The sequence below is a fragment of the Martes martes genome (genome assembly GCF_963455335.1).
Source record: "Martes martes genome assembly, chromosome: 2".
NCBI lineage: Eukaryota > Metazoa > Chordata > Mammalia > Carnivora > Mustelidae > Martes > Martes martes.
The window spans coordinates 198,553,836-198,698,014 of NC_137889.1; the positions used below are offsets into that span (position 1 = coordinate 198,553,836).

The 144,179-nt window shown below is 44.6% G+C and overlaps 1 protein-coding gene across 1 annotated transcript; it reads left to right on the forward strand.

Annotated features, from left to right (window-relative positions):
- The first annotated feature begins 23,114 nt into the window (after window positions 1-23,114).
- On the forward strand, window positions 23,115-121,292 carry PARM1 (prostate androgen-regulated mucin-like protein 1). The gene is made up of 4 exons (XM_080796170.1): window positions 23,115-23,366; window positions 86,408-87,163; window positions 107,239-107,317; window positions 119,137-121,292. Exons 1-4 carry the CDS (start codon window positions 23,324-23,326, stop codon window positions 119,219-119,221), a joined length of 963 nt encoding a protein of 320 aa, XP_080652296.1. The 5' UTR covers window positions 23,115-23,323; the 3' UTR covers window positions 119,222-121,292.
- Window positions 121,293-144,179: the final 22,887 nt, after the last annotated feature.

A 144,179-nucleotide genomic window follows, 5' to 3' on the forward strand; every position in this document is an offset into this window, starting at 1 on the left:
TTACTGCCCTGACTAGGACTTCTAGTGCTATATTGAATAGGAATGGTGAGAGTGAGTATGCTTGCCTTGTTCCTGATCTTAGATGAAAAGCTTTCAACCTTTCATCATTGAATATGATGTTACCTCTGGCTTGTCATACACGGACTTTATTGCTGTAAAAATAAATCTCCCTCCATTGTAACCAACCTAATCTCTGGTGGTCAAGCCTACTTCCCTATGATCCCCATGAAGCAAGACCTGAGTGGGCCTCTAGGGAAGTAAGCTACAATGCTAGGGGAGCTGGATGTCCACCTTTGGCTCTCTTTTTCCCACCAGAGAAACCATAGGCCCCAGGAAGCCCTCTCAGTATGGAGATGTGCCAACCTGGGGGAGGGAAAATGTGGTCAGAGCCCACCATTCCTCTTACCTTCCTAAACTGTCTCTGGTCTCTGTGGTCCAAAGGGGTGCTCCGGCCTTACCCCACGTTCTGAGATTTTCACAATGGTGTCTTGTCAATGGATAGGTGCTAGCTGGTCTTTCTTTGAGAGGGACAGAAGTCAGGAACAACATATACTGCCATCCTGATAGCATCATTGCCAAAAAACCTGCTTTTCTGAGCCATTAGTCAGAATTTTTACTAATATTGATCAGTTCCCCCCAACCTCACTAGCCTAAATAAAAGAGGACTTACTAAAATATGATATGTTGTGCTTAAAGTAAAACAAAATGACAGTGTAAAATTAAAGATGTGAGCAAAGGGGTAGTTTCCAATAAGGTGGCTGATTGCTAGTGCACTTATTATAAATGCAAGTTTCACAAGTTGGTAGGAATTTTTTCCTATAAAATGTACACTATTCAACAATATAGGCATTTTCTTAATATATTACTAAATAAAACAGGGAAATACAAGGTGTAGTTAGATTTAAATAATATTTCCCAATATAATGAAACAGAATTGAACTTGGTAACCTCAAAGATCTCTTTTAGCCCCCAAAGTTTGATTAGTAGCTCAACTTTGTGTAAAACTTAACATGCTCCAAGCACTTTGAAAAAGTAAACTTTTTTAATGTGATTATAATATTTATGGAGTGCTTGCTGAGTGCTAGACCCATTTAAAAGTATTAACTTTTTAACCTTCTAAGTGGTTTGGTAATGCAGTTATTATTATTATTCTCTTTTTACAAATAACAAGTGGAATCCTGGAAAGATTAAGTACCTTGACTCCAAGCTATTCTCCCTCTATTTTGCCAGCCTACTGTTGCTCCCTTGCAGGGAAGGGAGTCAGTGGAACGGCAGTGTTGGGGATGGTGAGCAGGAGGCCAGATGAGGCAATATCCTGGGGCTGGAGAGTCAGAACCAGGGGTCTTGCCTCCAGGTTATTGGGTGAGGTCGGGTGGCCCAACCCATAAGTGGGTAATCCAAAACCAAAACCAAATCCATCACACCATGGGTTCAAGAACCGAGAAGCTCAAGCAAGAGCTGAGTTGCCAAAACTCAGCAAGAGAAACCTAAAATAGCCAAATTGCAAACAAGTGATTCACTTAAAAAGCCAGGATTGTTGTGGTCATGGTGTGCAGCAAAGGGTCCTCCTGGAAAGGGAGGGAGATAACTCCATAGCTGACAAGTGACCAGCTGCCTCTGTTCCTATCAGTTCTTGCAGTACCAGGTGAGGAGGAATTCAATCAGATTGAAGAAAAAGAAAGCACTCCACAGAGTGAAAGGGACCTGGGGCCCTTGGTAAAGAGCAGCTTTAGGAAGCAGTAGCAATTGAAGAAAAGAGTCAGTGCTTAGGAACTTTTTGGACTCTGCCACTCATGGGATGTATGACTTTGGGGAAAGCCATTTAAACTCTCTGAGCCTCAATTTCTTCTTGTATAACCCTGAAATAATAACAGCCATACAAGCCATTTGTTATCCAACCTACAATAATCACGCTGGCTGAAAAGAGTAATTAGAGCAACAGACGTCCTCATCCTGTCACTGACCCCCAGCCCATTCCTGAGCAGGGCTGCATCAACACAGCGCTACCTACATGATCTGTGTTGTTGGAGAAAACAAATTTAACAGAACCTGGAACATAATAGGAATGTAATCACCAGTACCTGTTATAAGGGTTGGGTTTCTTATACACAAAAGACAAGGGGAAATAGGAAAGACCTCTCTCGAGGGAGTAATTCTCTTGGTCTGACAGATATTCAACTGGTTTCTCTCAATTAACTAAAACCTAATCCGGCTCTAATAAAATTCATCTTGACTGTCTTTTAAGAGACAAATCTTTCAGCTGCTTTGTGCTTTTAGAGGTTTTAAAACTATACAGTATGATTCAGTACAGATGTTTGCCAAATTGATTTCTTCCCCCTTGGGTTCTGTGCCTGCTTTGTACATGTGAAAATCAATGCCTGGGAGGAAGTAGCAGGAGAGAGCTCAAGAAGCACTTTTGATATGATAAATATTTCTAGTACACAATTATCCAAGGCTCCTAGACGTGGACCACTAGGTGATACAGAGGCTTCCATGGTTCATTGTTAACTGCCTTTTGTTCTTCACGAATTCCTAAAGATGTACAGCACAGTGATTTAATGTTACTTGCCTATAGTAGTTTTTACCCAAAGAAATATAATAATTGACTTGAGGAAGGAAGGAAGAAAAGCAGGAAGAGGAGGAAAAGGAGAAGAGGAAAATGATTAAGTAGAATCAACATGGCCTCACCAACTTTGGTTCTGATTAAAAGTGCATTTGAAAAAATAATAAGACGAAATATTTAAAACCGATACTCCCGGAGAATCAGAGATGCATCATTGCCATATCAATAAAGGACAACGGCTTAAAGTCTGCTTATAATTAGGTTACAATTAGGTTTGTTCCTAGTCTGACACAGCAACAAGACAGCTTACAAAAGCAAAAGAAAGATACAGCTAATCAGGCCATACTAACTACTCTCATTAGTTTCCATTTCAGATAGCACTGAAACCAATTTTTGATGAGAACGAGCGATCACATCAAATCCCTTTGAAAACATTAGTGCTTTAATTTGTCTGCCTATTAAAAAATAATATACATGCAAGAATATATGAACCATCATCTTCTTTTTGTTCTTTAATTACATGCATTTTTCCTTACTCTAAAGATTCTCACATATGGTGTTGTGTTTGCTTAAAACACTCTCTGGGCTTCCCACCTCGACCTCTGTCCCTTACTTCTCAGCCTTTGTCTGATTCATTCCTAAAACATTTCTAACTTTAGTTTCAGAGTTACTTCACAGAAAGGCCATCCTGACTCCCTAGACCGGATGAGGTTCCCCTGCATATGTGTTCTCGTAAGAGCCTGTGTCCTTATTTTCACTCATCATACAACTGACTTCTTTTCATTTTTTAACAATTTTTTATATTCACTAATTTGACAGAGAGAGAGAGAGCACAAGGAGGGGGAGCATCAGGCAGAGGCAGAGGGAGAAGCAGGTCCCCCACTGAGCAAGGAGCCCAACTGGGGCTCAATTCCAGGACCCTGGGATCATGACCTGAATGGAAAGCAGACGTTCAGCCGACTGAGCCACCCAGGCGCCCCCTGGCTTTTAAGTACCTGTCTTCTGTTTTTTTCCCCCACTCCATTCCAACAAATCCACCCCTTACACTCTAAACATCAGAAGATCCTGCCTATGTTTTCATTACCATATGCCCAGCATACCGCCTGGCCCATAATACTCAGTAAATTTGTTGAATGAATGGATCGATAGGGCATTAAAGGAGAGAATCACACAAATATCCTGATAGAGATACTATATTAGTCAAAATAATACTAGCTTTGATAACAAAAACACCAAAATTATAATGGTTTAATACAATAGAATTTCTTTGCTTGCTCACATAATATTTTAGTGCAGGTGTTCCTAGTTGGGGAGAGGCGATCTTCCTCATGGTGAGTCAGAAGGTCCCTCTGTCCTGGGAAGGGAGGAGAGGGAGCATTAGAGAAGCCTCATATATATCTTAAAATCTCAGCCTGGAAGGGACACAGATCACTTCTGGTCACACTCCATTCAAAGGGACTAATCATCTGCCATTTCTGGAGGCACAGGTGCTGAGAAATGGAGTCCTCGTCTGGCTTTCTCCTCCCAGTGACAATACCACATATGAAAAAGAGAGTCCAAATTCTCAGTGGACAGCTAACATCTAACTAGCATGAATATACAATTAGGCCAATCTAGACAATTCAAACTGAAACAACCCTCCCTACCAAAAACACAGAAGCCCAAATTCTCGGGTCCACACATTGCTGGTTAATGACGTAAACTTCTGCTCCATTTTGCACATGAAATCATGGCCCTATTAAGACCTTTTCCATACTGATATTTCACATTATTAAAAGTAAAGTCCCCAAAGTTCTCTTTAGCCTCCTTGAAGCTGTTGCAGCTTTATTGCGTTATTGTTATAGCTTTATTTAATAGTGTGACAAAATTCTACATGCAGCAAAAATGACCTTAAGTGTTTTCAACATTGCCTTGGCTGCCAATGTTCTCTTCTAATTGCCAAGCCTGCCCTTATTAAATTGTCAGTGGTATAACCTGGGTATGACTGTATACCCAGAAACAACTTTGCAATAATATATAAAAGTGTAAATAATTTAAAATAGGATGACACTGGGTTTTAAACTATAGCTCAGTATATTTTTTATGAGTATCAAGGAGAACTAATACAAGAATCTGTAATTGATTTTAGTGAACTCTTGCCACATCTGAAGACAAGAATTACTAGTTAATGTCTTTGGATGTTTTATAGGCACACAATGTCAGTTAAATACTAGCAAGTGTACACCCAATGTCAAGTGGAATAAACAGAAAATAACTGCAAGTAATAGTCAAAACAAATGTGTTGAGGATCACAGACTTTCCTTGGATTTACTGTAGGGAAATGGATTCCTATTTTAATGCAAATATCAATAAAATCACATTTTCAAAGGAGAATATTCTTGTGAAGTCACATTGATTTAAAAAGTTAAATGTGTGGTGTTTACCATCAAAGATAGGTGATGCTGATTCTATGACAGTGGCTACCAAGATGACCATTTCTCCTCTCCTGAGTTCTCAGGATGCTCCCATACAATGGTTGTGATGCCCTAAAGAAGTAATAACTCAGGTCACCACTGGTGACTTGCCAGACACTCTCTATTTCAATGAGTAGACATATTATGCTCTTCAGCCAGAGGCAGCTGAGTTGACATTATTTATGTGGCTTTGTTTTCCTTTCAGCCAGACGACTTATTATGACTTTAAGGAGTAAGTGAAATGGGAGTCAGTTTTGGTGGAAAAGTTATACTGCTCCAAGTTTGCTCTCCAGCATGAGTTTCGTCTAGAATGTAGACTTGGTTAAATACTGAGGTTAGGTCTATAATAGTGCTGGCATTCCAGTGCTTACCCAAAAAAGTCTATTTCATTGTCTTGAAAGAAAACAGAGTTAACCAAAGAGTTGTTACCCCAGAAGACGGCAGGGCCACCTTTGTTAGTCTTCTAAGTTTTAGATTTTCACTTCTGAGGTCATAGTGTCTGTTTCTCTTTGGAGACCTCCCTGACCAACAGGCGGCACTTTACACAAATTAAACCAATGAACTCATTCCCCTAAGATCTATAATCCAGTGCGGATAGTCTTAACTAAAAATGGATGAAGAAAAGTCTACTGGAACCTCGTGAGGGTGCTTGCCGAAGAAACAGTTCTTGGGTTCCTGCTCTTCAGGAGGACCCCTGGTTGCTGAGGCCTAATGTATAAATATTCCTTCAATTTCAAGTTGCCAATATCCTTCAGATAAACTCATTTATTTCTTAAGACTTTAAAATTCGTAATCAAATAGTTACCTCAAGGCACCAGGTTTCTGAGATTTGACTGGTCCTTTTTACAGCTTTAAGAGTTGAACAGTTCCACCAAACAGAAGCATATGAAAGAAATGCTGTCAAGTTTAAAGACTTTACAACTAGGTTAAGAGCCAAAGAATGCAATAGAATATGTTTATGCCAACTTCAGTCAAGCCAACTAGATGGCAATAAAGACGTCTACGAGCAGAGCAGAGAGGTGGGTTACATGGACTGGAAGACTAAACACTTTGCATTATGAAGTCCTCCTAATAATTGGTGTTGAAACAAGAGTCCTGTCATCACCTTGGCTAATATCTTTAGTCATTATACATGTGAGAAGGTATTCCTAAATAGAATTTGGTAAATGTTTCTAGAGTGGGTAAACATTTTAACCCAGGAAGATTTAAAATTAAGAATAAAAACATTTCAGAGAATTATATTTAAATAAACCAATATTAATAGTAATAATAATATTTGTGGTTTAGGAATCTTCTCATATTTTGACTTTATATACTACCATTCTAGAAAATTTATCCTGTTAATGAAGTTATTTTGTAATTATCTTTTACTTTTTTTCCCATTTTTATAAAAGATTTATTTATTTCAGAAAGAGAGTGTGCGAGCAGGGTTAGGGCGGGTGGGGGGGAAGGGCAGAGGGAGAGGGGAGGCAGACTCTCCACTGAGTAAGGAGCCCGGGCAGTGGGCCCAATCCCACAACCCCAAAATCACAACCTGAGCCAAAACCAAGAGGGGTTTTAGAACGGGGTGGGGGTGGGGGGGGGAACGGGTGAGCCTAGTGACATAATTTTCTTTTAAAATACACAAATATGTAATTTAAATTGGTGATTTTAAGTAAAAAATTTCTTATTTTATATAGTATTTTAATATTTAAAGGAAGTAAAGAGTCACTGTTTGCAAATCTAATTTGTTAGACTTAAAGACTTAAAAGAATTATTAGACTTAAAAGAATTATTCAAGAATTCAGAGAAGTTTTGTTCACTGAGCCTGACACCAGAAATCCCTAAAAGAGAAATACAAATATTAAATTCATAATTGAAGTTTTAAATGCGATAAGATACTTAACTCGCTTTGTATAAGAACCTGTTACTCCAAAACTTTAAAAATGATACCTAGAATTTGACTAATTAACAAATAGAATAAAATCATAAATTGACATAAAATCATCAGTATTTGTAACTTCAATAAACAGAATATTTTTATGTTCAAAACAACCAAAAATGGTAGGGGAAGGAACATAAGTTTCAAAACCAGTTGTGTTAGCCGTGTTCAGAGTGTGACATACAACATAAATGTATTATTTAATTGTTTTGGTTTTTTTTTTTTTTACTCAGCCTCGGAGTTAAACTTCTCCAGTGCTTTCTGAATACATGTTTTTTCTCTGAAGACACACGTAAGGTGATTAGAGCTTAAATTTATTCTCCTGAAGCAACCATCTCAAGCTTCATGGAGTGCCTACAGTCACAAAGACAAGAGGATGAAGACATGACACTCAGTTAAAGGGTAGGATGAACAAAGCACTGACCCAGAGGTTGTTTGAGCTGAGTTTCTCTCTGAAACCAATTACTGTGTTGGTCACATCACTGAACCTCTCTGTTCTGTAGTTTCCTCATCTGCAAAATGAAAAAAGACAATAAAACCGCCAAGATTTGTGCCACCTTTGAGATATCATTAATTGCATTAATCCATTACACTAATTGTAATTATTCTATTATTCTAACAAGAATCTAGACCAAAGACATTGAATAATATCATAAATTGTGATTAACCCGTAAAAAAATAGTTTTAAAAGGAAAAGTCATGACTCCTAAAATGAATGCATATAAAAGGTTTTACTCAGCTCCCTGGGAGATGAAAGCACCAGTAAGATGTTACAACGGACTCAAAGAACTCAAAATATCACACATTTTGAGGCAGATAAGGGATGCTGAAGTGGATTTACATATGGATGCAAAATTGGCCAAACTCGTCACTCTCCACAGAGTGAGGTCCCAGCAGAAATCAGAAGTCAGGCTTGGTTCCAGCCTCCATCTCAACGCCACCATGTTATCCGTTAATAGTCCTATTGCCTTTGCCTCCAAAATATATGTCAAGTCTGTTCTTATCCCTCCACCTCACTGCCAAGTGCCATCAGCTTTCGTCTACCATCACCTTTAAAATACGTGGCAGGAAAATATTTTGAACTATTCATCTACTTCTTAAATTGTTGCTGTACTTTTTTTCTTCCCTTGTTCCAATCCAGATAGTCAATCCAGTTTTTATTGCCTGCCGGGTAGGGAGGAGGCAGAGAGAAAAGGACTGTAGCAGAGAGAAAATCACAAGTAGCTTGGTAACCTCGCAGGCCTTTGTTTCCAAAGACGTAATTCCTACAAGTGGGAGAAAATTAAAGAGAGAACAAATAAAGTATCTAGGCCAGAATCATCAAAGAAAAATGATTTCCGGGGGCGCTCCAGGCTCAGTCTGTTAAGCATCTGCCTTTGGCTCAGTTCATGATCCTGGGGTCCTGGGATGGAGTCCCTGATCCTTGCTCAGCAGGGATCCTGCTTCTCCGTCTGCCCCTCCCCCCCGCTTGTGATTTCTCTCTCTCTCTTTGTCAAAATAAATAAATAAAATCTTTTTTAAAAAAAGAAAAGAAAAGATGAGAAAAATGGTTTCCCTAAAACAGGAAAGAAATTCCCAGGACTTTAGGGCATATGCTGCATAAAGAGAACAGAGAAGTCCGAGGGTCTAAATTCAGAGGAAAGACCCTAGGCAAAGTCTGTGAAGCAGTGGGGAAGCCTTCAGTCATGAAGAGGCTACCCTTTCAGGAGTCTGGACAGCCTTGCAAAAACTCCTGCACCTACACCCTGACAGAGAGCCCCTGGATTTGAACAGCTGTGCTGAAGGGAATGACTGATTCTCAGTAATAACATGGATTTCAAAATAAATGACCCAATAGCCAGAGGCTATCATCTTCACTCCAAACATTAGTATTGCAGAAAACTGGAACAATCCAGAAAGCTGGGGGTAAATCACAATGACTAGGGTTCAGGTTTTCCACCAGTTTAATGGGATGTGAAGCTTATAACAGAAATCAAGTTAGACAAAGTAAAGAGAAATAAAAGAGAAAATGGGAGGGGAAACAGAAAATACAAGGGACATTCATATCTGTAAATAGGGAAGTCTAGTTATTCTGAAAAAAACACCCCCTGCAGCAAACAATTTGTAAGTTGCTGTATAAACGATTGCAAACTTTTCATAAATATATCACTGGACTCATAAGAAAGCAAAGGCTCCCTTCCCCCAATGACAATAGAGCTGTGTGTGGAGTGGTCAGCAGTTCCTAAAACTGCAGATGCCCTAGCTTTAAGGACCAGCTGGGGAACAAGAGATAAGAGCTTGACTTGCATGCGCTGGAGTAATAGGATTAGATTTCTGACCTCTTGCAGGGGTGATATGTGACCACATATTTTGTTTTCAAAGACGTAATCCCCTTGAAGGGTGACTATAATTTTAATACAAAGGTAGGCTAGAAAAAATAATATGTCTGTTGGTAAAAGGAAGCAAAAAAGGGAACCTGTCAGGGCCTCTGCTCAGCTCCAGGTAAAAAAAAAAAAAAGAAGAAGAAAGAAAGAAAAGAGAGAAAGAAAGAAATGGTAACAAGAAGAAAATAGTCCCTCATGACCAGAACCAGAGCCCTAACCTCACAAGGGTTTGAGGTGTGACTCCACCTTACCAAGGTCAGGAAACTGCAGGCTAATGATTTTAAGTTGTTATAGGTTAGAACCAATTCCAGGTACCCAGCAGAATCAGATGCAAATGTCTGCTAAAGCTGAGGTTGGTGAACTCTGGTCAGGAGGCCAGATCTGTTTTTGGATAGCCTGTGACCTCAGGATGGCTGAAAAAAATCAAAAGATGTTTCCTAAGACATGAAAATCCTATGAAGATCAACCTCCAGCATCTATCACTGAAGTTGTATCGGGACATGGCTGGACTCTCTTGTTTACGTGCTGCCTGTAGTCACTTTCACACTAGAGCAGTGTGTTAGTTGAGGAATTGTGACAGACTCCTGTCTGGGACACTCTCATGGGACACTCTCTGAATCTCTGACACATTCTGGGACACTCTCATGGCTTCACACTGCCGCTCAAACCACAAAGATGAAGTCACGGCCAGGCAGAGTTTGGCATATCACACACACCACCATACCACCACGTTTTGGTTGACTTTTTATTATTATTGAACATCCATTGTGTCAAAACAAATTTAAACAAACATTGTTTAAATTTGTTTAAATTTGTTTTGACACAATGGGTATTCAATAATAATAAATAATATAGAGGACAAGGGTAGATGGAGAGGAGAAGGGAGTTGAGGGAAATTGGAAGGGGAGGTGAACTATGAGAGACTGTGGACTCTGAAAAACAACCTGAGGGTTTTGAAGGGGCGGGGGGTGGGAGGTTGGGGGAGCCAGGTGGTGGGTATTAGGGAGGGCACGGATTGCATGGAGCACTGGGTGTGGTGAAAAAACAACGAATACGGTTATGCTGAAAATAAATTAAAAATTTAAAAAAAAAACAAATTTAAACAATGAAAAGTAGGCTCTAAGCATCATACTGTTAAAGAGCAATGAAATGTGGATGATGTTAGCTAATGGAACTGCAAAACATCAGGCTATCGCTGAGCTAAGTTCAGTAGTACCAAACTAAATAATTGCCACACTCTTACCAATACACAGGATCAAACCCCACATCGGGCACCCCGCTCAACAGGGAGTCTGCTTCTCTCTCTCTCACAAATAAATAAAATTTTAAAAAGAAAGAATATAAAATTTAAAACAAATATCTCCTTAAAATAGAATTTTCCGTGAAAATTAAAAATCAAAATGAAGCTGCAACCAAAGGAACATTCTCAGTAGCTCATTTGTTAGCCAAGCGAGGAAAACTGTTTACCAATTTTGAGTTAATTAAAGTATATTTGCTTGCAGCAGCCAAAAATAAGTGTCCGGAAAAAGTAAACTAGTTTGGCCTGTTAGCCTTTCTGTTGCTCCAAGTGTTGAGGACATTGGGAGCGACAGCAATGGTCAATTTAAAAACCAGGAAAATGATTTCTAATGGTTTTTCCTTGGCTCTTAATGGGTCAGCAGATGCTACCAGTGCTGTTCAGTTGTAGTTATTTGAGTAGGTTTGAAATGACAGGAAAATTAGCCTCTGTGAATGGTCTGAATAAAACTAAAGTCGAGAATATTTTCGAAGAACATAAAAAAATCCAAACTCAGTGCAACCTGAGGTAGAACGTACTAAAATGTAATACCACGGATGGTGGCAAAAACACACCTAGAGCGGAAAAAAAGCTTAGTTGCATAAATTTACCAATATTATGAAAATGCGAGGTGTTTACAGCCAAGGTTATTCATTATAGTTTTCATTACAACAATTTGTGGAAATCCCTGGGATTTATCATGTATTTTAAGCCCATCGTGTAATTGGTGAACCTCATTTGCTTTTATGAACTTCACCACTTTCAGTTGCATGAATTTTTTTTTAATAGAAGCTGAATACCCTAACTTGCTCCATCATACATTGGTTAAATAACTTAGTGTGGTTTTGCTGTGATTTTATTTTTTAGCTTAGAGCTGAGAATGGAATTTTCCTGAATGAGAAGATTCCCTTCAATCTCTATTATTGAACACTGAATGACTTTGGAAGTTCGCTTTTGCTGCCCTCTACATGAGCTAATTTCTTTGGTTTCAGGTGACAGAAACCCAATTTGAACTAGCATGACCCAAAGGGGAAATTGACCGAAATGCTCATAGAATGACGAGAAAGGCAAAGGTGTGGTGGCATCACAGAGACAAGTGTGGCTAGGAACCGGAAAGCCCCAGACAGACCTCATTTCTCCCATTTCTCCTTTTCTCTGAAAGTCAGTTTTCTGGATCTTACCTCAGACTAGCTTCTTTTCACATGCTAGAGTGGTCCACCAGAATACCAGAATCCCATCATTTCATCTTCAGAGAGCAGCTCTTAATGGCATTCCCTGGCCCCAAGTTGTAAAATTCTGGGAAGTAGACTCAGTGAAGCAAACTGAGTCTGATCCACCGTATACCAGTTACTGAGGCAAAAGAAGCAGTCTACGTAGGAAGATGTAGTCAAGGGGAATAAGCATCTCCCTTAAAAAGAAAGAAAAAAAAGGTCTTCTTGGGAGAGATAAAACACTTCACATTCTTAGCAAACTTCAAAGATGTCTGCCTACACCAGCAGTTCTCAACATGTGGTCCACTAACTCCTAGGAGTCCCAAGATCCTGTCAGATCTACAAAGTCAAAACTATTCTCATAGTAACCCTAAGATGATAGTTACCTTCTTAATTTTATTTATTTATTTAGTTATTGGTGGATGTTGACTTATGCATTGGTGATAGAAAAGCATTTGTAGGTCAAACTTTGGTGTTTTGGGATGCCTGGGTGGCTCAGTCAGTTGTCTGCCTTCAATACAAATCAAAACCACAGTGAGATACTGCCTCACACCAGTTTGAACAGCTAAAATTAATAAGTTAGGAAATGACAGGTGTTGGCGAGGATACAGAAAAAGGGGAACCCTCCTACACCCTTGGTGGGAATGCAAGCTGGTACACCCACTCTGGAAAACAGTATGGAGATTCCTCAAAAAGTTGAAAATAGAGTAGTAATTTGTACTACAAAAAATGTAGTAATTTGAAGGGGCATGTGCACCCAAATGTTTATAGCAGCAATGTCCACAATAGCCAAATTATGGAAAGAGCCTAGATGCTCATCGACAGATGAATGGACAAAGAAGATGTGGTATATATATGTACAATGGAATACTACGCAGCCATCAAAAAATGAAATCTTGCCATTTGCAATGATGTGGATGGGACTAGAGGATACTATGCTAAGTGACATAAGTCAATCAGAGAAAGACAATTATCATATGATCTCACTGATATGAAGAATTTGAGAAACAAGACAGAGGATAATAGGGAAAGGGAAGGAAAAATGGAAAAACAAGACCAGAGAGGGAGACAAACCATAAAAGACTCTTAATCTCATGAAACAAATTGAGGATTGCTGGCACAGAGGGGGGTGGGAGGGATAGGGTAGGGTGGCTGGGTTATGGACATTGGGGAGGGTATGTGTGATGGTGAGTGCTGTGAATTATGTAAGACTGATGAATGACAGACCCATTCTCCTGAAACAAATAATACATTATATGTTAATTTAAAAAAAAAAAAAGTACCTGCCTTCGGTTCAAGTCATGATCCCAGGGTCCTGGGATTGAGTCCCTCGTTGGGCTCCCTGCTCAGCAGGGAGCCTGCTTCTCCCTCTGCCTGCCACTCCCCTGGCTTTTGTGCTCTCTCTCTGACATAAATAAATAAAATCTTAAAAAAAAAAAAAGCAAACTTTGGTGTCTTAACATAACTGAAGGCAGCAGCACTGCATTATACTGCTAACCATTATATTCCTCACACTGTGCCTGTTCAGTTTAAAGGTGGAAAAAAAAAAAAAAAAAACAAGTTTCACCTAGGAATGTCCTTAAAGAAGTACTAAAAATCATTAACTTGATCAAATTTCCATCTTAAGCACACATCTTTTTCATATCCCATGTAATTAAATGGGATGTATGCATAAAGCATGCTTGTTGCATCCCAAAATGAGATGACTATCCCAAAGAAAAGCACTTATGTGATGACTCAAGTTGCAAGGTGAACAAACCACTTTTTTGGGGGGACACAAATTTTATTTGAAAAAATTACTAAGACAGGCAATGGTTATTCAGACTTGGATATTTACATGACATTTTCTCCATGATGTTAGCCTGTGACTTCAAGGAAAACAGTTGAGAGTATTTGGTGCCAATTGTAAGATTCAAGCTGTCAAGTGAAAATTAGAATTTGGGGGCACTTGGGTGGCCCAGTCAGTTCAGTATCTGACTCTTGATTTTGGCTCAGGTGATGATCTCAGGGTCATAAAATAGAGCTCCTTGTGGAGCTCCCCACTGGGTATGGAGTCTGCTTAAGACTCTCTCTCTCCTTCTCCCTCTGCCCTTCCCCTGATCTCTCTTTTTCTCTTGAAAGAAAGACAGAAAGAGAGAGAGAAGGAAAGAGAGAAAGAAAGAAGGAAAGAGAGAAAGAAAGAAGGAAAGAGAGAAAGGGAAAGGAAAAGAAATTAGAATTTGGCCAAACTTGTATCCTCCACCATTAACTTAACAGCTTCCTAACATTTAAAGTCTTTTCTGATGATAGAGGTGGAGATACTAACAAATGTAACTTTTTGATGTTGTATATAATAAAATGTGTTAAAATTTGGAAGGTCTTCATAACCCTGAACCAGTATTTTCTATACGACCAATGCATGATGTTATAAAATCATATATGAGTAAAAGATAAAAAGTTCAAGACAGACCAATGGATTTTAATGTAATTGAATATGAAAATTTCATTGAGATGTTTTCAGATTCTACATCACTGCTCATTTATAAGAAAATACTGCTTGTTGGGTTTTGGTGCAGAAAAGCCATAATTATTTGAAAGTGTCCTTAAAATGCCCCTCCCACATAAACAAATGGTTTTTGGAGTTCTTGACCCATTTTAAGAATGCAAGGGGGGTCCTGAAACCAAAATGTTTGAGAAATACTTCTCTAAACTCCGCTTGCATACATAGACATCTAGGGACAAGCGATCTTGTCAATGCCTCTGAATAGTAAGGAACTTCTAATGCTATAATGCCAATTGGAAAGATTTTACTATTAATAATCATTTTTCCTCATCATCATAACCATTCCCACCACATAGACAGGCTCTGCTCTGTCCAGCATCTGTTCTAAATGCTTTCTGTGCATTTAATCCTTACAGTAATCCTTTGAAGCAAGATATCATTATTTATCATCACCTCCTTTTCATAGGAGGGGAAACTGAAGGTTAGAGAGGTTAGTGAGGGTCAGAGGGCATGCAGTCAGCAAATCCTAGACTTCTAACTCCTCCACTGTTGGTTAAGAAGGTCCCACAAGCCCAGCTCTGTACTTCCATAGGACGTATCATGAGACAATGCAAAAGATGTGCTTCAGCCACACTGCCCATTACGATAGCTGCTCGCCACGTTTGGTTATTGAGTTTTCAAAATGCACCCAGTCTGAATTGAGATGTTATGTAAGTACAAAATATACACTGGGTTTTGAAGGCTTATAATGAGAAAAAGAATGTAAAATATCTCATCAACATGTTTATATTCATTAAACGTGAAATGGTAAGTATTTTAGAGACATTGGGTTAAAAAACATATTATTAAATATACTTTAATTGATTTCACCTCTTTCTCCTTTTTTACAATGTGACTTCCAGAAATTTTTAAATTACATATGCGACTTGTATTTTACTTCTTTGAACAACACAGGTCTGCAGCATCCATGCAACCATGTTTCAGACTTGTTTAAATAAGAGTTTTCATTATGTGCATCACCTCCAAGAGGCCAGTTTCTTCCTTCCTGATATATTTTAAGGGCTTCCTCCTTAATTAAAATAAAAATTAGTGACATGTGGTTTTGTGCCTTCAAAGAGCCCATGTAGCTTCAAACAATTTTATTTAAATCAGGGAAGTAATCACATTTCATCACACCCTTTTAAAATTGCTCTTGTTCAAGCAAATATTCCTTGGCTAAGTTCCAAATTAACGCTTTTACACATATCGCATAACTGCTTTTAATCTTTTTTTCACCATTAATAGTTAAAAAGAAGGGATCAGAGTTAAGAAGAGAAATGCAAAATGATGGGAGGAAATGTAGCAGAACCCACGGAGACATTTTCCCAATGCAATGTGAGAAAAGAAATAAAAACGAAGACAAAATAGATCAGTGTCCTCAGGCCGCTGCATTCCTGCCTTTGGGGAGAAGCGCAAGGTGGGGAAGGAGCTGTCAGACCGAGTTTCGAGCCTTCCCCTGCACCTCAGCTGTAGCAGGGGTGGAATTATTGAAGGGCAGAGCCTGAGTCACATAACCAAATGTGTGAAGAAACAGCTGCAGCAGGCAGGAATGTTTTGCTCCTGTACTTTAGATACAAAAATGCTTTTTTTTTTTTAATATACCCCCAAAATTTCCCCTCTAATAACAGATAGCATTGATTGGCACAGGGAACATACATATCTAATCCATTTAATCTTCCCAATAATGCCAGGAGGAAAGGGAGATACAGCAGTGCCAAGTAATTAGAGTCATTCAGTGAGTAGATGGTAGAAAGCAGATTCAAATCCAGCCCTCAGGGGCCATGGGCGAGACATCAGAAAACCAGCCTCTAACCACTTCACAATACTGCTTCGCCCAGCTCTCTCCACTAAGTTATTCTGTCTCTCCCAGGCTAGGAAGAGTCCAGAGCCCAAAGCTAATGCTTCTCTATTCTCTAACATACATTATTTGACATTATCTGTAAATTATAATAAATTCAGGATGTCGAAAACGAAGTCAACCAAGGGCAATTTTTTAGAAGCTGTTGAAAGTCTACAACCTTAGAAATTCATTTTAACAGTGATCAAAAAAGAGTGGAAGTCAGCAAAGGGCAGATTTATCTCAGATTTTATCCCAGTGGAGTATCATAAAGGAACTAAGAGAATTCTATGAAGAAACTGGTTTTTGCTATAAGGCGTAACTAAAGAGTAGCATGCAAATTCCATCCCTGGCCCCACTCAGGAGTGTGACTCCCCCTGGTGTAATATCTCAGAGCATCTTTTGGTTTCCTTCACACTTACAGTCTCTTTAAGTATATCTCAGCTCTTTATTCATAAAATTAGTATGACCTTATGGGGTATAAAGTTTAAACAAATTACATAAAATGTTTGGAATGTTGCCTGATACATAGCAGAAGCTCAATAAATGTTAGTGGGTATTATTATTTCAAGTATTTAACATAATAATTTATTGCATATATTTTAAAACTCTTTACAAATTCAATTTATTTGAAATGCAAGATGAGTTCACCTATTACTCCCATCCTCCATGTTTAACATCATAAATTATTGCATATTTTTTCTGATTGTTCATTCAATGTTTGACTCTCCACTACTCGAATATAAGCTTCCTGATGGCAGAAACAATGAACCACTGTGGCGTACATCACAACTATTCCTTGCTCTCTAGCTCTCCTCTCTATCTGGGCAAAGAAAAAGATTGTACTTCCTTGCTTTCTTGGAGTTGCACATGGCCACTGACTTGCTTTAACCAATGAAATATAAGTGCCACTTCTGAGGAAGAGACATAAAGCCTGCACGGAACTCTCCACTTCTCTTTCCCTGTCTCAGTGAGTGTGGAAGTGGGTTTGGATATGGAGGTACAACATTGAGTACCTGGACACAGAGGATAGCTACTCTAGGAAATGACCTGGACCCACAGCAGATGTTGGTGAGCAAGGAATAAATCATTATTGCTTAAGTATCTGAGACTTTGGGGTGTTTTATGACAGCAGCATAACCTAGCCTACCCTGATTATTACAACCTGTGACATTCCCCCAGCCTAGCATAAGGTCTGGAATTTAGTAGCTGATCAAATATGTTTTCATTAAATTAATAAATTGAAAGTTTTAGGGGCACCTGGGTGGCTCAGTGGGTTAAATCTCTGCCTTCAGCTCAGGTCACGATCTCAGGGTCCTGGGATTGAGTTCTGCATTGGGCTTTCTGCTCCACAGGGAGCCTGCTTCCTCCTCCTCTCTCTCTCTGCTTGCCTCTCTGCCTACTTGTGATCTCTCTCTGTCAAATAAATAAATAAAATCTTTTTTAAAATAAATAAATAAATAAATGGAAAGTTTTAATCATTAATAAGAATGAATTATTTCAGTTAAAGAAATCAATCATTTTCAACTCTATTCTGTGTACAGTGAAAAGCTTTGGAAATTTTAACTGATTCAGAAGTGGAGATCACCACCCTTTGGGTACCAAACCATCATCTTAGTTATCAAAGTCAGAGTAACATATGCTTTGCACTCCAAGGAGGTTCCATTAAAGTTTTGCTGAATTTCAATTGAATATTTTTTTCTTTGCAGGGGTATTGAAAAATCTTTATTTCTGTCATAGACTTACTTACTTAAATGGCCCTTCTTAAAAGGCACCATTACCTTATATAAATTTCACATAGAAATATACAGATTTCAGTTTATATATAAAATTCATCTGTGTGTGGCCCTTGCCCCCATGACAACCAAAACCTAGATACAGAAATTCTTCATAATCATATAGATTATAGAAACTGGAAAAACCTCAAGGTCAAAAGCACTCAGAAAACGTGTTCAGCAAATTAAATTTGCAGTTTCTCTGACCAAGGAGGAGGAAAAGGGGATAGGCATTTGGTTGTGACATCTTTTACTTTTCATTCCAACAGTGATCAACAAATGAACCAAAACCAAACAACAACAACAACAAACAAACCATCAAAACTATGAGCCCATGGGTCACAAATCAGGTCTCAACTAGTACCAAAAGATTGGGATCATTCCCTGCGTATTTTCAGACCACAATGCTTTGAAACTAGAAACCAGCCACAAGAGGAAAGTTGGAAAGAACTCAAATACATGGAGGCTAAAGAGCATCATACTAATGAATGAATGGGTCAGCCAGGAAATTAAAGAAGAATTTTAAAAATTCATGGAAATAAGTGAAAATGAAAACACAACTATTCAAAATCTTTGGGACACAGAAAAGGCAGTCCTGAGAGGAAAGTGTATAGCAATACAAGCCTTTCTCAAGAAACAAGAAAGTCCTCAAGTATACAACCTAACCCTACACCTAAAGGAGCTGGAGAAAGAACAGCACAGAAAGCCTAAACCAGCAGGAGAAGAGAAACAATAAAGACCAGAGCAGAAATCAATGAAATAGAAACCAAAAGAACAGTAGAACAAATCAACGAAACTAGGAGCTGATTCTTAGAAAGCATTAATAAGATTGATAAACCCCTGGCCAGACTTATCAAAAGAAAAGAGAAAGGACTCAAATTAATAAAATCATGAATAAAAGAGGAGTGATCACAACCAACACCAAAGAAATACAATTATAAGAACATATTATGAGCAACTATATACCAGCAGATTTGACAATCTGGAAGAAATGGATGCATTCCAAGAGACATATAAACTACCAAAACTGAACCAGGAAGAAATAGAAAACCTGAACAGACCTATAGCCGTAAGGAGACTGACCCGGTAATCGACAATCTCCCAACAAACAAGAGCCCAGGGCCAGACGGCTTCCCAAGGGAATTCTACCAAATATTTAAAGAAGAATTAATACCTATTCTCCTGAAACTGTTCCAAAAAGTAGAAATGAAAGGAAAACTTCCAAACTCATTTTATGAGGCCAGCATTACCTTGATTCAAAAACCAAAGACCCCACCAAAAAGGAGAATTACAGACCAATATCCTTGGTGAACACAGATGCAAAAATTCTCACCAAAATACTAGCCAATAGGATCCAACAGTCCATTAAAAGGATTATTCACCATGACCAAGTGGGGATTATTCCTGGACTGCAAGATTGGTTCAACATCTGCAAATCAATCAATGTAATACAATACATTAATAAAAGGAAGAACAAGAACCATATGATACTCTCAATAGATGCAGAAAAAAGCATTTGACAAAGTACAACATCCTTTCTTGATCAAAATTCTTCACTGTGTAGGGATGAGGGTACATACCTCAGTACCATGAAAGCCATCTATGAAAAACCCACAAAGATTATCATTCTCAATGGGGAAAAACTGAGAGCTTTTCCCCTAAAGTCAGGAACATGGCAAAGCTGTCCACTATCACCACTGCTATTCAACATAGTACTAGAAGTCCTATCCTCAGCAATCAGACAGCAGAAAGAAATAAAAGACGTCCAAATTGGCAAAGAAGTCAAACTCTTATTCTTTGTAGATGATATGATACTTTATGTGGAAAACCCAAGGACTCCACTCCAAAACTGCTGGAACTTATATAGGAGTTCTGTAAAGTGTCAGGATATAAAATCAACGCACAGAAATCATTTTCATTTCTATACACCAACAGCAAGACAGAAGAAAGAGAAAATTAAGGAGTCAATCCCATTTACAATTGTACCCAAAACCATGAGATACTTAGGAATAAACCTAACCAAAGAGGCAAAGAATCTGTACTCAGAAAACTATAAAGTATTCATAAAAGAAACTGAGGAAGACACAAAGAAATGGAAAAATGTTTCATGCTCATGGATTGGAAGAACAAATATTGTGAAAATGTCTATGCTACCTAGAGCAATCTATACGTTTAATGCAATCCCTGTCAAAATCAACTTTTCTCAAAGAAATGGAACAAATAATCCTAAAATTTATATGGAACCAGAAAAGACCCAGAATAACCAGAGCAATGTTGAAAAAGAAAACCAAAGTTGGTGGCATCACAATTCCAGACTTCAAGCTCTATTACAAAGCTGTAATCATCAAGACAGTATGGTGCTGGCACAAAAGCAGACACATAGATCAATGGAACAGAATAGAGAGCCCAGAAATGGACCCTCAACTCTATGGTCAACCAATCTTCGACAAAGCAGAAAAGAATGTCTACTGGAAAAAGACAGTCTCTTCAACAAATGGTGTTGGGAAATTGGACACCCACATGCAGAAGAATGAAACTGGACCATTTTCTTACATCACACACAAAAATAGACTCAAAATGGATGAAAGACCTCAATGTGAGACAGGAATCCATCAAAATCCTTGAGAACACAAGAAGCAACCTCTTCAACCTCAGCTGCAGCAACTTCTTCCTAGAAACAAAGGTAAAGGAAGCACAAGCACAAATGAACTATTGGGACTTCATCAAGATCAAAAGCTCATTCAAGATCAAAAGGAAACAGTCAACAAAACTAAAAGACAACTGACAAAATGGTAGAAGATATTTGCAAATGACATATCAGATAAAGGGCTAGTATCCAAAATCTATAAAGAACTTATCAAACTCAACACCCAAAGAACAAATAATCCAATCAAGAAATGGGCAGAGGCATGAACAGACATTTCTGCAAAGAAAACATCCAGATGGCCAAAAGACACATGAAAAAGTGCTCCACATCACTCGGCATCAGGGAAATACAAATCAAAACCATAATGAGATACCACCTCACACCAGTCAGAAGGGCTAAAATTAACAAGTCAGGAAATGACAGATGCTGGCAAGGATGCAGAGAAAGGGGAACCCTCCTGCGCTGTTGGTGGGAATGCAAGCTGGTGCAACCACTCTGGAAAACAACATAGAGGTTTCTCAAAAAGTTGAAAATAGAGCTACCCTATGACCCAGCAATTGCACTACTGGGCATTTACCCTAAAGATACAAATGTAGTGATCTGAAGGGGCACGTGCACCCGAATGTTTATAGCAGCAACGTCCACAATAGCCAAACTATGGAAAGAACCTAGATGTCCATCAACAGATGAATGCATAAAGAAGATGTGGTATATATATATACAATGGAATACAATGGAGCCAACAAAAAACCAAAATCTTGCCATTTGCAACCATGTGGATGGAACCTAAGGGGTATTACGCTAAGCGAAATAAGTCGATCAGAGGAAGACAATTATCATATGATCTCTCTGATATGAGGAGTTTGAGGGGCAGGGCGGGGGGTTGTGAAGGGCAGGGAGGGAAAAATGAAACAAGATGGGACCGGGCAGGGAGACAAATCATAAGAGACTCAATCTCATGAAACAAACTGAGGGTTGTTGGAGGGGAGTGGGGTGAGCGGAAGGGATAGGGTGGCTGTGTTATGGACACTGGGGAGGGTATGTGCTACGGTGAGTGGTGTGAATTGTGTAAGACTAATGATTCACAGACCTGTACCCCTGAAGCAAATAATACATTATATGTTAATTTTTAAAAAGGAAAAAGAAAAGAAACTATGAGTCCAGTTTAATCTGGTTGTGGAAGAGAGACAAACTACACAAGTGGTAATGGTGGGGTCAGGCAGAGGAATGGATGTGGTCACAGGTACAGTGATAATAGCCAACAAGTGACAAAATGAAACCCGAGCCTCTGGTACAGGAAAAAGAAGCCACAGGAAAAAGAAAGCAGTTCCCAAGGTCTACGAACAGTCCTGAGCTAATTAATTCCTTAAGAAGTCTCATTAATTCCAGCCGCTTTCCAGCTCTGGTGACGAGGGGACCAGCAGACTTCTACCAGCAGAGAGAGCGCACGTGGATCTGGCATCTGGCCTGATAGAGGTGTGAGAAATAAGCAAGTGTGAGTTGTTGGGGGGCCTAAGTGCAAGGTCAGCTTTGATCTACGTGAACATACAGAAACCCTGGGCTTTGGAGAGCCAGTACCCTATAGGGATGACCCAGGGTGCCCGGGCAGGCATGCTGTCTGGCCCACTCGCTACTTGCGTGACCTTGGACAAGTGGTTAACCCTTCCTGTGCTTCCACCGAAAATGAAGATAGAAGAGTGCCCAGCGCCAAGGATTACTGTGAGAACTTCACTTGGGTAATACCCGTACAGCACAGTCGCTCAGCACACCACACTCACTCAGGAGATGCCGGCCCTTGTTTTTATGGCCCCGATGCACAAACTGTTCGATTGCGGGGTTCAGTCCTTACCAGCCATGTGACCTAGAGCGCATTACGTATCTTCTCTGTGCCTCCGTCTTCTCGTCTGTACAATGGAATAATAGTAATTCTTATGTCACCGGATTGTTAGAGGGAGTCATGATACCACACCTAGGAGGTTGCCTGGCTCAGTTATCTCATGATCACTATTCCCTGACATTAGTTTCATTTCTTCTGGTAAGAAGCTGAAAAGGGTAAAAGGCAGCCTGGCTCGGGCACCAGGAAGTGCAGTGGGGTTGAACGTGTGGGAGGTTTTGAAGTACACGCAGGAACATTTTGAAGAAATGAAAGGAAATTCCTTGGAAAGTAACGTGTATTCTCTTTTGCAGTAGTGGGGTCTTGGCTCTTGGAAGGGACGCCTAGGATGGCACATGGGCACCTGTGGTAAGCTCGCATAAGTTGAGATAAATCCCCGGGGGGCAGAGATCCGCTCAAATTCTTTGAGTCCCCTCAGTTCCCAGCAGGGTGCTAGACGCGGGGACCTTCGCGGAGCCCCGTCCAAACGCGAGTCTCGCGCCCTCACTGTCCAGCAGAGGCCGCCCTGGGCCGAGGCTCCCGGGACCCGAGCGCCGGGAGAGTGGAGGCCAGGGGGTGGCCTTGTCAGCGCCGCGGGGCCCGGGTGGGAGGGGTTTGGCTGGGGCCCGCGCGGCGGCAGAGGCGGCCCAGGCTCGGGCGGCTGGGATGGAGCAGAAGCGCGCCGGGCGCCGGAGGACACGCCGCTGACGGAGCCGCGCCGCGCTCGTCTCGCTTCTCCGCCCTTCGCCCGAGCAGCCCGAGCCCGAGCGCGCAGAGCCGCCCTCGCCTCCCGGCTCCCACGGCCGCCAGCGCGGCAGAGGAGGAGCCGGACGCGCTCCGAGCGCTCGGTCAGTCGCGCAGCTCGGCACCGCACGCCAGTACCATGGTCTGCAAGACTCTCTTCGCGCTCTGCATCTTCACCGCAGGTATTTCGGGGCGCCGTCCTCCCGGAGGAGCCGGGCGCGCTCGGGGCCCCGGTGGCCAGCGCCGGGGCTGGGGCTGGGGCTGCAGCGGCGACACCGGGAAGTAAGTCACCGCGCGCGGGTGGCCGGAGTGGGGCGAGCCTCCGGAGTTGCGTGAAGGTATGTGCGCACTTGGGTTTGGGGTGGTGCCAGCCTGTCGAGCCCCTGGGCCGTGTGGGACCGAGGGGATGGCAGGGTCCTTCGTGCCGCAGCCCGCACCCACACAAACTCCGGGCGTTGTGGAACAGGTGGCTGCGCGACGCGTTCGAACCCCGGGTGGGCGACACTGCGTGCGACTCCAGGCTTCTCGGGTCTCCGAGCCCACCGTGCCGGAGTCGGGCAGCACACTTCTTGAGGCGGCTGGACCCGGGGAGGGACGGGAGAAGAGGGGGGAATCGCATCTGGAAGGCTCCATCCAGGCAGTGGCTGCGCGCGCGGCCGGGACGCGGCGGTCTCTCGGCCTCGGGTCCCCGGCGTCCCTCCGTGGCTGCGCGCTGGGGGCGATGCGGCACTGACAGCCCCGCCGGCCGCTGCCTTCACCCGGTTCGAGCTCGCCTCCCGGGTTTGCAGTTCTACGCTGTGGCCCGCAGCCTCCCTGAAATGTGTGCAGTGGCGGAAACTGCCAAGTTGGCTCAAAGTGCCCCCCACCCCCGGCACTGATTCTGGGCGGCTTCCCTGCGCGCGCCTCGCTGGTCTCGGGACCGGCGGCGGCGGCGGCCTCGGGCAGGGGCTGCGGAGAGGGAGCAGGAGGACTGAGCTTGGCTGAGTGGGGGCCGGGAGACAGCGCGCTCAGCCTGGTGCTGGGGACCCGGTTTTTCCAGAAAATGCAGCCGCACCAGGGGCAGCCGACTATGGATAAGGCGCCAGTGGAACGCGCAGCCCGAGCGCGCGGACACTGGTGTTTCGATAAGAATGTTCCAAAGCCACACAACACAACCCGGTTTGACCTACGCTTCTAGTCCGTGATTTTTTTTATTTTTATTTTTATTTTTATTATTTTTATTTTTTTTCCTCCTGAACTGCCTGGGTTTGTGTTCTTGTGGACACGGGTCGTCCCAGTCCCTTGAAACGAAGCTAATGGGTTTCCCGGCCGCTCACAAAGGATAAGGCAGTTTTGAGGAAAAGTTTCCCAACTTAAGACTATAGCTTGTTGTTTCGTTTTTGTTTTCTTCCTTTACTTGCTGAAAAGTCTGAGAAAAAAAAAAAAAAAAAAAAAAAAACCCTTTTCGTGTTGGTATCCGCACTGTTTGCAGTCGCGTCCGCGGACGGTGCCCGAGCGCTCTGGCGGCTTTGGCTCGCAGCCTCGCCGCCTCCAGCGCCGGGATCCCAGCAGGTGTCAAGGGCCGCGTCCCAAACCACGGGACGGCCATGGGAGGCAGTTCCAGCAACGCTCCGAGCAAGGGATGTTTGCGAAACGACAGGAAAGGTGCCTTTACTTCCCCCCCTCACTAGAAATCTTTTCATGAAGCCCAAGGCGCAGAACTTGAGTGAGCCAGTAGAGCCAGTGGGTGGGTTTGTTTCCTAATTTTATCCTGCGGCTTGTCTTTTTTTTTTTTTTTTTTTTTTTTTTTTAAATCGACAGCTCTGGCAGCTGACAATACCCGGATTAACCCTACCAGGCAGTGTAGTAGCATTTTTTTTCTAAGGAGCTCAATTTTTTTTTTTTTCTTGGTCAATTTTAGAGTTTAGTCCAGCTGTTCTGGGGTGAGAAGATTGCCCTTGTGCATCGCTGGAGTGAGGGGGCGGGTGGGCCCACTGAACAGCCTCATCCGTGCACACATGTTGGGGAGTGGGTCAGAACCAAGCGGGTCACAGCCTCCCAGTTCTGGGACTTTCCTGACCCCAGAAGACATGGTTATGTTTCTGTGTGCATCTTAGAAACAGAGTGATGAAGCTTCAGCCTTTCCTCTTTAAGGATCCTTGTGTTGTTAGAGCTACTTGCAATAAGCTGTGAGAAAATAATATAAAAATTGGCATAAATACCTCATGAGACTCTCTGCATCCTAAAGTTGGGTGTTTTCAGAAACCGAAATAACGTTTTTTCTGGGGAAAAATAATTGCTGTGTTGGTAAAGGAGAGGGGTGAGGGTTCCTGAAAGGAAAGTGACATCCCCAGCTCCCTTGTAAAGCCCTGGTTAGTTTCACCCAGATGTTGCTTCTTTTCTGTCGTCCTGGTCCTCTTCCTCCCCTTCCTCCTCCAGCTTCCCCACCCGCCCCTCCTCCTTTTCCACCTTCTTTTCTTTCTTCTTTTTAAAAAGAAGTAAAACTCTTAAGGTGATACTTTCTTGAGCCAGGAATGGGGTTTGGCAGGGGACTTTTTTTTAGCTTAATAAATCCACTCATTAAGTACATAGCATTTGCTCCTTCCTGAATAACAGACACTTTCAAATATGTGGGCACTACCAACAACAACAATCTTTACATTTATTCACTTGTATTTTAAAAAGAAGGAAGGGAGAAAGGTCAGACTGTCTTCAGCCTTTCAAAGTTGATTGTGGTGTAAAACTATCGTGGCTGTTTTATAGACCGTTCTCAAACATCTCTGTGTGTAAGGCACATAGGAATACTGCCTCCAAATTAAATTATAAGGCAGCACCCCCCAAGTTTTGGCTACAGAACTGATGAGGGAGGGAGGATGGCAGGCTTCAGGAACCTTCTGTCTTCATTCCTCTCCCCTCTGGGTTCTCTTCTTTTTTCCCACCATCATCATTGCCCCCCTCTGGTGTTCTATGGCCCCATTTGTTTAAAAACTCCCTCACTGAGACATTGGAGATATACTGGAACTTTCAAAAGGCCTTTTCCAGCACTCAAGGAGGACAACAGGGAAAGAAGCGTAGGTAAAAAGAGACACAAGCCCCATGATCCTACTCTACTGGTACCCTGGATTCTGCCATGTCTGTCCCTACTCTTCCCACAGAGAGACCATCACATCCCACCCCATGACCTTGGCCATTGGTGATCAAACTCAGGAGAGCTAGACTCCAGCCTGCCACCCAGCTGGAGATCCCATCTGTGTTCTGGGCTTGTCAGATCGCTCTTCTCTGGGTGACTAACATCTAGAACATCCTTATCATTGACAGGAGACCCCACCTTACACATTTACAGCTCTGTTGTCACCACAGATCCTGATATATGTCAACACCTTATCATAAGCATATTAAAGCTTCTTCATGAATCCTATCATAAACATATTAAAAATAAACCAAAAATGCACACTCTTTAAGAGAATAACAAGGTTGCCTGTGGTTGTTTGGGAGTGGGGGTGAAGGGTTACTCCCATTCCTCTGAAATCTGTATCTCAGTCCAAGAAGTGACACCTCCTTCCCATGACCTGACCTGAGAAGGTGGAAGGTCTTCATTGTTATCTGATACATGAGCTGAGGCAGTGTTGCAAAGTGGTAAGCGGGTAGATTCTGCTTCTAGATCATTCTGCCACTAGATAGCCTAGGTACGAAGCTGAGTTTGACTACTTCCTTAGAGTGTAATTTAAGGCAAGTAACCATTCTCAGTTTTCTCATCCACAACACTGGGGAAATAAAACCTCATAAGATTATGGAAAGTTTTAAATGACTAAATGTACTTACAGTGCCTGGAACGTAGGAAGCGCCCAATAAGCGTTAGCTGTCATTGTTTCTATTAATCTTGTTAATAATGTTTACTAGTGTTTGGTACCCGTTAGGTCATCCTCTCGGAAGTAGGGGTCCTACATTTGCACTTAAATTATATAAATCAAAGATCTCAACTAGTTTACGATCATAGTGCCAGCTGTTTTGGCAAACCTTAATGTGTAAATTAAGAAAATATTCAGCCTAGCCTACTAAATGCCTAATTTGCAAAGGTTAATAATGTGCCAGATTAGATTTAGCACAACAGTCCAAAAGAATGCTCTGTAACAAATAGATGGCAAGTCTCACGAAGGACTTTATTTCTTCCACAAAGTCTTTTGCAAATTGTGTGTTTCAGAAGCCCAACTCAGCTAAACCTTTAAGTCAGGTTCCCAGAGCCACAAATTTTAGATGATTCCGATCAAAGAACTTAGGAAAAGGCAGCTCCTGGTACCTGAATGATCCAGAATGGCTCTCTCGAAAACCCAAAAGCATCAGTAATGGCCAGATCTTTAATTTACCTTGAGCATTTGGGCCAGGTCTAATTGTGCGTGTGTTTTTATAAGGAAAATATTGGCCAACTATTTACCCTGTTTGTTCAGATTTTCTTAAGCAATAATTTTCCCTGTGGGAGTGGGAAGGTGGGGAGGTGGCTACCACATCCACTGGAAACAATGCAAAGGTACATTTTTGAAATATATTCAAAAGGGATTGGCTGTCTTAACATCCAAATGAACCGAATCCTGCCATAGTATTTCTATTAATTTGCTTCCTTTTGGAAGTAACTGTCCCTTAAACTGGACATATTCGTTTAGGAATCAGATACTTGCTTTGCTAATAAGACACTGACTGAAGCAATTGTTTGGAAAAATTAATGTTTCATTAGAAAACATTGGCAGTCCTGAGAAGAGGTAGGCAGGTGGTAAGCGTGTGCCGTAGGCAATACTGGCTTTTTACTTGGAAATACAAGGCTAATGGGTTATCGTCCAGTTGAGGTGACTATAAAATAAGATTGATTTGTGTGCGGCATTACTTTGCTTTTAGTCATAGCTTAAATTATTCAAATGACAGAATTCGTGTAACAGCAGATTTTCTGATGTGTGGATCTTTAAACGTTCATCATCATCCTTACACCAGCATAGCCCATTTCTTTTACCTGTTTTAATGTCATTTATTAACCTTGAGACCTTTGCCGCTTTTAAGTAACAGAAATCTTTACAACAAAATAGACAATTACGTAATTCTTTTTATCCGTGTTTTTCAATGGTACAGGGCAGTATAATGTCAATTGAAAATAAGCTGTTTTAATTTTCCTTTGGCTAGTGTTGCCAGATTTAGCAAATAAAAATACAGATTGCCCAGTCCAATTTGAATTTCAAATAAAGAGTGAGTTCTAAGCATGTCCTACACAATAGTTGGGACAAACTTAAACTAAGTAATTCTTCATGGTTCATCTTGAATCCAAATTTAACTGGGCACCCCGTATTTTATCTAGAAACCTATGTTTGGCCTTTTATCTGCAGTTTGTCTATACCATGGGTTTGATACAGGATTCACTGTACTTTGAACCCCGCCCCCAATCTAGGTTAAGTTGCCTGCTCCGTTTCTGTCTGTTCATGGGAGAACTGGGAAATTTCAGAGCAGCTCTCTCTCTCTAGTCTATAGCAATTGCCAGGAATGGGGTTCAGAGGCAGCTCTCCAATGAAACATTTTTAATCAGATTGTATTTCTTTTTTTTTTTTCAAGATTTATTTGTTTATTTTAAAGAGAGCATGTGTGCATGCTGGAGTTGGGGTGGGGAGGGGCAGAGGGAGAGGGAGAGAATCTGGAAGCCAACTCCTTGTTGAGCGCTAGAGCCAGAGCTGAGCCGGAGTTAAGGCTCAATCCCAGGACCCTGAGATCATGACCTGACCCAAAATCAAGAGTCAGACACTTAACCGACTGAGCCACCCAGGCAACCCTCTAATTGCATTTCCATTAACTGTGCATTGTTACGTGTTTCTGAACACCTGGGATTTCTATAGGCTTCTTGAAGCTACCTTACCTGGCCTCTTGTGACTTTTCCCTTAAAAAAAAAAAAAAAAAAGCACACGTATTTTAAATGGTAGCAATGTTCTTGCCTGGGCGCTGGAACTAGAAGCCCTCTACAATCCAGCTGGCAACTGATTAAAAAAGAAAGTTATAGAATAGCTTTGGATTTCAATGCTCTTTTCTGTGCCAGGATCTTAATGCATCTCACAAATATTAATTATTATAAGGTTTACATAATTCCTGCAGGATAGGTCTATTGGTACACTTGAAATCTGTAGGTATGAAGCCTGAAGCGTCATATTAGAATTTCAAGGCAAATTGGAAAACAACAACAACAACAACAAAAAACCCTTAAGCAATTGGACTGAGGTGGAAATTTGCACTTTTGATGGTATCTATGACAAAATCTGTGAAGTCTGTGAATAGGTAACTGTTAAGTGGGAAAAAAAAGAATTGTGGCAAGTTACCAGTGCGGTATTTAGGAAAACACATCTATTCAATACAAAATAAGATGCATGGTAGACTACAATTTTGATGATAATATCTTCCACTTCCAGTCCACATTCTGCTACCTGATTTTGTTTTCTATCAGGGAGGAGATAAGGACATAGGAACTTGAGCACAGGTGCTGAACATGAAAATAATTGGAACAGAGAAAATCTTGTTTGGTTTTGTGTGTGTGTTTTCGCCGTGATTGAATGGGGGTGATCAAAACATGTAACCTTTTAAATGATGATATACTTGCCAGTTTTGTGTTGTCCAGAAGCATAACTTCATTATGGACAGTTTGTTCACTTAATATCATGTCCCGTGATGATGCTTCTGCTTCTTAGGAAATCTTTTCAGTTTCTGTTAGAAAAGCTTTTGTGATCCTACAGATGGACAGCAGACAGATACCATTCTACTGGTGTTGAACATTTCTTTGATTGTTACACACTCCACGCCGTGTGATTTTTGCTTTGTACTGTCGTTTAGATTCTTTAGGAAGGACGATAACAATTATCTAAGGATAAAAGGATGCGCTCTTACTTCACTGTACAAAAGCTACAATGCCTTTTCTGTAGGTGTTTAGGGAAATGTTAAAGATGCCATCATTCTATTGAGTTCCTGTAGGGTGTCAAATTATGTCAAATTGCGGGAAGACTTTAGTACGTCCCAGAATTACAATATAGGGGAGTCTTGATGCCCATTCATTCATCGGAGGGATGTAAAGAAATCTGGGGGACTGAACACCTCTTTGTTGGCCTGGGAAAGGGGGCAAGTCATTGGTGAATCACACATTCTGCCAATGGGAAATTCTTGCTCTCCGTGAATCTGCTGCATGAGAGGCAACAGCAAGATGAATATGGCCATCACCCAATTGATGAGGAACCCTGGATGTTTTATCTTAAAAATTACAACTTTGATAGGGACAGCATTCAAGATGAAAGAGCCCTGGAATTCTCCCTTTGAAGGGCTATTCAGACAGGTCTGAGCAAGGGAATGATGAGTTTTCAAGGACATAAGATCATTCATCATTTACCTTCTAGGAAATGTTGGTGGGGAAGTAAGTGTGATATCAAATTCCATGTGGTAACTGGTAAGAAATGGTTAGTAGGAAGGAGTCATAGCTGTTCCAGAAATTCTGCGTAGGATCATGGGAGAGGCTGGGGGGTAGTCTGTTACATGAGGCTGAGAGTATGTCAGATGGCTGAATGTGGTGGCTGCGGAAGGGTAATTGAGGGTAATAAGTAAAATTATTGGGGGCTACTAAAGACCAAACCACCCCCTTCCTGCTGCTCCTGCTGGGAATGGAAAATGCATCAAGTTTCGTTTTAGGTGGAGGGGTTGGGGGAGTGGGACAAGAGATTCCTCCTCAGATTTATGTGAAAATAGAGCCCACTTTAGTACACCTTTTTAGGTTTGTGAGAAGTTGCAAATTGAGCCTTTCTGATGAAACTGTGGTGGCCCTTAATGGCAGGTAAGCAAGGTATCCTCAGCCTTGTAAAAGGGGACAAAGAATGAGAAAATGCTTCGAGATGTCAAAAGGAACATGCTGCTTAGTTCAGATCCATTAAGGAGGGCTGAGTGGCCTGGGGGTGCTTACTTCAAGGCAGCCATCGTAGAAGTCCACTTCAAAGAGTTCTATTTTGAGCAGGACCCCCTCATGTGCTTATAGGGTGAGGCACACTGCTCTGATATTTATCAGGTGAGGATGAGATTTTTTTTTAAGATTTTATTTCTTTATTTGAGAGAGAATGAGAGAGAGCATGAGGAACGGGAGGGTCAGAGGGAGAAGCAGACTCCCCACTGAGCAGAGAGCCCGAGTGGGACTCCATCCTGGGACTCTGGGATCATGACCTGAGCCGAAAGCAGATGCTTAACAGAGTGAAGCACCCAGGCACCTGAGGATGAGATTTGTGAGAAGCAACAACGCTGAACCAGGATTTGGCTAAGTCAGGCTGGTATGGAATGCCAGCTCCAAGATCTCCACCTTCTGCCTTGTTGGGTTACGATATATACATTGATCAGCCTGTGAGTAAGCATCAACAAATGTTTATTAAGCAGGTACGCCAACAAATAGAAGATTTAATTTATTTTACTTCATTTGCTTGCCTGCATCCCACTACTAGATTGTAAGGTGCAGGGAGAGCAGAAATTTTAGCTACTTTGTCCCCACTGTGTCCCCAACAGGTAGAACAGAGCAAGATACATAATGAGTGCTTAGCAAATATTTGTTAAATTAATTTTTAATTGAGAACCTACATGTACTAAATATTATCCAAGATTCTGGAGAAACAACAATGAAGAAAACGGAACTCTACCCTCAGAGAATTTTCATTCTTTGAGGATGATGAATTTTGACTTGGTCAGAAGGAAATCAATGGTTGACTATCTAATAGTCATCTTAAACTCAGCATGTCCAAGTCTGAACTCCTGGACTTCCCTCCCCCAGGAGGCTATGCATGAAACCTTCCCCATCTCAATTAATGGCAAGTCAACTTTCTCATTGCTCGGGCTGAAAATCATGAGTCCTCTCTGAGTCCCTTTCTCCCAACACCCCTCATCCAATCCTTTCAGATTTCTTTGCCCTACCTTTAAAATAGACACATATTCAAACATTATTTGCCACTTCCACTGTCTCGCTCCAGGTGAACCATGTCTCTTTCCCCCGGAAGACTGCAGTGGCCCCCTCTCAGGTCTCCCAACGGGACCCTGACCCTCCTAATGTCTGTTCTCCACATGGTAACAATTGATCCAATGGGAATACAGCAGATGAGGTCATTGCTCAGTTCGCGGCTTTGCCATGGTTTCCTGTTGCATGCACAGCAAAATCCCGAGTCCTTCCAGTGACCATCAAGCCCTACAGGAGACCCGGCCCCATTCATTCTTGGACCCGGGCTTCTTCCTCTTCTTTGCTCACCCTACACCTGCCACACTGGCTTCCTTAGAGCATACAGCATCTGGTTCCTCTGTCTAGGACATAATTTTTCAGACAGCTAATTCCCTCACCTCCCTAAAGTCTTTGCTCATTTGTCACCTACCATGAGATTCCTCCTGACCAGCATTTTAAAATTGCAGTCTGTTCCACATGACAACACCACATTCCCAGTGCCCCTTCATTGCCTTTTGCCTCTACTTTTTCTTTAGCGTCAATTTTCCTCCATCCCTTACCCATCCCTGCCCCCTGGGATTTTGTCTCTTATTTTCTGTAGTTTCCCCAGTGCTAAATACTACATGGCACTTAGGGTATACTCAGAATATATTTGCTGAACCAAATGACTAAAATATATTTTTGAGAGGCACATGTGGCTCAGTGGGTTAAGCGTCTGGCTTCGGCTCAGGTCATGATCCCAGGGTCCTGGGCTCGAGCCCCACCTGCTCTCTGCTCAGCAGGAGTCCGCTTCTCCCTCCCCCTCTGCCCTTCTCCCTGCTCATGCTCTCTCAAATAAATAAATAAAATCTTTTTAAAAATACATTTTTGAGGATTGGCAAAATGAAGACTTAATTCAAATTTTGCCTTAGATCACCCCAAAATGAGACATTTGGCAAACTTGCCTACAATCAGGTGCTTATGCCTAGTGTTTCCAAACAGCTTTTTAAAAAAATATGAGTCAGCCTTTAGTTTTCTTTGAGGGTTACAAAAGCTAAACTTTAAAATCAGCTCTTTTTTTTTTTTTTTTGAGCATGCCCTTACAAAACATTTCTTTTAAAAATGTTCATTCCGCCCCCTCCCCCACCCCATGGATATCACTTTGAAATAGCTGAAATGTAGGGAAAAGAAGAAGAAGAAGAAGAAGAAGAAGAAGAAGAAGAAGAAGAAGAAGAAGAAGAAGAAAGAAGAAGAAGAAGAAGAAGAAGAAGAAGAAGAAGAAGAAGAAGAAGAAAAAGAAGAAGAAGAAGAAATAGCTGAAACATTTTAAGTTCTCTGGCCAATTAAGAAAATGTCACCTCTGAGCTCAGCTAGAAAAGATAAAGATAAATCTCCACTATTTGAACATTTTTTAGAATTTTCTGAATAAAAATAACCTGATAATAAAAAGTGAATTGAGTCTAAATGAAGCATGACAGGCTGTTTCCCAGTGATGTTTGAGGAAGTTAAGTAAATTCCAGTGCTGAATGTTGAGATCGTAAGAAGAACAAGGCGTTCTCTTGGCCTTAAAGACTCTGCATTGCGCCCGCACTGGTGATTCTGAATGATGTTGTAGTCCAAGCAGTAGTTCCAAGTGGTTAAGTCCTGACTGGTATCAGACCCACATTCCTGTGAATGCTTGTTATCAACACTGCAGGGTGGCCCCCCCGCACGTGGCTGGTGTTACAGTCACCCAGGCTGGCATGGCTGTCAGCTTCATCATCCAACAAATACTCATGGTACTTTCGGGCTCAAATAGAAACATTTAAGTATTTAGCAGCTGCCAAAAAGAACAGGGGCTTAGGAAATAACAACATACTTGTATTGAAGCCTCCAGGACAATGGTATAATTGAAGATTACGCTTGCAGAGCAACCTATAAACAAACCAAAGAACAGAAAAGATGACACTTGGTACCTGGGTGACTCAGTTGAAGCGACTGCCTTAGGCTCAGGTCATGATCCTGGGGTCCTGGGATTGAGTCCTGCATCGGGCTTCCTGCTCAGTGGGGAGTCTGCTTCTCCCGCTGACTCTACCCCCTCTCATGCCCTCTTTCTCACTCTCTCAAATAAATAAATAAATAAATTTTTAAAAGGAAAATATGACAATTTATATTAAAAACATCTGCCTTGCTTGTTCAGTGAGGTCTGCTTGCCCATTTTTGAGGGGGACAGGTGCTGGCCAGCTTGAAGGAGGACCGCATGGGCTATACACCGGGGAGTGACCAAGGGCAGTCAGCCTGTCCTGGTGCTGGGGGGACCACGTGGGGTGATATGAGTGTGACACCAGAGGACTGGGGACCGTTCTGCCACCTCTCCTCTGTGGGAGGGACTGTGTTCCTAAAGGAAATAGAAAGCACGGCCTATGGCAATTCTAGGTTTCATTTTTGAGGAATTGTCGATGGTTTTCCAAAGTCGCTGCACTGCTTTGTATTTGTGTATCCTATCTCAATAAAATGATTCAAGTACATTTTTTAAGAGAAGAAAGGAAAAGCCACATGCACTGACAAGAGAAGCCTTCCCAGATCTCAAAGACAAATGTGGCTGCTGAAGGAGGGGAAATTATTACATCACTGAGAACCGTTTGAGTTAGGAGGAGTATCAGAAAGTGGGAGATGGGGGCACCTGGGTGGCTCAGTGGGTTAAGGCCTCTGCCTTCGGCTCGGGTCGTGATCCCAGGGTCCTGGGATCGAGCCCCACATCGGGCTCTCTACTCAGCAGGGAGCCTGCTTCCCCCTTTCTCTCCGTCTGCCTCTCTGCCTGCTTGTGATCTCTGTCTGTCAAATAAATAAATTAAAAAAAAAAAAAAAGAAAGAAAGTGGGAGATGGGGCTTTTGAAATGAGGAAATTTACAACCAAATTTTGGTTAAAAAAATGAAAGGTCATTAAGGGAAAGTCATGTCTTATAACAGTTTTTCAAAGCTGCCCTCAAGCACTTTTTTTTTAATCATTATGGAAACTATAAGCAGGCACAGAAATTGACAAGAATGTATCTATCACCCATCCAGACCTGATTTCAGAGTTTGTTTTGATTAAGAACTTTAAAAATATTAATATATTGGAAATCATGTAAATGTCTAACTATAAAGTGCTAGTCAGAAAGACTAGCATACATTCAATGTTCATTCAAATGGGCGACATCAAGCAGCTGCTTAGAAGTGTGGGGCGGTTGGTTCATTTAGGTACTAACACATTAAGTGGTTACAATATATTGAACTAATAAGTGTGACTTTATATTTCACAATTATATCAGAAAAGCAAGCTACAGAAGAAATGTACATTGTGAAGAAATATTCAAAACATTTTTATGTGTGTGCCTGTAGAGAAAATCATTTAGAAGAATACAGTGGTTATTTCTGGCACCTGAGCTTTGGGTTAGTTTCACTTTTTATGACCTTTTCTTTTGTCTGAAATTGTTAAACTAGTTTGTATTGCCTTCACAATTAAAAAAGGAAAGAAAGATATCATCAAGATTTTAATCCCTCTTTATCAACACTTAATATTGCTATTGTAACTACTGGATAGCTACTTCTAACCCCAAAATCTTGATTCAGAAATCCTTCTGATGGATCCCTCAAAAAGTACATCTTAGAAAAGCAAATAACTTCAGAAAGGTTTACAGGATATCACTAATGTAATGGGTGGGGTGGGGGGAGGTTCTGGGAAGAAATTGACTTTAATATTATATTTTATAAAACCAGAGTGCTACATAAATCATTGATCAGAACAACCATTTTGGATATTATTTTAAGAAACTGTGACTTAACTTATCAGTATTTGAGATACTTTGTTTCAATACCTAGGTTGTCATTTATGGGAGCAATTTTTAAATTAAAACATTATTCTAAGCTTTTCTATAATGAAATCTGTCAACTTAGATAACAAATAAGAAAAAATAGCCCTCAGAAGAATATATGATTTGTTTTCCTTTGACAACATTAAATTTGTTATGTTATCTTTTCAATAAAATAATCAATAAAATGTGGTTTAGGCAAATGCTGGAGCATCCGTTACTAATAGTCCATGAGCAGATAGGCCAACCCCTTCATATTCTAGATAAAGCTAAACATGCTGGTGTGGGAAGGAGATTCCACATTTGTAACTTTTTGTAGGTATCACACATTATATGATGTTCATTCCATTTCCAACTTCATTTAATGCTCCTAACAACCCCATGCGATGGGCCATTCCAATCCCACAGTGTCACCAAGTCTCAGAAGCAATGACATGTAGATCACACAGTTGGTAAGTGACTAAGCTAGGCTTTAACCAAGTCCGTCATCTTTTACCCTCCTTAATCCCCACTGTCTTGAATGACCAAATCAGACTATGCAAACTTAGTCTCCAAAGTTTCTCTCAACTCTGATCCTCTCTCCCATCCCCACACCTACAGACTTGATCGAGAATCTTGTCATCTCTTCCTAGCCTGCCACGGTAACTCCTAAATGGTCACTGGCCACCCTTTCCCTTCTCACAATCTCTCACCATTCTTTTGGAAGTCATTCAGGCCAGGCCAGACTGCCTGCTCCCCCCCAAAGGAGCAGAAGCCAACCTAAATCTGCTTCAGAGTCTTCCAGGTGCTTAGACGATGGCTACTAAATCCCATTTCCACCAAAAAAAGAATGAAGACTCCTGGGAGAAGTGATTACTTCTAGGGGTGGGCTAGAAACTATGTAAGATGAGTCTGGACTATCTCGTCATACCAGATAACAAGGATGCCGTCAAAGACAACTGTGGCTCCGGTGGAAAGGACTCAGAACACCTTAATGAGGCCCCCACTGTCCAAAGATGGAGCAAACTGAGCAGCAGTGAGGATAACTGCAATGGGCTGAATCACATTGTTCCAACTTACGAGCTAATTATGATACCAAAACAAAGCAATAATAACACGAAACTTCATTTGTCTCCGTTGGAGGATACTAACAAACCAACACATTATTTTGAAAAATAATAGATAAATGGGAAGAACTAAAATTCTTGATCGATAGATTAATTGACCTTATTTTTGCCTTCATTTTACGAGGTGTATCCCTGGGCAACCAAATATTAGATGATGGGAGGACCATCTTTATACATGTTTTCCAGCTAGTAAATGAAGATGGCCCAGTGGAAGTAGGACAGCACCATACAGCATCACCTAGGGAGTTAGTGGTCTTGGCATTGACCTACCGTGGCTGCCAACATCATGAAGTGTGACAGCCAGATACCATATCTCCTGATGGAAGGGTACAATACCCCCTGTGAAACAGCCTTGCCACATTGAAAGGAACCAACTGTCAAGTCACAGGAAATACAGAGGACCAAAGAAGGTGTTAAATAACACCACAGGAGTGAAATCAGCAAACGCCAGACCACAGAAAACTCTACATGACAAACAGACCGGCCTCTTCAACAAATAGATTGCAAGGAGAAAAGAGAGATTAAAGAAAAAGATGAGAAGGCAGATTTATCGATGAAAAAGAAACTTAAAGAACCATAGCAACCAATCACAACTGGGGACCTTGTTTAGATCAAACCAAAACTGTGGAAATAAATTGTGACCTTCATGAGATGATTGTACATTTAATTATTGACTAGACATTTGATGATATTAATGTATTATAATCTTCAGTATGATAATGATGTAACCTGTATGTTTTCAATGATAGCCCTTATCTTTTAGAGTTACACACTGTTATATTTATATAAGAAGTGCCACTGTGCTTCAGAATAATATGGGGGTGATATATAGGTGAGGGTATTACAGAAAAAAAATGATCATGAGCTTATAATTCTTGAAACTGAACAAAGGTACCTAAAGATCCATTATGCTCTCCTCTCCGAATTTGTAGATGATTAAATTTTTCCATTATTCAAAGTTTTTAAAAAGAATCTTCCAGAAGCCCCCATTTCTCCAGAAACAAGTCTCAACCCCTTACCAAGGGGCTTAAGATCTGAGTTAGAGGCAGAATGAAAGAAAGGTGGTGCGGGTAGTCACCGTGAGAGAGGCTAGAGAAGCAAATAGATCATTCTTGTTTGGAAGGTCTTCGCCAGGACGGAAGCACAGGCCACATAACTTCAGGTCTTTGTCCCTGCCAGTTCCTCGTTCTAGAATGCCATACTCCGTTGTCTGCCGGCCAAAATTCTCTTTGTCCTGCACGTTCAACGTTCCCCTCCACTTGTTTGCGTATGTTACCTCTTTAGACTTCTGGCCCTTGGAGAGCAGAGATCTTAATCTTTGCTTCGTATCCCTTGGGCCCATGTGTGAGTATGTATACAGTAGAGGCTCAGCCCTTACTGAACTGGCCTAAGGAAACAGAAGCTCAAACATGGAGACCGCAAGGTCTCCCAGCGCATTCGTGGCTGAACTTAGATTACACATCTCATGTATAAAAGAATAGGAGTCCCCTGAGTTCAAAGACTCCAAACCCCTTTCCACATTGCTTGCTGGCACGCCAACACTAGAGCGCAACGCGGGAAGGCTCCGTGATCTCTGAGAGAAGTTATGCGTTAACCTAGAGCAGCTGAAAGTGATTTATGGATTGGCAGGTAGAAGGGCAGAGAGCCTTGAGGGGCTGTCCTGTCGGACAAAAACGTGCCAAGAGTGCAAAGAGGCCTGGGAGCAGGGATACCACATGGGGAAGGAGTTGCACAGGGAGACACAGTGTATGCACTAGACACCAAAGGTCCCCGGGGTAGCACAGAAAGGAGAGGAGACCCGGGTAGCCTGCTTCACATGATCGCACAGCAGCTCATGAAATTTGGAGAGGAATTGTAATCGCTTTCCAAATAAGCCTGCTGTCTTTGGGCAACCACACTTAGCTGCACATATTTATGAAACAGAATTTCACTCTAGACCAGGAAATCCAGAAAAGATTGTCCTTTCAATCTTAGAAGGCCTAGGTAGAGGAATCCAAAATAAAGTGTGCCCTCCTGGGTAGAAGGGGGAACGGGCCCCTGCCCCCTCTGTTACCCAGCAGCAGAGGATGCCAGCAAGTGTCCTGCCCCCAAACACCACTCCCCCCATTCTGCTGCAGACTGTTTGCTCCCTTGGACTCTGCCACATTGCCAAGCTGGGGATAAATATAGATTAGCTATTGTCTTAGTTTCCTAGGGCTGTCATAACAAATTACCACAAACTTGGATGGCTTAAAAAAACAGAAATTTATTCTCTTAACCGTTCTGGAAGCTGAGAGTCTGAAGTCAAGGTTTCCGCAAGGCCATGCTCCCTCCGAAGCCTCTAGGGGAGGACCCTTCCTTTTCTTCTGGTTCCTGGTAGTCCCAGGCGTTCCTCAGCTTGTGCAAGCATTAATGCTTCCACGTTCAACTTCAATCTCTGCCTCCGACTTCACAGGACCCTCTTCCCTTCGAGTCTGTCTCTGTCCAGATCCCCTTCCTGTAAGGACACCAGCCATTCAGTCATACTGGATTAGGGCCCGCCCTAGTCAGTGTGACCTCATCATAACTTGAATCTATCTGCCAAGACTAGATCTCCAACTAAGGTCGCGTTCACAGGTACCTAAAGGTTGAGGCTTCATTATATATTTTTGTGAGGATACAGTTCAACCCAAGTCAGATATATTGTTCTCACGTCTAAGCCATATTCGTGAAAGACCCACCAGATAAAAGCAGTTAATAACTTAATCAATTATAAGTTATTTTTATTCAAGATAGCAGCTGCAATCGTTTCAAGTATTTTTTTGGTTTACTTGTTTGCTTTTTACTTTTGTATTGCTCTCAATGATAGAAGAATGGTTGAGACCCTTTAAATCCGGCATTTCTCAACTAGAGTACTATGGGCATTTGGAGGGGATGAAGCATGCAGAGACTGCGTCCCTGGTCCCTGACCACTAAGCAACAGTAGTATCCTACAGACATGTGACAAGCAACATAGAAGAAAAATGGAGGGGGGCGGGGAATAAAAGGAAATGCCTTGGCATATTTCTAAAGTTATCAGCCTCATTGAAAACCAATGGTGTAAATTAATGAGATTTTTATTGGCTCTCCTTAGGACACAGAGCGGGTTGCACTAAACAATAGCAATTCTGCTTATGTAGCCAGAATAACTTCAAGAATCCTCTGGATGCTTCTGGAACATTCTGATACTGGCATGATCTGTAGCATGTGTGCTTTTGGGAGGCATGGGGCAAATTTGAGGGCATTGTTTCACTTCTTCTCAGCCGTGGTTAATACAGTATTGTTTTCTAACGTTTTGCCTGAGGTAGAGTCAGAAAGAGAATAGTAATGAGCAAAAAGTTGCAAGGGATAAAAATAGCCTCTGCTCTTTTTTAGTGTAGCTCATTGCCTGTAGATATGATGCCTTTCCTCTATGTGGAGGGAAAGCTAAAAAAGAAAAAAAAAAAAAGTCCCCTTTCTATGTAATGTGTTATTGGATGTGGGGCATAGGTCACAGGAGTCTTTCATGGGAAACTTGAGAAATTGTGACATTCCAGAACAGTGGATTATTGTCTGCCAGTGTGAAGTGTGTGTGCTTGTGTGTGTAACATATGTATATGCATATGCGTGGGTAGCATGTGTGTTTCCCTCCTTTCTTACCTACATCCTTCCTTACGAAAGTAATTAGAAGAATTTTAAGAGGAGGAGGCCAGGTAACATGGGGAAGAATTTTTTTTTCAGGTAAAATTAATATTCAAGGAATTCATACATTTTCTATAGTATCTGAAATTCAACTCTTCTTCTCCACAAGAAGCTGAACATTCTATATATATTTAATTAGCCATAATCATATGCATCCACATCTTCTGATTAGTAACTAGGATATTAGGTAGAACATGTGCATTTATTTGGTTCTATAGCTACCTAGTCATTTCTTTTGGAATTATAGCTTTCCTTACAAGTCAGAGTGAAAAATCAACATTCGAAATTCTTTTCCCTGGAAAAAATACAACTTCTCTTATAGGAGATTTAATTACTCAGATAGTTTTGCTTATATAGGCAAGAGAAATATTCTAAGAAGAGTGAGAGGTGTGCTGTCTAAAGTCATTACTGCTTTGGGTTATTCTCAAAGGAATAAAAAATTTAAAGCTATAAACAAAGCTCCTTGATGAGAACTGAGTTCACGCTGAGATAAAAAGTTACAAAGCAAGAGAATGGCCTCATTATATTTTTAAAATCCCAGGGAAAGCCATTGTTTTGCCAAAGCAATGTGGTAAAGCAGCCTGGGACCCAACATCGGTGCCCAGGAGACTAGGAGTAAAGAGCTTTAGAAGCTTTGATTTTTTTTCTAAAACAATTAAGATTAAAGGAGTTAATCAGGAAATCTGAGGTTATATAAGGGTTGAGCAAGTCAAGCAGCTCATATATCTGGTTTGGGGCACATGCTTGGGATGACCAAACTTTTCCATGGAAGATTGTTCTTTATGATAATTCTTCCAGAATGAAAGGAGTGACAAGAAACATTAAAGTCTGAAAAACGATCCCCACCGCTGACATCTGAGAACATCCTGGCCTCTCCAGAGACATCTGACCGAGGAAAGCAGATGAGCCAGCTGGGGCTCGAACCCCCAAGGGCCTGACAGGAAGAGGAAGGAAAGTGGGTCAGGTCTGGTGAAACAGCTTGTCTCCCTCGGCAAGTCAAGCTGGTCACTTTGGAGGCTACCGATCCCATCGTGACTGGCCTGGCCACCCCATGACCTCCTCTCCAAACTGGACGTGGCAGCTGCTTGGGACTGTGAGGCACTTGAGGCAGAAACTGAGAGCAGATCTGGAATGGAAACTCTGAAGGTCGAAGGCTCAGTCCCCACAACAAATTCTTCTCGGGAGAGACGAGATCATTCACTATTTTTATAGGAACTACCCCAGAAAAATTAAAAGCCTTCAGAGATGGTGCATGAAGAGACAGGAGTTCTTGGGAAAAGACCCAGTTTCTCCTTGACTGCATTGTTGTTGGGTTTCTCGGAAGGCACAGAAAACTTGAACTAGAGACACAGGCTCCACTGACATGTGCCAGGTAGGACTTCACCATGTCGGTGCTAGCTAGAGTGACCTCATTCCTCTTCTTTCTTCAGCTGTGCCTAGTCTGGTCAGACTATTAACAGTGGCAACTTGGATTCGAAAGGGCACCTGTTTTTTGCTTACTGCAAAGGTTTGTTTTTGTTTTGTTTTGTTCTCCTTCCAATTTTTAAAAATCCTGGTATGGTTAACATACAGTGCTATATTGGTTTCAGGCGTACAATATAGTGATTCAGCAATTCTACACATTACTCAGTGCTCATCACAATACGTGTACCCTTAATCCCCTTCACCTATCTCACCCATCTCCCCACTCACCTCCTCTCTGGCGACCATCTGTTCTCTGTAGAGTCTATTTCTTGGTTTTTCACCTTCTGTTTGTTTTGTTTCTTAAGTTGCCCATTTGAGTGAAACCATATTGTATTTGTCTTTCTCCGACTGGCTTATTTCACTTAGCATTACACCCTCTAGATCCATCCACGTGGTTGCAAATGTCAGGATTTCATTCTTTTTATGGCTGAGTAATATTCCACTGTGTACATACACCACACCCTCTTTGTCTATTCATCTGTCGATGGACCCTTGGGCTGCTTCCATAATTCGGCTACGGTAAATACTGCTGCAATAAACCTAATAAGGGTGCATGTAACTTTTTGAATTCGTGTTTTCTAAAAGGGGGGGGGGTGGTTTCCATAGTGGCTGCACCAGTTTGCATTCCCACCAGCGGTGCATAAGGGTTGCTTTTCCTCCACTCCTTGCCAACACTTGTTTCTTGTGTTTTTGATTTTAGCCATTCTGACAGATGTGATATCTCATTGTGGTTTGACTTGCATTTGCCTGAGGGTGAGTGCTGTTGAGCACCTTTTCATGTACCTTTCAGCCATCTGTATATCTTCTGGTGAGAAATCTCTGTTTGTGTCTTCTGCCCATTTTTAATTTAAAACTATTTGGATTTTTTGGTGTTAAGTTGTATATGTTCTTTCTGTATTTGGGATACTGATCCTTTATCAGATATGTCATTTGCAAATAACCTTCTCCCATTCAGTAGGTTGTCTTTTCTTTCTTTCTTTCGTTCTTTTTTTTTTTTTCATTTTATTTTATTTTATTTCTTTTCAGTGTTCCAGCCTTCATTGTTTATGTACCACACCCAGTGCTCCATGCAATACGTGCCCTCCGTAATACCCACCACCAGGCTCACCCTACCTCCTACCCAGCTCTCCAAAACTCTCAGTTTGTTTCTCAGAGTCCACAGTCTCTCATGGTTTGTCTCCCCCTCCAGTTTCCCCCAACTCGCTTCTCCTCTCCATCTCCCCATGTCCTCCGTGTTATTCCTTATGCTCCCCAAGTAGGTTGTCTTTTACACACTACAAGGTTCTTAACAACCCAAATTTGGCCTGTGTTTGATTCATAATGACTGACAAAATTTTTAAAATACTGCTATTTTGAAATGGCCCAGCGAGCAATGTGTAGATCAGACTTTGCTGTACACTCAGTGTTCTAAACCAGCTCATTCGCTTTTCACTTGTGACACTGATGGCATATTCTAGCATCATGTTCAAGAAACGTGAGCCAACCCACTGTACCCCAACAGAGAAATTTCTGTTGGTTGTGATGACAGTGAACACGTAACAAGCACCAAATCCCCACCTGCGAGTGAAGCGTTAGCCTTCATCACCTGGACTCCTTAATGTGGAAATTATATTGTTCACAAATTTTCTTCATTTAATTTTATAAGAATATGCTTTTTTAGCATCAGACTTAAGCAACACTCGATTTTTCTTTTTGATGAGGAATCAGGCAAAACATAAGCAATTAGCTAGGTGCTATGCAAATTCAGGAAGCCTGATTAATACTTAGATCAAAATTCATCTAAGAATTTAGGTTTAAGCCCTGGTAGATAAAGTATCCTTCTAAAAGCATTACCAGTTTGGCTTTAAATGGGACATTGGATTAATTCAATCTATCCTTCCTTGAGACACAACATCCTTTCAAGGTATAAATTCAATTTATGGTACGGAAAATGGATGAGATATGCATAAGCTTGTCTTGCTTAACAGGGATGACGAATTCGATATTTGGGTAAATAAAATACTCCAAATAACTGAGCTTTATCTATGCACTACGGATTGTCGGTTTTTAAAAATGGAAGAACAATGTTTTTCAAACTATATTTAACATCTGTGGCCAGGTCTCTGATAAGCTCCATGCGTCCATGTGTCATCTGTTAAATTAAAGTCTTAAATGCAATGACCTTTGGCATCTGTTCTTTATGATCTGCAACAGACTTAACCTGAGGTCCACCAAAGCCTAGATGATCCATGAATGAGCACCAGGAAGTCCATAAAACACCTAAAATTGACCCAGCATTGCATGCTTGGGATTTATGTGTCTTTTTCTCTTGGGAGAAGCTCCATGGATTGCATCCACTACTTGAACTCTGGGTCGCTAACGAGGTGAAGAAACAGCTGCCGTTCATTCTATGATTCATTTTACACCTTGGTGATTTGCTCTTTCTTTGAAGATCCTTAGGCCTCCTTAGGATGGTCTGGTGCTAGAGGATGGCCCTAACCTAACAGTAGTGCTGCTCATGTTGACACTTCCAATGTGCAGATTGCTGTTGCGTGTATCCATGTCACCCTCGGATCACCCACAAAGGCAGAGATTGTCCTTTCTGATCACAGAGAAGGAAGTCATGGTGGGTTGGGGCAGAACAGTTCAGAGACGTGTCCCTGAAGTGGTGGGTCGGTGAGAGCCCTGGGAGTAAGCCATGGGTATTCTGACTTCCCGGCTCTGGGCTCTTTCCATGTTCTATCGAATGACATAAAAGCCACATTTTAATGCACGGTGTAGTATTTTGAAAACCACTTACGTTAGTTGAAGTCTTTAAAGGCTAAGCTTCCCAGATACCTGATCCAAAATAAATCAGACTAGTGGCAAGTATGAATTTCAATTTAAAAATGGAAAATACTACCCTAAGCGTATAGGTCTTCAGGCTTTTGATCCTTAACTTCTGATAAACACGTTCGAATAGCCCCTGTGGTTTCCACAGAACTTTCTGGTGCAAAACGACAGTCCATCATCCTCACAAGCTCTCAGCAGTTGGCTCATACCCCCATTATATGGATGAGAAAAATCAAGACTCAAAGAAATGAGGCAATGTGTCCAAAGTCCCAGTGAAGGTCACTGAGCCAGAATTCATTGCCAATCTCATAACTCCAACTTTGCACCTTCTCATTGTACCACAGCTGTCTTTACAGTGTCTGAGAGCATTGAGCATAGGGAAGGAGTGGACAGGCTGGGTAATAGGTTGTCACATGACAACATCTGTGAAAATGTGAGACCACATTTGCGGAGACTCATGCGTTAGAGAGGAAGCTTTCTGCGGAAGTTCCATGGGGGCATCAGCAGTGCATTTCCCGGAGTCTAGATTTGAAGAATTTTTCTAAAAGTCCAGAATCTTCCACCATACCAAGCGAAGAACAAATATATCTCCAGCCAGCAAGAAAACTACTGAGACTGAAACCCTCCCCAGTCCTCAATGCAGCCTACAACTTTTTACAAAAAAAAAAAAAAAAAAAAAAAAAATTTTTTTCCAGAAAAATACGTAGCCTACTTCAAAACAGGGGGACTACAAGAGAGATTTAGGGCAGAAAGGCTATTGTCCTCCCGCCATGTCTTACTGGATTTTTGCAAATTACGTAGGAACGGAAACCCAATGATTACTCTATTTTCTTTTGCTGACATTAAACCTTTTTCCTAAGTAGTTTTATGACATTAAGTGGCTGGCAGAGACATTTTTATGAGCAGGCTGTGCTGAAGGTACATTAAAATGTAGTGGGAGACGCATGACTTACGTATTTTGATTTTGATTTCTGGAAGACTTACAACTGAGCATAGATATATCAAATAATGGGGAGAGTGTTTGCCAGACCACTCAAGCTCAGCTAGTGGTAGAGAAGCACCTCGGTCAAGTTCTCATTCCAGGTCTGCAAAGAACTTGGGGTTTGGAGCCCATGACCCTGCGTTTGAACTCCAACACAGCCATGTAGCAGACAAGGGAAGGGGGAACTAACCTTAAATCTATAAGGTGCCAGATACCACATTAGGCACTTTACAGAGATTTTCTTGCCCAGCTCTACAGCTGCCATGGACGGTTAGTACCACTGGTCCCTATTTCCAAATGAGAAAACAGAGACATAAGGAGATCCAAAAATTTGTTCAAAACCAAAGAGCTAGTGGCACCCAAATTTGAGCCCATCTCTCTCTGCCATGAAGTCCTGCCTCCTTTAATTAAGTATTCTTATAATGAATAATTGTAATTATTTTAATTATTTAACTATTTAATTATACAGCCCAGCGCCTGTATCCTGGGCTTCAGTATCTCCATCTGTAAAATGTGATCATTGGACATGACCTTTCAGCATTGTTGGGTTACAAGAGATTGATTCACCCAAAACAATGCTGCTACGCAGGAGGTCTTCAATAGGTAATATTTCTCTTCCTACACCTTGTTGTTTTGTTTTTGTTTGTTAGGTTAATCGGTTAGGGGTTTTGTTTTGTTTTGAAGATCTGGACCTAGCTCAGTTCTTTTTAAAATGCAGAAGCAAATGGTAACTCCAAATGCAGGGCCGTGGGTGACCTTAGAGGAAAGGAGGGCAAGCAGGGCTAAATTTTGGTTCTCCTGCTTTCCGTAGGGGGAAGAGCTGCAGGGCAGGGAGCCCCACGGCAGGGAGTGGGGTCGCGCTGTTCTGTTCCTGCGGAGATTGTGTGGGTTTACCTGGTCACTTTGTAACTGTGCACTGTGAATAACTTTAACATCCTTCAGAAGAAAGTGCTGCCGCCCTGCTGCTTTGGGGAGGGTGTGGAGCAAGACAGCAGCCACGCTGCACCCTGAGAGGCCTGTAGGCACTTAGTCCCGAACAGTGCCCAGGCCTGGGGCCTGGTGGAAATGTGGATAGAACCTCACCAGCATTGGTAGGAAGTGGAAACATCTCCTTGTCTATAAATGACATCCTGTTTGCAGAGAGATTTGTCTCCAAAATAATGACCATGTATGTATGTGTACACGTATTGAACTTTGCACCCTGTCCGAAGGCCCCAGAACCCGCTGCTTGCCTCTAACCAAATGCATCTAACCTGCAAGTTCCAGGGAAAATGGAAAGCATCTCGATAAGCTGGAGTAGTTGGAAAAGGTGGTGACTCTTGTCATCTTAGAAAGATATTTGGTATTTTTGTTCAGAAAACATTGACTCAGCACCTTTCCTGAACTGAGGACATAAAAATGATTGAGGCACAGACTTCATCTTGAATGCACTGACAGTCTGGCAGGAAGCCAGACTTGCAAACAGATGTCCTAACAGAACCTCGTGGGCTCTGTGCTTGAGGCATGAATGGAGTGTATCGGAAACCCAAAGCTGACAGGGTGACTGTTTTGCCCGATGGACAAGTGATATCTGAAAAGGATAAACAAGAAGTTGCCAAGCAAAGGAGAAAAGGAGAGGAAGGGCATCCTACATACAGCATGTGCAAAGGCCCCATGTCCACCCCAGGAGAGACTATGAGGAGTCCAAGAGGCTTGGTCGTAAGACAGTGAGACGAGAGATCAAGCTTAGGGCCAGGGTGAAATCATCGGGGGCTCTAGACTGTGACAGTCAGTGGGCTCAAGACCTCCCCCTGCCACTTCCAGGGTGTGGTTCTGAACAACTGACATAGTCACTCTGAATCTTGTTTTCCTCATTTACAAATAGGGAAAATAACAGCCCCTACCACTAAGGGCTGTTGTGAGGATCAAAGCAAAAGAGCTCATTGCACAATTCTAGCAACAGGAGTGCTCAAAAAACGTCAGCTCTTCGTTGGCAGCAATAGTTTGTGGTAGCCATAGTTAATTTTCCAATAAAATCAGTCACTAGGAACATGAATAGTGTTTACATTAGACTCCTCAAGAGTCTCCTTCAAAGAAAATGGTCTAGAACAGTACGTCCAATAAAGCTTTCTGTAGTGATGGAAACGTTGTCTTTCTGCCCTAGCTATCACCTGCATGGGCTGCTGAGCATTTGAAATGTGACTGGTGCAACTGGGAAACCAGCATTTTCATTTAATTGTATTTCACTCAAATGGCCACACGTGCGTAGCAGCTACTATATTGCACAGTGGAGGTCCAGCATCATGGAATCATAGAAAACTCAAGTTTTTAGGGACCCTAGAGATTGATGTAAACATTCTGCAGACTTCCCCCTCCGCACATTGTTATCTTAATATGGAGATGGAGGTTCAGAGAGGGAAATTGACTTGCCCAAGGTCACGCAGATTGTTAATGACAAACTTAGTGTTAAAATCCAGCAGGTCTTTGGGCTCCCTGGCAAGGCTCTTATTATCCTAAAGCTTGGTTGGATTATCCTTTCCGCGCTAGAAGGTTCCTGCTGCATAAGCCGTGGGATCGGAGCCTTGGGCCACCTCTCCTTCCCTCACCATAAACATTTCTGCTCCTTTTGTTTCTCAGAAACATGCTGTGCCCAGTAGGTCCCCAGTAATCCATAACTCATTGACATATGAAATTTAGTCCCTGGTTTTGACAAGCGCTAATGGGGGCATTAGGTATCAGCACCAGCTCATTTGGTACAAAATGCTGACCACCACCACTATCTTCATAACTAGTGATTTGTTGTTGTTGTTGTTGTTATACCATCATGACTTTTTTGTGGCTTTGGCTGGTTGTTAATCAAACCGTGGACAAAAACATGGACCTTATTATACTATTTACAAAACACGAGCCTGGACTATCATTGGAAAACTGAGGCTGTTGAACTGTTCATCGGAGTCACGGCTTGAGGAGGGATGATGGGGGGTAGACACAAGTCTTTTACAAGAACCACTGTAGTTTGTTATCCTTGAATTCAGAGGCAGGCGTGCTCCGGGGACCAGTAGGGTACCAGGTACAGATGCAGCTCTTTCCTTCTTCGGAGAGGGAGACCTCTCCCTTTAACTGTATCAGATGCTGGTTAGGAATGGTGTCAGAGAGCTGACCTTCGGGTTTGCTGCCTTGCTGTGCTTCCTGAGATGTGGGTGTGGGTGTGGAAGGAGCAGGGTGGCCAGTAAGGGAGGGAGGGCCAGGTGCGTTAGCGTGTACCTACAGGTCACACCGGGCTCTTCCACCTGATTCCAATTTGAGTGGCGCCTATACTATCCACTTGACTCCTACCCAGGTGATTTCGTTTCACCCACCCTCTTGGCATGCTACAGACTGGCAACTGATTCACCCTGGGATTTCACATCCAGCAGCTGGATCGTGGCCACTGGCATGACCGGGTTGATATTCTATGAGCCAATTTCCTCCCAGTTGATTGGCTTTGGGGTTTGGTAACAGCAAGCTTTGAGGATTTAATGTAATTTTGCAAATGCTTGGGTACCCAGATTCCACCCAGCAGTTCTTTCCCAGGGCAGAAGTCCTTTCTCCAAGCAAAAATCCTTATGCAGTTGTAAGAACTTTGGATATAGTGCGAACACAAATTCCACAAATCTTCTAGTTTAGGTCAGGAAGATGAACTATAAGGAGGCTTTTATTTCCCTCTGTGCCAGTCCAGCACATTCATTTGCATTAACATACCCAGGTGTGCAAGGCTTTGCAAAAATTGATAAGCTCAGTCTCCACTTTGCATTGCTTTTGGTGGAGAATGTCATCGTTGTTTGTCATTTGGTAAGGCCTGGAGTGGTGTCTCTCCCTGCAAAGCCAAGCGATGAAATGAGGACAGCCAGGCCATTTCGAGCAGAACCAGTTTTCGGTTTTGGCCTCTACTCTGACCTAAAATTATCTTCACAATAGTCCCATTTCTCCAGCTGGCTTTGGCTATGGTAACGCTGGAGAGCCCAGCCTAGAGAGACAGACTGTGTCATGGGGAGCTCGAGGCGAGAGAACCTGTCGTGGGGGCCGGCAGAGGTTGACCTTGGCACGTGGGCCAAGCTGGCGAAAACTCAAGTTCAAAGTTGTTTTCTTTTTTTTTTTTTTTTTGGTTTCAGTTCCAAAAATAATTTCATAAGCTAACACATTCTGACTCTCCCAACTCCTTAAATAAATTCTGAAAGGACATGAAAGAAGGTCATAAAATCCAACGAAATCCATGTCTACCTGTAAAGTCCTCTTGTTCTGTTATTTAACTTGTGGTTTTTCCTTGGGGAATATTTTAAGATACCAAGAAGGTGAACCAGTGGCTAGAATATTGGGCAAAATATAGCCATTATTAAGCAACACAGTGATGGATTGTCAGCTAGTAACCCCAGCACTTGGGTGGCTTACTTAAGTATCCGAACCAGCATAGTGGGTAAGGCAGCAAACATGGGATTCTGATGTCCTGGAAGAGGCCACGGAGGATGTCTAGCTGTTTCCTTATTTCTGAAGTCTTCCCAGGATTTCTTCCGGCTTTTTCTTTTTCTTCTTTTCTTTTTCTTCTCTTTACTTTTAACGTCATCTCTTAGTCGGCTTTCAAAATAAAACTCATCTATGTCTATGACTTCATTTCTTTTCAGCAGTTTATGATATTTAAAGACAAGCCAACCATAATTTATTCATAGAATGTGATCCCATTTCTGTTTCTCCATTTTGTCTCCTAGAAAGCAGAGGAAAATAGCTCTAAATATATCAGAAAAATTAGACATTGAACTTTCCTTTCCCCCAAATACTACAAATAAAATGAGAGCATTTGTCTCAAGAAAAATTAAGGAAAAGAACATTGCATCCTTTGGAAATCAGATTACTGAAACATCAGGTCTAGATAATTAAGTTTGTACAGGTCAGGAAATAAGAAAGTCAATTTATTCTGGTTTTATGCCTCACCCTTTATGTGGGTATTGTATTCTGTAATAAGACTTCTGTGCTTCCTGAATTCTATACCATCTCAACCTCAAAAGAGATTTGAAATTTTCATATGTCATACTCTGATTATTTGTCAGTGTGCAGAGAAGAAGGGAAAGGAGGGGGAAATAATGCTGGCACCTAAATGAACTGAAATAGTAATTAATTGTGGACTCAGCCTCCCTCCCCCTGACGTGGTCCTGCAGACTCCAGAGAGAAAAGGCAGTGTGGGATCAGTCATCCATTGTGCTTTCTTTGACCAATTTTGCATCCAGTCTCTTTCTTCTTTTTTTTAAAAGTAACTTTTCCTTTTGATCATTTACTTCTGCCTCCCCATTACTGAAAGGTAGCGAAACACATGATGTGATTTCAGCAGGCTGCATTAAACCAAAGCCGAAGTTTGGGAGGGTGTCAAAATCGTATCCTAGAAATACTGGCAGATCTGCAGGATTTGGGTTTCTGCTCCTTCTGAGAGTAGCAGTGCGCTCCCGTAGGAAGCAAGAATGTCTCCAAGGACACGGTTAATGTCTGGAGGTGTGATGCTCACGCCTTCCCGCCCTCCCTGCCCCATGCCAGAACACTTCAGCCTGAAACTCTGGGAACAGAGAGCTTGGATCCTGGTAATTTCGCAGCATCACCACGTGCCTCTGATGCATACCTAAGTGAAAAACCACAATTGTAAAAATATTTCTTTGCAAAAGGAGAGGAAGGAAATGCTGCAAAAGACAAGAGCAGATTATGAGCTAGTTTGCCTGAGCTGTTCATGTTCAAAAATAGAAATAACCTTCCAGACAGAGCACCGGACTAGATGGAATTCTGGCCGGAAGTCAACGGCGTGTGGCTGCGGGCTCTCAGGACAGGAGGCTGTGGTCAGGGTGGCCTCAGGGGACGCACATAGGGCTTCAGCTGGTGACAAGGCAGAGGGTGGGGAGGAGCGGCCCATAGCCTCCCACTGCTGCGGCTCACCTTCGGGACTACCCAGAGAGAGCCCAGCTCACAGGCCCCTCGTGGTCACATTGTGGGATCCAGGGCCCCTTCCTGGCTGTTAAGTAGCTTAAAGAGGGTCTGTCGGCGGCATTAGGAAGGAAAACGCAAACCTGACCTCCTACGGAACATACGAGAAGGCACTTAAACCAGGCCCTCCAGAATGCTGTGTTATCCAACTTGCTGCCGTGCACACACCAAATCTGAATGCTATTGCCACCCCCACCTGCTCCAGGTTGGCCCACGTGGCCTGCCTTCCTGAGTCCCGCAGCGGTCCTCCAGAGAAGACGGGGCCGGGGGAGCAGATGGCCTCCCATGTCATCCCGGGAGCCAAAGGGGCTGTCTTGCTTGTGAAAACAGTGTCTCCAGAGCAATGATACATTTTCTCCAGCAACGGGTAGAAGGCAAGGCTCCGAGACTGTTTCCTTTCTTCCCTAGGCAGGGAGCGCCAAGAAGACAAAGGCCAAAATGCCTGGGGTCGGCTTGATGGGAGCCAATACCTTGTAGAGAGGCAGTGCCCCTGTTCCTGTCCTGGCGAGGGCCGCCAAGCTGCTCCTTCTCTTTTTGGTGCTCTTGGACGCCTTTCTGTCAGGCCAGGCAACCAGAGAGTGGCCAGGGCCCAGCAGGGTTTTGTTTCCTGTGCTTTTGAGATCACAGTGCACCGCACTCCCATCTGGAGATCTGTGGGCTGAGCTCCCAGGGCTCCTAACCAGGGGCCAAGTGAATCTGAGTGCGACCTTTTTTTTCTTTCTTGTCTAAGGCATTGGCATACTCAGGAAAGCACGGTAGTTCACGGCCACATGACCAGCCCTGGGCAGTAGGGCAGGGCGTGGGGAGGGGATGAGAGGGACGTCACGCACAGTCTCCTGCAATCCAGGTCTTGGAATGCTCTGAGTTCAAGGAGGCTTGTCCTCCGCATGAGGAATTAGAGGCCATGCCTCTCCGAGCTAAACTTAGAAGTGACAGTATGTAGATAAGAGGTACACAGAGGTTCTTGGGTACCAGCCAGATGAGACATTCCAGATCATTCTCTTCCAAGCCTGATTTATGCCTTGATGCCAGCCTGCCCAGAGGAGGCACTGAAGAGGGACCCATCCCCCATGTGGCCTTGACCCTCTTACCTGAAAATGAAGAGCTTGGGGAGGCCAGCTCTGAGGTTCTGAGTGCCGCTTTGCTGAATCATACGTCACCCCTCGCCCCCTGCCTTCCTCTACGGGTGGGGCTGGCTTCATCTTTTCATAACCTTTCATGTGATCCTCACTTTCTCCCATCTGGGACTGCCCTCTTCTTTCGAGAAAGTCTTCAGGGTGTCCCAGAAGTCTGAGGTATCAGAGCACGTTCTTCCTGCAGCACGGGTTGGCAGGGCAGCGCTCCTGCCCGCTAGGACCCGAGGACAGCCACCAGCAGAATGATTTCTTATCACAGATCCTTCTTTATTGACCTACAGCTCCTTGACGTCAGAGGTCGTAGGGGCTGGGCTGGGGTGTGCAAGGGTGACCAAGCATGAACGGGGTCTTGATGATATCATGTCCCTGTCTCTGAGCAGGTCGGGGGTGGAAACACTGAAATTCCCGAGTCCTGCCTGGCGACCTGCCTCTCCTTCCTGAGGAACCATGGAGCCGAGGAAGGATAAGCTAAGGCTGTTCCCTCGGCTCTGGACTCTCCCGACCATCCACATCTTGTGCTCCTGTGAGGGATCCTGCCCTTTGTCCTAAATATTGGATTCGTGTGCTCTGTTTTTTTTTACAATGTTAACAAAAACATGTGTGGCGAACACCATGTTTATCCCCTTGGTTTTCAAACCACATGGTTTCCTTCAGAGCTGGTCTGTATCATTGAGTTGTATGTTTATCTGTCTCATCCTAATAAGATACCTTCGGAAAGAAGCACAAATCCAAGTTAAAACCTTTCTGAAATCTTTGCCTGTTTAAACAGCGCAGTGGAGTCTGAATGGTCTCAGAATTTGTAGTGCGGCTCTTCCGTACTGGCGTTACTGGGGCTCTGACGTTCTGCTGTAAGTAGCTTCTTAGGAACAAGTGTCATGTTTGAGGGACTTGTCTTCCCCTTTAACACCCTTGTGGAAACTTTTCTGGGAGACACGCAGAGTAGTTCTCCACGATCCTGTCTTCAGGTCGGCAGAAACTCTGAGAAAGTGATGCCCTCAGGCTGAGCCTTGTCACGTGACCGGTACTCTGTGACCTCTCGATGACTGTATTTTTAAATATAAAGTCCTTGATGATGTAATTTTGATGATGCACTGTGTTTCCAGGCAGAGAGATGAGATGCAAGTGTACAGTTTGGGCTTAGGAGAATTGAGGGGCGTCTGGGAGCTGGTCCAGAGTCGCAGAGAAGACATGGGCTTCGCTTTCAGGCAGGTGAAGGTTGAAAATGCTGGCTCTGCCCGTTATCGGCTAAATGGTCTTTGTTTCTCTTGTAAATGAGACAATAATGCTTCAGAGTGTTATTCTCTCTCTCTCTCTCTCTTTTTTCAAGAATTTATTTATTTATTTGACAGAAAGTGCATAAGCCTGGGGAGCGGCAGGCAGAGGGAGAGGGAGAAGCAGGCTCCCCGCAGAACAGCACCCCCCCGCCCCCCGATCATGACCTGAGCCGAAGGCAGAGACTTAACCGACTAAGGCACCCAGGTGAACCTCTCAGAATGTTAGTCGTTTTTTTTTTTTTTTTAGATTTTATTTATTTATTTGACAGAGAGAGAACACAAACAGGGAGAGGCAGAGGGAGAAGCAAGCTTCCCGCTGAGCAGGGAGCCCCCTGTAGGGCTCCATTCCAGGACTCCAGGATCATGACCTGAACTGAAGGCAGATGCTTAACTGACTGAGCCACCCACATTCCCCCTCAGAGTGTTATTCTTAAGGTTAAGCAAAGAGTATACAAATGTACCTACCACAATCCCATCCCACAGTAGGTACTTAAATTTACTCCTTCTTACCCATTTCCACCATGCTTTTAGAAGCTTTATTCAGTATTTTTGTTGGTTTGAATTTTGGTTTTGCCTTTGTATTTCAGTCGGCAGAGTGTAAAATCTGGATATTCTCACAGCAGTACACGTGTATGCAACAGAACCTTGAAAGAGAGTAAGTAGCAAAACCTGCCATTTAGGCAATGCTGGGGAATATATGTGGAAGAAAGTAACATATTTTTCCAATCAATGTGAACAGACTTTTAAAGAGTATAAAAGAGTAAATGATCTCAGCATATAAAATACTCCTGTTTCCCGCATAAAATTCTCAGCATCTTGAAAGCAGTCAAGTTATTTCCCGGCATTAAACCACAGTGCAGGAGTAGAGCTGGGGACACCGTCTCTTCTGGAGGACACTGGAGGAAAGTCAGGTCTCCTCATCCGTATCTGAGTCCTGGAAGGGACGACGAGTTGAAGACAAAGTCCTGCTGTGGCGTCTGGGTCACCTCAGATCCTCCCACAGACCTTCTTGCAGTGGCATAAGCCCCAAGTGGGACATTGAGTTGAACGTACATTTTTCAGGTGTAGAAAACCCACAGTGTCCACACACTGTGGATTCCGGCTCCGTCCTCTCTCCTGGTGCAAGGGAGCCCAGGCCACCTCCCTCGGGTTTCGGGACCCTGAGAACCCCAGCTCCCTCCTGACCTAGCAAAGAAGTGCTGGGACGAAGACCCCGGGGGAGTGTGGAATAGCATCCAAGAGAGGTTATGTCCAGCTTTCCAGACTTCCACAGCTGTGCCAGTAGGGCTCTGTCCGTTCCGTTGCAGGAGACGTGGAGACATAGAAGACATTCATCGGCCATACCAGCCTGTCAGAAACTTTTCACTCCCTGTTTGGGTTTATCAACAGACACTGTGGGGGTGCCCGCATCCACAGCAGAGTCTCCCGATTTGGTCACCTGAAGGGGATGCATTTCGGGGCAGCACCGGACACAGCAACGACCCTCCCACACTACTGCACTTGTCAGTAAGACTCTGTCCAGCACTACCCTGAAAGCTGCTGTCCCAGCTCATGTTCCTCAGAAAACAATTTGCACGTTTCTCCCGTCCCCACCCCACCTTTGATTGTCAGTACAGCTTCTGAAAAGCCAGAACAGGTGAACCATAGCATCCAGTTTTTGAAAGATTACAGCCTCTATCAGAAGCATTAAATTTGGATGTATCATTTTTCTTAAAAGCATCTTTAGCCTAGCGTTAGAGTTCAGTGAGCTCTAATTAGACATGACCAGACAATGTAGTTAATGAGAGCTTGGCACATCCCAATCAAGCTAGACTATGATTTTGTTTTTGTTTCTGGAAAACAAAACAAAATAAAACAAAAATATGGGATATGAAGCTCCAAGTGCAGTAGTTCACTGATCTCAATTTCCTTGACTTACTCTGTGAGTTTTGAGGATGTTGAAAGACATAAGCTTGCCTGGAAGTACAAAGAAAGGATGTCCCTTACTAGGTGTTGACCGTTACCAGACATTTTATAGGCATCCAGGTGCCAAAGTTTGGGAAACACTGGTATTGAGTCACCTTTGACTCCATTCATTGTATTGATTAAATTAGTACAGTTAGGAGAGACAAATGAATTGGTAGTTTACCAAACCCTGTAAAATCAACCTTTCCGCAATGGCTTAGACATAGGGTTTTGTTTGTTTGTTTGTTTGTTTGTTTGTTTTTGATGAGCTTTGCATTATTATAGTTACAGTATATATGTTTTATAGAAAATTAGAAAATTCAGGGGCGCCAGGGTGGCTCAGTCAGTTAAGCATTGTCTTTAGCTCAAGTCATGATCTTGGGGTCCTGGAATCAAGCCACACATTGGGCACCCTGTTCAGTGGGGAGCCTGGTTCTCCCTCTCCCTCTGCCCTCCCCACAGCTCATGCATGCTCTCTTTCTCTCTCAATCTCTCTCAAATAAATAAAAATTTTTTAAAAAGAAAATTAGAAAATTCAAACCAACAAACTTAAAAAAAAAATTAACTTCCTCTTCCAACCACCCATAGATCACCCCTGTTCAATCTTAGTGCATGAGTATATTTTTCAAATAAAGTCACTGTGACCTGGAATTAAGGTTTCAAACGTGGCCACCACTGGTGAATGTGAACTTTAGTCCAGAGGCAATGGCACTCCATTTCCAGGAACTTTCAGAAATACCTCTTTCAGGAATATTTTCAGAGAAGTTCAGTCGAGCTTTAAAAGAAAAAAATTCTAAAGCAATTTCCCCAATGATATGCCTGAATTAAGTTGCCATTATTCCAAGGAGTAGAGTTTAGTTCTAATTCTTTTTATACAGAAAATCATTATCACCTCTGGAGTCAATCAGCTCACTATTCAGAGGAGTCTGGGCCCTGACCCCATAAAGTGTGCTTCCTACTCTCATGCATATTTTCCTACTTTTCCACTAACACTTTAACAGGAAAAAAAAAAATCAGGTCTCCCTTGCCCTACCTCACCCTCATTAAAAAAATTGTTCCAGGGACCAGATACTGTCGTGTTCCTACGATGACAGCTCAGAATCTTATACTCCAAGGGAAGAAAACCAGAGAAGCCAACGGCAGGTGGGCACCAGGACCGGTTCATGGAGGGGGATCTGCACGGCCCCTCACATGCTGGGAGATTCATAGCAGAGAGTGGCTTTTGTTACTGGTGATGGTCTGAAACAAGGTGGTTCAGAAAATGAGTATCTCTACCCTTTTCTGAAGGGATGTGTTTACAATCTTAACCCCTAACTCTTTTATGGGGGAAATCGTTCTGAAATGGATGGTTTCCTGACTCAGCAAAAAAAGAAGACTGTACGTACATCACTCTCGCATCTCCGGGTGACACAAGGTCATTGGTACAGGAGTGCCGAGATGCAGCAAGGCCGTGGGATGTGGGCATGTCCAGCCACGAGACGCCAGTGGGAGTGTGTCCTCCCGTGTGCCGGGGGCCATGCCACAGCTGAGGGCTAGTGTCCTTGTCATGCATCTGCTCCTGTCCCCCTCCTTCTCCCTCTCCTTCCCATTTACTCTTCTCTCCCACTACTTTTCCTCTCTTCTTTTCATACCTTAGGCTCCAGGGAGTTTGCCTTTTGAACTCGAACCAGTGCCTGGAAATTCGTGGACACTGAGTTATTGCTTCCCTCCGACTACCCTTTCCCCACCAACCCTTCACCTTCCTGTCTAGCCATCTTCTAAGACTTACCTTGTCTTCAGTCTTTATGTCCCTGATGTCTTCCTGGCTGTTTGAGGTCATCCTTCTCCTCAGAGGCCGTCTGCAGCATTAAGAGTTAACCAGGTAGTGAGACTCACCTCAGCTCCTGTCCTGTGGGGAAAACTGTCCTATAGTCACCTGGGCTCAGTAAAGAGAACTGTGAGCCCCTCTGAGTCCCAGGCTCCCTACTCTAGTCACAAATAGTGATTTGAAAATGTAAACCCCCCACCCCCGTAGAACAGAGCTGTATTCAATCAAACAATATCTTACTGGCTTGACACAGAGCTTAACAACCTTGATCATGTTAAAAATGATAACGTTTGCCCAGCACATGGGGTAAACAGAGGAGAGTGTCCAAGCCCGGTTGCCCAGCTGCCCTGAAAGCTGAGGGGTTCAATGTCTACACCCGCACTTGTAATCTACTCTTTTTTTTTTTTTAACCTGTAATCTATTCCTGGCTCTGCATAGGGAAGCCTGATAATAAAGAATTGTCCTGTAACCAAAGGGGCAGAACTCACTTGCGGGAGTGGAAAAAACTGGTCCCCGTGCATTACACGTGTACCAGAAAGTTCTCCATTATTTGGGAACATTATTTTGAGTACTAAAAGGGTTGCCTTAGGTTTAGAGATGAACAAGCGAAAAGCATGAAGTGTAGGAAGAACTAATGTTTTCTGCATTTTCACTAATCCAGTACAGATTGTTTTAAGTGCTTTAGGTGGGTATTAGGGAAGAAAGCCAGCTTCATAAAAGCAGGGGTCCTATCCAGCTCTCACTATTTTGGTTCAACGTGTGAGTTGAAAATGGTTCTCACATTTTGAAAGGTCTGTGGTGAAAAAACAATGAGTACTGTTACGCTGAAAATAAATTAAAAAATTAATTAAAAAAAAAGAAAGAAATTCACAAAGAAGAATATGCAGTGTAAATCAAATGTGGCCCCAGAGCCTAAAGTACTGACTGCCCCTACCGAAAATGTTTGTCAACTCCTGTCACAGAGGATAGCAAGGGGTAAAAAGCCTCCCCTGCCCCAAATATCCAAAGGACGTGAGTAAGCAAACAGGAAGACTGGCTTGCCGAAACTCCATAGTTGCCGAAAGTAGACAATGAGCCTCCACGGATTCCAGCAAGACAATTTTTCCTTACAGTGTGATGAACAGTAGGGGTGTCACGTGAGGGTGCCGGCACAGGTGCCACTAAGACCCACACGACGGGATGGAACCAGATTGTGCCTCTGCAGGCAAGTTTGCTCCAGCTGAGGAATCCGGGGCCAAGGACTCAGCACCTCTTAGAGCAAGTAGCGAACAAGCCAGATTCCCCCTGGGAGCTCATAGTCTGAAGGCAGTCACTCTGTGTCACCTTCGCTTACTTAATTGGCTGCATGACTAGCTACAGAAATGGCTTAGCGTCGGAGGACGTTTGGGCCTTGCACTTGGGCACACTCAGTAGGAAAGTTTCCAGATGCTTGGGTCTGGGACACACTGTCTTTTCCAGCGGTGGATTGTCTGTTTCGTCCTCACCACAATCCTGTAAAGTAAACAAATACTGCCATCTCCCATTTTACAGATGAAGACACAGGCTCAGAGGAAGGAAAGCAACAAAGTAACCTGCCCAAGGTCAAAAGTAACTTGCTCCAGATTACATAGCTCAGACGTGATTTAACCGTGATCTGTCTGAATGCAGAGCCCTGAGCACTCTTGCCTTATTTAATTCAGCAGGAAGCGAAGACCACAAGGGCTAGGCGTACTTTCTATACCCGATAAAGTAATTCATTGTTTTGCCTTCTTGCTTGAACAACAGTAATGCTGAGAGATGGCATTTTAAATGCATAGGACCTGCCATGCATAACCGCTTGAAGATTTACACGTGTTTAGATGCCAGCAAAAGTTTGCCACAAACTTTCCTGGTTAAAAAAAAAAAAAAAAATGGATTTGGCTAGGTTTTACTTTTCTCGGTTGTTTTGAAAGGTTTCCTTTGCACTATGAAAAGCAAAACACGGATTTAATTACCCTTCTCTAGCTAATGTTGGAACTGCCTAATTACACTAAAAACATTAATTGCAGATATATTACAGACAGCAACTCACAATAAAATGTTTTCTCCTAATTTATCCAGGCCCATCAATTAAGCAAAGTCCCAGGCATCTTCTTCCAAAAACCTTTTGCATTATTCTCATTACATTTCCACAAACAAGTAACCAATTTTTATGTACAGCGTAGAAGCAGGTGCAAAGATGGCACGCATGTGTGGAGTATGCGCAGAAAATAACACAGCAGCAGAGGAGGTTGCTGGAAGTGGGAGTGGGGATGCGTGCACGTGAAATTCAATGACAAAACTAGGTCTGACATGGGGTGTCAATGAAGGGGGCAGGGCTGTTGTATATGACTTTTGCATAGCAGGTAACAGAAACCTCTGCAATTGTTTAAGCAAAAGAGGGAGAATTTAATAAAAGAATTTGGTCTTGGGTGCATGGATGGCTTCAGCTCAGGTCATGAGCCCAGGGTCCTGGGACCGAGCCCCACGTTGGGCTCCCTGCTCAGTGGAGAGACTGCTTCTCCGCTACTCCCTTTCCCTTAGAAATTGGTCTTCCTTATAATGTCCAAAGGCAGAAAGTTCAGACAAGTCTCAGGTAAGATGAGGAAATCTGATGAAGGAGCCAGTGGCTCTGCTCCCTGGGGTCTCGGGGCCCCCGCCCCAGCTCTGGTGCTCGGGAGCAGTCTAAGGTCACACTAACAAGCCCGGTTCTGGAGTCTGACTGCTGGAATCACACCACAACTCTGCCAATTCCCATTAACCTCTCTTTGCCTCAGTTTCCTTGACTACAAATGCTTGAGTTTAATTGAGTTCTCTGAGAATTAAATGAGATAGTACTTGGTCACCTACTAAATGTTCAGTAGTATTTGTGTTTCTTTTTGATATTTGCTTCCTTCTGTTCCATCTGAAAATCTGTCTCCCTTTCCTTCTTCTTTATGCATATAGGATGATGTCATCCCAATGTAAACACTAATTCTGACAAACTACCTAATGTTTCAGTCCCAAATACAATTAATTTTCAAGAGGAAGGTGTTGATTGGTCCAACTTGGGTCACATGTTTACCCCTGGTCTGGTCAGCTGTGCTGGAGGACAGGACCAGTGTTTGGGTGTGACTACAGGGCCCATTCCATTGTTCGTTCTTAGAAGAGAAGACACATAACATTTTCATAACACCTTTGTATTCCTTATAAATATTCACAGTTAGAAGTTAGAGGTAGTGAATATTCTCAGAGCCCTATCTATAAACCATAATTATATTAAGAAAAGGTGTGTGGGGGCGCCTGGGTGGCTCAGTGGGTTAGGCCACTGCCTTTTGGCTCAGGTCATGATCTCAGGGTCCTGGGATCGAGCCTCTCGTCGGGCTCTCTGCTCAGCAGGGATCCTGCTTCCCTCCTCTCTCTCCACCTGCCTCTCTGCCTACTTGTGATCTCTCTCTGTCAAACAAATAAATAAAAATCTTAAAAAAAAAAAGAAAAGAAAAGGTGTGTGTAAAGCAAACCCTATTTAAAATGTATGCAAGAGGACCATGAAGTAAGATTATTTTTATGTAAAGACTTCTTTTAAATCTGAAATAATAGCTTCACTGAATATCTATTCTGTATATTAAAAATTAAAATATCTGAGGGTTATTTAAGCCAGATGTTTTCAAGGTCAACAGATGAAATTGAAGTTTTAATGTCTGCCATTCAATTAAGCTTAATTTCCTTTTGAAGAAACTAAACTTGACAGATTTTATGTTGCTTGTGGTATTCCCTTATGGATGATCACTAAGGACAGGATCCTTTCTGTTTTGAAAGGGATTAATGTCAATTAAAAAGAAGTAAGTAAGGGGCTACTGTGTGGCTCAGTCAGTTGAGTGGCTGGCTCTTGGTTTCCGCTCAGGTCACAATCTTGGGGGCCAGGGATCCCTGGGTCAGGCTCCGTGCTCAGTGAGGAGTTTGCTTGAGATTCTCTCCCCCTCTCCCTCTCCCCCTCCTGCTTGTGCTCTCTCTCTCCCTCTCTTTCTCTCTGAAATAAATAAATCTTAAAAAGAAGGAGTAAGTGAGCATCTACCTCCTTCCAGGGTATTAAATGACCTTTGTCCTCCTTTCAATGATTTAAGACATAAACAGATTGTCAGTATCCTGACTCTTGTTTGAGCTACATTTATTTCATTAATTCAGAAGTCATTCAAAGGTTCCATGAGGGAAGCCAGGAGGAAGAAGATGTGGTCTTTTCCTTTGGGAACCTTGTTGGGGGGGAAAATGGCCATGTATGCAATGGACACATTCACAGAGCCATGGAAAAGAGATGACCACTTAGGCAGTGGCCATGTTCACATTGCTATGGGAGAGACAGACATATATACTTTGACAGGACTGTACTGTGATGGGAAAGATAGCCAGGTATGCACTGGACACATTCACACTATTGTGGAAGAGACAGCCTCGTATATAGCAGACATTTGCACTGCTATGGGAGGAATTGATGTGTGTACAGTGGACACATTCACACTATTGTGGGAGAGACAGCCACATATACAGCAGATATTCACACTGCTATGGGAGAAATGGAGTGTGTACAGTGGACACATTCACACTGCTGTGGGAGAGATAACCATGTATATAGTGGACACATTCACATTGCTATGGGAGAGATAGCCGTGTATATAGTAGACACATTCACACTGTGGAAGAGATGACTGTGTATACAATAGACATATTCACACTGCTCTGAGAGAGATAGCCGTGTACACAGTAGACACATTCACACTGCTTTGAGAAAAATGGACCATTGTTCAGTGAACTCTCTAGCATGGAACCTTGCACATCATGGGTGCTCAGTCATTTCTTGTTGAAAGGATAAACTAATTAGTGCATCAAGGCAGGATGATAAAAGTGCTGTTGGACAAGTACAAAATGTTACAAAAGCATAGAAGAGAAAGAGTTGTTCATTCATCAAATAAAGACTTCATTTGTGCCTTCTGTGTGCCAGGCACTGTTCTAAGCATAAGCTCATGGCTATTACTTCTGGCTAGAAACTTTGAGAAAATGACGTGAAGGAGTTGGCATATGTGCTGGACCTTGAAGTTCAGACTCATATGTTTAAAGAGGTGTAGCTGGGCCAAGAGAATTCCAAGAGAAGAGACAAGTGCAGTTTGGACATGGCAGCTATGGGGTGAGTCACAATGGCTAAGATCATAACAGTGGTATAAGCCAGAGTCACTGAGGAAAGAGCCTCTGGTGCTGGAGGATGTGGAATGGACTGGTGATGCTAGAGGCCGGGTGTCAGGGATGAGGCCTTGAAGGAAAGGAGTGATGATGGGAGTATAGAGAAAAAATGAACAAGAGAAACACTGGAGGGTGAGAATTTATGGCATACAGAAGACATCATAAATATGAAACTGCTGGAACTAGCAAACAGATAAGATGAAAACAGAGCCCTGAGCTTCAAGCCTATCTAATTAGGAGACTGAAGGTAACATTAATGAAAATGGGAACCACAGGGTGGGGATCAGAAAGGCAAGAGAGAGTGAGAAAGTGAATTGTGGACAGACTGGGCTCGAGGTGATGGCAGAGTTTCCATGTGGTTGACAGAGTTTCTAAATCAAGTAAGCAAGGCCTGGGAGTCACTGCAGTAGGTCCTTAAGGGAATGACTTTCACCTATGAGATAGTAATTTCATTGATATCTTCATCTACAAAACCAGTTTTTCTGGCTGGAAGAAGAATTTTGCAACTGCAGTATAAATAGGGATTATTGAGCTCCTTCAGATTATTGTTGGCCTCAGCACAAAACAGATCTAACCAAAGATGAAATTTAAAACAGTACCAGAAACAGCAAATGGACCTTAGGCTCTGTCTGTGCTCCAAGGGACAGAGACTTAGGATCATCCAGGGAAAGTCTTGGAAAGTCACAGTTTGCCACCATCTTAGTTGGGAAGACATTGAAAATCACAGCAGAGAGCTGGAGCTCAGGATCAGAAGGCAGGGAGATGGCCAAAATAATGGGAGTCAACCAAGTGTAGTAATTAAGATAATCAGACTAATTTTTTCCAGATGGCAGGTTTTTTTGGCCTGTGTTCCTCTTTAAGGTGTTTGGCACATAAATTCAAATTTGGGGCCCTCTGGTGTTGTAAAGCTGCCACTTAGGATTTAACAGAGATAATAGTTGAAGCCATCAGATTCAGTGGCATTATACAGAGGAGCTCCTGTCTCTTTGCAGGGGTGAGAAAAACTAAATGTGGAGAAAACAGAGATAAGAGAAGGACCACAAGGATGCACTATTACAGAACAAACAGAAGATACTTCACAGTCAGCCCTTCCAGGAAACTGTAAAAAGAACCATCTTTTCCAACATCTGCATAGCACGGTATTAGGTGCAAAAGAAGTAAAATGATACATGTTCTGTCCTCTGGGAGCACTTTTTCATGAGCATAAGGGATATATGAAAATTGAGGGAAGGAGGGTAAACTGTGTTATAGGTTACTAAATAAAGTGTATGGAACAGATTTCTACTTCTGAACATAATGGAGTAAGAGAGACCAGATTTAACTTTCTGCCTTAAACAACTTAAAAACAAAAACAAACAGACAAACTATATAAATCATCGGTTTCCCAATACTGGACAATAGGCAGGAATCTCTAAGAGAAGGGAAGCAAACAGGATGAGCCCCACAATTGCCTCAGTTTGATACCTAGACAGAGTGTGAGGGTGGGATACAGAGAAAAAGAACTTAGGGAGAACCAAGCAATCTACCTGAGTTGAAGAGATAGAATTGAGAATCTTAGAGGAGGACAAAGCAACTAAAATTCCCAAGGCAGTGTACCAGAAATACGCACAAAGAGAGCTCCAGAACCTGAAGAAGTTTCCTTTCAAGTCCTGAGCTGAGTACTAAGTACCACATACTTTCGTGGAAACTGCTTGAAGTTGAGGTAAGAATCACCACACACAAACATGATTTGACAGAAAAATTTCTGACATTCATTCAAGACTGGAACTAATTCACGTTCCCAGGAGGCAGAGGAGGGAAACTCCACAATCCATGGGGCATTAGACTTAGTACTCAAAAGGATATTGCCTAAATAGTGGGGCCAAATTAACCTTAGCCTAAAGCCAGCTGTGGTCCCACCCAACAAAGCTTAAAGGTAACCTGTGAAAAGATCAAAATGATTCCAAATAACCATGTTACAGAACAAAGTTCATAAACGGTTTCAATAATGCAAAAATAAATAGATATATAAATAAATACCCAACATGATAAGATACACTGCCTGCCGCCTAATCAGAAATCACCAGGCACATAAAGAGGCAATAAAATACAACTTATAAGGAAGAGAAAATTAATGAATAGCATTTTAAGGAGACACGTGGGAGATTTTTAAAAGAGCCAAATCAAATATATAAAGAAGAAAATTACAATGTTGAAAAACCAAACCAAACCAAAAAAATAAAAGCAAAGAAAAATAGCACTGAAGGGAACTAACAGAACTTAGACCTGGCATAAGATAAATTAGTAAATTTAAGGACAAAATGATAGAAATTTTCCAAAATAAGATAGTGAGAAAAAAGAGCTAAAAAATAATAATTGAAAAAGGCAGCAGTAAGTGGTAAGGCCTCTCTGTGTGGCCTCCCCTACATGTCCTTGAGGGAAATGGGGAGTTCAAGAAAAAATATTTGAGGACCTTATGGCTGAAATTTGTCCAAACTTGATTAAAAACTATAAACTTAGAAATCCAAGAAATTCCAACAAACTCCAAGCAAAAGAAACATGAAGGAAACTACGTCAGGCCACATCTTAATCGAATTGTTTAAAACCAGTGAAAAAGAGAAAGTTTTTAAAGCAGCCAGAAAAAAATATACAATGGAAAACAAATATAAAAATCATAACAGATTCCTCATCAGAAGCAGTAGGAATCAAAAGAAAGTGAAGTAACAACATTAAAGTACTTGAAAAAAAAATACTGCCAATCTAGAATTCTGTACCTAGCAAAAACAAACAAACAAATAAACTAACTTTAATAAACAAAGGTGAAATAAAGATTCCTTCAGACATATAAAACCTAAAAGATTGTGTGTGCAGCAGCAAACAAGCAATGTGAGAAATGTTAAAGGAACTCCAGAAGGAAAATGATGCCATGTGGAAATCTGGATCTAACCAAAGGAATGAACCACTCTAGGAACTCTTTCTAAAACAAACATGGTAACAGCATGTTGTGCTCTCTATAACATAGGTACTGAAAAAACAAAACAACAACAACAACAAAAACAAAAATTAGTAGTCCAATTCTAAAATGGCTCCCAGTTATCCCCAACACCTGGTATAATCCCTTTCCCTGTGTGTGAGATAGATCTGGAAACTTGCTTCTGGTGAATGGAATAGAGCAGGAGTGCTGGGATCTCACTTCCATTTTGCTGACACTCTCTGTTTCTTCTTGCTTGCCCATTTGGATAAAGCAACCCACCATGTTGTGCTGCACTATAGAGAAACCCATGTGTCAGGGAACTGAGGGTGACTTCTTGCCAAAGCCCATCACAGAATTAAAGTGTTCAGTCTAAACACTCTCCAGGACCTGAATCCTGCCAACCACCAGATGAATGAATTTAGAAGCGGCTCCTTCCCCAGTTGAATCTTGAGCTGACTGAAGCTCCAGATACTTTGTTTACAGCTTTGTGAGAGACCTGGAGACAGGGGACCCAACCAAGTCCCATGCTAATTCCCGACCCACAGAAACTGTAAAATAATATGTGTTGTTTTAAGCTACTCAGTTTTAGGGTGATATGCCAGAAGGGAAACGGGATATATACGGGGATAAATGTAAAATATTTTGCCCCATTTTTTTATATATCTTTATAAGATAATTGAGTGTTTAAGGCAAAATAATTTTATAACAAATGAAGAAATGAAATGTGTGGCAATTTGTGTGTGTGTGTGTGTGACAGAAAATAGATCAGCGGTTGTTTAGAAACAAGACAAGATACAAAGAGGGATGGCATTTCAAGGGGCCACAGGGAAACTGGGAGGCGACGGATATATTCATTCTCTCGATTATGGTGAGGGTTTCATAAGAGTACAAATATGCTCAATCTCTTCAATTTTGTATAATTTAGGTATGTGCTATTCATTGTGCATTATTTATATATTCAAAAAAGATGTGAATAAAAGAATAAAAAACAAATCATAGAAGTTTGGAGAAGGGAAAAGTCCATGTGGGTTGTAATTATTACCAAAAAAAAGTCACAGAGGACAGAAGGCCTAGCAACAGAGTCAGGCTTTGGTAGAGTGGTAGAAGGAAAGAGAGGAAGCAGTAAAGCAGAGGGTAGAGTACTCAAGACCAAGAAGCAGGAAGTGGTATTGATGTGCGGACAGGAGATTTAGCCAAAAAACCACCTTCCTCAATCTTTCAAGGGTAATTTCTTCCTGAAAGTCTCCATGGGGCAAATTCCTATAAGTCTAAGACACAGATAGATCCTATTAATTTCAAGAAATGCTGATACTTCCTGAACCCGGGAATTAAGCTGCTTATACTAAAACAATATCAAATCCCCTTGTAACGGACACTGTCACTTAAGTAAATGACATTAATTATCATGGTGTGGCCTTCCAAGGCAATTTCCCCTCATCAATTACTCTGTGATAAGGCTGAATGCTTTAGTTCAGCTCGTTTATGGCTGTTGTGTCCCATACATTTAAAGGTTTACTATTCTATTTTAGCCAACAAAAGACAAAATAAATCAATAAAAGCAATGTAAATAGTGGATCAGATTGTCCCTATTGTAGACTTGCAAACCAAAATCACGGGGACTCTTGCCACTGAGAAGATGACCTCATAGGGGATCTTGTTTCCTGGTGCTCGGCAACTTGGGAAGTACCCACCATCCAAAGCAGTTCTCATAAATATGTATAAAAGCATCATCATAACCAAAAGCCAATATTACATGAAACTCCCTGCAAATTTAAATTCTTGTAAGCCAGAAGGTCATACTCTAGGATATAACTATAATGGGAAATAAGCTTAAGGAAGAGCAAATAAGACCAGGTTAAGGAAGGGTTTTATTGTTAGACTAAGGATTTGGGACTTACTTGGGAGGCCTCTGCTGTCTGGAAAAGAGGAGGGACAAGATACCAGGTGTGCTGACGGTCACATAGAAGGCATGAGCAGAGTAGAGTTAAGCAAGGAAGGAGTGAGATGGGAGGACTGAGATGTCACCACAGGGTAGATGACGAGCATGAATAAAGCAGGTGGCAGCATAATACCAAAGACATGTCATACTAATAATTAATATCAATCACTTCTTATGTGCCCGGCCTCTTCTAAGGGCTGATATATATGAGCTCTACATTGACTGTGTACTTACTACGGGGTGTATACTGATATTATCTCTAGTTTACATTTGAGAAAACCAAGGCACCACGAGAAGAAGTAACTCCCCTCATGCTCAGAGAGCTAGTGAGGAGCAGAGCTGAGGTTTGAAGAGGGTGGTCTGGCCGTGCAGTGCCATGTTGGCTCCGCAGACCCTCGGATGGTCAGGGTGTATTGGCCCCATGATGGTACTGAGAATGATATGAAAGGAGCCCAGTCCACAAGACCCTGAGCGCACTCCCTGCTCTCCATGCCCATGGCCCCTGCCTTTGTCCAGGACAATGGGTTTTTTTTTTTCCCTGAAACAGCCTCCAGCTGCTTTCCCCAGCTCCAGAGCTGTTGGCCTCCATTCAGTTCTCTGCCTACCTCAGAGCGGTCTTCCAGACGCTGCACGCTGATCACATACCCCCCACCCCCCAGTCAGAATCACAGGGATGAAGGCCAAAGCTCATCCGTACCTTCTAAGGCCCTACACGATCTGGCCCCAGATCTTTGACGTTCTGGGTTCGACACGCCATGAGACTTCAGGTTCTCTCCTTCCTGGGATTTGGTACATGATGCTCTTTCCATCGAAAATACTGCCCCCCCTTCTTCCCACCCTCACCGTCCTTCATGGACGAATTTCCACCCATCCCTCCCATCCAATCTGAGCCAAAATTTCCCTCGGAAATTTTATACCGACACCCTGAGCCGCGTGTGCCTGAGGCTCTCCCTCCCACGGGCCCGACAAGCGCCCAGTGCCTCCACTGATTACACAACAGTCTGACCACACACTTCACAATTGGCTCAGTCCCCTGAACGAAAGCCCTGCGAGGGCAGTGACCTTGGTCATTATTATATCCCCAGCACTTAGCATGGTACCCAGGACATAGTGGGCTCCAAATAACGGTTTAAATTGGAGGATTAACAAAGTTTGAGTTTCACAGGGTATAGAAAACAAAACTGAGAGAGAAATCAAACTTTCTTCTAATACGCCAGACCTAACCAGTGCCACTGGCAGCACCAAGGGGGTATTTAGGAGAATTGTCTGGGAATTGCTCAGGTTAGACTGGGACCTGCTGAATCTGGTAATAAAATGTCACCCCCAGAAGAACTGGTCTCTGTGCAGCTGGAATGATGGGACTGGGACTCATTTGTGAGTCTGGAGATCCCAGCTTGCTACTGTTACCGTCTGAACATTTCCCCGCCTTTTTTAAAAAGAGAATCTTGCCTTCCCTGTCTTTGCGTGGTACTGTTTACTCAGACTGATTGTGGCGTTAGTACAGTGAAACCGAAATTGAAGTATCAATATCAGGCATATTCCTCTCTTGGTTGTGTGTACAACCATACACAGGAAGGAGAATTAATTTTCTCTGCACGGTTCACAAAGTTTGCTTTCTGCTGTTCTTGGCTTAGGTTGTAAATGAAAGGGCGGATTTCGGAGAGAGACGCCAAAGCCGAAATGCTCTTGATTCAATTACACAGCAAATAGAAAGGCTATTCCTGATCTGGCAAAGAATAATTTGGCTTTTCTATAGATCATCACTTGAGAAGGACTTAGTAAAAGGTAGATTTTCTGGACGAAGGCTTGTGACTGTGATTCCAGGCCCGTAGCCATACCAAGACGAAGTGGTTCTGCTTCTGCCTGCAGAAACCCAGCTAACAGTTGATAAGTGCTTTTAGGGTGAGATGTGAATCTGTCATGTTCAAAGTAGCCTCTGAGCTGGAGAGAAGGCGTGTCGATAGTCTGGCTGGCAGACAACCCTTGCCAAAGTGTATGTGCACATCTGTCCTTTAATCTAAGAATGACCCACCCATTTCCTTCTAGTTAAATAGATAAAGAATTTGTATATTTGGCTGGACTCCGTGTGTGTGTGTGTGCGTGCGTGTGTGTGCGTGTGTGTGCGGTCAGGTGTAGCTTAATATTTCACCAGAGTGCAAACAAAATGCTTCCCTTGTAGCCTCCACATCCACAGGAATACAATTTTCCTTACAAAAAGACCTGAAGAATTACTTGAAATAATTAGACACATGAGGACCCAAACCCCTGCTTTGCCTCTTGTGGGCTGTGTGGCTTTGCATGAATGGATAAAGAAATTATAGCATATATATTTATATTTTTATTCATTAAAAGACCTCCTGCCATTCGCAACGACATGGATGAACCTGGAGGACATTATGCTAAATGAAATAAGCCAACAAAGAAAGAAAAAAAAACAAAACAACTTTGTGATCTCACTTATATGTGGATTCTAAAAAAGTCAAATATATAGAAGCAGAGAATAGTAGAAGTGCGGTTACCAAGGGGCTGGAGGTGGGGAAATGGGGGAGATGTGGGTTAAATGATACAAAGTTGCAGATACATAGGATAAATAAGTCTAGAGATCTAATGTATAGCACCGTGACTATAGCTAGTAACACTGTAGGGAGGGATGCTGCGGTGGCCCAGTTGGTTAGACGTCTGCTTTTGGCTCGGATCAGTATCCCAGGGTCCTGGAATGGAGTCCTGCATGGGGCTCCCTGCTCGGTGGGGAGCCTGCTTCTCCCTGTGCCTGCTTTCCCCCTTCTTGTGCTCTCTCTCTCTCTTTCTCTGACAAATAAATAAATCTTTGAAAAGAATACTTACTGAATATTGGAAATGTGCTAAAAGAGTAGATTTCGGGTGCTCTCATCTTACACCCAAAAAATGGTAACTTACATGAAGAGATAATATGCAAATTAGCTTGACTATAGTAATCATATCACTATATATATATACATATATATGTGTATATATATATATATATAAAATCATCATGCTCCTTAAATACATACCATTTTTATTAAGAATAAAATAAAAGGAACTTACATAAAGGGAAGGGTGATGACAGGAATAGGGAAGCTTGGAGGAACTGGTTTGATGGGGAAAGATAAACCAGTTGCTGGACTTACTGAATTTCAATGCAGAGTCCAAAAGGAACAGAGCAAGCCCTGGAACCCAGGAGAGCACAGCAGCCTGGATAGGTAGACTTGGGAATTGCTTTTAAAATAAAGCCACAAGGTAGAGCTGCGTCTGCCCCAGAGGAAGCACGTGCATGTTCCGGGCATCGCCATGCTGTTCCAACATTGCTGGAGGGGATTTAGGAATATATTAAAGAATATATTCAGAAGGTGTCAGAAGGTTCAGAAGGTATCAGATGGCAGAGTCTCTTTTTGAATAACTCTTTTTCTGAGCCGCCGCACTTACAGATGCATTCTAAGTAAGTATACCGAAAGCAGGTTGAGCTACCGATTTTGAATTATCTTCGGCGATCACCCACGTTAGCTCGCGTCGCCAGCTGCTGTCCTTCCAGATCGATGCGTTCAGTAGCCACCTGTCAGCCAGTGGCTGCAGAGCGGCATTTTAACGGATCCCAAAGACTTTCCTTGGAATACTCCAGACGCCGCTCACAGGGCCAGGGCGCCTGTCGCGTTGGCGTTGCTGATGCTCTTCCCAGCAGAGGTGGCCTGGCTGCTGAGATACTGAGGGAGCCGCCGTTGCAAGTCGGTTAACAAATGAAAGCCTGAAGCCCATGTTTATGTGGCTGTGTGTTCCCAACTAGTGATTTATGGTATTTTAAGCAGAGACGTAAACTCTGTGATTAAGGGGAGTAAGCTAATTCTTTCTGGAGTAGTGAATGTGTTTAGGAGCAAGAGCCTAAGAGAGTCTGGATTTTTAGGCAAATTAAAAATCAGAAAGCTTTCTTTACACAAGTGACAATTTAGGAGGTAATTAATCACATTAAATGAGGATTCACCGTGGAATTCCTTCAAACCCCCAGTTTCCCCGCATCAGTTAAAGAATTTGATTAACATTCATCACCCTCTTCTATCGAGCATGGTTCTTCACACTGATTTCAACTCATTTAGTTCCTCGCAAGGAACGTTTCTGCAGAGAAGAGTCACTCCCGCAAAATGAACAGGGTACCCGAATAGCACATGAACGGGAAGTAAGACCTGTTCTCACGTAGCTTCCGTTCTTCGTACCTTCACGTGAGCCATGAGCTCGCACATGTGACTGCAACTCCTCATGACCGGGACCCTTCTCTTTCCTCGGGGAAATAGCGGGCGCTTGGTTCTCTATTCCCCTGGGATGGTGTGACTCTCTTTGTCCCCGATGCTCATTTGTTTCATTTCTTAAATTCCACAGGAGTGAAATCATATGGTATTTGTCTTTCTCTGATTTATTTCACTTAGCACAATACACTCTAGCTTCATCCACGTCGTCGCAAATGGCAAGATTTCGTTCTTTTCTATGGCTGAGTAATACTCCATTGTGCGTGTGTGTGTGTGTGTGTGTGTGTGTGTGTGTGTATACATATATGTCTATATATCTTCTTTATCCATTCATCTGTCGACAGACACTTGGGCTGTTGCCATAGTTGATCTATTGTAGATAATTCTGCTATAAACATCAGGGAGCATGTATGCCTTTGAATGAATCGTTTTGTATTCTTTGGGTAAATATCTGGTAGTGCAGTTGCTGGGTCACAGGGTAGTTCTATTTCTAAGTCTTGGAGGAAATCTCCATACTGTTTTCCAGAGCGGCTCCACCAGTTTGCATTCCCACCAACAGTGCAAAAGCTTCCCCTCTCTCTGCATCCACAGAAACACCTGTTGTTTCTCGTGTTGTTGAATTTAGCCATTCCGACAGGTGTGAGGGGAGATACCTCAACATAGACTTCCTTTGCATTTCCCCAATGATGAGTGACGTTGAGCATCTTTTCATGGTGACACTGTAATTTTTTAAACCTGTTGTTTAGGAGACAGTTTAAAATGCAGAAAGAAAGCTAAAGCACAGAAATTACAATTAATTAATTTAGTGCGTCATTTAATAGTCCACCAATCTCTTTCACCTTGTTGTTTATCTGCTTCTGTCTTAGTCTGTCCAGATTGCTGCAACAAAATCCCACAGACTGGGTACTGAGAAACAGCAGAAATTTCTTTCTGCCAATTCTGGAGGCTGGGAAACCCAATGTCATGGCACGGGCATTGTCGCGTTCTGTTGAAAGCCCTCTTCCTGGTTCAGAGCTGGCGTCTTCTCTGCGCCCTCACATGGTGGAAGGGACTGGAAGCTCTTTGGGGATCTGTTTCATAAAAGCACCAATCGCATTCACGAGGGCCTATCCTCATGACGGAAGCACCTCCCAGAGGCCCCACCTCCCAGAGCTATCACGTTGAGGGTTAGGACTCCGAGTACAAATTTGGGAGGAAGCAGACATTCAGACCATAGCGTCAAGCTTTCGGCATACTTGGCAAAACAGATGATCTGTGGGGAGAAAAAGTGGTCAAGGAGCCATCGCGACTGCACCAGTATCAGAGGTCTTTGTTCAGAAGGGTCAGGTGCAGAAGGCATTAAGCATCGACATACCCGAGGGAACATAGAGCCACACGGTCGGTGGAAAGGCTGTATGAGACGCAAAACCCACTTGCATCACTTGCAGTATGTCTTCTTCCTGAGCAGGCACTCGACAGGGCCTTGTCATGTTGGACCTAAACAAACAAAAGTCTAATTGCGTTTTTAAAAAGTAAACTGCTGAGCGAAGTCTACAATTTGAAAATAACAGGAGGGGGCCGTTCTGGCGAGGGTGTCCTTGCTCATCCCTGCCGGCGCCGAGGAGGGCAGGCCAGCCGGTCTGGGAATGAGGAGAGGAGGTCCCTGGTGGCCATTCAGTGCTGCTTTCTCAGCGACCAAAGCCCTTCAGCCTCATTTATGTCAGATCAAGATTCATGGTGCAACTGCCTTGGAAGTTTCTGAATTTTTTTTTTTTTTCAATAAAGTGGAAAACCACAAATCACCTTTAGCTGGGTTTTGGTTTGGGTATTTTTCCCTTTCTGAGGCATTCTCTGGGTGTGGGAGGCACCTCAGTCTCCTATGCATCAGCCTAGCAACTGCCTCCAGGAACGCTGACAGGTCCTGCTACCTGTTGCTTCCTGGAAGGATGTGGGGAGCCCTCCGTCCCTGGGGCCCACAGCTGATGCCATGAAGAGTGATCGTCTCCCTCGGATCGCACCTACAAAGTGTCTTTTGCAGATTATTAGCAGATTAAAGGAGATGAAGTCATGTGGGCCCACTTTCCAATTAAACAGAGGTCAGCACAATAGCCTAATATTTATTGATCCCTTACTCTGTGCAAGGCACATTGGGACAGGCCTTTGTACGTGGTCTGTCATCTATATGGCAAAGAATGGAAAACCTGACCAATACTGCCTTAATCCCCAGAGGCATTTATGGTTTATACAGCGGGAGGTCTGGAGATAGGCAAAGCAGTCTTGGCTTGGCAAGATCCACAGTGTCGTCAAGGAGAAAGGCTCTTTCTTTCACTCTCACCCCTACTGGATTGACGTTCATCGTTAGCTTCACAAGATGGCTGTGCCTCGGCCAGACGTCACATCTTCATTAAAGTAAGGAAGGGGGAAAGAGTAGGTACCATGGGAATTTCCCTTTCTTACATATCCCTTTTATAAGGAAACAAAATTTTTCCAAAATCCCCTTAACCTACCTCCCAACAGTCCCACTGTGCAGAACTGGGGCTCACAGATATCTCTGGCTGCAAAGGAGGCCAGGAAGGGAGCATTTAACTTTCATAACTTTCATAGCCTTTATAGGGAGGCAGGCAAGAGGGAATGGGGAGTGGATGTTAGCTTAGTCAAGCAACAGTGTCTGCCTTATATGGATTATTGATTTCATCTTCACAATAGCTCTGTGAAAGGAGTACTGTCGTTGCGCCAGTGTACAGGTGAGAAGACAGAAATTAAGAGACTTTCCCGAGATCAAGCAGCTGTTAAATTGTTTGGCTTATAACTTTCACCATAGCAGGCAAACCTCCAGTAAGATGGTTAAGAAGGCAAGTTGCTGAAATAGATTGCCTTCTAGACTCTGAATCCAAACTCTCCTTCCTTCTAGTTATATGTCTTGAGCGGTTATTTAACCTCTTTTCACCTTGGATTGCTCGCCTGTAAAATAGGGGTGACCTCCCACTTATGGTGAAGATTAAGTGACTTAATACTTATAAGGTACCCAGAAAATTTGGCTTGGGAAGAGGCGCTAGCAACATGTTAACTAAGAAGTTATGAAGCAGACTCATTTATAATAGCCCTAAACTGGAAAGAACCAAATGCCCACCATTGGCAGAAGGGACCAATAAATCATGGTATGATCACACGGTTGAATACCATGCAGCAATGAAGAAGGGTGGGTTATTAACACACATGGCAACACAAGAGAGTCTTACAGGGAGTGAACGAATGCGGACATGAAAGAGTACTCACTAAAGGACCCCATGCACATGAAGTTCAAAGAGAGGCAAAACTGACCTATTGTGATGAAAGTCAGAAGAAGAGTTACCTTTGGAGAGTTCTGCCTGCGAGAGGGGATGAGGGAACTTTCTGGGCTGCTGGAGAGATTCTGAATCTTGATCTGGGTGGTGATTATGCCGGTATACACACAGGTGAAAATTCATTGATTTGTACACTTAAGATGTGTGCCTTATTCTACGTGTATGTTCTATTTCTATTTAAAGAGTACATTAAAAAATGTTAAAAAGAAGAAAACAGAGATGATGAAGCACACCTGTTTACGCTGACTGGCACTTCTGGAGGACAGTCTTAGAAAGTAAAAGGCGGCAGGAAGAGGAAGGAGGGTTATGGGTCTGCTCCCAGAAAGCCTCTTCTGCCCACCCCCCTTCCTTCAGCCGAAGCTTGCTCTGAGTCATTTGCCCAGTCATGGGGATATGTTTGCGCTGGAGCCTGCCTTGCCCTCTTGCCTGACCCCTGGGTGGTCAGGGGCGACCTTCAGTGGCGAGGCAAACAGAAGTACAGCATCTGATTGCATCTCTCGGCGTTATCCTGTGATGAGTCAGATCGCCTACCAACTGACTGATACGAATGCCCGGATGCATCAGCCTGGGATGACCCCGAGGACTGTCCTTCCAAAGGCAGGCTGCCACGGAGCTGACCCCCTGAAGAGCTCCAGCTCTTTGTGCGGAACAAGGGGTCACGCATGGTGCCCTCAGCTGACCTGGCGGCAATGTGGGGGAAGAAGGCAAGTGCATGCGGGCTGAGCGGGCAGTGGTGCCCGTGGCCCTGGGCTGCCTCGGCCATTTGAGCAGTTTGAAGCCTGAAAGGAGATCCTCTGAAGGAAGAGGTTCAGAGTCAGACCAGGACAGCATTAGGGGCTTTCTTACATTTTATGGTTTGCAAGGGCTACAGGGGATGAGAAATAGCTCATTTGTGATTTGGGCTTATCAGGGGTAGGGTGCAAGGAAGGATATGCCGCCCCTCAACCAGGCAAGAGACTCTGCATCTTACAAACACCAAAACACAAAGATCTTTTCTTCTCTTCAATCCCATGATCGAATCTTTTTCTTTTGGAATTTCAGTAATTGAGAGAGCAAACAGGAGAGGGACAGGGGTGCTGAATTGTGCCCCCAGGCTGGAAAGTATGGCCAGCAAGCACTCCAGGGGGTGAGGGGAAGAGAGAGTCAAAGCCTCAGGTCTGAGTAAGCGGAGGAGTGGCGGCCTCTGCTTAAATTTGGTCACTACAGGTCACCCAAAGTGCTGCCTGCGCTCCGTCTGTCCCCCGTGCTTGAGAATGCCTAGAAATCCTGCCGTGAGAGTGAGGCCCAGGGAGGGGGCGCCTGCCCACCAAGGCTGCCTGTGGAATGTGTCTGGGGCCATCTCTATCCTGGCTTTGGGTGGGCCCAGGCCTGGCATTGGCCTGCAGTGCCCCAGCAGATCCCCGGGGGGTGGGACATGTGTTCCCAGGGCACCAAGGGATCCCCTCGTTGTGGGCTGCAGGGCCCTGGATGGAACGCAGACTGGGCCACAGACACGAAGTGACGTATAGCAGGTACATACTGAGACGTTCTCCGTGTGGACCTTTGCATGTGCTCTCATCCCAGATCCCACAAATGTTGGGACTGGACCTGAGGAAGAGAAGAACAGGAGAACCTGATGCTTGTTCAGAAATTCCCCCACACACACCTGACGGAGGTGATGGATTGTCCCCTTCTTCCAGCCTACTACTCACGGCACACACCCATGTTCCCCGCGACCACAAAGCAGCCATCGAGAAGGGTCTCACCCTCCCTACACTGTCTCTTTCTCTCCAGTGCTCCCCCCTGCAGAACCCCTATATGGTACCTTTGGAATTTCAGGTACCAGTGGGCATCCTTGCTCAGCACAGCCGCTGCCTGAGCCAAGCACCACAGTCCCCACACAACCAAAGATAATGAGTTGTGGGAGGACATCCTGCTGATGAAAAACAGTTGTTGCTTCTGGAGGGAGGAAAGAAAAATCTTATATTTTTTTCCTCCAGGAAACCCAACCTTCATCCCAAATGTTATTCTGTCATTAGCCTTCCCAGCAGTCTCAGGGAGCCCGGTGATACCGTGAGCCCTGACTTTAAGGAGAGAGAAATTGAGTCACACACCACATCTGTAGGTTCGCGTTTGTGGCTCAAAAACAGAAGCGTTTCTCCTCTTTTTGGACTAGGATTGCATCTCATTTCCATAAACAAAACACTCTGGAGAATATGGCTTTTCTACTTCAAACAAGTGTCTTAAACACAGTTTGATGGCTTTGGGACATACACATTCTGCCTAGGCATATGATAGCTGTCGAATACCATATGGTCGGGCCAGCCTCTGATTAGTGGTGGTTTTGCAGATGTTAGAGGAATCTTCTGGAACAGTGGATGCCCTCAGTTGGGAATTTTTGTGAGTCCCTATCAGTGGCTTCACTCAACTAAAGAACTCAAAAGCCTAGTTTTGGTATTAAAAAATTTTTATCACCGTAAGATTATTTTTACTCTCTCTTTTTCTGTCCCTTGAACAGAAGGGTAGCCTGTTGAGTAAAGAAAAGGTAAGGCCGGCCTGTGTTTGGACCAACTGATGGATGGCCAACCTCTCCAGGGCTGGTGACTCTGGTCTGTATCACGCCCAGAGAGAGGAAATTCCTGCAGTCTCCAGAGTGGAAACGAGCAAGCAAAAATAGCAAACGTCTGCTTGGAGACCCATCTCCAGTTTCGTATTAGCTGATGGTTTTTATGGAACTTACAGACAGATCAAAGGGAAGATGCGTTCGTGCTCTCAGGGCCCAGCCTATAAGCCAGAGAACATTTCTGTCTTTCAAAGGGTAGAGAATCCGTGTTTTCACTCAATGAATATTTATTGAGTCCCTTATCTGTGCCAGGCACTGAGACACAAAAACCAAGCTGCACTCCCTATGATTAAGGCTCCCAGACTGATGCGAGACAAGCATGGAGAGAAAGCACGCCTCGGTAAAATGTGCGCCACAATTAAAATCCATGCGAAGTGCTGGGACCCCCGTCAGTTTGGAGAATACTTTATGGAGGGGATAAGGCCCTCAGAATCGGGCTGGGGAGGGGGATTCGGGGTGGGAAGAACAGCACAGGCAAAGGCAAGGAGGCAGAGAGTCGGGCATAGTTCAGTTTGCTCAAATATGTTTATTTTAGGAATTGCTTGAATTCCTATTATGAGCCAGGCAAGGAGGATGCGTGGTGAGCAGATCCAATACGGCCCATGTTGCATGTGCATTTTGGAGGATGGAGAGGGAGGCGTGCGTTAAACAAAGCTTCTTGGAAGCAATCACATAGTAACACGCAGATACCAGACGTCAGTGCTATGCGGTTAAGGTACGGGATGCTCTGAGCCCAGGAGGGCTTGGGGGTGGGATTTAACGAGAGAATCAGCAAAAGCCCTTCAGCTAACACTGGCATGAATAGGAGTAACCCAGGCAGAGAAAAGAGAGAGGGCCGTTTAGGCAGAAATGCCTGGTGTGTTTGAGGACCTGGTGGGGAGCAAGGCTGGATGGGCGGACTGGGGCTGGATTGCGAGAGCCTTGCTGATGAGGGAGCCAAAGGCCAGCTGAAGACAAAGCATAAATAAGCTGACACCCCGCAACACTCCTGGGTAGGACATGTGTGACATTCTTCCAGGAGTCTCCCAGCTATGTTAATGTTAATACCTTGCCAGAGAGGAAAACAAGCTTAACTTCACAATGGCAAGGCCTGTGGTATCTTGTAGGTATCTGGGGGATGCCTGGGTGGCTCAGTTGGTTAACCATGTGCCTTTGGCTCAGGTCAGGATCCCAGGGTCATGGGATCGGGTCTGTCATTGGGCTCCTTGCTCAGTGGGGAGACTGCTTCTCCCTCTGCCTGCCGCTCCCCCTGCTTGTGCTCGCACCTGCTTGCTCTCTCTCGCTTTCTGTGTCAAGTAAATTAAAAAAAAAAAAAAAAAACCACATCTTTATTTAAAAAAAAAAAAAGCATATAAAACCTCCCTTTTCCTTACTTCCCCCAACTCTGGAGCATATAATCACCATTCCTCAAGACCCCAGAGCGGCAGCTCTTTCTGTCCAAGGGTCCTGTCCCTGGGCTTTAATAAACCACCTTTTTGCACCAAAGATGTCTCAAGAATTCTTCCGTAGCCATTGGCTCCGGACCTCACCTATATTCCAAAACGGCATTGTTGCGGGGGGTTTGCAGTGTTTGCCTTTGGTCGGGGGTGGGGGAAAACCAGCGCGGCTGCCCATCCTCCCCTCAAGCCGCAGGAGGTGTGATGCGGCCAGGGGGGCTTTTAGGAAGCTCATGGTGGTGGCCGTCTGGCTAACCTCAGCAGTCATTTAGCCTGCAGCCCTTCAGCAGCCCTGGGGGCCCCTGTCAAGCAGGCCTGGCGTGAGCCGCGAGACCACAGGCAAAGGCAACACTCGGCCTGACTTGGCAGCAACGAGAAAGGGCCCGACTGCGTTTTGATCGAGTTTCACTGAATTTGCCAAAGCTTTGTCACGTGTTTCCTCAGGTACTTGACAAGCGAAGGGCAGGAAAGGACACGTGGGGGTTGGGGGATGGGTAAGCAACACCCAGGCAACCTGGGACCCTGGCACCGGCCCATGTTGCTGTTCATGAAACCCAGGAAAAGGTGACAGTTCGGGGCATTCATTGTCCACTGGCTGCCAGCGTGGCTGAATGCCGCTGACGCCCGGTGGGGCCAAGAGGCTGGAGCGCGAGTGCAGAATGCAGGCTTTCTACCCGGGAATATCTCAGCCCGGGGAGAACTCACCTACCCAAACCTGGCAACCCCCCAGATCCCTTCTCCTTGCAAGGCAAGAAACTGGGGATCAAGCCAGACACCTTTCTTTCATACACCAAAGAGATAGAAACTCTGATACTGGTCTCTCCCATGATAATGGACAATGTACACGGAAACGAACAATTTTCTTTCCAACTAAGAATCTGCTCTTCTTCTGAGCAACAGTCAGCTCCTCTTGCAACAGAAAAGCTCCAAACTTCTGACCAAACTTCAGGAAAGGCTGCCGTTTGTAAGCCTACACGGAGGAATTTCAGGTTAGGTGAAGTTGGCCATCATTCCTCTAGAACTTTCCTCTGGGCCAAGTCTAAGAGATTTCCTTCCTTGAGTCAGCCCCTTTCAGGCACGGAGGCCTGTCACTGCCCAGGCCGGGCGTGCCACACCTGGCAATGTCACTGTTTTGGAACAAAGCACATTCACCTCTAAATTGAGAGTAATGGGTTCGATTTCTTCATTCTAGTTTTTCTGACATTTCCTCAAGGAAATATGAAAGCTAATTCTTTTCTTCCGGGGAAAGTGGCTCTATTTGGAACGGGAAGGTATACGGGGCATTATTTCAATTATTTCAGCTTATTCAGCTGCCTGGCCTCCCGTGGACCACCCCCCCACCCCCTGCTTACGCCATCATGGCAGTTGCTACAGTACATTCTACCACTCTTTTCGAGTCAAGGACATGGTGTATGTGTATTGGGGGGGGGGGCGGGTGGAGATGCAGGGTCAGAGGTGGAAGCTCTAGGTCTGATTCTGACCCTGCAGGATTCTCTCTGGGTCACATAGCCCAGCTCCTGCTCATGGAAGTATGAGTTCCCTTATACCACTCCACTTCCCACATCTGTCCTCCATGTATCAAATGAGGAGCTGTACCCACACGGCATACCCCCTTTCTAGCTCTAACACAAATTTTTTTAATCCTGAGAAAGTATACATCCTTATCTGTTTGACTTAATTAGTTTGGTATTCCTCTGGAAACACAAATCCATCATGAGAAAGTAGAAATATATTTCCTCAGACCATCTCTGTGATTCTGAACGTCGAGGTCCTAACCCCCAGTGTGATGGTATTTGGAGATGGGGCTTTGGGGAAGTGATTAGGATTGGATGAGATCATGAGAGTGGGGCCCTCAGGATGGGATAAGTGCCTCTCTGAGAAGAGACAGCAGAGAGCTTGCCGTCTCTCTCTCTCTCACTCCACAAGCACACGTGAGGAGAGGTCATGCGAGGACACAGAGAGAAGGTGGCCACTGAAACTGAATGGGCCCACACCTTGCTTGGACGTCCCAACCTCCGAACTGTGAGAAGTAGACTTGTGTTGTGAAAGCCACCCAGTCTGCATGGTATTGTGCCCTGGCAGCCTGAGCAGATGAAGACAGCAGGCATTTCCTAGGATAGTCTTAATGGGTCTCGGAAGTCTTCATTCTGAGAGAAGACCCATGACCATGCGATCTCAGCGGTATGGCATGCACGATCAAATAACGCAGATCAGAGCCTTCGAATGCCTTGTTCAAGTGAAGATGCCCAGCACGGTCACAGTCTCCTGAATTGTTGTTTTGTTGGGAGTGAGAATGGCTTGAACTAGACTGTAAAGTACTGTATTACTCTTTTTTTTTTTTTTAAGATTTTATTTATTTATTTGACAGCGCGAGAGAGCACAAGCAGGCAGAGCAGCAGAGGGAGAGGGAGAAGCCGGCTCCCCACGGAGGAGGGAGCCTGATGCAGGGCTCGATCCCAGGATCCTGGGATCGTAATCTGAGCCAAAGGCAGTCACTTAACCAACTGAGCCATCCAGGTGCCCCTAGACTTTAGAGTATTGTAAATAAGTACTCAGAAGGTAGCCATGGGAGATGAATGACCACCTCCGGTCTTCTTTGGAAGCAGGAAGGATAAGAGCTATAAAAGTGTATCAGTCAGAGTTAAACAAGGAAATAGATATTTCTAGCAACAAAACCAATTACCAGGCATGTTCCTTTCAGCACTGTAATGATTTTCATGGTCCAGCTTTTAGCTCCACTGGAAGTGACAATGCAGCCGTCACCCTGAACATTGTACACCATAAGTGGCATCGTATGTGTTCTCATTCTTTCAGAACCAACTAAAATGTCATCTCTTCTGTGGCTTTTCTAAATGTCATTTGAAAATGACATTTGTATACTTTTGCGTTTCATGGCCCCCATACAGAATGTATCCCTCGTACTTCAGGGCTCCCACTATAACCCACTTTTACTTCAGTGAGACACTTACCACATCTTATGACAGGAAGTTGGGGGTCCTTTCTGTCCTGCCGGATATTGAACTCTCTGAGGGCAAAGCCACAGGTGTAGAAGCTACTCAATAAAAGAATGAATGAATGAATGAATGAATGCTCCTTTGTGCACAACTCATTCCTCAGGTATCCCAGGTTCCTAAAGGCTCTGACTTGACTATCAGACTGCAATAGTCTCTGCCTCCTTCTGTCTCCGATACTATCAATAGTAGTTCAACATTGCCATTTTGGGGTTTTGGCCACAGAATAATGAGCCATGGGAGTTACCTGGATGCAGAGCCAGTAAGCTCCAAAGGTTGCATGTGAAGATCCAGCATTTTAATAATATTGTCCCAACCGTTGTTCTGTCCATATTTTAAAGATCTCTTGCTCTGTATTTGTTCTGAAATCACTGGCACTTCAGAGCCGCCAGAAGTCCACTACAGCAACGTGGACTATTACATGACCTAATTTAGAAGGTGTGCCCTCCTCTTTACTAGGAGAGTAACTCTCTTATAGGTTATGGCTTTGACCGATTCCTTTTCAATAAGATAAAACTAAGGACTTCTATAACAATTCAAATGTTAAATTCAGTTAAATATGAGAAAACTGTCTTCAGGATAGATTCTGTAGCACAACTTGTCATCAGCTATGGTGTCTACTGTGTGCCAGAATGAAGAAGTAAGTAATTTCCCCCCGAATGCCTGAAAGCCTCCACATACGTCTCTTCCCCCTTCCTCTGGGCTGGAATCTAACCCATGTTTCATTCCTTATGAATTTTGTCATGGTTTGCCATTTCTTAGATGCTATCTGCAAGGAAATCTCCTCAGAATATGGTTAGTTAAAGAGTTGAAGACCTAACATGACATCAGGCATAGTTATGTGTCGTGGTAGAATGACAGAGAGTGAGGTTGGCTTTGGAAGCAAGATTCCTGTCCTCATGTAACACCAGGCAGGCAGCCATTCCCAAGGTGGCTCCGGTGGATATGGCCATACTAAGTGAGATGTAGAAGAGAATAGAGAGATTCTGGAGTACTTTTGGATAAATTTCTTAAGTTAATTCATCCTCCCTCCTTCCTTCCTTTCCTTCTTTCCTTCCTTCATTCATTTTTTCCCTCCACAAGGATTTACTGAGCACTTACCATGATCTAGGCACTGTCCTAGGCTTGGGGGAAACATCAATGAATAAGACCAGGTCCCTGTGCCATCATGGAGCTTACATTCTGATAGAAGGGAGAGATAACAAGTAAATAAATAGTAATGTGATTTCAGGAAGAAACTTCTATTTTATGAAAAAAAATGAGCAAAGGATATAGTGGTTCCTCAAGAAATCAAAAATAGAATTACCATATGATCCACTTCTTCTATTTCTGGATATATACCCAAAAGAATTGAAGACAGGGTCTCAAATGGATACTTGTACATTCAGACTCATAGCATTATTCATAGTCGCCAAAATGTAGCAACAACCCACAGAAGTCCATCAGTGAATGAATGGATGAATACAATGTGGCTTATGTGTATAAAAGTCTATTATTCAGCCTTAAAAGGAAGGAAATTCTGACACATGTTACAGTATAGATGAACCTTGAAGACATGATGTTAAGTGAAATAACCCATTCACAAAAGGACAATTATAACATGACTCTAATTACATGCATTACCTAAAGTAGTCAAATCCACAGAGACAAAAATTGTAATAGTGGTCTCCACGGAATAAAGGAGAGTTACTGTTATTTAATGGTACGGAGTTTCAGTTTGGGAAGATGAGAAAGTTCTGGAGATGGGTTAGTGGTGATGGCACTGAATGCCACTGAGCTCAAAAATGGTTAAGATGGGGCACCTGGGTGGCATAGTCAGTTAGACCTCCAACGCTTGGTTTTGGCTCAGGTCATGCTTTCAGGGTTGTGAGATGGAACCCTGACCAAGCCCAGCATCAGGCTCCATGCTCAGCGTGGAGTCTGCTTGAGACTCTCTCTCCCTCTCCCTCTGCCCCTTCCCCCCAACCCCGCACTTCCTCTCTCTCTTTCAAACAAATAAATCGGTTTTAAAATGGTTAAAAGGGTAAATGTTACATGCATTTTAACAATTAAAAAATTCATCTTTTAAAAACGAAACAAGGAGCTGGGGTGGGAATGATTTCAGTTGGGATCATCTGGGAAGGCTCCTCTGAGAAGGAGGTGACATTTGAGCAGAGACCAGCCTGAATGATGAGGAGAACATGGAGCGACATAGGGATTAGTTTGGAATTTTGTTCTAAGTGCAGCAGAATGGTTTTGGAGCGTTTTGACCAATTAAAGAACATGCTCTGATACACCACTAAAAGATCATGCTCTGTGAAAAGAAACTGAAAGGGAGAAAATCCAAAGGGCAGAAGACCCATGAAGAGATTATGGCAGTTGTCTTGGCAAATGACTGGTGGTGGCTCAGGTGATCTTGAGATGATGGGGAGGTGGAGGAAAATGGTTGGGTTGGGATATATTTTCAAGGTAGAGTTATCCTGATTCACCAATGGATTTGATATGGGGTGGGAGGTAAAAGGGTGCATTAAGGGTGATGTCTCCATTTTTAACTGAGCAACTGAGTGAAAGAAGGTGCCAACCACTGAATGGAAATGACTAGAGGAAAAGCTCGTTGGGGGATGGTGAGGGGCATGGGGACTCAATCAGAAGGTGGTTTACATAAAAGGTGAAATAAAAATTCAAGACTGGGTAAGTGATAGCACACAGAAGCCATTTATTAAGTACTTGAATAAATGAAAGAATTAGTTAATTAAACGGAATATGTAAATGGAGGGAGGACGGAAGGGAGGAAGAAGAGAAACTAATTCTAAATGTTACAAAACGTGAAGGGGAACCATTTTGCAGAATGATATGATTGTAAAGACCCCGGGCTAGAATTTGAAAGAACTATGTTCCAGTCCCAGATAATAGTTCCAAAACATATTTCCTCCTGTCAGGTTTTCTTCTGGGACTTCTTGCCTTTCCCCCTTCACAGAGAATGTGTTCACATCTTGACTCAACCCACCAGCAAGCCCAGAGCCCTAGTATCCCTGTGCATAAACACACAAAAAGCACGCACACACACACACACACACACACACACAAATCACACACACACACACACACACACACAGAAAAAGCAGAGCTCACAACCTCTGGGCCAGAGAACAGCCAACCCAGGAGCTCCTCCAGCTCCGCACTTAACCAACCCGGGATTCCCCACCATCAGCACAGGCCCTGGGCACGCCCGCAGGTACTGGGGTATAGCCCTCCCCCACCCCCAAGCAATCCAGAAAATTCCCGGTGAAGGTCAGTTCCCCCGAGGGTCTCACTTTTCAAGGGCACAGTTTTAAGCGAGCAGGGGACGAGATGAGCTCCTTCCATGTACTGGCCCCACGTGTGTGGACGGACCGACGGTCTCGCTGGGCCTTCAGGCTGGTTCCCACTGAGAGACGCAGGGAGCGGGGAGCAGGGAGTGGGAAGGGAAGAGGCACGGGTCGCCTTCCCAGCCGGGCGGGCACGCGCACAGCGAGAGAGACCTGCGAAGGCTGGGGCACAGCCGGCCCGCGGGCGCGCGCTAACCGCGTCTGTGCTCTTCCCCAGGACTGCGGGTGCAGAGCCTGCCCACGTCGGCCCCCTCCCCCGTGTCTCTTCCGGCCAACGCTCTCCCGTCCACGGCCGGCTGGACCAGCGCTCCCCGCAGCCCTCCTGCCTCCCCGACCAGCGGCGCCCCCGGCCACGCGGTCCTCCCGGCTCCCGCCTCGGCCCCAGCGCCCACGCGCCCCAGGAACGTTTCCGCAGAGCCCGGGGAAGCGGGCCCGAGCAGCCCAGCCTCGCCCTGGGGAGGCCCGAGCGCCGAGGCCTCCCCCGCCAGCGGCGGGGCGCCCTCGACGCCCACACCCTCGGAGCGCGGCCCCAGCACTCCCGAGGAGCCCAGCGCGCCCCCGACGGGGTCCCGGGCCCCCTCGGAGGCCCCCGCTGGGTCTCCCACGCTCCCCTCCGCTCAGGCTCCGGCCTCCTCGCCCCCACCCCTGTCGACCTGGCCAGCCGGGGAGGTTTCGTCCGCCTCCCCCACCAGCGCCAATCACAGCTCTGCGGACACTAGCACCGAGCCCACGGGAGCCCCGACCCCACCCGGATCCCCGACCCCACCGGGGTCCCCAACCCCACCGGGGTCCCCGACGGAAGAGCCGAGCTCTGCGCACACACCCACTTCCCATGCCACAGCCCAGCCGGGGCCCGCGGATACGACGCCCCAAGCCACGGCGCCGGCCAAAGTGACCTGTCTGATGGTGGACATGGAGACCACCTCCTCCCCGGGCGTGATCATGCAGGAAGTGGAGCACGCGCTCAGTTCAGGTGAGTCCCGGTCCCTGGAACCCCGAGGTGTGAAGAAAGCAGCCCTTAACCCTGCGCCATTGACCTCGGTTTGAATCGTGGGGGGCCAAGCCGGAGGTCCCTTGGTTAATTCCCACATGCTGTCTCACTGATTGCCTCGGGTCCTTGTGATTCGGCTTCACATATGTCACCGAGAATCTCAGCAGGGGAGACGGCATCAACAGAAGGGCGATCTGTGTGGCTTTGGGCCCAGCTTCCTGGGTCTAATCCTGGCGCCTGCCCTTGGGCAAGTGACTTCATCTTTCGGTGCCGTTACTGTTCTTCGTCTGTAAAATGGGAACGAAATAGGTTCTGTCGGACGTGATTCTTGTGGGGCTTGAGTGAGAGGACCTGTGAAGTGCTTAGAACAGTTCCCAGCGGGAAGGGAGCACTCAGGAAAGGTCAGTTACTAGAATTTTGCTTGGTGTATTAAGGGAGTGCTTACCTCATGGAAACCAGTCAAGCCAAGTAGGATGGGGGCGTGCGGGGGGGGGCGGGTAGAGAACTGGCTTATTCTTTAAAGTCACTGATATATTTCATTGAGAAAGACAATAAATTTTACAGGCCATTGCGTTTGTTTTAATTCTCCCAGCGGTCCTCTGAAGTCAGTATTATTCTTATCTTGGTTTTGCAATCTTGGACATCATGGTGGAGAGAGATTTAGGGTCTCTTCTGAGGTCACATGCCTCTGGCATTGACGTAAAGATGGTCAACTTCAGGGTATCGAGCAGGAAAAGGCCTTAGTGGGAGTGTTTGGCCTCCCTGAGTGAGAAACAGTGAGGTGAGAGCAGCCAGAAGGTGAAGGGGGAAACAGAGCCACGGCCCCTTCCCTGGGGAGTGTTCGGAACACAGCCACACGACTAGCTGGGGTCAGAGGCACAGCATGGCTGTAACTGAGGAGAAATGAACATCTTTTAACAATCGGTAAGGAACCCACATGAACAGAAGCTCCCGTAGACAGTAGAAGTGGGGAGAGAGGGCTGAGATGAACCAGACCTGATTCCTCGGGGAAGGGCTCACAGTTTACTGGAAGATAAAGCCCCAAAGAAGTGGGTATTCTTATTTCAAAGGCCCAGTATATCACTGACAGCCCCAACGAGAGAGAGAGAGAGATCCAGTCACACTGAGATAAAGGAATTAATCACAAAGGTCTTGGCTGGGGTCTGGGGGAGCAACAGGGGAGCATAATAGCAGAACCGTTATGAGTCAGGCCTAGGAGGAGGGAACAATCACCAGGACCCAGAAGGAGAGTTTTGTGGAACAGACTACCTTGACGGAAGCAGTGACTCTTGGCTGAGACACCGCTAACCCAAGGTTCATCTCCTGGGAGTGAAGGAAGTAAACCTTCCGCTCTCCCCGTCTCCCTCCCCTCTGCTATGCAGCCAGAAGCCAAGAGCAGGGAAAGCCACAGCATTGTCCATCCAGCTCAGCCCCCCAGAGGGCTCATCAGAAGGTTGGAGAGGGGCACAGCGAGTTCGAATGTTGATTTCCTCTATGCAGACCCCAAACCCACTAGCACCCTGTTTACACGTCCAGCCAGCACTCATCCCACAGCATTTAGATGTGCACTTTCCACACCAAGGCCACGCCCCCACTTGCTGCCTGATACTCACCATGGTCCCAATGTGCAGGGACCATCTTAGCATGGACACGGTTCCTGGAACAGGGTGGGTGTGGACTGGACCTGGCATCTTAAGGCATCTTAAGGACTGTCCCTAGCAAAGGGGCCAGCAAGATACAGGCTCGAAGAGGTTCTGATCTCTTCTCTCTGTCCCAGAGATCTCTTCCAGATCTCTGTCCAGATCTCTTCTCTCTGTGTCCCAGGGCGGCCCTCCCTGCCACCCCACCGTGACATAGTTTCTTCAATTTTCCAGCTGATTTCCCTTTCTCCACTTGCTGCCCGTCCAGGATAGTCCAGACATGGTAGATTCATATTCCTGAGCACAGACTCTGAGCTTGGAAGCAAGATTCTCCATAATCTGACACTACCTGCTACTTCCTGCAAGCACCCTCCTTCCACGGGCAGGGTTAGCAAAGGCAGTCCAGTCCCAGCATTCTGGCCTGTGTTGTAGAACCTGTGTCTTGATTTCCTTAAATCTGAGCCAGCAGGGTCAAGAAGCACAAAATCAGTGACGGACCTGGGTCATGAGCCATGATCGTTCCAGGGGGTACCGCACCCAGGGAAACTCAGGGTGAATTAAGGAAGGACTGAGGGACCGACTTGAGAAGAGCTCTGGGGGTAGGCTGGAGAGAGCTCGGTCCAGGGTACATTTCAGGGATCAAAAAGGATTCATCCTGTGACCTAGTAAATCAAAAGATATTTACTCTGCATCTACCAGTACCCTGTGCTCGAGGCAAAGAAGGAGAAGACCAGTCTTTGAGATTTCATAGCTCCAGTAGAGAGAAAGGGCACGAGTAACTCTTCATACCACTAGCATGACCACATTAGTTTCTAATCTGAGAAGGAACTGGAGTGGGCACAAGGATCTTTCAGCAGATGGGATTCAATCTGCTCATTTCAAAGGTGAGGAAATTATGCCACACAAGTTTGGAGTACCTCGCCCAAGGTCACACCGCCCAGTGGCAGAACTGGGCCAGAGCCCAGATCCCGAAAACCACAGTCAAGCCTTCTTTCACCGGGCAGGGATCGCTGAGCTGCTCCTTCCCCAGCCCCTCCGGCCAGCAGCACCCAGAGCCGGTGCTGACAGATCACCATTCGGGGGTGTTCTCGTTTAGAGGTCCTTGAGCTGCCTTCCATAGTGTCGATAATTATCCCACACGTCCGTTTAGCGTTTTTGTCTTATTCTTGAGGGAGTTCATATGGCATATTCTTATTCATCCAAGGACTCGTCCACTCAACAGATACCCAGACGTGGTCACCAGTGAATAATGCTAAAACCAGGTGAATATCATGACAGGGCAACATGACTAGGGGCCGAGGGAAGGTTCCGTGATGGAGGGAGCCCATGAGCTGAGTCCAAGGAGGGGAAGGGAATCTGAACCTAAAGAAAGACAGGGCCAGGGAGATTCAAGGAACTGATGGCAAAGTAGCTGAGAGCCCACCCAGCACTTCAGGCACCAGAACTGGTCTTGCGGAGGGGTCCAGTGCCCTCCACAACTGCCGTTTGTTTCAATGTTACTAAAGATGTGTGTATCCAGCTGTCAACCAACATGGCTTGTGGTCATCTCGTGTGGCTTGTGGTCATCTCGCACTGAATACGTATATGGTGAGTTCCTGATTTCCTCAGTCCTCCGTCTGCTCCTCCCTCCCCTTCCAGAAACCCTGGGCTAGTGCTGGGCTCCGTCTTTCCTCACAGACTCCTCGTGCAGACCATCAGAGCCAAGGCTCCTCTCGGCCCTCTCCCTTTTCTCACCGGTGTGACTTTAGTAGTCCTATCACGGGTCGCCACTAGCTCTCCCTTGCCAGAGGGATCCTTTCAAAACCGCAGACAGACCCTGTTGCCCCACTGCTTCCCCTCCAGAAGCACAGCCGAAGCCAAGTCTGTGTCCCACCTGCAGTGCTCCCACGGTCTAACCCATGCAGTGTCTGCTCGCCTCTCCTTCTCCACGTTCACCTGCGAACACACAGGCAGCCTTACTGTTTCTGGAACATAGTAAAGACGATCTCGCCGCGGGTCCTTTGTATTTGCTGTTTCCTCTGCCTGAAATATTTTCCCTCTAGGTCTTCAACGGCTCACTCCTTTTCACCCGCCGAGACGTTTTTGGCGTCCATCCCCTCAGGGAGCCTGTCCCCTTATGCCTGTGTGGAACGGTCTGCCCGTCACTGCTGCTTCCCTGGCCCCGACTTATTTTCCTTACGAGTACTTACCCCTCTGACTTTATCTCATTTATTTAGCAAGCGGGTGTCTGCTTTCTGCCACTAGACTGTCAGCACCATGAAAGCAAGGGATTTGTTCACCAAGAGGAGGATGCGGGTTACATCCCGGATCCCTAGAACAGAGCCTGATACGTAGGAGACCCTCAGTAACATTTGTTGAATATGTGAATCAAAGAGTCAACCAGTAGCCGAGGTTGTAACCTCTCTGAACATCATCATCTCATCGGTAAGGTGAGATAAGGATAGTATCCCCATGACGGCATTATTGTAAGGTTTAATTAAGAAATTTACAGCTTAACGGCTATTGACCAATGGCTCAGTCAGTGTCTACGATTGTTATTGCACTATGATTTATCATCATCATCATCATTATTTGCATTTTACTATTGTTACTGTTATTTCTGTTGTTGTATTTATCATAACGAAGAATGCCCACCGTCTTCAACAAACTTCTACTGAGCTTTGGCTGTGAGGCTAGGTACTAGGGGTTCAGACATGAATAAGGCATCACTGTCCTCGTGGACCTTACAGGGTAGCATGTGCCCAGCATGGCAAGTAGCCTAGGTTAGCGGGTCCCAGACTGCACTGAAGGGGAACTTGTAGAAGCACAAAACAAGGTTTCAGGACAAGTGTTAGAGGACCTGAGGAACAGGAGGAGGTGGTGATTTCTTTACTTGCCAGACTACTGAGAGTCATCAAAAGCTTTCCTCAAGGAGAAGAAAATGCTGAGAATTATATTTTAAAGATATTCCTGTGGCAGGGATAGGTATGGTAAGTTGCAAGGTGTTCGGTACCAGAAACACGGACCAGTTTCTACCTGGTTTCGAGTTTCCCGTTGTCACCGGTAGACCGTGTCACTTCATTACTCTGGCTTTAAGGGCTCTTCACTATAAACCAAATACAAGAAGGGCAGTCTTTTGGGGTTTTCTGGCTTATCATGCCAGGAAATTGTGTAGTACAATTATCCCATGCTGAAGAAATGAGATTCATCTTCATATGAGTCTCAGAATATATGTGTTCTGAGAGTCAGGCTAGCAGGGGACACAGGGAAGACCCTGAGTGATCCCCAGAACATTCCATTTAGGTGATCTTGATGGTATCTGTTCTGCCAAAGGGTTAAGGTTAGGGTTAGATTTTGTTGACTGACATTGCACACCAAGTTATACTGGAGATATCTTCAATTCTTGCAAATGCAAACTTTTAAACTATAGCCACTTTGCTTGTTGCAGAGTGAATATTATCCTTGGCCTGTAAACTCCAAGTGTCCGCTGCCTTACTGTACCGGCTTACACTTCCCAGGACAAGGGGAAGGCCGCAGAATTGTGAAAATTGATGAAGGTCTTTGAACTTAAGTTACTAGTCTGAACCCCAGTCTTTATTTGGTAGGAACTGCGCTAATAAATCCCCTTCTATAAAGGGCATTTGGCAGGCAGAGACATCTGACAGCCCCGTAACCATACCTGCGAGGGACTCTGGCTCCACACGACATTTCCTTATCCCGTGATTAACTCTTGGGAGGAGCCACAGATTTGAAAAAGAATGAAGTCCTAAAAAAGTGGAAGACTACTTTTTAAAGTACACATGGAAAAATATTAGGGAAAAAAATGTGTATATTGTTAATACACTGTTAATGACCACGATATTTAAATTATGTATTAAAAATATGTTAAATATGTTAAAAATATATACAATTTATTGAAAACACAGATGTGAGAAGATCATCTAAAAGAATATAAAACATGGGCACCTGGGTGGCTCCGTTGGTTAAGCAACTGCCTTTGGCTCAGGACATGATCCCGGAGTCCTGAGATCGAGTCCTTCATCCGGCTCTGGGCTCAGTGGGGAGTCTGCTTCTCCTTCTCACACTCTCCCCTCTCATGCTCTCTCTCACTCTCTCTCTCTCTCAAATAAATAAAGAAAATCTTAAAAAAAAAAAAAAAAGAATGTTGAACATTTACCCATCAGATTCTTTCAGAATGACCAGAATGTGTCAGGAAGCGATAATCCTAAAATGCGTTCTATCCATCTTAGGTTCAGTGATACAGACATCCCATCGCCTTGTATGCCCAGGCCTGACCTCTCACCCTAAAAGGTGCCGTCATCTTTCCACGTCGCTCCTTCTTTACTCCCTATGTCCTCGCCATCACCAAAGTCTTAGTAGCTGCCAAATTCATCCACTTCTCTTCATTCTCCCTCTCGTGTCCAGGCTCCCATAATCCCACTGTGATCATCTGCCACATGCTCGCCTGCCCCAATCTCATTCTGCCCATTCTCCACATGGCGGCACAGGGACGATTATACACAGATCTGCTCAGGTCACACATCACCTCACTAGGACCTGCATCCCAGCCCCTCTGGGGCCTCCCACTGCCCTGAGGATGAAACCCACAAGCCCAAAGAGCCCTGCAGGGCGGGGCTGTGCCTGCCATCCCTGCTTCATCCCACCCTCTACCCTTTGGTCTTTGTACCTTCCACACTGTGCTCCCTCTGTCCCATGAATATGCTGATCTCTCTCTTGACACAGGGCCTTTCCTCATTAGAATGCTTCTCCTGGGAACCCAAAACACATCCCTTCACCCGTTAATTCTAAGTCATTCCAGCTCAAAGATCACCTGCTCAGGACGTATCTCCTGGCCCCCAATCCCACTCTGGTCTTCGGGTTACAAACTGTCACAGTTCGGTTGTATCTCTTCTTCACATATACTCCTGTGGCCTTTTATTCACTGTTTATGCTCTGTTTCCAGGTACATGAGAGTGGGGTCTTGTCTGTGTGGGCTCACAGATATATTCCTAGCACCCAAAGGTCTGGTTTAATGACAAAATGTCAAACTTTAGATAATAAACCCACATATTTTCTTAGCCTCAAAAACGATGACTTTTGATCGAGAATGAAGAAAACACTTTCCCCTATTGTCTTAATCAGTCTGGGCTATGAGGACAAAAATCCCATTGGGGGGTGGGTGGCCTAAACTGCAGGGTGGTTCTGAGAGTTCTGGAGGCTAGAAAGCACAAGATGAAGGCACCTGCCGATTTAGTGCCTGGCGAGGCCCCCTGCTTCTCGGTTCACACACAGCGGTCTTCTTACTGTGTCCTCCCATGGCAGAAGGCACGCGGACGCTCTCTGGGGTCTCTTTTATTAGGGCACTAATCCCACTCATGAAGATTCCACATTCACAGCCTAATCATCTCCCAAAGGCCCCGCCTCCTAATATTACCATATTGGGGGTAAGATCCAACGTATGAGTTGGGGATTGGGTGCAGACATTCAGTCCATAATACCTGCGCACACAGATACCCCCTAATACACAGCCATCGTTATAGACTGTCTAAAGCGCTCTCTGCTGCCCCTGTGGGTTTCCCACCACAACTCTCCTCCTACCCTGTTGACCCCCTCCTGCTTTTGGTTCCCAAGGACTTCAGAGATGATGAAGTTATGGATTGCTATAAACCCTCATTCACACTTTTTAAATTTGGGGCCCACTTTTTGACACTTAAGCTAAACCTCAAAGCTTATGAATCCCAAGTAAATTCCCATTTAGAAGCTCCAATGATCAGATTTTATTTTAGGTAAAAATTATTCCAAATTCTTGTCTCTACTACTTTTATTTCCCCTTTGGTTTACTTTTACTACCTAAATCTTAATCTGAAATCTAAAGATGAAATATTTCCAAATTATCCTTTGAAAAATATATGTCAAGGTAATAAAACCAGCTAGTTACCATTTCTGTTGTTACCTGGTAACGGTTCAACTCCATCCCATATTTTAATTGTCTCGGTATCGCCTTTCATTACATTTGAACAGTTTCTGTCTCGGTGGAACACTTTTCTTATTTTCTGTCTCAAATACTTTCACCAGTCATATATGACTAAAGTGATTCTGGAAATGCTTCGCTGAGAGAGTGGGACTTCGTTTATAAGCACAGCTGATATCATTAACGAATCTAAGACTTGCTCTCTCGCTGGGGAGACTGACTGGAACAGACTCAATTCTATATCCAGACCCTTTACCGTAATCTTCTCACTCTAAAGATCGTGTCTTTTCATTATCAAATAATAACAGGGAAGTGAAAACGGATCAGCACCAGCCATCGTCTTTATCAGATAAGAACCTAAATATCCCACCCCAGAGTACTGACCGGGGAGCATTGTACTAGGAGAACACACAATGGATGCTTAATTAATACTGCCCTCGGCATGCCTTGTGCCTCAGGTCTTATGAAAGAAAAATATTGGCCGATAAGAGACAACATTTCATTTAACAGTACCTCGCTTTTATCGTCAGACTCACGGTCTTCAGGTGGGAACCACAGTCTTAAAAATGAAGGTGCGGCGTGCCTGGATGGCTCAGCCGGTTAACTGTGGGATTCTTGATTCCGGCTCAGAGACCGAGCCCCCTGTCCATACTCAGCACGGTCTTCTGGAGACTCTCGCTCTCTGCCTTTGCCCCTCCCCCCTGCTTCTGCACTCTCTCTCTCTCTCTCTCTCTCAAGCAAATAAATAAAATCTTTGAGGGACGCCTGGGTGGCTCAGTTGGTTGGGCAGCTGCCTTCAGCTCAGGTCATGATCCCAGCGTCCTGGGATCGAGTCCCACATCGGGCTCCTTGCTCCGCAGGGAGCCTGCTTCTCCCTCTGCCTCTGCCTACCATTCTGCCTGTGCTCGCTCGCTCTCTAACAAATAAATTAAAAAAAAAAATCTTTGAGAAAAATAAAGTAAATTTAAAAATGAATATGAATTTAGGTTAAGATGATAAAATCTCAGTCAGTCCATGGAAGTAGGCCATCAAAAACACTTTGCCATATTTCTGTTTGGAGAGATTGTGGGGTTGTTTTAAAGCCAGGCTCTAGAAGGACTAGAAGTTATATTCTTATACTACTTAATAATACAAACTTTGGCCTTGGACTGCCGGGTTCAGATCTCACCCACACCACTTGCTGGATGGGAGACGTGGGCAAGTGTGTTCTTCACTGGGCATCACATCTTCCTCATCTCTAAAACGAGGCCATAGAATTGTTGTCCTTGCCTCAGAGGCTGCTCGTTAGGATTAACTGAGACGAGGGTATGCAGTGTGTCTTGCAGAATCCACACTAAATTACATATTAGAGATTCTTATTACAGTGCTAGCCAGCTCTTCGCACAGATACCCACACGGGCTTGACCTTTCTAGACTTTAATCTTCTTAACCTGGAAAATCAGAATGTTTGTAAAACACTTGCAGACTCCCAAAAGGATTATTACTGTAAATCTTAGGGAATAAGGATCCATTGAAGTACCTGTCTATAACCCAAAACAGAAAACGGTGTGTGAAAGGGAAAAATAACTCCATTCACCCGTATCCCATGATAAAAATAATAAATTTGCACACTGCGTGGCACACAGGGTTAGAACTCTGTTTCCGGCTCTGAGGTTCCTTCCTTCTTGCCCATGGCCTCGGGACCGAGGTAATAGCCCTGTGGAAGGTCTTACTTGCTAAGGCTGGTGAACCCCGAAGGAACCTGAGCCTCACCTGTACCCTGGCTTAGTCTCAAAAAGGCATATGCCAACTTCTCTGGTTTATTTTACCCTCAGGATTGTTTTATCCATGGTCATGCCTCACTGTCATCATTGAAATACTAAAGAAACAACAAGGAAAAACCTCTCCTTCGGTGTCCATGGAGATGAATGAGAGCTCTTAAGCAAGACCGGTGCTTGCTTCCTGCCATCCATTATTTTTCCCCTCTGAGTCATTCACAAAGGGATGATTCCCAACCTGGTCTTTCATGTCTGAAGTCAGAGGCTACAAAAAGCAGACTTGCCGGCCTACACATTCCTCCTCCCGCCCCCTGCCACGCAGCTAGCTGTCCCCAGCGGAAAAGAACCCCCAGGAAATTCTTTCGGATCATTTCAATGCTAATTGCATTAAGGATGCTCTGGTGGCGGAGTGGTTTAGGGATTTCTTTTCCTCTTTCTGGTTGACTCCTAAACAGAAATACTTATGTCCCCCAGTTGAGGAATTTGGTGCGCTAACATGACACAGACGACCCACTCACACTTACAGATCAGAATTTTCAGAAAAGAATTCTTCTCATCCAGCAAACAATAGAAGGGATTCTCTGTTCTTTTTTTTTTTTTTTCCTCCAGAAATCACTCCAACCTGCCCCCCCCCCGCCCCGCTTCTTTATCCCCCCGGAATCTGAGCTGAGATTCCCACCCATGGCAAGTTGTGCTGCTCTCAGCTCCTTAGAAGTTCTAACTCCCAGCCCAGGCTCAATTATGTTCATTGTATAAAGTAATTTTAAAAATAGTGACGATGGGCTATGATGCCAGGCACTGTAAATCTGTGCTACAGGAGAGACAGAGAAGAGTAGAACGGACATGGGGCATGTGAGGGGACAGATGCCAGGGCTTAGTTAGCATCATGGACCCAGAAGTCCAGTCTTCCTCCGTGTCTGCACAGCTCCTGGGAGAGGCTGAGGCAGGACTGCTGTCCCCCCTATGTCACATTTCCACCAACTTTGGCCTCCACTGAGCAGCAGTATTCACGAAGCTGCCACAGTCCCTAGAGCGGTGGCAGGAGTTGACACAGGTGCTGCTGGCCCCAACTCTCAACCGTCCATTCTCTGTGGCCTCTTCCAGGGGCCTGAGGGCAGCTGCTTTCCCCCCAGCCCAACATCTCCTCCCCGAGCCCGTTTGAGAAACGGGTGGTCATGGGAGCCGTGTTCCCAAAGTATGGTCCCTACATGGGTAGCAGGCAAGGTGCTGAATATTGTTTTTTTATCCTAATAAAACCTGCTTTGTTTTCATGTGAATTTGAAAAAAAGAATAAAATAGCACACTGAATTCACGACTCCTTAGCTCTTATTGTTAAACGATATGTAGTAAGTATCTAAAGAAAAAAAAGACTTGATTTGAAGACATGTATTAAGAAAATTAGAGTGTAGGTGGTGTGGAGATGGCAGAAAAAAAGCCACGAGAGTGGTGTGGAGATGTTTGAATTTTGGAAAAAATATGCCGTGAGGTAGAGGCCAGGATCTTATTATCCTCGTTATTGTCTCAGCTACCAGCTTCACTGGGGATGAGTCCAAGAACTAGAGAATTCAAAAGAATACAAACCAGGGGTCCCTGGGTGGCTCAGTGGGTTAAAGCCTCTGCCTTCAGCTCAGGTCATGATCTCAGGGTCCTGGGATCAAGCCCCACTTTGGGCTCTCTGCTCAGCTGGGGGCCTGCTTCCTCCTCTCTCTTTGCCTGCTTCCCTACCTACTTGTGATCTCTGTCAAATAAATAAATAAACTCTTTTTAAAAAATGCAAACCAGAAATCAAAAGGTAACTAGTCCCAGCTCTGCAGTTGATGGAGTCTGATCTCAACCAAATCCCTTAATTTCTATAACCTTCCATTTTATCATCTGTAAAATGAAGACGTTCGATTCAATGAGTCTTAGAATTTCTTTTCAGCAGTAAAATGACATTATCCCATTGGTCACGATCTCACTGGGAACAAAACCTGAATGTGAGATCCGCAGTCATTTCTGAGATACCCAGCTTGGCTCACATCTCCTCACATCAAGCTTTCGTATTGGTTTTAGGATTTTATGGATAAGAGGTGCCCAGAGACTGTGAGACCTTTGTATTGCACTTCCTGAGGAAAAAAAGCATTTTTTTTAAGATTTTATTTTTATTTATTTGACAGACAGAGATCACAAGTAGGCAGAGAGGCAGGCAGAGAGAGAGGGGGAAGCAGGCTCCCTGCTGAGCAGAGAGCCCGATGGGGAGCATTTTAAATACACTATCTAATTTGGAAAGATGCTCTGAGAGGAAGAGTGTGTTTCATCAAAGTTTGACACCTCGTAAACAATTAACATCAGCTATGGGAATGATTGAATGAATCTTCATTTTACAGGCAGAGATAGAGAGACAACTGAGGCCAGGAAGGCGGGGAGGAGTACAGTGACTTGCCCAAGACTATTCAACTCATGGGAGTGCCTGGGTGGTTCAGTCAGTTGAGCCTCCAACTCTTGGTTTCAGCCCAGGTTTTGCTCTCAGCGTGGTGAGATCGAGACCCTCGTCAGGCTCCTCACTCAGGGCAGAGTCTGCTTACCCCTTTGCTTTCCCCTCTGCCTGCTCTCTCAGATAATTCAATAAAATCTTTAAAAAAAAAAAAAAAAAGACTATTCAGCTTGTGTCTTATGAGGCCAGTCTCTGTGCCGGATCTTCTGATCACATGAAGTAGAAAAGCAAGTGTTCACGGGATCCAGCCTTAAAGAGTGAATCCCGTTTCTGCCCACTAACCAATTAGCTGGTAACTTCTTTATTACTACATTACTTGAGTAACTACTTGAGTTTTGGTAACCTCTTGGAGTCTCTATTTCCTAAATGCCCAAACGGAGATGACACATCCGTGCCAGGCTAGGGCCCGGCCCAGGGAAGCTCAAGGAAACAATGGCGGCTCCGACTTGGATGACCAGGGCTGCTTTCCTTTATGATTTCTTTACTGTTCTTGGCACAATACTACACATGTCCCCTGAGAACAGTTGAGCCAAGAATGAACTCAGGGCAATCTTTAAGGAGACTCTGTGAATAGCTTTCAGATGGAGGCTCAGCCACGTTTCAGGAGAAATTCTCATTCCCTGCGGTCTCCTTTGGTCTGGGGAGTGCTGAGCGAGAGGAATGCTCCCTGACATGGACTGGAGCCTGCCCGTGACCTCTGAAATGCTGTGGGAAAGGAGGATGGGGAGCACCGTTTGCTGTTCCTAGAAACCCGTAGTTCACGTTACAAGTATCAAAGGAAAGCTGGGATCGGGGGACCTGAACACGTAGTTCTAACAATTCCAGGTGGGAAAGAGGCTTCATTTGTGTTTGGAGAGACTATAATTGTGAGTAAAATGAAGAAACTTTAAAACCATGACTAACAGGGACAGTGCCCATTTGTGTGGCCTGGGTTATGTTCACGGCAAACCTGGGTTCCCTAAAGTATAGTTCCTTTGCCCACATGAGAGGGCCATGAGGAAGAGGAAAGGAGCATTTGCTGGATTAATATTAAAATTAGTTAATATTCATATTCCCAGGACACATCTTTAAAGAGATTAATATTTCAGTATATATTCTTAACTATATGCTACCTAAGTAGGTCAAATGCTTAGGTAAAAGTGAAGCCAGTCCCCAAACTAGGTCTTCTGATTATAAGAGGATAAGGGTAGGTTTTGGCTATCCCGCCCCAAAGTTTGGATCCCCGATCTGCCCACTAACCAATTCTACCTGTGAATGAGCATCTAAATAAGCAAATAAACATGAAATAAAAGGTCCCAGTTGTGATAATACTTGGCTAAATTTGATAAAGTTGACCTCTGCCACTCTGTGGAAAGGAATGAGTAAGCAATCATTTAATGATTTAATGATTTGGGGATGTGGGGCAGTGGGGAGAAAGACTAACTTACTGAGACAAATTAAGGTTTTGCTAATTAAAAACGTTTCTGTGGCATATTTGCATGCAAGCTGTATGCCTTATAAAGGAGCTCCGTATTTGCATTGTAACTACTAATAAAGTCCAATTTTAAAAATAGCTACACTTTCAGAAAAAACCGTATATCCTATGAATATCTTATTTTGGGCCTAGACAGATGAAGAAGTATGTTTGTGTCCCTCGATTTAAGGGACTTTCAATGGAGAGAGAGCTGACATAAAGTCATGAGAGGGCTCACATAAAACCATTAATGTAACAGCATATATTGTCTTTATCTTGTACGTATGTGTATAACTACCTATAGCTACATGTGTCAGTATTAGCTACATACTAGCATAAGTTTACTAAATCGTGCCATGCTAAGGAAAAGGGCAAACTTCTAGAAAAAGAAGGCTCAAGATGAACAGGCATCATTGTGGATGAGTTCTAAGAGGAGACTGGGTTTGAAAAGGTTCTTGCAAATCAACCCTCTGCCCAAAACCCTTCCATGGTCCCCATTCCCCACAGTCATAGTGTCCCTAAACACATGTCTGGCTTTGAGACTACTCCCATGGTCCCTACTCATTTCCATCACATTCTTTTATGTAGACTGTGGCCTTGGTTTTGTCAGCTCTGTGAATTGGGTGACCTTGGGTAACTTGCTCAGCAAAGCCCTCAGTATTAAGGTCTCTTGAATCCTAAAGTGGGTTATGCAGAAATCTCAACAGTCCCCTCAATCTGTGCGGATTTACAAAGCACTTGGTCTTATTTGGTCCTCCCAATATTCCTGTGAAGTGGAGAAGATAAGGATTATCCCATTTTTTAGATAAGGATAAGGACACCAGTTGAGCGTGCTTATATCTCTAGACCCAGTGCTGAGCATTCAGTCCTGGAAATGTGTTGTCTATTCTCCGTCTCGCTCACTCCAGCCTCACAGCTCCATTGCTGTCCAAGGCCTGCCCATCCTTCAAAGAACAGCTGCATCCCCAAGATTCTAACTTTTATGGACACCCCCCAAGTTAGAGGCAGAAATACAGAGTTTGGTACCATCTATCTCCCACATTAACTATCTACTTATCTGTCCACCTAGTCCTACACTGCTGGATGGTTCTGGAACCTGACAACTGTCTCTGCAACTGGGTGGTGAAACCTGGGAGCCCCTCTAGTTGCTTCTCCATGCCCTGCACTGTCCTAGCTCGAGGAACCCATGCAGTTTATTCAGGAGAAGCTCATGGGATTAATTTGGGATCAGAGGGAGATAAGCTCAGCGTCTTCCCTTGTTGTGGGGGAGAGTGGGAGGAGAACCAGGGGTGAAATCCAAACAGAATTCAAGGCAAGAAGTCCAAGTGAACTGAAATAATGGTAAAATTAGGATCAACTTGGTGACAGCATCCAAAAGCTGAGATGTCCTTTTTCACTTTGTCTCCCCCATACCACATCCTACGTACATGGAGGGACACACACATGCCCCAAAGCGAGTTGCAGCTAGCGTCTACCCCGGGTCACTTCATACACTGCAATGAATAACACTGGGCAGGGTTCTCAGCGGTCCTTCTGGGCCACAACTCATGCTGGAGACCAATGACATGGGCCCGATTAGTGCGCTGTTCTGTGACTGTTGTCCACCTCTAACGAGTCCTGCCTACAGTTACTCTGAATTAATAGAGTCTTAACCAACTTTCACCAGGACCTACAAGAAGACCCAAACCACCGCACAGCCCCAAGTTAGGCAGTGCGCCCCAGACAACAAAGAGAAAGCAGATAGGGGAGGGGCTGGGCCACGGGGCTCATCCCTGGGCAGACTCGCATGGACCCCTACAGCTCAGGGCAGTGGGAGAGCCTAGCGAGGCCCCACATGGACCCAGGAACCTGTACTGGGGTCCCAGCAGTTCCGGCGATCAACTCTGTGCCTCCCAGCTCTTAGTTTCTCTGTGCCTTGGTGTCTTCATCTGTAAAATGGAGATAATGAGAGTCCCTACCTTACAAAGTTCTCATGAGCAGGACATGAATTCGAAGAAGTGAAACTCACAGAACAGACCCAGGTCCAGAGTAAGTAACGAGAAAGTGTCGGTTGCAATTATTTTTGTCATCGTTGTTAATACTATTATTAGCATTGTTGTTTGGAGGACGGAGATGTGATCTGAGACTATGACTGTAAGGATGGGAGGGGCTTTTCCTAGTGTCATAGGCAGAGATTCAGGCCCCCGTGGAGGTCTAACCTCCCAGACCCCCTCCTCCCACCCCGTTGCTCTCGCCTCTCCCCCAGCACATGCACAGACCCTACTGTTAGGAAGAATTCCTTTGAAACAGAGGTTCCTTTTCTCTCTGCGACTTTGACTGAAGGAGCAGCCACACACTCTAAAGTGGTCCCCTGTTCCTCTTCTCCATTTCTTACCTACTTTCTGGAGCAGGAAGAGGAAAGAAAAGAACAACACATGTCTGTTGTGTGAGAGGCAGGTGTGGGGAAAGAGACCCCTTAGCTGCATGCCATCCTTTATTCCAGGCCAGCCCAGGGCATAGAACAGACTCAAAGCAGGGTAAGGGATGACCTCTAGGGCAGCCACCTGCCTCCCGGGGGTGCCAGGTCTGACCGGGAGCACAGTCTTGTAGGAGGAGTTGGCTGTGGCACCTCAAGGATTGATAGCTGACTCCGTTCGGACAGTTATTCCCAAAATAACTCCTCCAGTTCCATCATCCGTGGGAACTCGCAGGCACGTGGGGCAGGGGTTGGACCATCGCTACTGTAGAGTCCTAGGAGTAGCTGCTCCGGTAAGACTGGAGCAGGGGATTCCAAGACGGAAAGACGGGAAAGCTGCTGTTCGGGAAATTTCTCAGCACAGCGACTGGGCTCAAAAATTGCCGGTACTCACTTATCTTTCTTTCTTTCTTTTTGCCAGTATTACATTTACTCTTCTGACATTAAATAAATGAGTCAAGTGCCCACAATGAGCTAGAGACTGTGCCTGGGGTTTAGAGTGCAGGAAGCACAGGAAGAGAAGCCGGAGGAAAATGGTTAGAGCCTGCCGGGGAGGATCATAGCACAGCAGGGAGCGTCAGAAAGAAGCAGACACAAAGAGCTGAGAACCCACAGTAACGCGGTCATTTGCATGGGGAAAGCTCATCAGAAGGGCTGGTATTTAGTTAGATCAAGAAGAAAGAATAGGAGTTGGCCAAGCTGAGCAAAGGGCCAGTGGAAGTAACCCGCTGGTGCGCGATTACAAATGCCAAGCCTGGAATGAAGTGGTCTCGGGTTTGAACGGCAGCTCAGCCATTTATCAGACTGTAAAACCTGAATCAAGTTCTTTTCTCTGAGCCTTCACTTTCTCATCCATAAAATGGGAATCAATCCACTCATCTTGTGAAGAGAGTCAAGTGACATGATCGCTGTAAGGCTCTTGGCACGGTACTAGCCCAAAGCACCCACAGGTAGAGGTGACTATGGTTGTTCTTGAGTCTGCTTATTTTTGTCCTGCATTGTTGTGTAGCTGGAAAAGTGGCCCCCTGAGAAATCCCAGTCTCCGGGGAGGCCCAGTGTTCCAGGAGGCTTTGCATGGATCTTCGGCAGCCCTCTGGTCAGGTAGAACATGTTGGCCCGGTGGAATGTGCTAGCACAGTAGAATTTTCTTGCATCTCAGCTTATAAGATATACAGATAGGTTTCCTCCAATTCTCTCTAATTCCTTCTGGCTCCAGGGCTTTTCAGCGTGAGTCACACCCCGTGTGTAACAGGCAAATCCCACTGATGAGGAACAGAAATGCCAGCCATCTTCCCCTCCCCCGCTCTCAGCGTCCTACCCACCAAGGGTCCATACCCTCCTCACACGGCAGAGCCTTCCCTGCCCCAGCCACACCTTCCTCATTCTCTGTCTCCCTGACCCTCCTTGAAAAAAGAGTAAGTAGGAGGAGAAGGGGAATTCCAGTTTAGTTTAAACAGAACTCTGGGGGGAAATGACATTTGTTTTCACAAGGAGGAAATCAAGCTTTTTCAGTTACCATAAAAATTGTGCTAATGTTGGCTCAGCAACCCCCTCATATGCTTGAACCACGATGCCCTGAGGTGTGGAACTTCCCAGGATGATGTTCCTGGCTGCCTCTGTAGGTCGCAGCTGCTCTGGGGGTCAGAGCAGGCTCAGCGCACAAGACCCCCTAGGCTCAGGGCCTGATAGAGATCGGCCTCCAGGGGACCCTGGCTCCCTTGGCTGGCACCCGATGAGAAGAGCCAGTGGCTGGCAGAATAATTAAGATGTCCTGAATATTTAAGTATAGCCTATTTTACCCCACACCTTTTAGCCTCATACCAAGCAGTACCAATGCTCAGAAGCGCCCCTTTGCTCAGCTGCCCTCAGGAGCCCATCGGGGGAAATCACCGGCTAATCCCAGCTCTGGTGATGGAGGCTACCCTCTGTGAACCAGGAAGGATGGCCTGGAGAGCCCCATTGGAGGTCTGGGGTTACCTCCAGAGCTAGACAGACAGCCACCAGCCACTGAGAGGGGCAGCGGGTCACCCCATCACTTACCATGTTTTGAAAAAGAGGAGCACTTTAGTTGGGGAAGTTTAGGAAGAGGCGATGTATAAATATCTCCAGTAAATAGCACAACTGGAGGTGATCCAACTGCCTAGGGTTAGGAAAGAAACTTTGAAAAAGGTCAAACCTACAGTTTCCTGTATTAAACTCTGCCGGAGCAAGAAAGAAGAGTCTTAACAGAGAAAGCAACTGTATTCTGTCTCTTCTCCCGGTTTTTGTGGGGGTTTTTTGTTTGTTTTTTGTATTTTTTTGAAGGGGCAAATTAAATGTAAAGGTCAGTTTTTAAACGGCTCCCAATTGCAACCACTGTATCTCTGACTCTCGACAGGCCCCCCCGTCACCTTACCTTGCAGTCATAATCCTCATGTCACAAGCTCTTAAAAGAGCTTTTTAGAAGCTTCAGTGAACTGAATTGTTCTCGTTTCAGTACAGCTGGAGGCCGTGCAGCCAAGTGCAGCCTTTCCAAGCAGGGGTGGATGTTTTCCACGAGGGGATCTGACCTTGAACTGTCCCTACTTGATCAGCTCTGCACCTCTGAGCATTCCATGCCATAATTCTGTCTTTACCGTGGTATAAAGGGGAAGACAATTAACCTGATGATTATATGAATCTGGCTCTGAAGGGTTCCGGGGGCGAGGAGGTGGGCATGTGAGCGTCCACGTATGTGGAAGTTCTGAAATGGTGGAACGTGGTCAGTCCGTGTGGACACAGGCTCTGGTCTTAGCCTCAGTGTTAGTTAGCAGTGGACCTATGTGGCTCTCCTTTAGACATTCTCACCAGCAGAGAGAGCTTTCTTTCACTCAGAACTTTTGCGGAGTTGCTACAGAGTTAATAACTAGACTGATTTGCTTCTTAGCGCTGCTCTAATTCCCTTGGCGGAAGCACTAACGAGAAGAACAATATACAAAAGCGGTTCCTAAAAGAGGGAAAGAAAGAAAAGGAGAAATGACAAATAACCTACAAATCTCCAGATAACCTATAAATCTCCAAAAATGTGGGGGAGATCCATCACCCTTGAGATCCAGTGCACAACAGGTGGGCACTGGTCCAGGACGGTATATTTTGGATAAGACGTTCACTTAGTGTGCATGGCACCTCACTTAATCCCTCCTAAAGTCATGGGGGCGGGGGGAGCAGCTCTTCCTCCTCGGTTGCCTCGGGTGATTGGTGTGCGAGTCAACGTTACGTAAGTAACCCACACCACACACGCAGCTAAGGATGGAGCTACACGTGGGTCCGCATATCCGGACTCCAGACCCCTGATACTCTTTCCCGTGTGGCTGAGTCCCGTCCATTCACTGAAGCAGTAGCACCGTTTCCCCGCAGCCTGGGAGAGCACATGGAGTCCCCGACACGGGCCTCAGTGCCGAGAAGATCACTCCCACTATTAGGGGACCAGAGCCCAATTGATTCTTTGCATTTCTCAGGTGAAATAAAGCTGAAGTATATACATTGTTAGTCCAAAACTCACACAAAAAAGAGTGTTGTGCTTCTAAGCGGTAATCTTTGGAAGCCGTATGGTTATTCTTACAAGGCTACGCGCTCGAAGGGTTTTCAACTGCCCGTTAATAGTTGCCTTAGGAGCCAGATTTCAGATTGCACAATAAAACATTCATGTTACTTTATAATTACACCTGGTTATTTCCATACACAGACAGTAGTGTTACCTCTCAGAGCAGCCCTTGGTTGTACAGCAAGCTTGACTTTATTCTCTGCTAAATCAAACTCACCTCTCAAGGGTGGAAACTCAACACACTCCCCAAACAGGAGTTTAAAAAAAAAATGCTTTGATTTGATGGCATCATTAAAGTGAGTACATCTCCCACCAGGATGATCCTTTTGAAGTGGACACTACTGATACAGCTGCGCGGTTCTGGCTTATTTAAAAACCAGCCGTGTTGCTCTGCAGTGACCCTTGAATAAAACATCCTGAGCCTCTCAAGATCTCACGAGTGGTAGAAAGAGGAGCCAGAGCCCATAACAGAAGAAAATAAGATGTCAGGAGATTTGAAACCCCTACTCCTGCCACCAGCAGCCGCAGCAGCAGCAGACTGCTGCCTCTCTTAGAACAGTAAATATTGCTGGAGGCTGTTTTCTGAACTCCAGGCAGGCCCGAAGGTCTTGATAATTTTGGCCGTTTACCCAAACTCGTAGAGGCTGAGAAGAGCATCGGTAACAGAATGAAGAGCCTGGTTTCGTTCCAGCTCTGACTTGTGTGCAGCCTGATGGGCAGTGACCGCCCTTTCCTCATCTTCTCCCTGTGCCTTTCCTCCTCCGCAGGCAGCGTCGCCGCCATCACGGTGACCGTCATCGCTGTGGTGTTGTTGGTGTTCGGAGTGGCCGCGTACCTGAAGATCAGGTGAGACGCACCTTGCTCTTCCTTAACGGGGACAAAGATTCCATGTTCAGGTTCCAGGCCGAGCGCTGGTTTGCCGAGCGCTGCTGTCCTGAGAGGTGTGTTCGCTCTTGGAAACGCTGGCAGGGATGGCACGAGGGCCATGGCCGTGTGCGCTGGGCGGGGACCCACCGCGCGGTATTTGAACCTTGGCCGCGCTGAACAAGTCTACAGCACGATGGTGACTGAACATGCAGCCAGGAGACGGAGGCCTGGGCCCCCTGCCCGTAAGGCCCCTCCGCACCCCGAGAAAGCCTCACGCCTCCCGAACCTCTGGTTCTTCATCTGGGAAATGGGGTAGAGGCAGGAGCTCCGTGGGTTACAGATACCGACATTCGAACTACCACTGTGTGGATGTGTGTCCGGTCTGTAGGGAGGTTTTCACTGATGCTAAAGCAAAGTGTTGAAAATACAAGGAAAGTGTCGTGTCTTCAGGGCGCCTGGGTGGCTCCGTTGGTTAAGCGGCTGCCTTCAGCTCAGGTCCTGATCCCAGGGTCCTGGCTTGAAGCAGGTAGCCTGCTTCTCCCTCTCCCTCCGCTTCTCCCCTCTGCTTGTGCTCTCTTTCTCTGTTTCTCAAATTTAAAAAATCTTGAAAGGAAGAAAGGAAGGGAGGGAGGGAGGGAGGGAGGAAGGGAAAGAAAGGAGTAGTGTTTTCTATAAAATTAGATTTTTCCCCCCTGAGATTATGTCCTTATATTTTTGGCTTTAAAATGTCTCATCTTTTTGAAATGAAGGTGATCACGGATGGCAGCTGAGTTCTTATTTGCTTCAGCCAAAGAGAAAGTTGCAATAGTCTGTGAGCCCCCAATTTTGTTGTCTACTGCCTTGTGAAATCCCAACGGCTCCAAAACCACGTTACTTACCCTGAACGTGCCTAATGGCAAGTGACAGTCTTATTTGCCAGTCTGTGGAGCGCCTCTAACAAGGGACAAAAGGCCACGTGCCACCATGATGAGCGCAGCCACCCTCTGATCTCCGACCCGTTCTCTTGCCAACTGCGGGAGGCATCTTCGTGGTGACCCCGGGCAGACCCTGTCACTCTGTCCCTTAAAAGCCCCGGTGGCTTCCCTCTGTACTTAGAATTAAATTCTAACCCCGCAGCTTGGCCCTCAAGATCATTCATGGAGCCTGCCCTACCTCTTCTCACTCATCACTTCTCCCTCTCCCTCAACCACAAGGCTCAACTCACAATGGCTTTCCATCCGATTCTTAGAAGGCACCAGGCTCTTTTTCTCTCCAGATTCTTGTCTCTTGCCCGACCCTCTCTGAAGGCTTTTTTCGTACCTCTTTCTCGTGCAAGGTTTTCACATCACGTCCTCCAGAAGACTTCCCTTCCAGTTTGGTACCTCATTACTTTTGTCCTGGCTATGACCACTGTTTATTATTTTATTCATTGTTTTATATATTTGTTTACTTGTTTATTGTCCCTTTCCCCCCCATACACAAAAAATGTTAACCTCCATGAGGACCCAGACTTGGTGAGCACAACACTGGGCACAAAGAAGATACTCAATAAACTGAATAAGTAAACAACGTATTTAATTTATCATCTCCTTCACACATACCCTTTGCTGCCCTCTCTTTTTTCCTCTGCTCACCCCAGCCCAAACCAAGACCCACCAGGAACCTCTCCCATCCTCTTTCCCTTTTTCTCCCTCCGTCTTTTGTTCTAAATCGTGCCCCAGATCAATCTAATGATGGTGTCAGTTATGAGAGTGCCTCGTATTATCACCTCTATCTAAGGTACAAAGAACAGGAAAGCCAGATTTCAAAGAGAAATTGGAATTAAAGGGCCAGACTTACCTGTGTCTAAAAGCCTTTCTGGAAGCATCCTTGTCTCCTTCATAGCTTGAAATAATCTCTTTTCTTCACTAAGTCTGTATTTCCTTTAACAGTAAACTTAATTTTATGAATTTTACCTTAGTAGATGATACACTTTTCCATCCATTTCGTTACTAGTTTATCACGGCAGATATGCTGTTTTCATTAGAAGTTAAACTGGCTTTTATGAGCTAGTCTGGCGCCCTCATTCCCACCTTGCGGCGGTGTCTCTTTGTGTCAGGGTGGAAGGAGGCAAAACAGAACTTACCGATAAACTTCGAAATCACTTTGCAGTCACAGTGGTGAGTTTCTGAAGGGCTAGGTCACAAAAAATATGACCTCCCCTGGAGTGTGGAGTGGAATAGAAATGCTTTCCTCTTGCCACACACTTGCCAAGAATTATCTTCGTCCTGACTCCAGGCAAGAATTCAGGCTCACCATCTCAAAGCACTGACTATAGACAGGCAGTCTAGAACAGTTAAGAACTCTGACTCCAGAAGCAAGGAGACCTCAGTTGGAATCCAAGCTCTACCCATTTCTAGTGGGTTCTAGTGGGACCTGAGCCTGTCTCGAAGCCTTACTAACCCTCACTTCTCCTTCCCCTGTAAGATGAGGACCGTGATATTACTTGGTAACACTTTTGGGCAAATTAATGGACACTGCTTCCCAAGTACACAGCACTGCCATCATCATCACCAAAGTGGTCAAATGGGAGGAAAGGCCCCCAGTAAAACAGTTGCTTGACAGTTACTGAGCGATAGCTGTGTGCCAGGCCCCCCTCTAAGCACCGGGGGCCCATCAGTGATGAGACACAATCCTGCCATCACAGAACGCACTGCACTTGGAATGTTTTGTTAGCAGGTCATTAAAATCGGTTCTAATGAGTGCTGATTAAAATTGCATAACGTTTTATTTTAAAAATTTAAAGAGTGTTTTCTCCAGACATTCTCAACGCCAGATTAATTCAGTGGATGATTAAAACGAAGTAGTCACTGTTTCTCTCCCCCATGTAGGTCCTCCTTTTTAAATGCAGGAAGGCCCCAGTGGGATAAGTTTAAGGTGGTTATTTATCTTTGGGATTAAAAATTTAAGGATGGATCAAGCGATCAGACCCCTGTTTAGAAAGCCCCTAAGGAAAGCCCCTTTCTGCTGCTCTGTTAATTATTTTGGCAAAATGATAACATAAGGAGGTGAAGAGCCCTCACGAATTTTAAGGCTGTGCCACAACCCTTTCAAGTGTTATTTTGCCAGATTCTTGGAAACCCCACTTGTATCATTCATCAGAGGTACACGTGGGTCAGTTGACAAGTGCGTGTGTGCGCGTGCGCACGCAGAGACACACACATGCGGGCGTGTGTACCTGAGGTGACGTCTCCCCTTGGCTGGAAGTTTATTCCCGTCCTATGATCCCAGGTTCTGAGGAGAATCACATGACAAGAGGTCTGTCTCCTGGGGCCCTTCAGCTCACTTGGCTGGAGCAGCGAGGGGCTGAAAGCCCAGCCGGCGGGGGAACCATTCGCTTCTGGCCTGCAGCCAGTGGGCTATGAGCCTGGCCCAGCCTGGGTCCCTGCAAACGCCAAAGAAGAATTTGCTTCCAAGGGCAGCCCCACAGCCGGGAGAAGGGCGTGTCTTGTAAGCTCTGCTGCCGGCTCAGTAGACTCACCTTTTCCCAAATCCTGATTCCCTCCGAAGGCGTCGGCCACCTCCGCCGTCTCTTTCCATGCTCCTCTTCTTCAGGGACACGTGCCCCCTAGTTCTGTCACAGTGTCCCCTGCCTACAGGGCCGACTCCTTCTGTCACTAAGCCGCTGTTGGAAGTGACTTATACACACGAACCGCCCTTGAGCCCGGCGGCTGTTCTCCATCACCGATGCCACATCTTCGCTGGCAGTTAGGGGTCGGGGGAGGGAGGAGCGTGGGCTTTGTGGTCAGGTTCAACACGGACCCTTCCCCTTCCTGTTGAAGTGGTCTTGGGTGAATGATAATCTCCCTGAGCCTTCATTTCTTCATCTGTAAATATAGAGTGGATGACACCCATCTCTCAAAGTTGTTCGGAAGATGAAACGGCGTAATAAATGTGGAGCACTTGGTGGCTAAGAATACGTACTCCAGGCAAATTGATTAGTCACTCCATGATCAGTTTTATAGTTCTGTGACCATATATGGTTGTGTTAGTGTTATGGTACACGTGCCTAACTCAGGTCAGGTAATACTATACATGACTAATATAAGGCCTAATACCTAACTCGGGATTGTTACAAGGATTAAATTATAATATAAAGAAACATTCAGTGCCGGTAGACGGGGTAAGTCCTGTCATCGTGATTGCTGTTACAAGGGTGCTTACTACCTCGGTGCTCAGTTAGGTGGTCGCCGCCAACAGTCCCATTCAGTAGGCACCAGGGATCCAGAGAGGGGAGAGGAGGGCCGGGGAGCAGAAGACACAGCAGCTCAGTTTTCTAGTTATGCACTGAGGGGCGGATGTCCAGGTTCCATTGGATGGTTTCAGGTGTGTTGTTTTCCTCGCACCTGGGAGGCCGCAAACCTGTTACAGGTTCATCAGCAGAAACTACTTGTAAACAGTCTTGAGTCCAAGGCTTGTCCGCCAAAAAGAAAGCAAGAGCCCCGTGTGCCTCCTGCAGAAGGGTGCCTTTAGTTAGTGCTGATGGAAGACCGAGGGAAGTCGGTTTTGTTTTTGTGGAAATTGGCTTAAAACTCTTGTGCCATGAGATAATCCCCTGCTCAGGAGATCGTATCTGCTGTCGCCAGCAATGAGGACGCTGCTATAGTTAGGGGTGAATAACCCAGGCGGACAACACGGGCTGTTCCCTTCACAAAAATAAATGTGATCGTGATTTATAGACACAACAGGGCCTGGCTCGTAAGGCGTTTTGTCAGAAGTCACCTGTTCCGCCTTCAGTCTTCAAGCGATCGTATGTTATACGGCTGGATGCCTTTTGGTGGTTGGTGGCTTTAAAGATTTGGCCCATCCAGCCATAAGGTCCGAAATTGTCTAGAATTTGTTACTGACAGGTTGGCTTTTTTAAATCTGCTTTTGGCATTCTCTGGGTCTGGCTGACTCGATTCTCTAGCTCAGTGGTTCTGAAACGTTAATGTGCATAAGAATCGATGGGGGAGCTCATTAAAAACACAATTTCCATCCAGGTGATGACTGGGCAATGTTAGCAGCTCTTCCTGAATGTTCTCCTAAACTGAATGTTCTCAGTTGAGTCAAGTCTTAACGTATTTTGACAAAAATCCAAAAACAGGGGAAGATGCTTAGAGATGATACTATACAAAGTCTTCAGGAAGTAGGTCTTAAAAGAAATTAAATGAAAATGAAATTTAATTTAGTATCCTGTATTGTATCTGGAGGATGTGCCCGTGGCTTATCCAAGCAAAGTTAGGTGCTCCTCTCTGCTTAACATTGGAAAAACAGCTTCGACGGGTATTGGACAGCTCATTGCCATGTTCCAACTTAATATATCTATGATTAGCAAACAATTCTGTCCACTTAGAGGCTGATACCAATCTGTGAAAACATGTGGGATTAGCAAATACCGGTCGATAAAAATGTTTATGATTCAAAAATCTGTATTTATATCCGAACGCACTTATACAACCCTTTCATCACTCTGTCTCCTTCAAGGGTCTAGTGCGTTCCTCATGACCGTTGTCCCTGTTCCCATATCTATCATCGTGGGTCTTTAGAAGAAATACATTTCAAGACATGTCCTCCCAAAGTACCCCCAAAATCAAAAACAAAAAAAATACCAGCGCAGTTTCCTGGGTCCGGTCGCCATAGGTGCTGAAGCAGTGTGGCAGCTCACAGATAAGGCCAGTCTGGGAACAGATGATGCTGTCTGGGAGAACCACCCCTTGAGTAACCCTGATCTACCCATTTCCCGACACTCCACACACATGTTCTAGATACGGTGCTCCCACTGTTTCGTGTCTTAGTTACTTTGCACATGCCGATCCCCCCACGGGAGGTTTTTGGGTCATCTCTTTTTCTATCTGGCTAATTCCAAATTGTCTAGCTTGAAAGAGATGCTCTCTGGGAAGCCTCCTCCCCACCATCTCCATGGGATGCCCCTTACTGCATGTGTCTCCTTTGTAGGACTCAGTTCCTTATCCTAGAATCACTGCCACCTTTGTCAGTCTGCTCCACCAGAAGGATAGTGAGCCCCTGGCTGTACCCGACGTACGGTAATTGTTTTACACGTACACTTCCTGGAGGAGTGAATGATTCTGGGTAGCAAAATTTGGGGTACAGCAGCAGTCTTCGTTTATTCCAAATATGGCAAAACAGGGTTTAGAGAAGGGGAAGTTTGTGGGAATCTGTTAAAACCATATACTCGTCATTATTTACTCGTGACTCTGAACTTCTTTACAAATAAGTGTTTCAATATGTGGGCCTTTTCTGTGGTGAGTGTCTGCCAGGGTGATACCAGCAGATAATTTTAAAAGAGAAAACAAACCAATTTCATCTAGTCCTTCAAAGGAAAGGTGATTATTTAAAGATAAATTCAAAAGTAACTGCTCTTTAAAAGAAACGCAGACTGTGGACAGAACATCTTGAAAATGAGTGATTGGAAGCTTTCCAACAATGGGATTTGGGCAGAAAGACAGAACTGATAGGTTTCCTAAATTATGATACTCATCCTGCCACTGTATTGCTACAGTAGCTGTAAATTCGCCCCTAATGGTCACAGCTTTCTTAGCCTCAACACCGTCACTGACCATGTTCCTTTCCTACTTTGGACAGTTGTGACGTGGCTATACAACATGTCACTAACAAGGGAAGCAGGGGAAGGGCATACGCCAGTTCTTTGTACCATCTTTGCGATGTTTCTATAAATCTAAAATCATTCCGATAATTGAATAATTAATTTTGAAACAATTATAGTTTGGTAGCTACCGCACAGGTATGTTGTTTGCCCCTTCCTCAGAGCCTCTGCCCTTTCTGTCCTCTCTGCATGGTTTACCTCAGGCATCCACGTGCCTCACCCCACCCCTCATTCACCTGCTGTTCACCTGTCATTTTAGGGAGACCCTTCTCTGATCGCCATATTCCTAATGACCGTCCCCACCTCGCACTGGAACTCCTCATTCCCCTCGGTTGCTCTGCTGTCCCCCACGGAACATATTACCGTCCACCATATTATTTTTCATGTCTTATTTGTTGTGCCTGCCCTCCACTGGAATGGAAGGTTCCTTAGGACCGGGGTTTGGGTCTGCTTAGCTCACTGAGGTGTCTCCTGGACCCCAAATAGGGCCTAATGGGTCATAAGGTTTCACTGAATCTTTAAATGAAAGGAGCCAGGCAGGGAAAGGACAATCAGAGAAAGCAAGCCCCCCGTGAAAACAAAGGAGACAGGGGCAGCTATACCAAACTGGCTTTGCAGGTGGATGTAAGAGTCTGAGGCTTAATTACCAGAGACTAATGAGCTGTAAGTTAGGCGGTGTTTTCCCAGCACTTAGCCATATTTTTTTCCATCTTTATATCCTTCCTTCTTAGCACATAATGAGCACTCATGTTTGAATGAAAAAACTCACTTGACTCGAGAGGAGAGAACTTGGGGAGGTGTGACAGTAAGCAAAGCCGGAACCCGGAGGGAGTCCTGGGCTTGACCCTTAGAAAGGAGAAGGCATTTTCGCCAACAACTATGTGTCCACACAAGGGAAGGAAAACATTCATTTTCAAAGACAATTGGGTTCCATTAAGTATTGCCGCTGCAGTTATCTTAAAAGAGGTACCACAGGGACGCCTGGGTGGCTCAGTGGGTGAAGCATCTGCCTTCAGCTCAGGTCATGATCCTAGGGTCCTGGGATCGAGCCCCGCCTCAGGCTCCCTGCTCAGCGGGGAGCTTGCTTCTCCCTCTGCCCCTCCCCCATGCTCATGCTGTCTCTCTCTCCAATAAATAAATAAATAAATAAAGTTTAAAAAAAAATAGGTACCACGGTACGGTTGCGGAGAAGGCCTCCAACCGCAGATGTCATCGCTGCACGTACCAGTTGTCACAGGGCATCAGCAATTAGGGACGAGGGGAGGAGGAAGGGCTGCTTCCTATTAGAGCAAGCCATTTGAGAAGGAAGCCGTGAGACCAGGACTTGACATAAATCACGCCCTGTTTTGTCCCCCCATGGGTTCTACTTTTAGCTCACTAAGCCGCACAGTAGCAGCAACACTGGGCTCACAGCGCAGGGCCATTGATTCACTGGGACCGTGAGCTCTGTGCTGAGTGCTTTAAAACTACATCCTTGCCTCAGAGAAATTTAGCTAGAATTCTCTTTCCTCTTCTCATAATTAAGGTCAAAATGGTAGCTCTGACCCATTGGCTTAGTTAATAATATTTTCCCTCTGCTCCGGTTATATTACACAAGGAATTGCGCCAGACCGTACGAGTCCCTGCTGGTGCTGACGGAGCAAACTCCGTCTATACCGTTCATGTGTACCTGGTGGGAGCCCTCGTCATCAGGCATTCACGAAAGAACCACTGCCTTGAGAGCAACGTGTGAGATGTGCAGAAAAATCAAAGAAAAATAAGACAAAGTACAAAGTACAAAGTAAGACAAAGTACACCCCCAAGAGGTGTACCGTCTGAGGGAGCCGAGGCGCAGCAAGGCTGCACTGGCTGTGTGGGACGGCACCGGGCTCAACGAAGAAATTGAGGAAACCAAGCTGCCGTGCCCTGGCAATGATGCCGTTCGTACCCACTGCTCTTCCAAGTGAAACGAGCCGAAGGGGTGTTGCGTAAGAGAGCCGGGAGACCCGGATTTCAGCACCAGCTCTGCCATTAAGTCACGTGGACACGGCATCTGGATTCCTCGAGCCCCACCTTCCCTAACTCGAAGGCGAGGTTGTTCGCCCCTCGTGGACTCCCCAAGGACCAATATGAAAAGCTCCCCTTTGCCATCTAAGACGTGAGTGATTGAAGAAGTTCTGACCTAGAGAGAGAGTTTAAAAGGATCATTAGTTACTCTTGTCTTAACTCACACACACGCACACACGCACAAACGTGTTCGTCTTCCCCTCTCTACAGTATTAGAGGATTGATCCAAACCTGGCTTGCATCCCAGCACGCCCAATGCTTCTTGCTCAGACACATTAATATATTAAAACAAGCCCTCCAGCTTCAGTACATTCCCAAATACGGCTTATCTATATCTCTGGCTTCACGTTCCTTGGCTGTCGGTATTTTGCTTAACTCCCTGTTCATTCCAACAAGAGGGCAAAGAAAAATGAAAGTAAAGATCCATCCTTTCCTTTATTTTTCTGGTATCCACGTAGGGAATGTCTCTTATAATACAGCAGACTCGGGCAGAACTCTGATCAAATAGTCTTGTCTGGACTAACTATAAGCAGGAAAACCTGATGACCAAGAGATTGTTAATCCTCTGACCCTCCAGCATAACGCTTTTTTTAAAAAAATGCAAATAACCAAATAAGAAACCGGTTTTATGACTGTGCCCGGAGTGTGCTTTTAGGAGTTCCTGGCAGGAGGGAGGCGTGCTTTTCCCTCCGTGCCCTTTTCCACTGTTTGCAGGTTTGCCGTGTGCTTTTGTAAGTTTCATTATAATAAACATCAAAAAGTGGTACTGGCCAACACTTACTGTGCATTTACAATGTGCCAGGGCTTTATATGCATTACCTCATTTCATCCTCCCACCAGCAATAACACATTTTAAGTTTCTCCAATTTATAGGTGAAGAAACACGGGATTAAAAATATAGCCGAGGACATACATCTGTTGACCTAACTGATACTTCTTAGGAATAAAATTATATGATAGATATAAAAGGCTACGAGAAGTTATATTACCATACAAAGGTGAGGCAGGAGTACCCTATCAATAAAGGAACAGGTTTATTAGGTAGATGCTGGCCAGGCTTGCAACAGTAAGTCATGCTAAAATTTAGGCTTGGCTCCAGTCAAGCAATCCCCAGGTTTTTACTTGTTCATTGAGCTCCCGTGGCTCAACCGTCCAGTTGAAGGATTTGATGGAGGCAGGAGGTGTGAACTGTGGGGGAGGGGTCGGCGATGCCTGGCCAGTGACCTTGTTTACCAAAACTGGCCTCCCCTCTTCCCGGGGATCAGAAGATCACTGGTGTGTTATTTGCGGTCTCTGTCCTTCTCACACCCCCAGAAATGAGTGGGCCTTTAGGGTGAAGAAAGGGTCTTCTGGAACATCCTCAAACTGGCAGGTGGCCAGGCTGGGTCAGCTGAGCCGGCCTGCAGAAGCCAGAGGACTAAGAATCTGAGACCAAGTCTGCAGGGGCCGGTGCTTCGCAACAGATCGTCTCTTTTCAGATATCTGGCAAACGTAAATAACTTCGGAAGAGTGACAGCAGTGATGTTAGCAACAGCTAGAAGTATAACAAATGCTTCTTGTGCCTTTCAGATTGTATTTTCATTTTGTTCCGTTTTCCTGTCGAGCTGAGAAAAAAATGAGGGGGAACGACCCGTGTGTCAGTACTCTGTACAGCCGGTGTGATTTCCAGTGGCAGGGTGTAACCATCCACGCACGAACATGAACCTGAGAGCCAGTCTATGCTCATTTTGTGAGGTTCTCCTGATCCTGACTGTACTTTTAGCCATACAATGACTGTAATCCTCTCTGGGAAGCTCCCTTCTTGTGAACAGATTGGCTTTTGGAGATTTTTTTTTTTTTTCCCAATCACTGTTTCTTCTGCAAACATTTATTAAGGACTTACTATGTGCTGGATATTTTTGTGGGCATTGGAGATAGTGCCAAGCACAAACAAAGCGGGCAGATCATCCGTACTTACAGTTTAGTCGGGGAAGGTGTCAATAACAAAATAAACGAGTAGATTATATAGTATGTTAGGAGGTGATGCGTACTTTGAGAAAATTAAGCCAGGAAAGCTGGGAGAGGGGGGTGGGAGTTGCAAGTTAGGGTTCTTAAGAAAGGCCTCACTGAGAAGGTGACATTTGTGCAAAGACTTGACAGAGGTGAAGGAAGGAGATCTGGAGGCCAGCTGTTCCAAGCTGAGGGAAAAGTACGTGCAAAGGCCCTGAGGCAAGAGTGTGCCAGACGTGATAGGGAGGAGCAAGGAGGCATGGCTGGAGCAGAGGGAACAAGGAGGACTGGAATGGCAGCTGATGTGCTCAGAAAAATGACAGGGGCCGGATCCCAGAGGGTTTTGCAAACCATGCTAATGACTTGGGCTTTCCCTCTGTGAGATAAGGAGCCACGCCAAGGTTTTAAACGGAGGAGTAAGAAGTATATGATTTCTGTTTCTTACAGAAATAATATTGTGAGACAGGTTCCCAAAATGACCAATCAAAGCCTATTAAACCCAAGGTGCCCTTGAACTAACCATGTTAATCACACTCGAGGAAGCTCAGAGCACAGGATCTAGACTCGGGAGGTGAGAATCTGACTCATAGCTCCGTTGGGTAACTTCGTGCCCATCAATCAAGAGCTCGGAGAGAGAAATTTTTCCTTGTCAGAGAAACAAGCAATACCTGCCCCATGGCCTTGCTTTGAAGAACAAGTGAAAATGGGACACAGAAACATTGTGTAGATTGTAAAACACGATACAGTGAGAGCAATAGTGGTTGTGGTGGTGTCCTCAAGATTCCTGGGAAAATTCAGTCCAGGACCGAAGTCAAATGCCAGGAATGCAACCTCCCCTTTGCTACTACTTCTTATTCAGTAGCCAGAGGAACGGGTCCTCCTCCTTCTCCAGCACTAGAGATCACACAGAGACCAGGACCCAGCCGATCTCAATGGGAAGTGCCAGCCGGGCTCCCACGTGAGCAGTCCTAACTTCCAGGAGTTTGTAGACTGAGGCCTCCAGGGCTGGTGGGTGGAGGAACCACGTGTCCCCTCCTGTGGGCCCTGAAAGCCTCCCCCATGCAGGCTGCCGGGCATTCGGCTCCCCTAAGCCAGGCAACCGCTCCAAATAACCGCAGCTCTCTCCTCCCCCCACCAGGCATTCCTCCTACGGGAGGCTTCTGGACGATCATGACTACGGATCCTGGGGAAACTACAACAACCCTCTGTACGACGACTCCTAACGAAGGAGCGTGGCTGGGACGAGGAGGAACTGTTTATTTATACGCGCTTTCCCAGTAGAATTAATACAAGTTCCTGACACGCATCGAGCGACAATCTCTTAAGCCCTGTTTCCTTGGTTTGGTTGTTTTGTTTTCCTCCCTCTCCGCTGGCTGCTATCACTTCCCCTTTCTGGTACAAAAAGAATCATTGTTTAAAGGTGAGTGGAGGCTGCTCTGCCGCTGAAGGAGGCGGACCCGGAGCCAGACGGCCACGGCGGACGCCCGCATGCCCACCGCGGGATCCGCCGTAAGGGGGACCGAGGGCCAGGGAGTGAGTCCTTGCATCGGGGGTTACTTTTAGGGGAACTTTTTGCTGGTGGTACTTCTCAAACTCTTGAGTTAGGAAATTGCATGAGCTCTCAGTGCAGGGAAAGGAAATGCGCCCTGGGAGTATTTCACCCCCTGCGGGTGAGGAAGCAGGGGCTGCTCCGGTTCCTTTTTAATCTCTGTTTCTACCTGGTGTGTCTGACAGGTCGCCTGCTTGGCTCTGTGAGCTGGATCCCGGCTTCTTAACGGCCTAATTAGTGGAGGAGGAAACTAGAAGGTGCCCCGGAGGAGGCCAGCAGGCCAAGGGACAGCGTGGCATGTTGCTGTCAGATCGCAGCGCGTCCTCTACCTGTTCCGCCCTCCAGGCTGCCCGGCTCTGCTCCGGATGCCCATTGTGGTCGGCAGCAGCAGGCTGTCCCCAGGAGAAGGCTGGGAGAGGAGCTGAGTTAGAGAAGAGAAAGGGGGAGGTGCTGGGGGGGGGGGCATGCGGCGGGGCAGTGGAGGAGGCTGGGTTGGGAGGGAAGGGGTGACCGCACAGAGGACCGCCTGGGGGGGGACAAGGAATCAGCCCCCCGATAACTAACAGAGACATCCACTGCTCGAAGGAACCTCTAGAAAGAACCCTTGCTTTATAGCCACAAAACAGCTGGCTCACTGCCTTCTGTCTGTTGGAAAACTGCTGCAGACCGTTTTGTAAAAAAATGTAAAGGATTAGTCTATCTGCAGTAGCTCAGTGAGGCGTTTCCACAGGAAACAGACACCAGAATTAATCCGTTTATTCTTCCCGTCCGCTTACCTTCCTAATTCTGCCCTCAAATTAATGAACACTCCTGGGTACATGGCCTTACGCTCCTCAATCTCAAATTTTGAAGAATAACTGGTATGGTTTGCAGATGTCCATATACAACCGTGGTTATCAAAAAGCAGACAATTTGGCTCCCCCCGCGTGAACCTTTTAAAAACGTCTCATGACGTTTTTGAGTGTCACGACTTGGGGGTGCCGCTAGGAGGTAGACGTCACAGATGCTCTAAACATCCTGCAAGGCACAAGAGAGCCCACCGCAGCCAACAATCACCTGGCCCTCAATGTCCGGAGTGCTGAGTTTGAGAAACCCTGGTTTACTGAAAGGCCCGTGGTGGACAAAACAAGACACTCTCAGATTAGTAACATTTTTTACTTTTAACTAAATGAAATGATTCGTTCAATTGTTCCCTAAAAAGTATTCAGTTCGTGGGCGGATGGGTTGTTTTGGCATGTGTGGTTGCCCTTTTATCTCTGTGTGTTCTAGATAGCTTTATTTCATGGCGAGAACTCTGTCCTCCTGAAACACCTGCTGTTAGCGACTGGCCGTCTTGTGTCCCGATTGCAGGAGGAAACGTCATGCATTAGGAAGCATCCATTAGGTCCTGATTCAGAATGCGTCCTATTGTCCTACAGTGTCCTAGTGCCATAAAGAACTTGAAACTGATCAATTTTTTATTTCTAAACTTGGACCTGCTGCCTTGCTGTCTCCAGAAATTTGACCCTCGGCTCGACCTGTCACTTACTGTGGTCCAGCAAAAGGCCAACAGGAAAATCGCTGTGGCCACGCTATTCCGAGATGCTCGGAGCTGTGCCACTCTCCACAGCCTGCCTTCCCACACTCTGAATTTATCCCTAAATTCCTTACATATCAGAGGAGGATGAGCAAGCCCCAGGGGTATTTTACAATAGGACTACATAATAAGAAGCAGGCCGCCAGGAATTCTGATAGCGCTGATTATTAAAAAAAAAAAAAAAATGGACATTCTCAGAAAAATGCCCAAGGATGACCCATGGTGCCCCCTCTGGCCGTGCTGGGCCTGAATAATTGTCTCTCGTCTCTAACCTCACTCCCTTTATAAAGCCTGTAGGCCTTCAGTTTAGCAAAGGACAGCTCAATAAAAACAGGACATCCCTTTTATTCCTCCCTCGGCCACAAACATTTTGAAAAAATGTCCATGAAACACCTTCAGAGTGGTTCTCTCCTAAATGCTGTTCCAGTCCTAAGTACTGGGTCAGAGGGACCGGCGTCTTCACAGGGTACACTGACCAGTTATGACCACAGACTCAGTAAGCATCTCCCTTTACCAGAGTCTTCTGTTGTACAAGAGCATTTGATGGGTTTGTTGCTCCTGTTAACTTCCAAATCCTTATGGCAAAGAGAGGGATCTGGACCTAAAGCAAATATATTCAGCAAGGTGACAGCTTCCCGTAAAAAACTCTAACTTTCCTTAGTTATGTCAGTATAAAATACCTATAGGTTGAACCTTTTTGTGCCAAGTACTTTTTTTCTGAGTTGGCCAAAGAATTTGAACTGTATTCAACACATGTTGCTTGAAACACACACACACACACACACACACACACACACACACACACCAGAAATACATGCTGATAATTGATGTCCTCTACATCAGGGAGAGATTCTGTCCAGATCTGTCCAAGGGAAATTGCTCCAGTAGATCTAAAACCACCATATTTCATCCAGGAATAGGACTAGTTATAAAGTGATAGACTGTCAGAGCAGGAAGGTGGCAAGCAGATTCTTCTAGACCATAGACTACAAGTGATAAAGAGTGGGATTCGACTTTGTTTTCTTCCCTTTTGGCCCCAGTAAAGTCTCCTGCCCTCCCTGGATGTCGGTCTTCACTTCTTAAATGAGGGTGATGCTTTCCTATTGACCTCACCCCACGCTACCTCACAGATGTGTTGTGAGGATTCATGAAATGATGTCTACAGTGTTTTCAGTTTCTGGAGAAAAATATTTATAGGCATCTTAAGTATTACATAGATATATAAGTGATCTCAGTTTCAGTTTCTTATTTGTTGTTACACTGGTGTATTGTTTTGACTTACATCTATAAAACGACAGCTGTATCTTGGCCACAGCAGGCAGCTGGCACAGCTCTGAGCGACCCCCCAGTGCGGCTGACTGCGGCGGGAACTGTGCCCGGGACCAGGAGAATGGTTCCTATCTCCAAATGGAAAGACATCCCCAGAACTGGGTCTCGCAGACTCTTGAGTTAGGATCCAGGAGGTTAGGGGAACCGAAGATAGACAGCTGAGTGCTGAGAACAGTCGGCCTCCGGCCGTCACCATCCTGAAGTCTTCTGAGTTCTTGGTGGAGTTGGTTTTGGTTTGAGGTCATCCGTTGGCCCCTCATCTTGCTTGCAAGGATGCATGGTTCAATCCCTCATGTGTGGGAAATGAATTTTGCAACTGGGCCATGTTGATTTGCACGTTGATTCACCTTCTTTGCCTTTAACCTCTTTTTGGCAAATGAATGTACCATTTCAACTTTGATTTTTAAAGTGCTGGTTGGTACTGGTAATAGTGCTAACCAAGAGACCAATGCCAGATTGCTTTCTTGGGGTGCGTTAGCCAACATCATTTAAAGATGGATGTGCAACTTCTTTGATATTTGATGTAATTGTATCTACATTTGTTGTAAGACATATTGCATACTAATTATAATTATATCAATTAAAGTTGTTAAAAGCTTGCATCTGACAGTGGTGATTCATATTTTGATATGTTTTGTTATTCCGACCATTCAGCTGATATGCTCATATTAAGTAGCCTTGACTTGTTCTTAAAAAAAATTTATCCCACATCAATAAATAATATTTTCTGCACAGCGGGAAGGTCTCTCTGATCTCGAAACAGAATTGAAGGGTGTCAGAAATGAAGAAACTTTCCAAGCCGTGATTTTGCTTTTAACAATACACCATGTCTTCTAAAATCGATGTAAAAATAAATACGTCGATTGACTAAGTAGGCAGGGGTACAAAATCAGGTCATATTAAGGTATATCGGCATTGGCAGTACATTTGATACCTGCTTGCTTCATCCTCCTTCAAAAAAATTAAGTTCATACTACGCATCCTGACAGGTAAAATAGCAAGCGATTTCAATCATTCAGAATATAATACCAGCCCTCAGGAGCTAACCAAAGATTATCCTGACTTAGAAGAAAAGGGCAACAATAAAACCCATGCATTTTGCAACATAGGAATGGAAGCATCTGCAAGCTAGAGCGAGGTGATCTGACGATTTGAAAACTTGGGGTCAGATTTAGTAAGTTTAGGTGCCCGTGTCCAGTGGCACAGCATGGAGGATTGACTGGAAAGAGTCAGGAGGAAGAGAGAGGACCAAACACGAAACAGACCCTTTCCTGTTCGTGATTCAGCCATTTCTGGAGGCCCTGCATGGGCACAAAAGCAAGTACCAACTCCATTATTCCAAGCTTGCCTGAACACAGTCGGTCAGAAAGCACTTCAAATGTGCATGGAAAGGAAAGGCCTAAAGGTAATGTGTAGTGTTTACCTATTACGAATTATTGAGTCCAAAATGATATATTTTCCTACATTGTAGCTTTTCCAAGTCAGATCATAGTACTTTTCGAGTATTTAGTAACCTGTCTGCCCCCTTTTACTCTTCTAAAGGTCAGTGATACTTACCAATAGCTGGCTATATTTTGATTTTCGTCAGAAAGCATGGACCTTGAAAAGTACCGATCAGATTGGGAAAAAAAGCCTGAAAGAGTTATGATCTCTTCTCTGAAAGGATCTAAACTTTGGCAAGTGTAGAACAGACTCCATTTACTGCACTAAAGCAGCATTTATCAGTTTGACTCAAGAAATGTATTGTGTTTCTATTTTAAGCAAGATACCGAATATTTACTATAAAACAGAAGGAACATAGTCTCCAGTAGGAACTTCAGGTGCCTGCGGGCATTATCTGAGGCCATCCTGCATCAAGGTCGTGGTCGCTGCACTCTCCATGTTACAGATAGGGAAACTGAGGTTCCAGGACACGACATGCAGTCCCGCAAGTACTGACTCCTTCTATGGACTCGGTATTGGGTAAGAGGGTCCCTGCTCACCACATATTTATACAGTTTAGTCGGTGGCGGGGGGGGGGAGGGGCCGGGATTCCAACCAGGTCTGTCTGTCACCAAAGCCCTGGGTTATTTTCCACTCAAGGGACTGGTTTCTGATCTAAGTATAACCCAGCACTCACACCTTCTACTAAAATGGGATCTTCCCCTCTTGCCAAATCTCCCCTCAGCTATTTTAGGTGATCTCAAGGGGGTCTGGCATGCGGCCCAGAGCAAGCCCGGTCAGCTCCCAGGCACATGTCCCCTGCCAGGCACTGTCACTTCCCTGCCAGTTCACGCTGCCCTACTGGGCTGTGTTCTCTGCCAAGGAAGAGCCCCCCCCCCAACTCTGTTAGAGCACCAACACAGGCCCCACTGCCTCCCAGAGTTGAGCGAGAAACCTCCCCTCGTTTCCACCTGCAGCCTCCCCGCTCCCCAAAGGAAACTGGTGTGAGTCCACAGCAGCCTGGTCTAGAGATTCTGTCCTCGGACTCTCTTCCCCTCTTGCCCTAAGATCCCATTATTTCCAGAACTTGTCTTTCCTTCGTATCATAATAATAGCTCATTCTCACCTAACACTCAATGAGTCAGATCCTGTTCCAAGCACGTTACCTGCATTAACATCCCTAGGAGGTAGATATTATTAATGCAGTATGCCCATTGTACAGATGAGAAAACTAAGAGCCAAGGGTGTAGAAACTAGACCATGGTCCCGCAGCTCCTAATTGCCAGCAGTTGGACTCCGGAGTCCGTGCTCTCCATCCCTTCCACGGAAGCCCCCACTCAGCTGGGGGTTCCTGCACATCCGCTCCGCCCGCCATCGAGATGCTCGTCTGTGTCTGGACCCGGTGTGGTCAAGGCTGGGCACCTACGGCAGAAGCGAGGTCCCTCGCATCAGAAGGGCTCTGGCCTTACAGACTCTGGGCTGCCTCTGTCTAGATTCTGGTGCTTCTGGGCAAGGTCGCCCACCTGACAACCCCCAGCTCGACAGCAGGTGACTGACTCCAGGCTGACCCTTCCCTTATCACCAGACCCACACAGTGCCTGTGGTGAGACAGTACAGAACACTCTCGTGTTCTCCCACTCGCCGTGCCTGCCTGGGCATGGGGACGGAATTCACCACAGCAAACACTGCTGGGGAAAGTGCTGAGAAGTTCAAGCCCGTCAGAAGCAGGGGTAGTCAGGTGGTAGGAGAGACAGACATGTGCCCCCACACCAGGACACTGAGGCTGGGAACAGGCGCTCATCAGGGAAAACAAAAAACAATTGTACGTATATTCCTGGAATATTAAAATCTTAATACAAAGCTAAGGATTTCACATAGAAATCAGTCTCACCCAGACTTTTCGAGAGCGGGAAGGGAAGTGGGGGGGTGCATAGCAGGTAATGGCTGAAATTCTTGGGTGTCTGGGAGGCCGCCCCCATCTCTGGCTCCAGCAGGGAGGTAGTGGGGGTGGGGAAGAGGTGGGGTCCTCAAGAGCTCACTGGGGAGCCCCAGCTGCCCCCACACCTGACTGCAATGGTTTCCGGGGAATGGCTTTCCCTTTTTTCCATCTTTCCTATCTCATCTGAGAAACTCTCATGGACAAGCTCCAACCAAACCCTGCAGGAAAGGGAATTGGAAGAAATGCGATTTCTGGCTCCCCCCCACCCCGCCTGCCAAGGAGAACTTAGACAATGTGGGAAGGATGCCGAGCAGTAAGTGAGCACGGTCCACCCTCTCTCCTCCAAGATTAGAACTTCCCCAAAAGGAAAATAAAAAACATCATTTGATCCCAAAGGTGATGCAACCGAGGGTACACTCACCTGCCCCCTAAAAAGAAAGAGAAAGACATAGGCTATGCCATGTGTGACTTGAGCTCTGGGAATATTCACTCCTAGTCGAGATGCGATCTTCCTTTGATAGCCAACAACTTAAATGTCCAATTATGGAGTTAACCACCTTATATTGGATAAAGGTGGGGAGGATGAAGAAAGAGAGAAGAGGAACTGATGAATACACACACACACACACACACACGTGTAGAATCGAGGGAGAGAATATGCATAGTTACTAAAAGACTTCCTTGCTGCAGCTGATCACGAGACAGACAACGCTGGTATTGAGAGCTTCCTTCTTCGGGTAGCCTTTGCATGTTCCTTTGTCCGGAGCCTCATCTCATCTGGACCTGGTTCTTTTCGTGGGAGGGGGACTCAGACCTTCTGCTGAAATGTGAGGAAAGCCTGGGGACTGGAAAAGCAAAGGAGTTCCTGAACTGGATACTACAAACAAATGAACATGAGAGAGAGGCCCACATGGTCCCCAAGTGCCCAGTACTCTCCCTTCCCCACTTTCATTGCTCTTTCCTCTCTCCAGCCCAACCCTCCAGCCCACCTCATCCATCCCCATGAAACAGGAAAAAAAAAAAAAAAAACAAAAAAGATAGGGTAGAGAAGAGGTTCAAAACCATTCTCCGCACTTACCTTGCTGCATGCAGAGCCCTGGGTCCTTCCACACCCTCATCCCCACCCACCAACTCCTCTCAACCCCTCATCCCTGCTTGGGGTCTTCTGAGGACAATGATGCGTGGTTCAGAGAGCCAGAACTTGATAAAAGTCCTGCTGGGAAGAGTTGGCGGGGGGGGGGGGGGCAGTAAGAGCAAAGTTTCCTTTCATGCGTTCACTTACAACATAGATGTTCCGTGGCCCCTCCGCCCTCCAGCACACCTACTCCTCTCCTGTGAGGAAGTGCCTGGCTGCAGATGGGCTTGCTGAGCCACCATTACAAGCTCTGGAGCTTATATGCAGTGAATTGAAACACTTCTAACTTACAGGATGAGTGACCCCCAATGGCAACTCATCTCAAATCCTGAGGCCCCGGGGCCTGCTTGAGGGACTGTGCTCTGTCCTTCTGAACAGCCATTTCTGGAAAGCAGCCAAATGCACTAAGCGGCCCTAACCATGGGGCCACAGCACTGAAGCCTTTGCCTGGCCCCTGCCAAGGGTTCCTGGCAATACCTGGCGGCTGGGCTCTTCTCCTCCAGAGTGGAGAGGTCGGCTGCTACGTCTGTCTCCCGCAGGCCAATTTCAATGCACCCATGAGTTCAGGTAAACCCTGAGGTAGCTCCTCAGGGACTGACATCCTGAGCTATCCAGGGAGCTGACAGGTGACTCTTCAGTTTTAAAAAAACACAAGTTATTGGGATGCCTGGGTGGCTCAGTTGGTTAAGCGGCTGCCTTCGGCTCAGGTCATGATCCCAGGGTCTTGGGATCGAGTCCCACATCGGACTCCTTGCTCAGCGGGGAGCCTGCTTCTCCCTCTGCCTCTGCCTGCCTCTCTGCCTGCTTGTGCTCTCTCTCTCTCTGACAAATAAATAAATAAAATCTTTAAAAAATAAAAATAAAAAAATAAAAAAACACAAGTTATTAAGGACACCTGGGTGCCCCAGTAGGTTAAGCGTCTGTCCTCAGCTCAGGTCACCATCCCAGGGTCCTGGGATCGAGTCCTGCATCAGGCTCCAAGGAGCCTCCATCTGCCTGCTGCTCTCCCTGCTTATGCTCTTTCTCACTCACTAATAAATAAACAAACAAATATAATCTTTTTTTTAAAAAGGCAAATCAGGGACGCCTGGGTGGCTCAGTCGGTTAAGCGGCTGCCTTCGGCTCGGGTCATGATCCCCGTGTCCTGGGATCAAGTCCCACATTGGGCTCCCTGCACGGCAGGGAGCCTGCTTCTCCCTCTGCCTCTCTGCCTGCCTCTGCCTGCCTGTGTGCTCTCTCTCTGACAAATAAATAAAAATTTTTTAAAAAGGCAAATCATTGTTTTCTAGCCTCCATAATCTCCTGGAAACTGAGGCAGCTGGTCCCCAGGGGAGTAACAGGCTCTCAGTCCAACCATAGTCAAAACCATGGACAAAGGAGAAGTGGTAGGCTAGGGATTCTGCTCTGCTTTGTACCCCTCCCCTCTCAGTGTCTTCTCAATGCTTAGGACACTAGCTGTAAGAAGGTGGGGGGGCAGCAGGAAAGCCAGGGTGCTACCTGCCGGAGGCATTATGGGACGAGGGGCCAACTGGGAGGCACTTGTTCTCGGAGAGCCTCGCTGCTCAATGAAAGGCCCCGTGGATGCCAGTCAGGAGTAGACTGTGGTGAAATGTACCATTGGAAGCAAAAATTTCATTTATTCACCATTCAACAAACAGTATTGATTTATATATTCTAGATGTATACACAAGTGAAACAAAACATGATCCTCAAGATAATAATTATCCTCAAAATGCTCTCAGTCTAAGAATATAACAGTCTAAAAATAAAACAGGGACGCCGCACAGAGTTACGGGTCGCTAGGTAATGTGTAGAGACACTGAGAGCACAGGAGAGGATGTAGCAAAAAAGAGCGGAAAGTGTCCCGACAAGCTGAGTTTCATCTTCCTTATTCCCAGATGTCTCTCTGATGCTCATTCCCCCACCATCTGCCTAATCAATTTCCTGGATCTGAACTTGCCCTCTAGGCTAGTCCTTTGAAGATCTGTCCTTTGCCATCAGTCCCAGATTTTATCTTAGAAATTTAATTTGTTCCTCCTGACTGACATTTGAGCCAAGGGTCCTGGCTTCTCGCTACCCTGGTCACACCCAGATCAGCCCTTGCTCCCAGGGTTTGTCATGGCCCAGGATGCCTCAGCTAGAACGTGGTAAGTATTGTGTCTCTCACGACAGAAAGACAGGAGGAGTGCGGAGGGGCCAGGGAGAGAGAATATCATCCTCTCTTCATCTTGCCACATTCTCTATGATCATAATTCCCTAAGGATCACCAGGGAGTTTAACTGGTTTTCCTGACCGTGTCCTCTGATGGAAGAGAGACAGAGAGAAAGGAAATGACATTTGTTGAAGGCTTGCGCTGTGCCTACTGCCCAGGAGGAAGATTGGTAGGTCTTTTTAGAGACCAGAAAACTGAGGCTCAGGAAGGTTAGGTGGCCGTCCCATTGTTACAGAGCTAGTAAGAGACGAAGTCTTGATTTCAACACTGGACCCTCTTACTCCAAAGCCCATATTCTATCTAGAATGATGATGCTTCTCAAACCTTAATGCGCACGCAAATCACTGGGGAATCTCACTAAAATGCAGGTTCCGATTCACAGGTAGGGGATCAGGGATGAGAATCTGCCTTTGTAACAAGCTCCCAGCTGGTGCTGATGCCAGGGGTTCCCCGCTGCCCCCTTGATTTTGAGAAGTAAGGGACCTTTCTACACATAACCCCAGGTACACCCTAGTAGGGCTGATAACACCACCTCTTACCCAAGGGCAGCAAGGTGTGGCGGCATATTTTGGTTTGGGGTCTTAGGTGTTGCTACGACTGACGGAGTTACCAGCGTTTCATATCTGGGAGTAAAGGATGCCACAAATCCTCCAGTGTATGAAATAATCCAGGGTTGATTTTCTTGGGACAGTCTTACACAGTACAGACTGTCTCACCTGAAATTCCTAAAGCATTGTCATCAAGGAACCCTGAGCAGCAGCTGGCCGGGGGTGAGGGGCACACTACTGTCAGATGCAATCCCTTTGGCTGCCTTACCTAGTTCTTGGTCATTGGAAACATCAGCTCTGCCCTCCAGCTGCTCAGCTCCAAACTGTCATCACTGACAGCTGCTCTACAGGCTATCATTGCACACACATGAGTGCATGTGGTTGTCTTGCTTTCTGGAAATCCAACGTTTCAACAGAAAAGATGACCCAAGAGGGGCCTCATCAGAGAGAGGTATGTTCACATATTTCTTGGCACCCCCAAAGACCGCAGTGATGCTGCTGTGACACAAACATGGACATTTTAGGAAAGCATGTTGGCCGGCTGATAAATTCACATTTTGCCTCCCACAACAATTTCCAAAGGTATTTCTTGAGAAAATGGGAAAGGAACTGACATCTACTAGGCCTCTGCCATGTGCTGCGAGCTGGACGGGTGTTTTGTGGCTTGGAATAGACATTACGCACCCAGACTCTGGAGCTGGAGGGTCTGGATTTGAATCTCACCTCTGCTACTTACCAGTTGTGTCACCTTGAAAGCAATATTTAATCTCTCATTCCCTCAGTTACTTTATCTATAAAATGGGGATCAGAATGGTATCTGCCTCGTTAGCCTATTACAAAAGTTAGAGGAATTAATACCTAAAGAACACAGAGCACAGATCAAAGACTATAAAATCATATGCTTGCTAAATAGAACCACCATGCAAGATAATTTATTTTTACAGATTTTAAGGATGGGGAAACTGCAGCTTACTCAAGATCACATAGCTACAATGTGATACAAACTGACCAATCATAATAAAAACTACTATTCACCAAGGGGCACCTGGGTGGCTCAGTCAGTTAAGTGTCTGACTCTTGGTTTCCAGTCAGGTCATGATTTCCGGGTTGTGAGGTCGAGCCCCACATCGGGCTGCACACTGAGCATGGAGCCTGCTTAAGAGTCTTTCTCTCCCTCTACCTCTGCCCCTCCCCCACAGCTTGCACGCTCTCTCTCTTTCTCTAAAACCTAAAAATAAAAAAATAATAATAAAATGCCAAATACTAAAAAGAAAAACCTCTCACCTTAGAGACACACATTGACAAACATATATTTAAAATATACAACCAAACACAATGTATAAATCTGTATTTGAAAATATCTTGGTTGGCATAAGCTAACTTTTGTTCCTGAAAATCTGATTCAAGCAAAATGTGGACTGAAGGGGTCTCCTTTCCCGGTAGGTTTCTTTATAATCAGAATCAACAGTTGTCATTGCTCTAGGGACCCTTCATATGTTCAATATTTGGTTCACCTCAGGAAAAATTTTCCACGGATGAGTTACTGAGCATAAATGGTCACTTCTCAGGGAGGAGCATCAAAGGTAGCCTCTCTTACAATAATCTCCTGTTCCCTTTTCAAAAACATGAAACACAGATCTTGAACAGTAACCTTCATCGTCGAAGGCATCAGCCAACTTCTCCAGAGAAGCCTTCCATGGCTTTAGATCAGCCCCTTCAGCTTCCCCTGACATCTCAAATTTACCAGCCAGTTGTCCTCTTCCTAATGATTAAACCATTCTTTACAGCATTTATTATCTTTTTTGATGGTTTCCCAAGCTCTGTCCACAAGAGTTATAAAAGGTGACAACCAGTACCTATTAATAAGGCAAGAATTCATAGCTCAGTGGAGGAACTTGTTCCTTAGCCGACCAGGAATTCACATCTTCTAATGCTTTTTTTCACCTTTCAAACCAGCACACCACGTAGTCAACACTAATAATCTGCATTGATTAAAGTCTACTCTAAAGACACATCAGCTTCAGCTGGTGGGTACACATAAACACAACGCCTGTTCAGCATGGTTAGAGCGTTACTTACGATAAGCCTACAAAGATTGCACTTCTCAACTTAAGCCATCCCAAGTCAGGTGGTGTCTGTTTCCAAATATTCTGTTAAGTACATATGATGTCTTTGCTCAAAATGGGGATTCTGGTGTGTTAACTAATCCTACTAACATTGCCTCTCTCTGAGCTGGAAAAAGAGTTATTTTTGGCAGTAGGTAATTCCATGTCCCAGAGATGAAGTTCTTTGCATAATCAAGTTTTTAAATGTCAGTAGCAGTTTGGAGCGTTATTAAAGCATTTCTGGTTTCTGAAAAGGTTTCCAAATATCCTTCAGAGTGTTTAATCTTTCCTAATGAAGTCAGATAAAAGCTGAAGTTTTTGTCAGTCTGAAGTGTGATCCCAGTTCACGGCCATGGATGCTGAGTGCTCTGTCTGCACATTCTGTCCCAAAATATGTACCCCTGCATCCAGAGAAAATAGCCCAGCCTTGGAAAATTTGAAGTCACAAGCTTGAAAAGCTTAAACAAACAAAGGGAAGTCATGAAGCGTGTTTACAGTCCTCTAATAAAATACCTATTTATATCTAGTCCATTCCCAACCCAGTTTTATTAATTAGCCCTTCTAGGAATCTGGGAGACTGCAGGGCAGACTAGTATCTTATTTGATGGTAAACAAGACCAGCATACTTCAAAATCTTCTGCTGTGACTCACGTAAAAAAAGGAGGAAAGGCAAAAAGAAATGGCTGGATGACATGTAAAGACCAGGTCCGGCAATATTTGTGCCTCATACATTTTAAGATTATTTCCAACCTTGCTAGTAAAAATTCCAAATAAAACTAGAACACCATTTTGCATTATACATTTACAATATGAAAACTGAATCCCCAACTTTAAAAAATGAAGGCATCCAATAGCAGAAATTCTGGGATGAAACTATTATTTCATATATTTCTAGTGGGATATAATTTGGTGCAAACCTTCTGTCACAGGTCATAAAGCCAAAAATCAGGCTCCAAGATAGAGACTCGTGTGCAAGAGGTTTATCAGGGGTGATTTACATAGAGACCAACACCTGAGAAGGAAAGCAAGAATCAGGAGTGGGCAGAGGGTGAACTGGGACTCTAATACCATTGCAGAAAGGTCTCGGTCAATCCTAAAGGGAGCTCTGGGGCTGAAATGGTCTCTCAGAGTTGTCTCAAATTGGGGTGTTAAATGAAGGTTTCCCCTCTGTATAACTTTAGGCAAGGCAGCTCTCTCCAGACTATAGAAAGTCCCAGAAGAGGAACTCAGCTAGAGCCATCTGCCACCACACACCTACCAGATGGAGGAATGGATGAACCGACCTGGAGGGGATCTGGGTGCAGATAATAGCCTCATCCTTTGTGGACAACTCCTTGCTCCACTTGGATCCACTAACTTCATATAATAAATTCTAAGAGACGCTCTTCTGGTATTCTGTATTCTCTTCTTGGGAGAATCTTACAGGAGGAAGCTTAGTGGGAAAAACTAGCCATCCCTGCCATTGCCCCTGATCTTGAGGAAGTAAAAAGCTCATCCTGCCTGTCCTCCACCTTCTATTCTGAAGTCTCTTTGTCCTCAACTAGCATCGCTGCTGGTCTAGGTGGCTAGGCTGCTGAGAAGACACAGACACTACTACCATGACCTTCCCGGGCTGTGGTTGCTGCCATGCTTATCATCAGAATTGGGCAGTTACCAAGAGCAGCCCGAGTGGAACCCCTGAGTGCCAAATGTATACTTCCCTGACCCTAGCGTGGAACAGCAGCTCCACCTGTGCTAGATGGTCAGCGTCGATTATTCCTACCAGTATGGGGACACGTTTCCTTGCCTGCTAGTAGGATCGTGAGACAAGATCTTTGGGGTAACCAACTAAGAGCCTAATCCTATATTACCTTAACAGGATCTTGCTGGGTTCCTTAGTAGACCCATAACCCTGCTAAGAATCAAGACTATGAAGTGTCCACATTCACTGTTGTAAAGAACAGAAGAACAAACTCCCTAAAGGGGTCCTTGGGGCCGATGGGAAGCAGAGTCACTGATACTTTCACCTCTTGCTTCCTGGATCCGTGCCTGTTACATCCTGAAAACACGGCACCATATAGTATTTAATGATTTGAGGTGTATACCACCTCTTAAAGGATAGTGTTTAATCTTCACAGTATATTCTCTCCAATATGGCACATCTGCTAGACCTTGGACAGACTGTCCCAGTGTTCTGCCAGTCCAGCAGCCTATGGATGGTGACACATAGGATGGGATCATAGATACCATGGTCACATGCCTACTGCTCACCTCCTTTGCTATATAATGATAATGAGTCTTCTGGTCCAGTACAATTTTTATGTGGGATCCCATGTTTATGGATGAGACTCTTTCTAAGTCCTCGATTAGTGGCTGAAGCACTGTGGGCCAAAAAGGCAAATGCATATTTGGAATAGACGTCAAGCACTGTGTGGAAAAGCCCATCAGCCTGGACCTACTACAGATCCCTTTTCTGTTCTGAGATCCACACAATGATGGCAATCTTATGGGTCATCCTGTAAATGGGTCGAGTCAATATTCCCAGTATGCTGCTTCCAGATATCAAAGGCAGCCATTGGGTGCTCTGTTCTTTCTTGGTGGTGGGAAGTGCAAGACACAATAATCTGCCCCTAGCGGGAGAGAATGTTCTAGTTTGCTTCAGACCATTCGCCTAAAAACTGCACTAATATTGTGGGCCCCAGAGTCTTTTAAGAGTTTAACTCCCACTCTCTGGAATGCATTGTATTAATTCGTATTAATTTTCTGCCTTTGCAAAAATTACGACATGTTTAACTACTTGAAACAACACCACATATTGACCTCACAGTTCTATAGGTCAGAGGACCAAGCAGATTTAACTAGATTCCCTGCTTGGGGTTTCACAGGGCCAAAGTCAAAGTGCTGGCTACATACCATCCCAGTTCACCACTCTTAAAACGTTTAACAGTTGGGGTGCTGGGGTGGCCCATTCGGTTGAGCATCCAGCTCTTGATTTCGGCTCAGGTCATATGTCAGTGTTGTGGGATCAAGCCCCACATGCTTGATCATGCTCAGTAGGGAATCGGTTTGAGATTCTCCCTCTCTCTCTCCCTCTGCCCCTCCCCCCTGCTCACACTCCATCTCTCTCTCCCCCTTTCCCTTTCTTTCTAAAATAAAAATAAATAAATCTTGGGCACCTAGGTGGCTCAGTTGGTTAAGCCACTGCCTTCGGCTCAGGTCATGATCTCAGGGTCCTGGGATTGAGCCCCACACTGGGCTCCTTTTTCAGTGGAGAACCTGCTTCTCCCTCTCCCTCTGCTTGCTGCTCTGCCTGCTTGTACTGTCTATCTCTGTGTCAAATAAATAAAAACTTTTAAAAATAAATAAATAAGTCTATCTTTTTTAAAAACGGTTTAACAACTGCACCACCACCACCCCTTGCCCCAGGCTGTGCTCCACCTGCCATCAGTAGATTTCACTTGCTGCCCAATTTTTTGCACAATACATTGAACGTAATGCACTTGGTAGCCACTATTTGTACTTACAACTGTGGCCCAGGCCAATGCCAGCTACTCCATGTGAATGAAACAGTGAGTGATTTCACATTCCCGTCAACTCTCTTTTACCTGCTGTGAACAGGGCTGGTCCTCCTTCAGAACTAATCTCAAATGTGTATCTTCCCATCTGCATCGTGACTTACATGAGTCACAAATAACTGAATGAGCTACAATCTCCCATATCATGGGTTTTCAGAAATAAATAGAACAAAAAAATTATCAAGCAATTTTCCCTCAGACATAATGTGACCAATGTCAAGAACTATTTAAAACTCTGAAACTGGTGATTTTTTAAGACCACGCAACAAAATGTTTACTATTTTAGGCACTCGTGAGAGTAATCACCCCTTCACATGATAATTCATTGATATTGAGCCATATACAACAGAGCCATTTCATAAAGAGGTTTACCAATAACTCTCATGCATATTTATCATGAACTTGGTGAATGATTTTCCAAGATTCTTGTGATTTGTGTGACAAATACTCATTCTGTGATAAATAGCACTACTTTAAGTGATTCTTCTTCCATTTTTGTCTCTTCTTTGCCTTCAGCAGCAAAATTTATTGGTATTATACTGGAAAGCACCATTTTATGCTCATTCTTGAAAACTGATTAATTTGCTTTGGAAATCATTTGTGGAAGAAAGTGCAAGACAAGGTCCATCCTCCCCTTCCTCCTTAGTATCAGAACGTCAGATTTTGGATGGACACTCTGCTGCTCAGATGACGGACTACGGGTCCACTTCCCTAGCAGCTAAGATGGTCATGTAGCTAAGATCAGGTCAGTGAAGTATAAATAAATGTGTTTGTGTAGGAATTCTGAGAAGTCTCCTTGAAAGGAAAGGTGTGTCTATCCTTACTTTTTTTTTGTTGGGTATAGTAGAATGTGATGTCTGGAACTCTGGCAGCCATCTTCAGCCATGAAGTAACTTTAAGAGCACAAGCCACCCAGGGGCTCTGAGGACACCATAGGCCCACTACGTCAAACCTAGACTACCTGCCTGAGACTTCTTTGACAAAGGTAATTTAATCTCTCTCTGTATGAGACACTGTTTCTTTGAGGTTAATTTTTTAAATGCAGCTAAAATTATTCCTAAGTGGATATATTACTCTACTCTGTTTTTAAAATATGCAAAAGCTTTAATGACTATGTTTTTCAATAGATAATACACTAAGTATTAGGAAACTTAAGTCATCAGTCCATTAACATTCAACTTTCAGATATTTATGATTATGCCTTGTAATCATACTGAGATTTTTTTTTTCTTACGCAGAATCATCATTCTCATGGATTTTCTTGTCTCGGTGGAAATTCACAGTGTTATGTTCATTATATTCATATTCTATTTTAAGAAGTTCTGTTTGTATATCCTGAGTTATAGTATTGATGTGACTATTGTTATCATTACATTTATACTTTGAGAAAATCTTTTAAGCCTTTGAATCATTGTGCTAAAATCGAGATACACAACAGCCCAAATCCAGAGTAATAACCATTAACGCTAACAGCAAATAAAATACAATGGTAGACAGGGGTTGAGGAAGAATACTTACCTTGCCAGGTTTTTCCATGTGTAACAGTGTGTAATGGCCTCCAGTCCAGTTTGGGTGTGAGGTGGACAGAGAGACTGTGAGTGTGACATCTTAAAGTAAAAAGGTGTTGGTGTGAGAGCACAAGGCATGCACATGTCCATAGTATTCACTCACTTCCGTAAACTACCTAAGAGGACGAATCACAACACTCATCACGACGTTGATCCTAAATTGGTGACCAAGATAACATCGACTTATTTTTTCCTCTGTAATATTAAGTAAAAACCATTTGCCAGATTTGGGTAGGAATTGAATGTTAGAGTATAGTTTAGAGAAAACAGTTGTGAACAGAGAGAGAAGGACCAGATCTTCATTCTGGGCAAGGGTATGGCAGCTGGGACTCAGGTTAGGTTCCTACAACACACAGACCCCACTTCCTTCAAATTTTCCAAAGCCACCCTCAAATAAAGTGGTTTTGTGGGAGGCTCCCACTGAAGTATTTGTGGGGAGCACCTGCTACTTGTGCACTCACTTGCTGGAAGCCCCCAGTGGCTGCTCGAACATATCACATTATCTCTGTGCATCTCCATGTTTCCAGGCAAGAATAAGAGAAGGTGACGTGTTTCTGAATCCCCTACCAAGGCAAAAAGGGTCGTGAAAAGTAGGGAAAGCCTAAATGTTTAAAAACATCTTGCTTCTGCCATTTGTTTTGGGTTCCTATGAAGTCTGGGGCAAAATCTGTCTGCACGTGGAGAAGTGATGGGGAACTTTTTGAAATCCCCACCCAGCAGAAACGCAGTAACGGAGGTAAACCTGACGTTGGCAGGGACAGCTGACCCTCACGGCTTTTCGACATAAGCAACACTTCTAGAATAGTTTGGTTTGTTAGGAATGTAGCAATTCCTCTGAAGCCTATTGCTAATCTTACATTGCAAATATGTGAAATAAGTATGGACAAAATGGTCCTCTTTCTTGTAAAATTGCCACACGTTGTGAAGACTTCCCAATGAACCACTGGTCTAAATAGTGACCTTGGGAGCCCATTCAGACCTCCTGGACCTCAAAGGCAGAAATGTCACAGCGAGAGTAAGTGTATAGCAGAAGAACCAAGACGCCCTGAAAATACTACTTTGGTGTATAAAAGATTCTAAGAAGCCAGTGCACAGCGCTCAAACTATTTCTAAAACTGGGGTACCTTCCGAATTTATCAGGAAAACTGAAAATCGCAGCCGCCTGTCTGCAGGTCCTTGGCAACAAGAGGGTAGTAACCGAGCTGGAAATGGCAGCTGCCTAGGAGATGTGACTGTATATTAAAAGGAAAAAAATATTGTTCAGCTTTATATGGTTTTATAATCTCTGGCCTCTGCTCTCATTGTAACTCTAAGAAGGAGAAAAATGAAGAAAAAAAAAATTCTCTGCCAAGCATAGTTTTCCAGGGCCCCTGGACTTGGAGAAGAAGGGGGTATTATGGGGGCTTTAGTGATTCCATCCTGGGGAGCGCAGGGTTAGGATTCCTTCCATCCGGCCCCTCCTGGTCACGACTGCCTGGTAGGTGAAGCATCTTCTCTAGCCCAGGCAGAGGAACCAGAGTAATGAGTTGAAGACCATGACTCTGTGTCGGGTGGCTGACAGGGAGTGCCCTGCACAGCTACAAGGATCAACGGTGACAATAGCACTCTCTGGGGCTATCCATGTGGTGGCTCTGGCCCCCAAGGCCCCTCTGCCTCGAATCTCCTCTGCCAATCTGCCACACTGCCCAGTTCCTAGAGCCTTTTCAGCAACAATTGTGAAAACACTTACAAAGTATAAAAAAAACTGCAAATCTAAGGTATTTGGGGGACATTTGTACTATTTCCAACAGCCCCCTGTTCACATATCAATATATTACCCAGAGGGACTAATTTGTTGATATATTAATTTGCTCTAATAAGTTGATCAAATGCTGCAGTATATACATGTATAAGCACACAGCAAGCTTTCAAGAACCCTACAAATGTTAGGGGTCTGGATGATGATAATGAGTATCTGGGTAAATAAGGAGTCTATTAAACAGCCTCAAAAGAGTAAGACAAGGACACAAGTGGTTTAGTGGGGGAAAGGGAGTCCCAGTGAGCCAGGGTATGGCCTTACAGGAGAGAGAGCAACCACAGAGAGCACACGGTGACTGGGACCCCAGGGCCTAGCAGTTAGAGGGACCCCCCGGGGATAACGGGAAACGCTAAAAATAAACTTCCTCTCCTTAATAATTTACTTTCCACAATCACACACTCATTCTGTTTGGCTTCTTCTCTGTTTTCTTCCCATCCATTCTGGTCAGATTTTAATTCGTTAAAATAAGAATGAAACGTCTCCGGAGGGTCACTCAACCAGGGCTGTTGAAAGACAACCACCCTGATGGCTAGTGATGATGACCATTTTTTCATGTGTCTGGTGGCCATTTGTATGTCTTCATTGGAGAAGTGTCTGTTCATATCTTCTGCCCATTTTTTAATATGATTGTCTGTTTTGTGTGTGTTGAGTTTGAGAAGTTCTTTATAGATCCTGGATATCAACCTTTTGTCTGTACTGTCATTTGCAAATATCTTCTCCCATTCCATGGGTTGCCTCTTTGTTTTGTTGACTGTTTCTTTTGCTGTGCAGAAGCTTTTGATCTTGATGAAGTCCCAAAAGTTCATTTTCGCTTTTGTTTCCTTCACCTTTGGAGACATACCTTGAAAGAAGTTGCTGTGGCTGATATCAAAGAGGTTACTGCCTATGTTCTCCTCGAGGATTCTGATGGATTCCTGTCTCACGTTGAGGTCTTTTATCCATTTTGAGTTTATCTTTGTGTACGGTGTAAGAGAATGGTTGAGTTTCATTCTTCTACATATAGCTGTCCAGTTTTCCCAGCACCATTTATTGAAGAGACTGTCTTTTTTCCACTGGATATTTTTTCCTGTTTTGTCGAAGATTATTTGACCATAGAGTTGAGGGTCCATATCTGGGCTCTCTACTCTGTTCCACTGGTCCATGTGTCTGTTTTTATGCCAGTACCATGCTGTCTTGGTGATCACAGCTTTGTAGTAAAGCTTGAAATCAGGTAACGTGATGCCGCCAGTTTTATTTTTGTTTTTCAGCATTTCCTTAGCAATTTGGGGTCTCTTCTGATTCCATACAAATTTTAGGATTATTTGCTCCAGTTCTTTGAAAAATACTGGTGGAATTTTGATCGGAATGGCATTAAAAGTATAGATTGCTCTGGGCAGTATAGACATTTTAACAATGTTTATTCTTCCGATCCAAGAGCATGGAATGGTCTTCCATCTTTTTGTGTCTTCTTCAATTTCTTTTAGGAGTGTTCTGTAGTTCCTCGAGTACAGATCTTTAACCTCTTTGGTTAGGTTTATTCCGAGGTATCTTATGGTTCTTGGTGCTATAGTAAATGGAATCGATTCTCTAATTTGCCTTTCTGTATTTTCATCGTTAGTGTATAAGAAAGCCACTGATTTCTGGACATTGACTTTGTATCCTGCCACATTACTGAATTGCTGTATGAGTTCTAGTAGTTTGGGGGTGGAGTCTTTCGGGTTTTCCATATAAAGAATCATGTCATCTGCGAAGAGAGAGAGTTTGACTTCTTCCTTGCCAATTTGGATACCTTTTATTTCTCTTTGTTGTCTGATTGCTGTTGCTAGGACTTCTAATACTATGTTGAACAAGAGTGGTGAAAAAATGTTCATCATCACTAGCCATCAGGGAGATTCAAATCAAAACCACATTGAGATACCACCTTACACCAGTTAGAATGGCCAAAATTAGCAAGACAGGAAACAACGTGTGTTGGAGAGGATGTGGAGAAAGGGGAACCCTCTTACACTGTTGGTGGGACTGCAAACTGGTGCAGCCACTTTGGAGAACAGTGTGGAGATTCCTCAGGAAATTAAAAATAGAGCTTCCCTATGACCCTGCAATTGCACTACTGGGTATTTACCCCAAAGATACAGATGTAGTGAAAAGAAGGGCCATCTGTACCCCAATGTTTATAGCAGCAATGGCCACGGTCGCCAAACTGTGGAAAGAACCAAGATGCCCTTCAATGGATGAATGGATAAGGAAGATGTGGTCCATATACACTATGGAGTATTATGCCTCCATCAGAAAGGACAAATACCCAACTTTCGTAACAACATGGACAGGACTGGAAGAGATTATGCTGAGTGAAATAAGTCAAACAGAGAGAGTCAAGTATCATATGGTTTCACTTATTTGTGGAGCATAACAAATAATATAGAGGACAAGGGTAGATGGAGAGGAGAAGGGAGTTGAGGGAAATGGGAAGGGGAGGTGAACCATGAGAGACTATGGACTCTGAAAAACAACCTGAGTGTTTTGAAGGGGCGGGGGGTGGGAGGTTGGGGGAACCAGGTGGTGGGTATTAGGGAGGGCACAGATTGCATGGAGTACTGGGTGTGGTGAAAAAACAATGAATACTGTTACGCTGAAAATAAATAAAAATTAAAAAAAAAAAAAGAAAGAAAAAGAAAGACAACCGCCCACATCTCCTTGAGTCTCCTCCCCTGGGGACAAACACCCTGGCTGCTCTCTTGGCTCCACGGACTCCTGCAAGGGCCGACAACTGAATGCATTTCTTGGGGTGCTTCCCCCAGTTTCTGTCCTCTTCTCCCAGAGAACTGGTCATGTTTTTCTCCAGAGAACCTCACTCTTAAAGTTATTTCACCATCTGACTTCCCTCCCGCCAGACACACTAGATTTTAAATGCCCTGAGATGGTGCCAGGCATCTTACTCATCTTTCCGTTCCCCATTGTTCAATGAGGCAGATGATGGATGCTTTAAACTACACTGAACTCCTGAAGTCGGTGGCCTCACAGTTGTACTCATGGCCTCAAGGAAGGGAGGGCACATTTTATTAAGAAAATTTTAAGGACCACACCTTACATACTCAAGAACCTTAACACTTATTTTTCCTCAACAAATCAGAGATGGTACTTACTGATTTAGTCTTTACCTACAAGTGTTCTGGGTCCACTGAAAATAGAGAAGCGCAGATCCGAGCATCCAGACTTCTCGTGCCCGAGTCCCAAGAGGCTCAGGAAAGAGATGGCAAGATAAACAATGAAACTTAAAATCTAGTGGGAGGAGACAAACAACAAATAAATGCATAAACTGGAAGGCCCCTGGCTATGGTCACTGTAGCATATATTTGAAATTTAAACCTAATTATAGTCAATAAACTCTCCCTTTCCCATTTGTAAGGAAACTAATAAATGATTACATTAAAAATCCTTCTCTCAGGTGACATTGCATTTCAAAGTAAAGGGCCTGACCACTCTAGAATATTACTCCTATAATTCCATAAACTTAAAATCATGATTAACCAGTAACCTTTATCATTTCTTTAAAAAAAAAAAGATAATTTAAATCAGAGCTAAAAGAAGTTAGCCATAAAATGGAAAGATCGGTATGGTGGTTTTTCTGGGTCAACCTGGTAAAGCTGAAACTACATTTCCCAGAATACTCCTATCTGTATATTAAATTACATGGAGTTCAAGTTGGGGAAAATTAGAATTTGTATAAGATGTGAAAGGTGGAAATGAAGCATCAGCCATTATTCTCTGGGGTCTTCAAGCCTGGAGGTGGGTGACAGACGATGCAGGTGCCAGCAGTTTCCATATTGTTGTCACTCTCCTCCACCCAAGGTCAAGCTCTTCTTCCTGACTGCTCACCCTGCTATTTAACAGAGATCCCAGATCCATCAACAGATGGTGGCTCTGGATCCAGACCGGCAACAGTTCCCCAAAGACTTCTCCATTGACTCCCCTTTTGGTCTCGCTTTGGTGGCTGGATGTGCCTGGCTTTCAGACAGACTGGTTGTTGTCCCCTGTGATCTCCCAGCTCACCCTTCAGACCTCCACGTTCCCAGTATCCCACAATTGCATAGGGTTTAATTCCTGTAATAAATCCTTTCTGTGCAGCTCAGAGGTAACAACTGGCTAGAAAGAATTATCCAATCCCATTAACACTTTTTGGGCATCTATCTGGGTCAACTGTCTTTCACATATACTAACCTCATTTTATCCTCATGACACCTATATGAGGTTGGCGTCATAACTCCTTCTTACAGATAGGAAAACAAAAACTGAGAGGGATTAACTGGCTTGTCTGAGAGAACCTCACTAGAAAACAAAGATGAGGGGAGCTAAGCATCTCTCCCTGGCCTGACATCTTCTACCCCTCCCCCACCTCACACACATGTCAACACACCCAGCAAAGAACATGCTACGTTTTCACCTTCCCAAGACCAGCTGGAGGAAAAAATAAATGACATCATGGCTGAGGAAATTAAAGTAATCAAATAATTAGTGCAATGGGAGGCTAGGGCTAAATTAAAGGTGGGGTTGGGGGAGAATTAGCAGGCTGGGAACACTTCACAGATTCTCACGAAAACCCTCTAAGGCAGGCACTAGTGCTATCCTCCTTTCACAGATTAGGAAACAGTGAAAAAATAAAGCCTCAAAGCAACCAAATCAAGATAAAGCCAGTCTTCAAACACTCTAGTTCTTCAATGGCAGAATATTCTATCAAAATTCTGAAAAAGCCACATGACTTTCCCACATAAATAAAAAGAGAAAGGGCGGGGGGAAAGATGACAAGAGAGTGACAGAAAGGGAAGAAGAAAGGGGGAGGGAGGGAGGGACAGAGAGAGAAAAAGAAAAAAGAGAAGGAAGGAAGGAAAGAAGGAAGGAAGGGAGGGAGGGAGGGAGGAGGGAAGGCGATGGAACAAAATGAGAAGTAAAAAGGCAAAATTGGGAAGGAAGGGGAGAGGTTGGCAGATGATCTCTCTTTATTCCAACAGTATTTCTTGGTCACCTCTCTGGGTGTAGAATTGTACAGACTCTGGGTATAGGGTATGAGTAAGTCATCTCCCCGTCTATGGAGCTTACGTTCCAGTAAGTAAATCAGACATTACCCTGCAAATTTAACAACTGCTGTATTGTCTTTACTTTAATTTAAATTACTTCAGACTGTATAATATATAGGTAGGCCTTTTAATTTATATCTAGAGGTGGTTGATTAACATCTGAATGACCCTAATCAGAAATACATACTCCAGGGGTAGTTAGCGTGTGAAAATCTCTAATCAAAATCTACACTCCAGGGACCACAAGGCCACAATTACCTCAATACTTGATCAACATCAGATTTGTTACTTAGTGTAATGGATGTTGGAAATAATTTTTCTTTGGTGAAATAAATGACCTACCAGTTGTATGGAATGACTACAGATATTGTATAAGCCCTCTGAGCTTTAAGTAA

Excerpts from the sequence above, each read along its gene's own strand:
- PARM1 (XM_080796170.1), top strand. The coding sequence starts at position 23,324 with ATGGTCTGCAAGACTCTCTTCGCGCTCTGCATCTTCACCGCAG. Across the intron at positions 23,367-86,407 it reads GCTCTGCATCTTCACCGCAG|GACTGCGGGTGCAGAGCCTG; the intron begins GTATTTCGGGGC and ends GCTCTTCCCCAG. Across the intron at positions 87,164-107,238 it reads GGAGCACGCGCTCAGTTCAG|GCAGCGTCGCCGCCATCACG; the intron begins GTGAGTCCCGGT and ends CCTCCTCCGCAG.